Source organism: Diospyros lotus, chromosome 8, assembly GCF_014633365.1.
Source record: "Diospyros lotus cultivar Yz01 chromosome 8, ASM1463336v1, whole genome shotgun sequence".
NCBI classification, from domain to species: Eukaryota; Viridiplantae; Streptophyta; class Magnoliopsida; order Ericales; family Ebenaceae; genus Diospyros; species Diospyros lotus.
In genome coordinates this window covers 14217314-14361492 of record NC_068345.1, presented here as the reverse complement: position 1 = coordinate 14361492, position 144179 = coordinate 14217314, and the positions used below count along the sequence as shown (strand labels likewise).

General features: G+C 37.9%; 4 protein-coding genes, 1 long non-coding RNA gene and 1 pseudogene across 13 annotated transcripts in view; 4 read left to right on the top strand and 2 right to left on the bottom strand.

Annotated features, from left to right (window-relative positions):
• Window positions 1–27224, bottom strand: part of LOC127808821 (uncharacterized) — a 62043-nt gene extending 34819 nt beyond the window's left edge. For 2 of the 6 annotated variants that reach the window (XM_052347471.1, XM_052347470.1), the window contains exon 1: window positions 26489–27224. In XM_052347471.1, coding sequence (XP_052203431.1) covers window positions 26608–27156 — 549 coding nt within the window. In that variant the 5' untranslated portion in view covers window positions 27157–27224 and the 3' untranslated portion in view covers window positions 26489–26607. Of the gene's footprint in view, window positions 1–4869; window positions 5223–5488; window positions 5678–11623; window positions 12097–12362; window positions 12552–26488 lie in introns of those variants that run through there. The other 4 variants (XR_008024986.1, XM_052347469.1, XR_008024984.1 and 1 more) reach the window with 4 other exon arrangements.
• LOC127808536 (casein kinase II subunit alpha-4, chloroplastic-like) lies at window positions 17211–18293 on the top strand (annotated as a pseudogene).
• Window positions 27225–29440: 2216 nt separating the features above from the next.
• LOC127807426 (uncharacterized) lies at window positions 29441–74283 on the bottom strand. 3 transcript variants are annotated; one of them, XR_008024682.1, is made up of 3 exons: window positions 74139–74278; window positions 41797–42054; window positions 41454–41704 (listed from the first exon to the last, which is right to left on the bottom strand). XR_008024682.1 is itself a non-coding variant. In XM_052345265.1 (2 exons), the coding sequence occupies exons 1-2, from the start codon at window positions 74139–74141 to the stop codon at window positions 42134–42136; spliced, it is 516 nt and encodes a 171-aa protein (XP_052201225.1). In that variant the 5' UTR covers window positions 74142–74268; the 3' UTR covers window positions 42063–42133. The 3 variants fall into 3 exon arrangements, 1 of the variants encoding a protein (XP_052201225.1); XR_008024683.1 differs by lacking the exons at window positions 41454–41704; window positions 41797–42054 and adding an exon at window positions 29441–29973 and having other exon boundaries at window positions 74139–74283; XM_052345265.1 differs by lacking the exons at window positions 41454–41704; window positions 41797–42054 and adding an exon at window positions 42063–42646 and having other exon boundaries at window positions 74139–74268.
• LOC127807422 (protein NRT1/ PTR FAMILY 5.10-like) lies at window positions 74111–101155 on the top strand. Its single transcript, XM_052345261.1, is given in 5 exon segments — window positions 74111–74312; window positions 74398–74615; window positions 98415–98965; window positions 99502–100207; window positions 100209–101155. Coding segments are annotated over 5 exon segments (1725 nt in total). The 5' UTR covers window positions 74111–74173; the 3' UTR covers window positions 100320–101155.
• Window positions 101156–103049: 1894 nt separating this feature from the next.
• LOC127807427 (uncharacterized) lies at window positions 103050–107423 on the top strand. The gene is made up of 3 exons (XR_008024684.1): window positions 103050–106744; window positions 106854–106975; window positions 107060–107423. It is a non-coding gene; the product is annotated as an uncharacterized LOC127807427 (long non-coding RNA).
• Window positions 107424–117007: 9584 nt separating this feature from the next.
• On the top strand, window positions 117008–134173 carry LOC127807423 (protein NRT1/ PTR FAMILY 5.10-like). 2 transcript variants are annotated; one of them, XM_052345262.1, is made up of 4 exons: window positions 117008–117332; window positions 117424–117641; window positions 132074–132621; window positions 133161–134173. In XM_052345262.1, exons 1-4 carry the CDS (start codon window positions 117194–117196, stop codon window positions 133975–133977), a joined length of 1722 nt encoding a protein of 573 aa, XP_052201222.1. In that variant the 5' UTR covers window positions 117008–117193; the 3' UTR covers window positions 133978–134173. The 2 variants fall into 2 exon arrangements, with proteins under 2 accessions (XP_052201222.1, XP_052201223.1); XM_052345263.1 differs by lacking the exon at window positions 117008–117332 and adding an exon at window positions 117715–118159 and having other exon boundaries at window positions 117493–117641.
• Window positions 134174–144179: the final 10006 nt, after the last annotated feature.

The window sequence follows — 144179 nt, the reverse complement described above, 5'->3', positions numbered from 1 at the left end:
GATCCCTATGATCACATTCAAAACTATGAGTCGTTGATGATATTGCACGAATTGGACGAAGACATAATGTGCCGAGCCTTCTCCTTAACTCTGTTAGGGCATGCCCGAACATGGTTCAACAGTTTACCTGAGGCCTCTATCTCTTCATTCGGTCAGCTCAAAACAGAATTTGTTAAGACATTTATGATTAATAGCTAAAGAAAAAAGGACGCCACATACTTGCTTAGTATTCAACAAGGGAACAAAGAAACTCTGTGTCAGTATGTAGATAGATTTCGGAATGCCACCCTCGAAGTTTATGATTTACCAATTGCAAAGGCAGTGTCTGCTATGTTACAAGGAACACGGTTAACTTCCCTACAAGAATCATTATCTTTGGACCCACCAACATCACTAGCATGTTTGTTTGCTAGAGAAAATAAATACATGCACCATATGGAAGTTATGAGAGCTGTAGGTGGGAATGAGGATAGAAAGCGAAAAAGAAAGGAACGTAATGTTGAAGAAGACTCCAAACGGGTTAGGGGATTAGATATACCTCGACCCCAGTTCCAGCATTACACAAGACTTCTTCAACCTCAATCGACCATACTTGCAGCCATCGATGGGTCAGGTCTCATTAGACTCCCGAAAAAGGTTGACCATCACATGGGGAAGAATAGAGAAGAATATTGCAGGTATCACAGAACTCGTGGTCATTCCACTGACCAATGCCGGGAGTTGAGAGATCAGATTAAGATGCTAGTTCGTGAAGGACATCTTCAAAGGTATGTACAGGTTAAAGACAGGGAGCCTCGAAAAGGAGAAGATAGACAGGAAGAATGGAAGAGATTAAATCAGAGACATCAAGAGAGAGGAAAGGATTATGGAGAGAATCAACCTCTAGACAATGAACCAGTTCATGAGCCCATACATGTCATCTCGGGCGATGAAACTATGGCAGGGGATTCCTCCCATTCCACCAAGATAAGCCACGAAAGGACATGCCCTTAGAAGAAGGCAATCAGCCACCATTAATGCCCTCAAAGAGAAAACTGGGACCAAAATTCAGACACATTGAAGAGAGCCTATGTTAAAGATCGAGAAACTAAACTTTTTGAAATTGTGCATGACCTGCGTATTTCGTGCTTAAAGGAAACAATAAGACCCAAAATGAAACAGTGGATGTACTCACTTATTTCAAAAAATGTCAGCGTTTCATTACACATTGCTTTATGAAAGTTGTTTGTTATGCTTTGCTTACAGGAAATAAAAACAAACTCAAGCCCATTGTCCCGCTTATAACCCGACAATGAGGTAAAAGTACATTTAAACCCATTGCCATGCTCACTGCCCGAGGTAAAACTACACTCAAGCCTATTGCCCCGCTCACGGCCCAGCAATGAGGGAAAAATATAGTCAAGCCCATTGACCGACTCACTGCCCGGCAATGAGGTAAAAGTACATTCAAGCCCATTGCCCCGCTCACGGCCCGGCAATGAGGTAAAAGTACAGTGAAGCTCATTGCCTCGCTCATGGCCTGGCAACGAGGGAAAAATAAACTCAATCCTGCTGCCCCACTCACGGCCCGGCAACGAGAGAAAAATAAACTCAAGCCCATTGTCCCGCTTATAGCCCAATAATGAGGTAAAAGTACATTCAAACTCATTGCCCCGCTCACGGCCCGACAATGAGGTAAAAGTACACTCAAGCCCGTTGCCCCGCTCACGGCCCGGCAACGAGGGAAAAATAAACTCAAGCCCATTGTCCCGCTTATAGCCCGTCCATAAGGTAAAAGTACATTCAAACCCATTGCCCCGCTCACGGCCCGGCAATGAGGTAAAAGTACACTCAAGCCTGTTGCCCCGCTCACGGCCCGGCAACGAGGGAAAAATACAATCAAGCCTATTGCCCCGCTCATGGCCTGACAATGAGGTAAAAGTACATTCAAGCCTGTTATCTCGCTTATATCCCGGTAACGAGGTAAAAGTACAGTCAAGCCCGTTGCCTCGCTCATGGCCCGGCAATAAGGTAAAAGTAAATTCAAGCTCATTGTCCCGCTTATAGCCCATCAACAAGGTAAAAGTACATTTCAAGCCCGTTGCCCCGCTTATAGCCTAGCAACGAGGTAAAAGTACATTCAAGAGCGTTGCCTCACTTACAGCCCGACAACGAGGAAAAAACCTAACACGACCCCCGTTGTCCCGTTCATGGCCCGACAATGAGGGAAAAACCAACTCAAGCCCGATGCACTACTTATAGCCAGGCAACGAGGGAAGAATAGATTCAAGCTTGATTGCCCCGCTCCTGGCTTGATAACAAGGAAAAAATATATTCAACCTCGCTGTCCCGCTTATAGCCCGACAACAAGGTAAAAGCAAATACAAGCCTATTATCCTACGCATAACACAATAATAGTGAGCAGAATCAAACTTATGGTTTGGTGCATAGTTCGACATCTATGGAAAGTTAACTTGCTGGAATATCTACCTCATACTTCTACAAAGGAATTGAAAAGCACTAGAGACCAGAAATGTAAAGGCACGGTGTGCGAACAAGCTCAAGAGGATGTGTAGAAGATGAAGCGGCTAAAAGAGAAGTAATGTTAAAAAGTTTACAGGACAAGATACTTTTTCACCCGAAACACCTGGCCAAAAGAGTAGGGAACAATTGATATGCCCTACAAACTTGGAGAGTAACGGGACCTAAAAGAGTCGCGAGACATGGACATGAAGCCCAAGGGACCAAAGGGTTGTAGGAGATCAAGGAAACAAGTCGAAGGAGCAAGAGGTCAAGCTGAGACTAAGTGGGGAGGGCCCAATCGGTTATGCTGAGTAGCTACGACACTGCTTTGGTTTTTTAGGCATAACTCTCTCATAAAAGCTCTGATTGAGGTGATTCAAAATCCTATGGAAATCCAAGATAATTATCTGCAACTTTCATGTTTTCAGTTTTGAGAGATACTAGATGCATCAAGGATTAAATTGGGCTCTAAGTTGATGCACCTACACTATTAAGGCTCAGAGTCAAGTATTGAAGAAAGATGGATCCGAACCAAGACAAAAGGGAAAAAGAAGGCATGAACGAGTGGCCCCCCACTCGATCATGGGGAGACCAATTTCCCCTCATTTTTCATGACCTACTCGGTTATGTCGAGTGGGTACGACACTACTTTGGTTTTCCGGCCATAACTTTCTCATACGAGCTCCGATTGAGCTAATTCAAAGTCCTTTGGAAAGCTAAGAAAATTATCTACAACTTTTGTGTTTTAAGTTTTGAGAGATTTGAGTTGAAAGTGTAAATCTAGAATGAAGTTGAGGTACGGGAACCACTCCAAATTGGACCAAGGAAAAAGGCAAAAGAAGGCATGACCGAGTGGCCCCCCACACGGTAATGGTCGAGTAGGCTTGGGCTAATCTCTCATTTTTTCCCTCTCGGATGGGCTGTGAAATCATCAAAATGGGCCGCGAGATTCTTGCCCCGATTATCGCACGTCTCCTCTCTTTCCTCCGCTATAAATAGGAGACCATGTCTTCATCACAAGGTACACACTTTGTGTTCCTCAAGACAATCTCATATTTTTGGTTCTCAAGAACTAACTTAGGCATCGGAGGGTTTGCGCGGGGACCCCCACCCGTGCCCTAACATTGCTCTCATTTTGTAGGGCCACTCGGTTATGAGGCCACTCGGTTATGTAGGACCACTCGGTTATGGAGGGCCACTCGATTATGAGGCCACTCGGTTATGAGGTCACTTGGTTATGGAGGGCCACTAGGTTATCTCATGTCACCCGGTTATCTCAGGTCACCTGATCATTAGACCCTCAGCGCATCTTGGTCACGAGACCTCAGCTCACCTTGGTTACGAGACCCTCAGCTCACCTTGGTCACGAGACCTCAGCTCGCCTTGGTCGCGAGACCTCAGCTCACCTTAGTCGCGAGACCTCAGCTCGCCTTGGTCACGAGACCTCAGCTCGCCTTGGTTACAAGACCTCAGCTCGCCTTGGTCACGAGACCCTCAGTGCACGTGCACATTGGAAATGAGATTCTACTCTCATCGCACCTTGGAAACAAGACTCTCGGGACACTTGACTCTCAGAACCCTTAAGACTCGGCAGTCTCTAGAAACTCCCATGGTCAACCACGCACCTTATATTCTCCCACGTAAAAAAAAAAAAAAAATAGATTGTTGTATTTTGGCAACAACAGCTAGCATTTGGAGTTTTGGATATTTAGTTTACGAAATCATTGTTTATACTTGTAACCCAAGCGTAGTACTTGTATTCTCGATACTATATTGCAAATAGTAGCTAAGATACTTAAGGATGTATGATGTATGTGGGTGATTCTATGGTTGTACCCCAAATTCATGCGTTCGTGAGGCTGCTATAGTTTCTGATATGTTAGTGAGTGATAGATTTCTATTAAACTTGTGGAAATCCTAGCCATTTATCATACTCAGGTTCAATCCTTGCTTTCGTTGATAAACGATTTCCAATAACGCCTCAGATTGTTATTAGCATATAATGAATATCATATAGTCTTATTATATATTTGAAAAATGGGGCATTACAATAACCTTCTAGAGATACTTGTTGTAAGGAGACCACTTCTTATTTATCAAGGAAGGGAACTCTAAAATAATTACCCTTAAAAACAAGGAGAGTAAATCACCTTCTCAAGTAATTTCACAAGCTATCAATGAGGTAGATGTAACACCCCACTTTTCCAAGGCATGTTACTATGTTGGGGCTCAACATATAAATACACATTCTCTTTCCATGATACATCCCTTAAGACCTCATGTGACACCCGTAACTTACTTGCATGCTTAACAATAAATAATAATATTCGAACGAACTTTAAGGTTTAACGCAGAAAAATTGGAGAAACCAGACTTCTATAAACTTAAGTAAAGTTTAGAACATAATAAAAATTCAAAGCACGTTTTGTGTAAATATAAAGTTTGACATGGAAACATGGTTTCAACAGAAGAAACGAGACTTCGCGAAGATTCTTTATAGCAATAACATATATAAAAATATCCGGAGCTTAAAGCCAAACTCATACTTCCTTGAAATTAGATAAAAATCCAAGACATGCTTTATGGCATACATATAAGAAAAGATCAGAGTTCAACCCCAAGAACTTTGTTTCAAAAGGAAACTAAAACTTAAATTCTTGAAAAATTCTTTTTCATTGATCCACCACGCTCCACGTCCCGATCTCCGCATTCATAATCACCTGGGGGGAAATATAAGGGGTGAGATTACGCAAATCTCAGTAAGTACAAGAGAACCATCATATGTATTTAAACAAGTCATGACATAACATAACATATCATATGGAGACACGAGAGGTTCCACCAACTTGCAGGGGTAAGAACCCTCGTGCGTAGCGCTACCGAGCTCCGATCCCGAAACTTGCGTGAACATAACATAACATGAGGGACCACATAACATAGTTCATGGTCATGCTTAAACATCATAAATAGTTCATAATGTACTTACCTCAACTTGGTTTGATGAGATTTGAATGTTTAAGGCTTCACCTTTACACCTCTCAATATGGCATAAACTTAGCTTCGATTGATTTGGAATACCCAAAACTCACCCAAAGGTTCTATTTATAGAATTATCCAACAAATCATAACCTGCCACGTGTCATGTAATTATTTGGGACTCATCATGACTCCCAAGTGTTCACATTGCCAAATATCCTATATAATCATTTCTATCCATGTGTTCTTATCAAATGGTGCCATGTGTCCCATATAATCATTTATATCCATGTGTTCTTATCTTATCTTTGTAATGACCAGTGGAAGCTTGCCATGTGTCCTTGATATTTTGAACCTCACATGCTTAATTACATTTTCAACACTTCCATCATTACATCTCATACGATTTAATTCATTTTTCTACATTTCCCATCATTACTTCACATAGTTAATTTATTTTCTACATTTCCCATCATTACTCCCACATGGTTATTTGATTTTCTACATATCCCATCATTACACCCACATGGTTAATTGATTTTCTCCATATCCCATCATTACACCTTTAACTAGTTAGCTATATTTGGTTACTTTAACTATTTAGTTTGAGATATTTTGATGAGATATTTTTAGGTTTCAAGAATTGCACCTTGGCCCAAAATTTTCGGATAATTTGCACTTAGGCCCTTGCAACTTAGTCCCCGGGCTATTTTTTAATTGCATTTTAGCCCCCGAAGAAAGGATAAATTACGCTAATACCCCAAGATTTTAGGTAAATTATATTTTTACCCGAACTTCAATATTTACGATTTTGCCACTGGCTCAAAAACTGATCATTTGTCTCAAGGTTTCTATAATTCCTTGAAAGGACATATTTCCTCAAGTATTAGAAGCTAAAAATCCCAAGTATTATATTTCAGTTTTAAAATCTTGGGCGTTACAATCTACCCTCCTAAAAAAATTTTCGTCCTCGAAAATTTACCTTACTTCTCGTCATCAAACAGCTGGGGATATTTGGATCGCATCTCGTCCTCACGCTCCCATGTTGCTTCTTCAACTGAATGATGTTGCCATAACACCTTAACCAACGGTATATCTTTATTGCGAAGCCTTCGTATCTCTCGAGTAACAATGCTTATTGGTGCCTCCTCATATTTCAAGTCTTGCTGTATCTCTAATGGTTGATGCTTTATTACATGGGTTGGGTCGGGGACATACTTTCTGAGCATTGATACATGAAAAACGTCATGTACTGCTGACAGATCTGGTGGTAAGGCTAGCTGATAAGCAACGTTCCCAACCCGCTTTAAGATCTCAAACGGGCCTATAAATCGAGGTCTAAGCTTTCCTTTCTTCCCAAATCGTAAAACTCCTTTTATGGGTGTAACTTTTAAGAATATCTTATCACCAATGGAAAACTCCAAATCCCTTCTTCTTTTATCTACATAGCTTTTTTGTCTATCCTGAGCCTTCTTCATACTATCCTTGATCTTTTCAATAGCTTGTACAGTTTGTTCCACAATCTCTGGACCCAAAATCTTCCGCTCGCCTACTTCATTCCAATGAACAGGTGATCTGCATTTCCTTCCATATAGCGCCTCATAGGGTGCCATGCCAATAGATGCATGGTGACTATTGTTGTATGCGAATTCAATTAATGGTAGATGTTTCTCCCAATGTCCACCAAATTCTAGGGTACAAATACGAAGCATATCCTCTAAAGTTTGTATTGTCCTTTCAGATTGTCCATCTGTCTGAGGATGAAAAGCTGTACTAAAACTCAATTTGGTTCCCATGGCTCTGTGTAAGCTTTTCCAAAAGTTAGATGTGAATCTCGGGTCCCTATCCAATACAATGGAAACTGGAACACCATGTAGTCTTACTATTTCCTTAACATACAGTCGTGCCAGCTGATCCATTGTAAATGTCATCCGAATAGGTAAGAAGTGAGCTGATTTGGTAAGTCGATCCACGATCACCCAAATAACCTCATGTCCTGTTACTGATTTTGGAAATCCTACAACAAAGTCCATCGTCACATGTTCCCATTTCCACTCTGGAACCTCCAATGGTTACAGTAACCCTGCTGGTCGTTGGTGCTCAGCTTTTACTTGCTGACATATCAAACACTTCTCAACAAATTTAGCTATGTCTTCTTTCATATTTCTCCACCAAAACACTGCCTTTAGGTCACGATACATCTTTGTACTTCCAGGATGTACAGAATAAGGAGTGGAGTGGGCTTCTTCTAGAATTTCTTGCCTTATTTCCTCAAAGTTTGGCACACACAGTCTCCCTTGGTAGTAGAGTGTGTCATCACTAGCTATTGTGAAGTCCTTCCGCTTCTCAGTATTAACCTCAGCCTTGATGTACTCAAAGAATTGGTCTCCCTTCTGATAGCTCTTAATCCGATCACAGAGAGTTGGTCGGACAGAGAGTGCTGCCATACGAGCATTAGAATTAGATGGCGTAGTGACAATCTCGAGGCTTAACCTCTCGAACTCCTTCCACAAAGGCTTTTGTGATGTCAAAGCTGCTACTTGGCCCATTTTCTTTCTACTCAAGGCGTCAGCCACTACGTTTGCTTTGCCGGGGTGGTAGTGGATTTCACAATCATAATCCTTCACCAATTCCATCCATCTCCTTTGCCTCATATTCAACTCTTTTTGTGTGAAGATGTACTTAAGGCTCTTATGATCGGTATAGATATCGCATTTACCTCCGTATAGATAGTGTCTCCAGATTTTCAAGGCATGCACTACTGCAGCAAGTTCTAGGTCATGTGTAGGATAGTTTTGCTCATAAGGCTTCAACTGCCTTGATGCATATGCAACTACCTTACCTTTTTGCATCAATACGCATCCAATTCCTTGTTTGGACGCATCACTATAAATAACAAAACCTCCTGACCCTTCAGGAATAGTTAATACTGGCGCGTTGACCAGCCTCTTCTTTAATTCTTCAAAACTAGTTTCACATTTCTCTGTCCATTCAAACTTAGTACCTTTGCGAGTCAGCTGTGTCAAAGGCCCTGCCAATTTGGAGAACCCTTCGATGAACCTCCTATAGTATCCAGCTAAACCCAAAAAGCTGCGAACCTCATTTACATTGGTTGGTCTTGACCAATTTAATACCGCTTCTACTTTGCTGGGGTCCACTTCTATTCCTTGAGCTGTGACAACATGTCCAAGGAATACCACTCGCTCCAACCAAAACTCGCATTTCTTGAATTTTGCAAATAGCTTCTTTTCCTTCAAGATCCCTAAAACAACCCTCAAATGTTTTTCATGCTCTTCTTCACTTCGAGAATACACCAATATATCATCGATAAAGACAATGACAAATTTATCCAAGTACTCATAGAAAACTCGATTCATTAAGTCCATAAAAACTCCAGGCGCATTAGTCAAGCCAAAGGGCATGACTAAAAACTCATAATGACCATACCGAGTTCTGAAAGCTGTCTTCGAGATGTCACTAGATTTGATCCTCAACTGGTGATATCCTGACCTTAGATCAATCTTTGAGAATACTCGTGCACCTTGTAACTGATCAAACAAGTCCTCGATCCTGGGAAGAGGATACTTGTTCTTAATACTAATCTTATTCAATTCCCGGTAATCGATGCACATCCTCATTGATCCATCTTTCTTCTTGACGAATAATACCGGTGCTCCCCAGGGGGATACACTTGGTCGAATAAATCCTTTCCCCAAAAGTTCCTCTAACTGGGTTTTCAACTCGTGTAGCTCCTTTGGTGCCATCCTATAAGGAGCTTTAGAAATAGGTGCGGAACCGGGCACTAAATCAATAGTGAACTCTACTTCTCATTCTGGTGGCATTTCAGTCAGGTCATCAGGGAAGACCTCTGGAAAGTCCTTTCCTACTTTAACATCATTCACTGTTAATTCTTTTCCTCCCTTACCATCACTGACATTAAGAATCCAATACATCATTCTGACTGCAATAGTTTCTTAGCTTTTAATGCTGAAATGACACGGGGAAGGTGTTTTGTCTCAGCCATTGAAAGGCAAAGTTCTATCCCTTCAGGATACTTACAAATTATTTCCTTTTCGAAGCATAGAATGGTCGCATGGTGCTTGGAAAGCCAGTCCATTCCCAAAATCACGTCGAATTCTTGCATATCTAAGACATATAAGGTCGTTTCTAAAAAATTTCCCTTGACCTCCACCTTAGCTGTTCTTACTACATGATTCGTGCTTATTATACCTCCTGAGGGTATCGTTACTCCTAAGGGAGTACTTACATGTTCCACATGTGCATTAAGTTTACTTGCAAACTCAGGGGATATAAAAGAATGGGTGGAACCAGAATCAAACAAAGTATAAGCAGGTATTCTAAAGATGAGGATGTTACCTGCGAATACGTTATGATCTTGATCCTCCTCTTGCCTTGAGAGAGCATAAACCCTAGCTTGACCCTTTGGGGGATTTCCTGGCTTCTGTTGATATGGCTGTTGCTGTTGTTTCTTTAGATGACCCTTGGGACAGAATTTGGCAACATGACCCATTTCACCACAATTGTAACAGGCGCCGGTTCCCATGAGACACAGTCCAGTATGACGCTTCTGACATTTGCCACACACTGGGTTCAGTTGATAATACCCTGATGTTGGATCGCCTCCTTTATTCTTCTTCGAATAATCCTGCTTTCCTTTACCTTTATCCTCCCACTTACATTTTTCTAGTGGTCCAGACTGCGATAGCTTGCTATTGCTGCTAGAGCTTTCTCTAAAGTTCGCCAGTTGGGCCTTAGCTAGCACCTCATGATACGTGCCTAACTCAAAAGTTACGACTGCCTGCCGTAAATCATCTCTCAACCCTTGTTCAAAGCGCCTTGCCCGCTTTTGTTCTGTATCCACTAAGGCTGGGGTAAAACGTGATAGCTCATCAAACTTCCTTTCGTATTCAATTAAGGTCAAGCTACCTTGTTTTAACATGAGGAACTCTACTTCCTTCTGGTTACGGATGTTAGCGGGGTAATACTTCTTAAGAAAAAGTTCCTTGAACTGATCCCAGGTCCACCCATGTCCCTGGGGTCGGGATCTGGCAGTAGAATCCCACCAATGCCTTGCTCCATGTTGTAACATATATGTAGCACAAGTTACCTTCCTAGGGTCTGGACAATCTATGAGATGAAAGATCCGTTCAATTGCTGCTATCCAATATTCAGCTACCAGAGGGTCCAACCCACCCTCAAAAGTTGGAGGTTGAAGCTTCCAAAACTGCTCAACCAGGGTAGCATTATTTCTTAGGTTTTCTTGGGGAGGTGCAACTGGTGGTGTGGCAAGTGGCGTCATGTTGCGGATGGCATCAATGAACTGCATGAACTGCCCGTTGAGGTTGTTGGTTTCGCTAGCCTCATTTTGCGGTTGTCTGCCCCTACTATTGGCACTTCTTGCACGGGTTTCCATAATCTTATGTGAAAAAGAATAATTAATTCCTGAATGTAGGGTCCTTAAGGATAAAGAGTACTATTGTGGAACTTCATATTAACTATGATTTGTTAGTCCATCATTTCATATACCAATATGTATAACACGCAACTAAGGAGCTTCCAGGTAAGGAGGGGGGTCACGTGGACCACTTAAGTCCCAAGCTCGCCTTAGACAGTTTAGGTCTTTTTGACAAAGCCCTTAGCGCGATCACACATATCAATAAACTCAACAATAGATCTATGTTTAATTACGATTCATTATGCAAGCTCTTCTTGATGGACTTGATTCCTAATTGCTTTCATTCTAATAAGCCCTTCCTAAACAAGTATTTCCGCTATAATCATAAACTCTTGAGTTTGGAGCAATATCACTAGCGAAAAACACATACTAATTAATGGCAAATAAGAATCATATCTCTCACATACTTATTCCAACATGAGCTTCATACGTGTGCATACATATAACAACATATGCTCATAAATATAGCTTGAGAGAATAACTACATAGTTAAGGGGGATATGGCTTGCATGAAGATAGTATCCATAAAGAATAAGCATAGCAATTCTTATAACTTACCCGGAGATCAGAAGCTTGAACGGGACGTGGTGGATTTTCATGTTTCCTTAAAAGAATTTCCTTACAAATTTTACTAAAAGTACAAAATTTTCTTTCAAAACAATTTGAGTCTACAGGAAAGTAAAACTTGCTCTGATACCACTTTGTGACACCCGTAACTTACTTACATGCTTAACAATAAATAATAATATTCAAACGAACTTTAAGGTTTAACGCAGAAAAATTGGAGAAACCAGACTTCTATAAACTTAAGTAAAGTTTAGAACATAATAAAAATTCAAAGCACGTTTTGTGTAAATATAAAGTTTGACATGGAAACATGGTTTCAACAGAAGAAACGAGACTTCGCGAAGATTCTTTATAGCAATAACATATATAAAAATATCCGGAGCTTAAAGCCAAACTCATACTTCCTTGAAATTAGATAAAAATCCAAGACATGCTTTATGGCATACATATAAGAAAAGATCAGAGTTCAACCCCAAGAACTTTGTTTCAAAAGGAAACTAAAACTTAAATTCTTGAAAAATTCTTTTTCATTGATCCACCACGCTCCACGTCCCGATCTCCGCATTCATAATCACCTGGGGGGAAATATAAGGGGTGAGATTACGCAAATCTCAGTAAGTACAAGAGAACCATCATATGTATTTAAACAAGTCATGACATAACATAACATATCATATGGAGACACGAGAGGTTCCACCAACTTGCAGGGGTAAGAACCCTCGTGCGTAGCGCTACCGAGCTCCGATCCCGAAACTTGCGTGAACATAACATAACATGAGGGACCACATAACATAGTTCATGGTCATGCTTAAACATCATAAATAGTTCATAATGTACTTACCTCAACTTGGTTTGATGAGATTTGAATGTTTAAGGCTTCACCTTTACACCTCTCAATATGGCATAAACTTAGCTTCGATTGATTTGGAATACCCAAAACTCACCCAAAGGTTCTATTTATAGAATTATCCAACAAATCATAACCTGCCACGTGTCATGTAATTATTTGGGACTCATCATGACTCCCAAGTGTTCACATTGCCAAATATCCTATATAATCATTTCTATCCATGTGTTCTTATCAAATGGTGCCATGTGTCCCATATAATCATTTATATCCATGTGTTCTTATCTTATCTTTGTAATGACCAGTGGAAGCTTGCCATGTGTCCTTGATATTTTGAACCTCACATGCTTAATTACATTTTCAACACTTCCATCATTACATCTCATACGATTTAATTCATTTTTCTACATTTCCCATCATTACTTCACATAGTTAATTTATTTTCTACATTTCCCATCATTACTCCCACATGGTTATTTGATTTTCTACATATCCCATCATTACACCCACATGGTTAATTGATTTTCTCCATATCCCATCATTACACCTTTAACTAGTTAGCTATATTTGGTTACTTTAACTATTTAGTTTGAGATATTTTGATGAGATATTTTTAGGTTTCAAGAATTGCACCTTGGCCCAAAATTTTCGGATAATTTGCACTTAGGCCCTTGCAACTTAGTCCCCGGGCTATTTTTTAATTGCATTTTAGCCCCCAAAGAAAGGATAAATTACGCTAATACCCCAAGATTTTAGGTAAATTATATTTTTACCCGAACTTCAATATTTACGATTTTGCCACTGGCTCAAAAACTAATCATTTGTCTCAAGGTTTCTATAATTCCTTGAAAGGACATATTTCCTCAAGTATTAGAAGCTAAAAATCCCAAGTATTATATTTCAGTTTTAAAATCTTGGGCGTTACACCTCAAGTACCGTATTTCAAAGAAAATCCCCCAACATATCATTACAAACGCGGAATCAAGAATCAAAACCTGAAGGATATCATAATTTCATAATAACATCACATTTTCAAAACAGAATACATGGAGAACCATCTCTCGAATGAACAATTTTTCCTCAGATATAACCAAAAGATATCTCAAAATAACATTGAACCATAATAGTATTACATAATCATTTTTCAAACATCATTCGCAACACGTAACATTCTTACATTTAATAAGACTATTCATCATAAGTTTCTTAACATGGCTAAAACATATCTGAATCTTCCTGAAGAAGCAAATTACCGAAACAACTTAACAAACCCATCGAACACGTCATCTCGTGTTGTTACATCACAACCACTTCCTTGCCTTAGCTGCAAGTCCTAACTGGAATGTTGAATGTTCTAGGGGCATAGTCCAAGTTAGATGTTGAATCATCTAAGTGAGGGTTCAAACAGTTACATGAATACATGATGCAAGGACATGAATAAACAGACTCCCTAGTGTAACTTCCCTAGCAATCCAGCCTGACACGGAACTTTTAGGTAGTCATCCTAGCATGCACACACAGCACAGGAGACCCCTGTACGTTATTCCAGCAACATTTTTGGGGAATTACGGCTACACTATCAGGGCAACAACCCATCCCGTTCATAAGTATCGATATGCCAACAATATCATGTCAAGTGAAAAATCACAACTATCGATGCAACAATACAAGTATAGATATGTCAAGATGCACATAAATTATATATAACTTAGCAAACTTTGTGAATATCATTCTCAACATAGGCAAAACATAACACGTATAAGTTTTCGGGAAAAACCACTCACCTTAACTTAGCTTCTCAGGCTTCCTCAGTATACGTGCCCTGACCTTGAAACACGTGACTAGATAATTTTCTTGCTTCAACATGCTCCTCTAGCCCCAAATTAATTCTTAGAATTTTTTGAAAGCTTTTTCGATTTTTTCCATATTTTTCCATTTGTTTTCTCTTTCTTTTTCTTTTTTTTTTCTTCTTCTTCTTCTTCTTCCTCCTTCCTTCTCTTTCATGCGCACAAACTGCTACACGCCAGCCACCTCCGTGTGCCACCGCTGTCCTCGTTGGCCACCGCTGCCTTGCTGGACCACCACTACACGCCCCTACGACCATCACCATGGCCGCAGCTTCGTTGTTGCAACACCAGCCATCGGCCACCATTGCGACTGTCGTTGCTACTCCTGTCGCAGGCTGAACCACTGCACATACACAACAACCTTCCCTTGTTGTTGTTTGCTGCTTGCCTCACACACAGCCATGGCTGCCATTTTGCTTCCTCTGCCATCTTTACCTCACTCATCTCTCTCTCAATCTTTCCTTCCAATTGTTTCCAATTCCTACCCTATTTATAGCCATTCCACCGCCATTCCACCGACTCCCCTACCTTGGCCATCACTCTTGCAGCAAACTTAGCCATGAAACTCCTTGTAGCAACTTGGCCACCACGCGCGTACGCGCGTGCGCGCGCGCGCACACACACACACACACACACATATATATATATTATATAATGCACTATGATATAAGGGAAATTACATAATAAATCCAAAATTTTATCTTTATTTCGTTTGGACATTTCTCTAATTGCAATTACACCCTCAAACATTAAATTAATTTGCATTACGATACTTAAAATTCAAAATTAATAACTCTAAATTACTCGATAAGTGCAATCTCATCTCTACACTCTCATATGACCTTTGTTTCACCCCCAAAACCACTTTAGGGTTGATCCTTACATAAAACTAAGCCCCCTCAGGGTCCCGTTGACTTCTCAAAAGTCCCTTACGATTATTCGATTTTTCAGACTACATTTTAGCTGTACTGAAAACTTTTTTTGATATGACCGCTTTCAGTGTCATAAATCTCGTATTGAGATCGTCAATCCCATATCTTCTTTCTTTGATATCTAAGTTCCAAAACATTCCCTACAGTCAATTCGGTCTCTCATAACTGTGAGAGATACACTATAACCCTAAATTATTTGAAAATTTCACTTACGACCCAAGATAAATTATACTTGAGTCCTTTAGAAAAATCTCAGATATTATAGCAGGTGTTAAAATTAATGTATGGTGGTGTAGGTGTGTTATGCCATCCCTTTTGGGAGAAGAAAAATTTTCACCAAAGAGTAAGCCAGGTAAAGGGAATTTCCACTTAGAAGGAGGAATGCATGCATTTCCTCTTGGATGCAGGCTTTTCCTCCCAAGTAAAGCCATTTCCTCCCGAGTACAGGCATTTCCTCCTGCGTGAAGGCATTTCTGTTAATGTATGCCTTACAACTTAAGTGTTAAGTTGTACTTGAATATTAAGATGTGATATATTTGTTGAGTAATATATCTAGTTGTTTCACGTTCATGTTATCTATTGACAAACTTTCTCTTTTGTATTTATTTATTAATTCAACAATTACTTAAATATAATATGCCTAAAGACAAAGTCCCTAGGTTTACTCTATGTTGAAAAGAATTGAGGTGTGACTTCGATTGTAAGGTTTTTGATACACCTAAGAGTATAACTTTAAACTTGTCCCTGGTCAAAAGTGTCATCAAGATGAGACATCACAAAGAGATCGGTGTGTGCTATGTTGTTACCTTTGGGAAAGGTAGTAGTTGTGAACGGAAACGCCAACACTTGGTGTGTCATGTAAGAGTTTTTATCAATTTTCAAAAAAATTTCAAAAACTCAAATTGTAACGACTTGTTAATGGGTCTAGAATTTTATGAGAAATATGGTTTTATTATGTGTAATGCATTTCGAGCATTGTCCAAATTAAATGGGTCAAAATATTTTATGTGTTTATAAAAAGGAAAATTAATGGGAATGTTAATTCATGGGAAAAATGAAATGTAAGTGGAAAATTTAAATGATGTATAAATTGGGTTGATCATGTCAACAAATGGGTTGGGATAATGATTGAAAGGCCTAAATGCAATGGATTGTTGGAAGATTTAAACAAAGGAAATGAAATGGTAAAGGACCAAAATGGGCTTGGACTTATATGTGTGTGTGTGTGTGCAATGCATATGTATGACAAGATGCACATATGTCAACATAAACTTGGTGAAACCCTCGCAATTTCATGCTCACTTAAGCAAATAATACCACGTATAAAATTTTTGGGTGAACCACTCACATTGATTTAGCTTTTTAGGCTTTCTCGGTATGCGTACCCTGACTTCAAAACTCGAGCCTTGGCAAACTTCCTGGCCAAAATTTTCAGGAAATTAATAAAACATAATTTCCTAATTTTTCATAATATTTTTCTAATTTTCCTTTATTTTGTTCATTTTTTTCTATTTTTCCTTACATTCACGCGCCTTGTGTGTGCACCCATGCGCTCGAAGCCGGTCGTCTTCTTTGGCTTTCTTTTCACTGTCGATGACAGGTTTTGGGCTTGTTTCTTCGATTTTCTTCTTCCTTCTTGGCTTATTTATTCTTCCGAACACAATGGTATCCCTATTGCACGATGACTCCAATTGGAACACCTTCGATTTGGCCGTTAAAGCTCGGCTCCGACGAATTCTCAATTTTTCAGCAAGGCTTAAAACCACCTCAAATCAACACCTCACTCACTCAAAATTTTCAAAAATAATCTCCACAACTTAGAGAACAAAAGCCCCTTAATAATACTCTCAAATTTTCCCTCGATTGCTTTGATTACTTGACTTAATTTCTATAAAACTCTCAACCTATTTCCTGCTATATATAGCCTCTCCAACCGCATCTCCGTCCAACCACGACCTCGCCTTGCATCGCAAAGTCTAGGCCTAGGCCATGATGGCCCTAGGCACCCTCAAACGGTCGGGATTCGACCTCCACACCGGCAGCCAGTGTAGCCATTAACTGTCATGGCGGATTTCACACTTGCTTTGTAGTTTTGCTCCCCAACTTTCAATTTCTTTCATTTTGACCTTCTTTCCTTATGTCCTCAAGTTTCTAAAATTTACACTTAATCTCCACGATTTTGAGAAATTACATTTTAGCCTAAAAATTGAAAATTTTCACTTATGCCCCAAAGTAATTACACTTGAGTCCTTAAAAAATTATCAGTTATTACATAGTGTACTGGGATTATTATTCCCTCACCATCCAATGGGGAGCAGGATGACTATGAAGTTGTAAGGAATGTCAGCAGGGGGAATACAGCCAGGTTTTCGAAGGCGTTCATGGCTCCTATAACGATGAGTGTATTATCAAGATCCTTAAACCTGTCAAGAAGAAGAAGATCAAGAGGTAAATAAAAATTCTACGGAACCTTTGTGGTGGGCCATATATTATTAAATAATTGCCTGATATTGTTATGATCAGCAATCAAAGACCCCAAGTCTGATGTTTGAGTATGTGAATAGCGCAAACTTTAAAGTGCTATGCGCTTTCTGCAATTTCGATACTTGATATTACATATATGAACTTTTAAGGCTTTGGATTACGGCCACTCTCAAGGTATCCTGCATCGTGATGTGAAGCCCCACAATGTTATAATTTATCACAAGCAGCGCGCGTAAGCTTCATCTTATAGATGGGGGCCTTGCAGAGTTATATAATCCTGGGAAAGAGCATGAATGATGTTCGTGTTGCTTTAAGATACTTCAAAGGCCTTGAGGTTCTTGTTGATTTGCAAGATTATGATTACTCCTTGGACTTGTGGAGCATTGGTTGTATGTTTGCTGGGATGATATTCCGCGAGGGGCCATTTTTCTATGGGCATGATAATTACGATCAGCTAGTGAAAAATTGCCAAGGTGCTTGGAACAAATGAACTAAATGCTTGTCTTAGCAAGTGCCAACTGGAGATGGACCCACATTCTGTTGCCCTTGTGGAGTAGCATACCAGGAAACCATGGACAAAATGCATTAATTCCGATAATCAACATGTGGTTGTTCCAAAGGCAATTGAATTTTTGGACAAGTCGTTCCAGTATGGCAGTTGAGAAAGACTTCACTGCCAAAGAAAGAAACGATATGGCTCATCCTTACTTCGACCTAGCCTGCATTGGTCATGTCATCGTGTTAAAAATTTTGTGTTGCGTCTGGTGGTAGTGGGAATCATATTGTTGAGAGCTGAAGCGTACTGGCTTCCAATGGGAATGATGTTGAAGCATACAAGTCAGGAGTCCCCAAGGCAACATTGTTATGCCTTTCGTTCGAGCAAGTTCTCAGGCAATGGTTTATTCCTGGAGTTTGCCTTTTTCTTGAGCATTGCAGTATATAACCCAGAAAAAATTAAGTTATATGAGATCTCATTTATTGACTCATGGCTACTATCTCGCAATCCAATTAAGAGGCGGCTACTCTGAAAAATGAGGAAGCCTGAACCCAATGAAAGAAAGGACGTTTTACCAAGACAAATTGTTCGTGCATATTCTTTCTAGGTATGGACGTAAGCATTATGTCAAACTACATAACCAAAATATGGATACTTTTTTTGAGTGTGGACATAGACATTACGCCGAACTGCAAAAACAAAATATGCATATTCTTTTTCAATGTGGACATAGGTGTTACGCCCACAATTTCAACAAGCATATATATACATGAAACTGTGGAGTCGTGACATTATGATAAAAAATCTATTGCCCTGCTTATGGCTCGATAATGAGGAGGAAAACAAGCTCGTTGCCCCACACATAACCTGACAATGAGAAGAAAAACAAGCCCATTGTCTTGTTTATAACCTAGCAACGAGGGAAAAACAAAAGTTCATACTATCCCGTTTATAGCCTGGCAACGAGGAGAAAACGAAGCTCGTTACCCCGCACATAACCTGACAACGAGGGACAAACAAAAGTCTCATTGCCCTACTCATAGCCCAACAATAAAGAAGATAACAAGCTCATTGCCCTACGTATATCCCAGTAACGAGGTAAGAACAAAAGGCCTGTTACCTCGCTAACCGCCTGGCAAAGAGGAAAACAACAAGGTTGTTACCCCCACACATAGCCCGACAATAAGGAGAAAACAACTCCCGTCGCCTTGCACATAGCTCGACAATGAGGGAAAACCAAAAGGTCCATTGCCCCGCGCATAGCCCGACAACGAGGAGAAAACGAAGCCTATTTCCCTACACATAGCCCTGCAACGAGAGAAAAATAAAAGTTCTCATTGTCCCGCTTATAGCCCAGCAACGAGGAGAAAACGAAGCCCATTGCCTTACGCATAACTCGACAACGAGGAAAAAATAAAAGTCTCATTACCCTACTCATATCCCAGCAATAAGGAAGACAACAAGCCCGTTATCCTGCTCATAGCTCAGTAACGAGGTAAAAATAAAAGTCCCGTTACCCTATTAACTACTCGACAATGAGGAAAACAACGAGGCTGTTGCCCCCGCACATAGCCCGACAATGAGGGAAAACCAAAAGGTCCATTACCCCTCGCATAGCCCGGTAACGAGGTTTGCACAATCGCTTCGTCCACATGATTGGCTCATTGTCCCGCCTAACGGCTCGGCTACATGGTTAGTACAATCAATTTGTAAACACAATTGGCCCGTTGTCTCACCTAGTGGCCTGATAACGTGGTTAGCCAAATCAATTCGTCAACGCTATTAGCCTGTTGTCCCATCTAACAACCCGACAATATGGTTAGCACAATTGATCCGTAAACACGATTGGCCCGTTGTCCCACTTAATGGCCTGACAACGTGGTTAGCACAATCAATTCGTCAACCCGGTTAACCCGTTGACCCGCCTAATAACTCGACAACATTGTTCGCACAATCGCTCCATCCTCACGATTGGCTTGTTGTCCTGCTTAATGGCCTAGCAACATGGTTCGAACAATTGTTCCATCAGCACAATTGACTCGTCGCCCTACTTACAACCCTTCAACAAGGTAAAAACAAGAAGCCTATTGTCCTACATATAGCTCGACAATGGAGGAAAAACAAGCTCGTTGCCTCACGCATAGCCCAATAACGAATGAAAAACACAAAATTGTTATCTAGCAAATAGCCCGACAATAGGAAAGTATAAGATCGCTATCCTGCGAGTAGCTCAATAATGGCGAGGCATAATCAGTGTACTATTCCATTTACTTATAGCCAAAGGTAAGAATGGGGAGCAATTGTTGTATAACAAGTAAAAGCTTATTAAAAAGCCAAAAAAGCCCAAAATAGTTTTTTTTTTTTAAACTAAAATGCGTAAATTTTTCATACGTAGGGCAAAGTGGTCTCACACAAACGCACAAACTAGATAATTTCGACATTCAAAAATTCCTTCGAATATTCTATAATTATCCATAAAGAATTGAAATTCTAAATGGATTTCGAAATATTGGAATAGTATCATCTATAAGAAATTTTATTCTCAAAAAAAGTAAGATAAACGTCATCCATAAGAGATAGACGTCATCTATAGAGTTAAGCACTATCTATAAGAATCTCAATCTTGGCCTAATCTGGATTACTCTATATTTCTCTATAAATAAGCAGGTCAACATTTCTGAGAATGTACGACGTCTCTAATACTATTTTCAATACAATTTTTATTATTTTTAGTGTCTAATTTAAGTATCAGAGTGTTTATGCAAGAACCTCTCCGCGATCTTTAATTATTTTCATATTTTTACAAATTCAATCAGCTTGATGAAAATATTTTTAATTAAATTAATTTATTATTATATCTACGTAACAACAATATAAATAGTTTTTTCATTATGAAAGTGGTGAAATGTTAGCTTTATCTAGGGATATATTAAATTTGAGTTCTCATAACATGAGATTTGGTATAATTTAGAGATTTAATAAGGAAGGAGACTTATAATATTATTAAGAAAGTTCCTAGTAAAGGTTGCACTCAGGGTCACGTACGAGATAGTTGGGAGACCAACCAAAATCTCAATTAGATAGACATATAGATATAGTTCCTAAAAGGCTATTACATCTACCTTCTCTAGTACCAATGAAAAGACCACTTCTAATTTTTATAGACCGTGCCTAATTCTCATACTCATAATTTCCTCATGGGGCACAAAGTACCTCTATTAGTTACCAAAAAAAAAAAAATTTGAAGTTTACCCTAATTTTTAATTTTGTACCGAAATTTTAACTTTTTAATTCTAATATCATACTGTTATTTAGTTTTAGTTATGAACCACTTACTTGCTACAAATAACTTTTGTTGTTGTATTAAAACATAAAAAAGTTGATTGATTTATCTAATATTAAATTTGATAAAATGAAATAATTAAAAATAATATTACTTGGGAATACAAGTTGAAGGCTGAGATTACGAATTTAATTTCTCATGGTAGATCCATAACGTCTAACGAAGATAGATAATGATTCATAAATAAAATTAAATAAAAGTATGATCCTATTGTTAAAAAATAAAAAATTAATCTAGAAAGTTAAATTCAGGTAACATTTAATACATTGACCGATTAGGGAAGACATGAACCGAAAGTGACGTGAAATAAAGTTATGGACAGGAGGGTAGACAGGAATGGCGTGGTCCACGTGCCCCTCGCTAGGACTACCACGTGCCCCTCACTAGGTCTATAGGGTTTGGCACTGGGCGCCACTTGGCACAAGCTTAGTGAAAAGAAGGTCTTGTGACGCGGTGAAATGAATAGGCGTAAGTTGTACTTGATTTGAACAGAATATTTAATTATGTATTTTATTTTATGTTAATTACACGTATTAATATTTTTAGTTTAAATATATTCTAATCCAAAATAATTTTTACACTACTAAACTTGAACTTAAGATGTTTTATGAATGATGTTTAATCTTCAAATCAATTTATCTATTAATGTGTGTTTGACAATTTTTTTTGGTACTATTTATTTATTTTTTAAATTTTAGTGATAATTAAAATATCAGTCAGATCTATTAATCAAATTAAGTTTAATACATATATATATACGGTCTCAAGACAATTAAAACAAAGTGACATTTAGTTCTCAACTAAAATTTTGCCTTATTCCATGCATCAATCATTTATTTTCATTTTCTTTAGTCATTTGGTTAATTAAGAGTTACAATGACACATAAGACAAAATCTTTATTACTACGTATCATATTAATTTTTTTAGATTGAAAATATAAAAGTTCCTAAACTATTAAAGATTGTGACCTTTAGCTCCTTAACTAAAATTTTGACATATCCTCGCTTCAACCATTTGTTTTTGTTCCCTATAAGCATGACGAAATCTCTATAACACATGAGATTAATTTTAACAAGAAAAATTTTACTTAATAGAATTGTAAGATAGATACATTCGATGATTGTACAAAGTTTGATCCCTTGAAGAAACTAACCTCTGATTGTACATAATATATTGACAATTTGAGTATGTAAATAATGGTAGAGAAAAACAAATTGTAAAATGCATAAGAGATTGAATAAGTCTCAAACTATCTCATTTATAATAAGCATAATCCAAAAATATAATTCAACTAATACGAGTTTTAACATCCAAAACAATAATCCCAAACAAAATGACCAATCAATACAGGCATTTTCTGAAATCTCCTAAATGATTTTCAAAAATTAGTTTTAAATTGTTGGTCAAAATGAAGCTATTACGGGCATTTTCTGAACTGCCTTGGACTACTATCTTGGACTGTTTTGGGTTAGGAATAGTCCATGGATCAGGCCCAACTTCTCAAAGCCCAATGAACCTAAGGTCGAAGGCATCTCGGGGAGGTCACGTAATTACTAAAGCGCGAGCTCCAATCGCAATGGTGAGCGAGCTCCCAACGATGCTTCTAACCTGTTAACCAATCCGATCAGCTTGCAAAGAAGACCACAAAGTAGAATAACCGAATCTGATGTCTACTTGTCCTTATCAGTGGTAAACTAATCCCTAGATGGTGTAGAGCTTTTACTCTTGGTTTTATAGAGATAATAAGAGCACATTATCCCTCACGATATGGCCCCACCGCTTTGAACTTTGTGTAAATTGTCAATACCCCACACTATTAATAGGGAGTCAAAAGCCATTGCATAGACATGATAAAAAATATATATTGTTACTCTGCCAAAATTTTCAGAGAATAGTTGTAAACTAGGTATCGTTCTGGTCGAACCACGTAAAAAATTATTGCGTATTGTTTGTTGATTGAGCTATTGTTTTCTTCCCCTTGTATTTGTGATTATTCTATTAGTACGAGCTAACGAATCTGAGTCGACCAATTCTGAACGTCGACATAAGCTAAAATTTTTCAAAGGCAAAAGACCATCAATTGATGATGAAAATTAATTATATTTTGATGATGAAATTATTGTGTACACGGCTATTAACTTGGTGCTCTAAATTATTTTTATATAATTTATTAAGCACCAAAATTAAAACTAATTTCATCACGCAATTTAATGTCAAAAATCTTGTGATAAATTTCTTGATGACATTTAAAATATTATGTTTTTATTTGATTAAAAATATTATATCAATGAAAATAATTTTAAAGTGTAGAAAAAGTTTCAAATTGACTTTTTGGCCATTGCTACAGTAATTTCCAATTGCTACAGTAATTTCCGACAGCTACAGTTTTTTTTGGTGCTACAGTGTTACAATACTGGTCGATCGTTTCTTATAACCAGTCGACTGTTTTATGTAAGCTTTCAGTTGTTTGCTATTGACCGCCTCTGTATCATGAGCTATCAATCGTTCTTCAAAACGGTCGATCGTCTTGCTTCACCAATCGACCATTGTTTGAATTTTTTAGCTAACTGGTCGATCGGTTACTTGAATCAGTCAACCATTTCTATCATAGAAAGCTCTAACGGCTAGTTTGACAACTTGCCCAAGACACTCCATCAACTACTAATGGCTATATTTTTGAATGGGTTTAAAATGCACTATAAATAAAGGATAGATGGATGATTCAACACATTGAGGGGAGTTCATTACAAGCCTACAAGTGTTTATTCTTCAAGTGCTTCATTGTTTTATTCATTTCTCTCTCAAAGGCTTTACATTCATTTTGCATCATTTGTTTACAAGCCTTGTGATTATTTTAGAGAGATCTTCTAATCTAGAGTTTCATCTCTTAGAATCTGTTTACTATTTTATCTCTTGTAACTCTTAGCAAGATTAGCTAGAGGGCCTATATTGCTTGTAAGAGGATTACTTTTCCTAACTTGTTGTTAAAGGGCTTGCTTCTTTAAGTAAGAAGTTGTATATTTCTAGCTTATTACTAGAAGGCCTATCCGAAATAATATGAGGATTATAGTGAATTGCTTGAAAAAGTCTTAGTGGGGAGTTAAACTAATGGATTAAGATTGATTTAAGTCGAACCACTATATATCATTGCGTCTCTTTTTTGTCTGTGCTTTTTGTTTCATTTATTGTTTCAAGTATTTCAATAATCCTCATTTTTCATCAAAAAGATTTTCAAATTCAATTAATTTTTTAAACAATCCAATTCACCCCTTTTGAGTATTGGTGCCATTGCTATACAAACCTATCAGGGATCCAAGCCTTGATATGGCCCGAATTCTATTACTTGTATCTAGTGTTAGTGGGCACTTGGCAAGGTGGCATGTTGTGCGAGGGTAAACTGAGCAATGACTCAATATTTAACCACGTGGCCATGGAAGGCGAGCACGTATAATGGAGATTGCAAAAATCTACCTCACGGTGGGCGCCAAAGTAATGATGTTTCGAAGCCGATCAAGACCTAATCTGCCCAAGGATTGTCCTCGTGGTTGGTTTTCCTTAGCCCTAGGGTGTTCCCAGTTGCTCTTGACCTAGAGCTTCTTTGGGATTTGCCTAACTTGAAAAGGGAGCGGCAAGGTTGAATCGTCTAGTGTATCTTTCAACGATTAAGTTCATAATGAGACTTGGGGTTGAATGACGTGATGGCGATACAATAATTATATACTAAATGAGGTATTTAACTCTTGAGAATTTACGTCTTTATATAAGCACACTGTAGAGTCATGGTTGTGCCACTTGGATGATCGAAGGTTGGTTTGGTGGGTGTTTATGATCACACCATGTGAAAGGGTGAATTTGAACTCGTGAGTTGACTTAGCTGATAAGAAACATGGTCCTGGGTCTGAACTTAGGCCTGGCTTAGGTTCTTTGGACTAGATTTGTCATCCAAGCCTGACGAGGCTTCCAATTAGATCTAGATTTTTATGCTCTAGCCCATATCTGATAAGGGACATTTTTGCATTTTTAGAATTGGACCCCCGACGTCAAAAAGGATCTTGATCCAGAAAATGGAATTGGCCTTCTAGCATTAGGATTATAAGAGAGAGAGAGACAGACAGAGACAACAGCAAAGTTGAGCCATGATCGCCGTGATTTGTAGACAATGCTCAATTAGACCCAATTTCTTGCTGGCATGATATCTCATATCATCATTTGTATATTGTTGCATGCTTGTTATGTAATTTTTTTTATAAATGCGTAAAATCATGTACAACCATAATAATTATTATATTTTCATATCGAAATTTAATTACCTTGTTTTCTCAAATTTTGCAACCGATCCACGTCATGTTAGTTCGGAAAGATCGCACTTTTTGATTTGAATATTGTGCCAGATTCATCACCACTTATCAATTGCTTCAGATCTCAGTCAAAAATTTAGAAAGAAGAAAAGGGCCATTCTTTATCTGATGTAAAAATTTGAATCAAAGTTTACGAAATGAATTTTACAACTTTTCCATTCACCAATTCCTATCCTTCTTGCATAAATTGCATCCGAGACTCTCATAGCTCATTCCCATAAAAATCTTTTCTAAAGGTTCATATATTTTATGTTTTAGTCTCTAGACACACTCACATCGTCAATTTAAAAATATATTTAGATGGCATAACATGTTAAACAAAAATAATAAATAATAGAAAGATATATTTTTGAGTTACAGAAAAGAGTACTTTTGGTAGATGACCAAAACTCAAAAGTGTAAATTAACCAATAATTTTCAATACAATAGTCAGCAAGCACCGTGAAATGGTCACTTAGACTTTTGACTTACTGAATGTTAAAATTGTTTGCCTCTTCACTTTGGATTTGTTTGTGACAAGAAACAAATGAATGTGGGAATAATACTAAATCTGAATCTGAGAATAAGTACAATTGATCGAGGATTCACAGTTATAAACTACTATTTTCCATTTCATTTGAGTTAAAAAAGAAAATGACAACAAATTCAGCAATCAGAACCTGAAAGAAGAGAATCTTCCACCCTTCAATTTCATCGTCGAATTGCCATCTTCTGTACAGATTGAAACCACAAGGAACGGGTCTACGATGGCGAAAGGTGCCTTCTACTCTTAAAACTTTCATCCGCCGCCACCGCCTTCATCTGGCGTGTCGTCGTGGTCGTCCTCATCGTAATCGTAATCGCCACAGTCATGTACAGATCCAAGAGCAAGAACCAATTGGTTTTCGAGATACCTCTGCAGGAGAACCGATTCACCGCCTTCACCACCGCCGCATCGGCCTTCCTCGCAGAGGTGCATCCCATCGCCGCCGTGGTCGTCGGTGGGAGGAGCAGATTTGAGGAGTCTCCGGCGGCGACGGAGGCGGCAGAGGCGGATGCAGACCTCAGCGGCGCAGAGGAGGGGGAAGGTCGCGCAGAGGAAGGGGATGAGGACCGGCGAGCAGAGGGCGAGGAGGAGGTATCGTCTACGGCGGCGGCTCAGCCAGGCTACCAGGACCATCAGCGTTGATGCGACGGTGGCCGTTGGATCGTCCTCCGCGGCGTGATCGGCATCGCCGCTCCGGTGGCCGAGCAAGGTCTGTTGATTCTGAGCTTTGTGCTTGGTTTTGGTCCCCGAACACCGCAACCATTCCCACATGATTTTCGCAGTATCTTTGCGATTGCACATAAAGAAAGCGTGAGCCCAGCCTTGAGCATCTGACTCTGACCGCCGCTGCCTCTCTCTCCCTCCTTTCCTTATGGCTCTTATTTTCACAATTACAGTATTATTATACATTTTAAATAAATATTAAGTATTTCATAATACGAATTGATAATTTTATTGGATAAAATATTTTAATATAATTATTGCGATTGTTAAAATTAAAATTAATGTTAAAATTAAAATTAATATTCCGTCCAATAAAACTCTAAATTTGAATTATAGAATAAGATCAAATATTATTATGATTATTAAATTGTGATTTTTTTCTAATGGGCAAAGGAGATGACAATCGAAAGCCGCTATGTTGCTTGAATGCGCCAGCTCACAAGGCATGTGATGTAAGGCAAATTAAAAAAGAAATCTACAACACACACATGCTGCCATATGAAGGAGTGGAAACAGACAAATGATGACCTAATAGGTGATTGGGTGCTAACCTTTTAGTGATTGGAAGGAGTAAAACTTGTTATAAATTATTATGCCAACTCTAGTCAAGTTTGGTCACTTGTTATAAGTTATAGCTACACAAAATAAATGTGTTACAAGCATTTAAATATGTTACAAGCATTTAATGGAATGATGAGTTATCTTAATAAAATATTTAATATGAATACTTATCATCTACCTCTTATCATTGTGATTATTGGAAATGAGACGATGCGATATATGTTGGTTAGCTTTTTTTTTTTTTTTTTCTTTTTGTAAGTAGTTGAGTACACAAATAATAAAATACGCGAATCTTTGATGTGGCAACATAGGATAAACGTGCCTCTTAGTTGTGTGAAAGTGGTTACCAAGATTTTTGATAGAACGACACATAAATGAGAAATGACACACTCTATATCTACACATTCTTGTTTGTAGGCCCTCGAGCATGTAAATATCAAAACAAATGGAACTATGTGTGCTTGCGTGACACAAATGTGTCTCGCAAGCTACATGAAGGTAGTTACCAAAAATGGTTAATTGATCTCAAATAATTTAAAAAATTATGGGGTGATGATGAATTAAAGAATAAATTGCCTTGAGAATCTTTTATAATTTGAGTCATTTATATAAAAACTTTACGTCATTTGTTTTCGTCTTATAAAGTCCCTTTAATTTACCTTTTTTTGCTTGAACACTTTATTAGTTTTTGACTTAGGTGGTTAGAAAACAAATTATGATAAATTTAACCGACATTCACTTAATCTCTCTCTAATTGGTAATTACAAAATAATAAAAACAATAAAAGTAAGAGAGACGAAGTTAGTCGATAGTTTACACCCTATATGGAATGAATGAATTTTAAAAAAAAAATTGTGAAATTAATTTTCAATTCTAAATTTTTATGTTTGGAATGGAAAGAGAAATGTTCATTTCAGTTCTTGGAATCCAATTCCATAGAATTGAAGATAACAAAACCAACTTCCACTAAAATAGGTGAAATTTGCAAAAGAATTCCACATCTTTGGCTGTTTGTTTGGATGTAAAACATTTTACATATAAAATTATTTTTTATTTTATTTTCTGGTGTTTGTTTACATTGTGAAATATTTTACATAAATTAGTTATGTATGTATGTTTAAACACATATATGTATGTAAATCCAAGTGTGTGCATATGTATGTATGTTTTATATATCTGTATATGTATGAATATATGTATACATATTGTGCCTTTATGTATATACACATAAATATATATGTGAAAATGTTTTGATGAAAGGAAAAAATAATTTATTAACTTTGGTGTAAATAGGAAAAGGAGTTATAGATTTTAAATTGGTAAGTTATTTTATGTCCTTTGTTATATTTTTCATCTTTTTTTGTCAACCAAACAAGCCAAGAAATAGGAAATTATTTTTCATCCTATAAAAAGGGTTACCTACGTAAGGTTCAACACAGAAAAGGCATAGAGCGTTAAATATATTGTGTGAGTCCATGTTATCACTTGGGTTGCACGGAAATGAAAATGGAAAAAAGATATTTTTTCAAAAAGGTAAAAAACGAAAATGCAAGATAAACTGTAAATTTAAAAAATATAGTGGCATATGTGAAAATTAGTTAAAAATATAAGTGTTAGAATAAAATAAATAAGGGTGTATGTGAAATTAGTTTATAATTTATATGATATAAATATTATTATAAGTTGTAAACCCTAATTGCAAATTTGCAGGTTGCAACCGTTTGTTCAAGCTGAAGGTTTGGAGCAGCATTGTTGTTGTCACCACCGACCCGAGTCTGCTGCTCTCGTCGTCAACCCACCTCGCTGGCAACCGCCAACCCATATCGCCATTTGCCGCTTGTTGCCAACCACCTAACATCGACGCATCGACTTGCTGCTCTGGCCGCCACCTTGCCTTTCACCGCTGACCCATTTTGTCTTTCGTCCTGGGCCACCGACTGCCAACTGTCACCTCACATCTTTCGTTGTTGATCGTCGCCACACCTCTTTCGTCGTTGCATCCTCCGATTTGGCCATTGCCTAGCCTCTTAGTGGCCTGAGCTGCAGATCTAGTAAGTGGAACCCTCATTTTCCCCACTATAGGCAATTGCTTCACCGCAGTCATTGAAAACGTGTTTTTCAAAATTTTTTATAAATTACGAAACAGCCCCGGAACGTTTCACAATTTACAGAAATGACCTGAAAACCGTTTCGATCATTTTCAAAATGGGAAACAATTCAAAAACGCTGAAACAACATATCTGAGTCTTTTTCGTGCTTCATAGATTATCACAAGGTATGGGTATTAGGGTTGTGACTAGTGTATGCTTTCCATCACATGATTGCACATCTTACCTGAGAAAATAAAAAAGATTGGTCGTAAGACAAAGGTTAAAGATCCAAAATTTATGACTAATAAGGTGTTTTATCTTTGTTATATATAAATATTAAAGATTTGCATTATGTTTCCAACATTTTGATTAGTTTACACATACTTCAATTTTTTTTAATAATCTTATGTGATATATTGAAAGTTAAACAAAAAATTCCACATATTGATTTGGGAGATAAACTTGAGTTTTCTCTAGATCTCTGCTCATTTTCATTTTCACTAAAATAAAAGATCGTGCCACTCATCTGCTCTCATATATGAACTTTTCTTGTTCTTGTGAAAGTCATTAGTAGTTGCTAATCTATTTATTTCTTTAGTACATTTATATCAAAAATTCTAGAGAATTCATTTGAAAACTGAATTACTTATACTATGTGTTCAAATTAACACTAACATATCTTCTTCAGTCTTTAATCTCTTATATGTTGTGTGTGTGTGTGTGTATACACATATACATAGGCTTCAGTTGAGAGTGCAAATTATGTTGACTCCTTCTCTATAGTCCTAATAAGCTAACTTTTTAGGGTGATAAAGACAAGGCATATCTTTAATCTAATTTCAAATTATTTTTAAATTGATGAGCCTCAAACTCAAGCTCTCGAAATCTCCAACAATAAGAAACAACTAAGGGTTTTTACGCAACAAGCATTAGCTTATTTATGAACTCTTAGATTTAGGCATTTGTAGAAGAATGTATTCAAACATTCATTAAGTTGTACCGTTGTTGGTCTTGCCTTTTATCTTTGATTTTTTTTTTCTTTTAAAAGGGGTTACTAAAGGGAATCACATATATGACGGTATGAGTAAAAATAATTTTTCTTACTGTGTATCAGATATACGTAACGAAATATAATATACATGCCATACATGGATTAGGTATTTAAGAAACACACATATTCATCAAAAGAATATAAATAAATGCATACTTGCTGTCCGATGTAAGGATGAAGCACACAAACAGCTTTTGTATTGAGACTGAATCCATCTCAAGATGTGGTGGTCCTAGTCAGTTCATACCTAGATGTCGAATGGTACCATTCCGATCACCTCTTCCCTTGCTAGACACAAAAGTTTCGCGTATCACCAGTGCCCACATCTCATAATTATTCATGTGACCTTCACATGTATAATTTGTGGAAGTATAAGAAATTACAGAGGAAGTAGAGGGAAAAAAAGAAGACAACACGCGTAGGAAGCAGAGAAATCTGCTTCCCCTTATATTTCTCCCCCTTCCCCAATTTTGAATTTTCTCACGTCTGCTATCCCACCATCCCAATAATTCAAACAATTATTCAAGAGATTACTATATAATTTTATTATACACTTTTACTATATATTATGCATTATGCACTATTGACAAGAGGGGCTAAGGGTCAACTTTTAACCAACCATTTTCAGAGACATTTCGATCACACTATGGTGATACCAAACACAACACTATATGATATGTGACTTTCTAGGTTCACTACCCGTTAGCAATCAGATAACACCGAAACCATTTTCGGTATCGGTCAACCCCTTAACCATTACTAGAACTTCTCCAAAATCCGACGATGTTCCGAGAGTTTCTGAATAGTGCCTAGAAGCGGTTCAAGACAATATAGGTGTCAGTGTACTCTCACTTCAAGTGAACATATTACAACTGACGATTATCGTGTGCTGTAATCTTTTCATCACTTAACGTCTCGACTGAGCAAGAGTTATAGAGTGACAAACTCACAAACTCAATAATTATGTGTCAGACCTCATTAATGTGATTAGATGACACTTTAGAAAACACATTTCTTGACTTTCAATCTGCCTTGAGCAGGGATTGTCATGTGACATTAATAGTAGATTACATAGGACATTCACCCAATCAAATATTGACAAGGGCGATGGATCCTATTCCCAACACTTGTTTTTATATACCAGCAATACGAAACCACATAGATGAACATTCCCACATCCCAATTGAATGGTCTGACTCATTAATAAATCTTGCACACCAATACACAAAACAACCATATTGATTTAAGTTTAAGGATCAACACACCATCGCAATCTGATGATTTGACCATTATCTACCATGCCATGTGGTCAGTCATCGGCTTCACATTCGGCTGATCATTCCCTAATGACCACCTAAATGCCTACTAATGACATCTCATGTCATATGGCGCTTGATACACCACTCTCCCATCAGTATTCCCATATTAAACGAGATAGTAATGCTTGTGCTAGTCTATGCTCGATTAATCGGAGTCCTCATCCAAAGAATCTAAGGATTAGAAATAGTTTAAGAAGTTTTGTTACTAGAGAATCTTATCACATAGTTTTAACACCTTGAGAATAAGATTATCATACATAAAATTTAGGGACATATTCATATAATTGGAGAAAATATGAATGAAGAAAACTTTGCACTTTATTAATTTATACAAAGATATAATAAATGCATAAAAATAATTTCCTTATATGTCATCCAAATCTAGCATCAGGGCACACAACACTAACAATCTCCCGCTTGCACTAATGCTAATTTACATCACATGTATGTCTAGTGCTCCACCATCAACAAGAATCAGATACCCATCTTCTCAAGATGTTGATCCAACTGTGATTAATATTGTGCATTGAATCTATTCTCTGTAGCTCCACGTCCCCACGTGCTATAAGCTCTCAAATCAAATGAAACTGACACTCAATGTGTTTGGACTTTTGATGAGACCTAGGTTCTTTTGCCTGTGCGATAACTCCATTGTTGTTGCAATACAAATGTACTAGTGATAGAATGGCCGGAACCACATCAAACTCTGAAAGGAACTTTTGGATCCAAATAGCTTCCTTAGCAGCATCACATGTCTAACATACTCGGCTTTAGTAGTTGAATTCGATGTGATTTCCTTTTCGAAACTTTTAATTCTAACTCACAGCACCACCATTCAAGAGATATACAAAACTAGACGTTGATTTGCAATCATCAACATCTAATTGAAAATCTGAATTAATGGATCCATCCACATGGAAATCACCCCTCCATAAATTAGTAGCATATCTTTAGTTATTCGCAATTACTTCAGAATATGTTTCACTGCGATCAAGTTATTATCACTGGAATTAGACTGATATCAACTTACAACACTCATGGTGTATGTAATATCCGACCTTGTACATATCATCGCATACATAAGGCTCCCAACCGCTAAAACATAAGGTACCTTACTCATACGATCCTTCCAACCCGGACAAGCAACTATCCTCTTTTGGAATTCAACATGCTAAACCTCTTTAGCATCTTCTCTGTGTTCAAGTTCTGGGAGAGACCTATTAATTTTCTGACTCTATCTCTATAAAGTTGAATCCCCAAAATATAGGTAGCATCTCTCAGATCCTTCATGTAGAATACTCTAAACAACCAGCCTTTCGTAGTCATCATCATGTCCACACTATTACTCATAATTAAGATATCATCCACATATAAGACTAGGAACATAATGTTGCTCCCACTAGCCTTCTTATATACACATGGTTCATCTGGATTTCTTAAGAAACCAAGCCCTTTGATCTCATGATCAAAATGGATGTTCCAACTCCTCGATGCTTGCTTTAGACCATATATTGATCTTTTTAAAAAACATACCTACCATGGATTAGCGAACTCAAATCCACTCGGTTGTTCCGTATAGATCTCTTCTTCAAGAAATCCATTCAAAAAAGCCATCTTAACGTCCATCTATCAGATCTCATAGTCATAGTAAGCAGTAATAGCTAATATCATCCTAATGGACTTCAGAATAGTGACAAGTGAGAAATTCTCATCATAGTTAATACCTTGACACTGACGATAACCCTTTGCCACTGACCGAGTTTTATAGGTCAAAACTTGTCCATCTGAATCGATCTTTCTCTTGAAGATCCATTTACAGCCAACAAAAACAATTCCCTCAGGTGGATCTACCAAGACCCAGACTTAGTTGGAGTACATAGACTACATCTCAGATTCCATAGCTATCTTCCATTTCGAGGCATCGATATCAGGTATCGCTTGCTCATAAGTGGTAGAGTCAACTAACTTGTCTCCATCCCCATATAAGAATAATTTATGTATCTTCCCTACCGATACATGAACCTGTGGATGATCTCCCTGACTTGATTGGCTTTGCTCAATAATCTGATCAGGTATTTGTGGAACAGAAGATTCTTCTTCCATTAGATCTATTTTCTTCCCTATACCACCCTCTTGGATGAACTCTTTTTCTAAGAAGATGACATACCTAGCGACCACAACTCTTGGGATAATTGAAAAATAGATATAGTACCCTAAACTATCTTTAGGATATCTCACAAAATGACCTTTTTCAAATCTAGGATCCAACTTCTTTGTTCTCAACCTCTTCACATAAATCGGTCAACCCCAAATCCTAACATGCTTAAGATTTCGAGGTTTTCCAACCCATATCTCATATGGTGTGGTTGAAACAGATTTAGTTGGTACTCAATTTATCAAATAAATCGTGATAAGAATAGCATAACCCCACAGTGAAATAAGCAAATATGTGTAGTTTAGCATAGAACGAACAATATTCAACAAAGTTCGATTCCTACATTCAGCTACACCATTCAATTATGGTGTATAAGGAAAAGTCAACTGTGAAACTATACCGCAAACCTTGAGACAATCAATAAACTCAGTACTTAAGTATTCACCTCCTCGATCTAATCGAAGAATCTTAATACTCTTTCCTATTTGGTTTTTTACTTCAGCCTTAAATTCTTTGAACTTTTCAAGTACTTCAGACTTGTACTTCATTAAGTATACATAACCATACCATGAAAAATTATCAGTAAAAGTTATAAAGTAAACATAACTACCTTAGGCCATAACATGTATGGGCGCACATACATCTGAATGTATCAATCTTAACAATTTAATAGCCTTTTCTCCTTGTCCAACAAAAGGAGACTTAGTCATTTTTTTGAGAATACATGACTCACAAGTTAGCCCAGATTCTGCATATAAATCACATATAAAACCCTAATAAGACAACTTCATAAGCCTACTCTCATTGATATGATCCAACCTAAGGTGCCACAATTGTTCGCGATTAATTTAATTACCCCGAGAACAATTCTCTTTTAATGTGGTATTAGGTCTAACAACTATTTGTTGACTATATTCACATGCACGTGTTTTCAAAAAATATAGATCGTTTATCATCACAATTTTTCCCACACGCGTTATACAACATAATCAAACATTCATTACATGTAAAAGAAAATGTATAACCGTGACTTACAAGCTGTGGAATTGAAACAACATTCAGTATATATAAACAGTCATATAAAACCAGTACATGCCTAGAAGGTAAAGATACAAAATTAGTCCTTATGGCTAATGCAGCAACGCTTGCACCATTGCCAACCCGCAAAACCACTTTGTGCTTCCCAAGTGCCTTACTTTGACTAAGATCCTATTCAGACAAACAGATATGAGAAGTAGAGCCAAAATCCACAATCTAAGAAATAGGGTATCAACCAATTGAAAGATCAATCTCAATAACATATATAGAAGGAAAAATACCTTAACCCTCCGGGCGCTTTTCCTAAAAGCTCCTTAGATGGTCTGGGCAGTTCCTCTTCCAATGTTCCTTATGTCCGTAAAAGTAACAATTACCTTTTTCCTGAACCTCCTTACCCTTTGTCTCTATCTGACCACCACCCTTGTTGGCTCGGAGAACATTGTTTTTTCTCTTCCTATTCCTAGATTTTGGTTTCTTTTGGGAAGAAGACAAAACAACAACGAGAATTCCTTTTCTAACCTTTCCTTTCATCTCTGACTAGGCGATTATTAACATATTTAATAACTCAAGTAGAGAACACTCAATTTTATTCATATGGAAATAAGTAATAAAGGAGGAGAAAGAATCTGGCAACGATTACAGGACAAGATTAGTCCAGAGTTGAGTGCTCATTGGGAATTTCAAGGCATCTAGCTAACCAATCATATTTATCATGCTGATGATATGGTCTTCGACATCTGAACCCTTAAGCATCTGGGCCCGAAATAGGTTCTTCGATATCTCATATCGAGCTATCCGACTATGCTCGCCAAAAAGGTCCTTGAGATGTTGTATCATGCTCACAACACTCATGAAATGCTCAAGCTAACGCTGCAAATCGTTGGACATCGATACGAGAATATAGTTACGAGCTCTCATGTCATGTTCTTTTAAAATCTCCCAAGTGACAATCTCCTCCCCAATCACAGTTAGAAGAATTTCAATAAGTGGTATATAGGATAAAGTGTCATCTATCTTTTCCATATTGAGCACAGTTTTTAAACTTTGAAACCAGTCAAAAAAATTAGGGCTAGTGAGCCTATTGGTTTCTAGAATACGAGTTAACAGATTTAAATCTGCCATTTTATCTATGAAAAATAAATAGATATATTAGCTTACATCTTTGTAAAACTTCATTTAATCAAGGACTTTTGATTAAATGGGTACTCCCACTAAATTTTTCAAATCCTGCACTTCCTTGTAGAAAACTTGATTCATAGAATCCAATAGCGGGTGGTCAATTTCTTTTTCATAAGAATACCTCTCACATTTACAGTTTTTCGGAATGCTCTCATAATTGAGTAGGCAACATTTGTTGCCACATCATATGTGGACTTTAGCCTTTGGTTTTTAATCCATTATAAACCTCACATTTATAGTTTTTTAGCCTAATGGACTAGTTAGATCCCATCTACCGTCTGGCTAAATGCAATGAGTTGAACACCACCCTCTTTCACATTTTAGTTATTTGGTTTGGTGAGACCCATCAAACACTGCCCTATCTCATGGTTAAATAGGAGAAATCAAATAATATTTCATGAAATGCACCCTTACATTTACAATTTTTTGGATACACCCAATTAGACTGATGAAACCCTATGAAAGTGAAAAATCATGATAAATCATATTTAGCGCTTAGATCTAATATTAATTTTATAGGAAGATTTTTGGCCTTCTTATTTTAATGTCTCATCAGATTCCATCATTCATTTTATCACACAATCATTGCATGATAAAATAAACAATAAATAAACTAGGATGACCATGGACTTGCTCATAAAATAAACTTGAGCCTCTAGAGGCTACTATTGTGATCAACTCCTTGATGCCATCTTCTTTTACAACTTTTGTAAAATAAAGGCTAAAAGAAGCTACTAGAGGCTTATGCCTCTGTACATACCTGAATGAATTAATTATTACAAATTTGAATTAAATCAAACGAATCTCTGTAACATTCATTCATTCATACCAAGCTCATTCTCATTTTGAACATACTTCTGTTGTTTCAAAATAATTTTGAAAACATTTATCCTGCATATGTCAAATAATACAATTCGACATCCAAATGCGCATGTCTAAATCCTCGTGTTAATGTCCAATGCGAATTACCACACAACCAACAAAAACGAAGCAATTAGAACATGTTGTCTAGCTACTAGAACTGACACACCTATTAAATGCAATATTTGACATATACAACAACATATATGAGTTAAATACCAAGTTGAGACTCTAATACAACTAAAAAGAATCAAATGTACGGTGGTATAGATAAAAATAAAATTCTTACCATGTGTCAGATACACTCATCGGAATATAATATACAAGCTATACATAGCTTGGGTATTTAAACAACACGCATATTCATCAAAAGAATATAAATAAATGCATACCTATTATCTTATGTAAGGATTGAATATAAAAATAGTTTTTGTACTAAGACTGAATCCACCTAAAGATGTGGTGGTCCTAGTTGGTCTACACCTAATATGTTGAATGGTACTGTTTCTATTATCTCTTCCCGTGCTAAACAAAGAAGTTTCCTGTATCACCAGTGTTCATATCTCAAAATTATACATGTAACCTTCACACGTATAATTTATGGCAGTAGAAGAAATTATAGAGAAAGTAGAGGAAGAAGAATAAGAGGAAAATAGATGTGGGAAGTAGAGAAATCTACTTCCCCTTATATTTCTCCCCCCTCCCCAATTCTAAATTTTCTCATGTCCATCGCCCCAACGTCCCAATAATTCAAGCAATCATTCAAGAGATTACTATGCAATTTTATTATCCACTTTTACTATGCATTATGCACTATGCATTTTAATTATTCACTATTGGTAGGAAGGGTCAAGGGTCAACTTTTGACTAACCATTTTCAAAGGCGTTTCGAGCAGACGATGGAGATACCAAACGCAACACTCTATAGTGTGTGACTTTCTAGGTTCACTACCCACTAGCAATCAATTAACATTGAAACCCTTTTTGGTATCGGTAACCCCTTGACCTATTATCGGAACTTCTCCAAATCCCGATGATGTTCTAAGAGTTCCTGAATAGCTCCTAGCAGTGGTTCAGGATAGTATAGGTGGCAGTGAAGTCTCACTTTCAGTAAATCTATTACAGTTGACAATTACCGTATGTTATAATCCTTTCATCACCTAACGTCCTGACTGAGCGAAAGTTATAGAGTGACAAACCAACAAGCTTATTAACTATGTGTCAGATCTTATTAATGTGACTAGATGACATCTCAGGAAACACCTTTCTTGACTTTCAATCTGTCTTGGTCAGTCATCGATGTCAGATTCAGCTAATCATTTCTCAACAACTGTTAAATATAATTGGCTTGTGGGGCATAACTCTAACAATCTCCCACTTACCCTAAAGCCAATTTCCCATGTATCTTAAGCCCATCTTCTCAAGATGACGTTCAAACACTTGTTGTGACAATGGTTTTGTAAGGGATCTGCTACATTCTCCGCTGATGCAACTTTCTCCATTTTGATGTCACCATGGCCAATTATCTCACGGATTAAATGATATCTCCGCAATATGTGTTTGGATCTTTGATGGGACCTCGATTCCTTTGCTTGAGCAATGGCACCATTGTTATCACAATATACTAAAACTGGATCAACAATAGTAGGAACCACTCCCAATGCTGAGATAAAATTTCTCATCCAAACTGCTTCCTTTGCAGCATCAGATGCTGCAATATATTCAGCCTCAGTGGTAGAATCTGCAGTAGTTTCTTGTTTGGAACTCTTCCAACAAACTGCTCCACCATTAAGGGTGAATACATAACTTGACACAGATTTTGAGTCATCTACATCAGACTGAAAACTTGAATCCGTAAAACATTCCAGTTTTAGTTCTCCTCCTCCATAAACCATGAAAGTGTCTTTCGTCCTTCTCAAGTACTTAAGAACCCCTTTCACAGCTTTCCAATGCTCCTCACCTGGATTAGACTAATATCTGCTCGTGACACTCAGAGCATGTGCAACATCAGGTCTAGTACATAGCATAGCATACATTATGTTACCTATGGCAGAAGCATAGGTATAGATGCCATTCTTTTCCTCTCCTCTGGAGTCTTTGGAGACATAGACTTGGAGAGAGAAATCCCATGGCGCATTGGAAGAAATCCTCTTTTAGATCCTTCCATGTTAAACCTTTTTAACATTTTATCTATATGCATTGATTGGGACAATCCAAGCATCCTTTTTGATCTATCTCTATAGATCTTAATCCCCAAAATATAAGATGCTTCGCCCAAATCTTTCATGGAGAAATTAGTAGATAACCAGGCTTTTGTTGCTTGTAACATACCTACATCATTCCCAATGAGTAGTATGTCATCAACATAAAGCACTAAAAAAGTGACTGCACTCCCACTAACCTTCTTGTACACACATGGTTCATCCAAGTTTCTGATGAAATCAAACAATTTGATTGTCTCATCAAAACGAATGTTCCAACTCCGGGAAGCTTGTTTTAGTCCATAAATGGACCTTTGAAGCTTGCAGACTTTCTGCTCATTTCCATTGGATATGAATCCCTCTGGCTGTACCATATAAATATCCTCCTTAATGTCACCATTAAGGAAGGCTATTTTCACATCCATTTGCCATATCTCATAGTCATAATATGTGGCTATGGCAAGTAAAATCCGAATGGATTTAAGCATCGCAACTGGTGAAAAGGTTTCTTCAAAATCAATACCTTGAGTTTGAGTGTAACCCTTTGCCACCAAACGAGCTTTATAAGTCTCTACTTTTCCATCAACTCCAAGCTTTCGCTTGTAGATCCATTTACAGCCAATAGGTACAATACCTTTAGGAGGATCTACCAAAGTCCACACTTTGTTAGAGTACATGGAATCCATTTCGGATTTCATAGCTTCTTTCCAATTTCCAGAGTCGATATCAGATATCGCCTCCTTGTAGGTTCTTGGATCCTCATCCAATAGAAGGTTATCCTCATTACCCTCAACTAAGAACCCATACCTATCAGGAGGTCTTGAGATCCTTTGGGATCTTCGTGAAGATTGTGTACTTTGAGGTTCAAAGTTATTTTCTGCTTCCACCTGTGGGATAGTAATTTGTGATTCTTGAATTTCTTCAAGATCTATCATATTGCCATTATTCCCATCTAATAGGAATTCCTTTTCTAGAAAAGTGGCATTCCTTGAAACAAACACCTTTTGTTCAAGGGGATGATAGAAATAATATCCAATTGATTCTTTTGGATATCCCACAAACTTACACTTAGTGGATCTAGTATCCAACTTATCTCCCACTGTTTTCTTAACATAGGTAGGACACCCCCATATTCTTAAATATTTGTAACTGGGTGTCTTACCAAACCACATCTCATATGGTGTCTTAGGCACTGATTTAGAGGGAACTCTATTCAGTAAATGAGCAGTTGTCTCAAGAGCATAGCCCCAAAAGGATAAAGGGAGATCAGCAAAACTCATCATGGATCTAACCATATCTAATAAGGTTCGATTCCTTCGTTCAGAAACCCCATTTAGTTGTGGTGTTCCTGGTGGAGTCCACTGGGAGAGAATCCCATTCTCTTTAAGATGATCAATGAATACTGTACTCAAGTATTCTCCCCCTCGATCAGATCGAAGGATCTTAATACTTTTTCCTGTTTGTTTTTCTACTTCATTCTTGAATTCTTTGAACTTTTCAAAGGCTTCTAACTTGTGCTTCATAAGGTAAACATAGCCATACCGTGAGAAATCATCGGTGAAGGTAATAAAGTATGAAAAACCACCTCTTGCACTAACATTTAGTGGCCCACAGACATCTGAATGGATCAAATCCAATAGGTTAGATGCACGCTCCACTTGTCCAACAAATGGAGATTTCGTTATCTTTCCTTTAAGACACGATTCACAAGTTGGAAGTGACTATAAGTCAAACAAGTTCAATAGCCCATTTTTAACCAACTCATTTATCCTGTCTTTGGAAATATGACCTAATCTCAAATGCCACATGTAAGCATAATTTTGATCATCAGCCTTTCTTTTGTTACTTTGTTGTAGACAAATCATGGAATCTTTAGTTTGAACAGAATACAAATTATTTGATAATGCACCAGTACCATATAAAAAACCATTTTTGAAAATAGAACAAACTCCATTTGCTATTGTAAAATTAAAACCTTCCTTGTCCAAAACAGGAACAGAAATAATGTTCTTAATAATGTCTGGCACATAAAAACAATCATTCAAAACTAACTTTATTCCAGATTCTAAAACTAAATAAACTGTCCCTATGGCTATAGCAGCAACTCTTGCTCCATTCCCAAGCCGTAGAGAAGCCTCATCTTTATTTAGCCTCCTGCTTGTTGTCATCAACTGCAAATCATTACAAATATGACTACCACATCCGGTATCTAATACCCAAGAAGCATCATTAACTGAAAGGTTAATTTCAACAAAGTACATACCTGAATCAGAACGTTTCTATTTCAGTTCTGCAAGATAAGTCTTGCAATTCCTTTTCCAGTGCCCAAGCTTTCCACAATGGAAGCAATTTCCTTTCTCTGACTGACTTGGCTTTGCTTTCTTAACTCCACCCTTTGGCTTTGTCTTCCCCTTTTGAGAACTCTTCTCCTTTCCTTGCTTTGACCAATTCTTCTTTGGTTTAGAGGAATGTGAGGAACCAATGAGCATGACAGGTTTATCCTTCTTCATTGTCATTTCAGCTGTTTTCAACATGTTAAGCAACTCAGGAAGAGTAGTTTCAAGCTTATGCATATTGAAGTTCATGACAAAATGATCAAATCAATCAGGAAGAGATTGTAAAATAAGATCTACATATAGATCATTATCCATGACAACATTCAAAGACTCAAGCTTTTCATTCAGGCTTATCATCTTCAATACATGAGTATTGACAGATTCACTATCCGTCATACGGGCCCTGAAAAGCTCCTTTGAGATCTGATATCTCACATGTCTAGTCTGCTCACCATACAACTCTTGTAGGTGCAAATGAATCTCTGTTGCATGCTCCATTTTCTCGTGCTGCTTTTGTAGCTCATTTGACATCGATGCCATCATATAGCAACGAGCCTGAAGATCGTCATCTTTCCACTTTTGCCAAGTGGTAAGTTCCTCTGGGGTGGACGCCTCTGAAACTTTTTCAGGTGGGGCCTTATCCATAACGTATGTTATCTTTTCGGAATCCAAAACAATTTTGAGATTCCTTAGCCAATCCAGATAATTGGGACCTGTCAACTTATTAGTGTCTAGCAAACCTGCAAGCGGATTCTTGGCCATTTTGATTTCACAAATCTGCAAAGATAAACATGATCATACATTTAAACATTTAATCAATTACATTCACATATGATTAAGGACCTTTTGTCATAAGTGATACTCCCACTATTTTAATCAAATCTTAGCACCCTCAAAATAAGATTTGGAAAGCTTAAATACATAGGCTTTCTAGTGGGATTGAGACCCAATCAGAATTACCATAAACTCGAATAATATCAAAGCTCTTATAGTAATTTTAAAAGGTAGGTAACTCTTACCAATTACATCTCATGTAACCCTTAAAATATTTTGCCTCATATTTGCATAAACTCAAATACTATTGATGCTCTCATGCAAAACATGTTAAGTCAAACCATCATTAACCACAAGTGTGACAAATAGAGATACCCCCAAATAATATTGACGATAGTATGTCTACATATCACCTAATGTACATCATCATGTATAACATATGATATAGATTGCCATACTTAGTATGCCCCAAATAATATTGGCGATACATATCAAACATGAAAACCTTATATTATATGCCAATGATGGAAGGCCATGGAGAAATTAAACTCTTTTGATTTCCCCGTTCATGACTTAAAATTCATTCTTAAAACAATTTTAAGCGAGGGGTTTTAATCTATCATATATATCATATTACATGCATTTAACACATTGCATAATCAATTCATCATAAGCATGCATCTAATACACAATGATATCAACATGTTATAAGCATGTATATTAAAATTAATAACACCATCTCAAGCAATGAAGATAGCAATTGAATACAAGTTAAAAGGACATGTAAACAAAACAGTTTTTCAGCTTTTGCATATCTTATGCACATAACAGATTATGTTCCACCCTATACGGGGGTTCGGGGGCAACGCCCCCGACGGGGTCGAGCTGCCGCCAGCTCGCGGGGGTGCAGGGGGCAGCGCCTCTTGCTGGGGACTCGGGGGCAACGCCCCCAGACCAAAATTTTACAGAATAGAAACATACAACATCAAATTGTTGGACAGATTAGATCATATCACATAACCCTTGCATCAATATGTAAATCAACATAATGCTGTTCGTTTAAGATCATATCAGAAACTACTCGGTGTTCAGTTTTGATCATATCATAAACTTAACACACACTGCAAACTGTTCGAACACATACTGATCATATCAAACTATGAACAAATACTGATCACATCAATATTGCTGTTCGTTTTTTATCATATCAGGATGCTTCTATTCGATTAGATCATTATCTCGAATTGATCAAATCATAACAGATAATGAATTGTTCGAGCAGATAACAAAACCGTTTCTGGATTTTAAGTTGATCATATCAAAACAAATCCATCTGATTCCTTTCGAACATGTTGTATATCAGTTTCACAGCATCACAAAAACAGCAAAACAATGGCAGATTTAAATCGTTTCTATATATCAGTTTCATATTGTATTAAAAACCAATTACAGAACTTAATAATCTACCATCTTAGCATGCTATTTGATACATAAACATACCATCAATACATGGCAGAATCGATAACAATACAGGAATCATTATTACATCAATAATCCATCAAGACATGGCAGATGTAAAAATGAAACAGATTTGTTGCTGCCATAATCGAAGACTGAATCAAATATGCAAACTAATGAAACCGTTTAAAGGTTCGAGATAACCTGAACGCTCTGATACCACTGTTAGGAACCGGCCAACCGTGTAGCTTCGATTCTGCCTTCTTTGATCCATAGAGTTGCAAGCGCAAACTCCTCCAAGTCAGTCCACACGATCGACCCTTTTTCGCGACGCCTCGAGTAGTGCTAGCAAACTCTACGGATCAAAGAAGGCAGAATCGAAGCTACACGGTTGGCCGGTTCCTAACAACAACCACTTACAGGTTTACTAACAACATCTCATGTCATATGATGTATAACATATCATTCTATCATATGGCCTGTGACACACCATTCTCCCATCAGTATCCCCATACTGAACGAGATAGAAACCCATGTGCTAGTCCATACTCAATTAATCGAAGTCCCCATCTAAAGAATCCAAGGAATAAGAATAGTTTAAGAAGTTTTGTTACTAGAGAATCATGTCACGCAGTCTCAACACCTTGAGAATAAGATTCTCACACAAAAGATCTAGGGACTCATTCATATAATTGATTGGAAAAAAATATGAATAAAGAAAACCTTACATTTTATTAATTTATATAAAGATACAGTAAATGCATAAAAAAAAGCCTGCTAGATGTCATCCAAATGTAGCATCAGAGCACACAACATTAACAGTTACTAGTCATTTATTGTTATTGTAATTAACTCATCTATATGTAAAAGGATCTCACATTAATTATGATCGATTTCGACTTAGGTTAAGAGCATTCTTGTTAAGTAAAGGGATTATTATAAGGTTTCTAGCTTCTATTACATGTTATGGCTGTTTTTTGTTGCATAGTGAAACCTTCAAGCTTGAGTTTGAAGAGAGAGGATATGTAGGCTCTTCAAGTCAAACCTCCACAAATCTTGTGTGTTTGTGTTTGATTGTGTTATACTTGCATATCTACATTTATCAGTAAAACACACTTAAAATCAAACTCATTACACAAAAAAGCTTAGTGAAATAATCTCAATAATTTTTTTTTTCAAAACTCAATTCACCCCCTATTGAGTTATTTTTCTAGGAAACACCTTTGCATGTATTAGACATCATGAAGACTTACGATAAAACTTGAGAGAATACCCTGGCCTTGGCTCAACCACCCTATAGACTTAATGTTGGGTATGCTTCAATTTCCTTGATTGTGATGAATTCCATCTATTTTTGCTAGATGCGATGTCTTGATGTCAAATACCTACATGCACATATAAAGGGTCATAATGGTATAATTACATTCTTTGAGGTCTGGATGTAATTACCTTAAATAACTAGGTCATTATGTGATTTAGTAAAGCTATGGTCCAAGTAATTGATGGATGATATTTGGTTTAACTAGGAATTGAGGTCCAAGCCAAATAAATAGCCATGCTAGCACCTAAGTGTTGGTTTTTAATCAAACACCCTAAGTCAAGCGCACTTAGTCACAAGCAGTACTAGGATGAGAAAACCCTAAGGTAAGAAACCTTATCCTAGTATGCTTACATAAGTTAATGGTACTTGTAGGGTTAAGATTAACAATTACATGGCAAGTACCTAGATAGCTAAAATGAGTAGTCTAGATACAATAATTAGGCACTACTAACATTAAAGTATGCCCTAACATGTAAAAACATGTTTGTTAGTACTCTATACCTAACTAGTTGAATATTAATGAGCTCTAATTATGGTCAGTAACATGTATAGGGTATATAGTGAGCTATATAAATAAGTAAACCTTAACCAACTAAGGTTGGGGATTGCAAGTAACTATGTAGCCAATAATAATGTTAACAGACAAAGATGTAACTGATAACATGTGTACCCCCAACAAGTGTAATTATGGAAAAATGGTGCCATACATGACTAATTATACTTATAGAGTAGCTCTAGATAAAGTACGCATAGTGTGCATATAAAGACATACCTAGACTTAAGGTAGATAAGACTTCGATAAGTCCTAGAAAGGACAACAATGGTGAAAGGTTAACCCTAATGGGTCGATAACAAGGTATGGTCAATCTCTAACAAGCTAGTACTAGGGACATGAACAATACCCCCAGGGAGTGGTACTAGGTAAGAAATCCCTAGTGAGTTACTAAGGAAATAGTAAGCTCAAGCGAATTATAAGTGAACCTCATATTCCATGATATGTTAACAAAGCTATGAACTGTAATGCCTCACTCTTCTAGTGCATTATTACCTTGGAAATTTAGGAATTTTTTTATTACCTTTATGCTCAATAATTTTCCTAAATTTTCTTTTTAGCCATTTGACTAAAATTAAGGCAACCGAACCTAAATAACATGTAAGAATTGAGAAATTACATTGAACAAAATTTATTACATGCCCCAAGTCAAATAAAGAATTTCAAAAGATACAATATACTGACAGAAATAAAATTAAGAATTCCCTTTCATCTAGTCACCTTCTTTTTCCCTTTCAATGCATTTAAATTTCTCGTTGGCACATAGGAATATGTTAGGTTAGGTGATGAACCACTTGGTGACATTCAAAAATATTTTTATTTCTTTATGCACATGAACAAACGTGATATTCAACACTTCTCATACTCATTATGACGAATGAAGTAATGATTGTCATTTATCGTTTATCAAACAAACCTATGTCATTTGGTTTTGTTGTTTTGCCTTTGTCATGATTTTGATAATGAAAACAATGTTGATTTTATGTTGAAAATTTGGTTTGGTGCATCTTTCTTTCTTTTCAAGCACCAACATGAAAATCAATTTATCAAGAAATTCAATTTCATCCAATACCAAAATATGCTCTCAATTTTCTTAATGGCATTTGGAAAGATCAAGTTTTATTGTCAAAAGATTTGTTTAAAGTTTATTTATCAAAAATGGTTTTGAAGCACTTGAAAATTGAATCCATGTTTTATTTTGGAGGCCAACATGTTAATTGTTTTTGAAAAACGGTCGACCATTTTTGAAAAGTGGTGAATTGTTTTCTCTTAAAGTGTCTACTATTTTTGCTTGGGCTATTGACTGGCTTCCATAGCCAATCGACCAATTTGTTGCAAGCTATTGGTCATGCCTGATTGACCGCTTTTGCATTATTTTCGATCGACCATTTTGGACCCAGTCAACCAATTTTCACTTTAACGGTTAGTTTTGTAGGTCTAACGGCTATAAACGGCTTGTTTCTTTTAAAGCTTTGAAAAAGCCTATAAATACAACTCATGGATGCTCTGGAGAAGAAAAATAGATGGGAATGAGTTGATTTAAGTTTACAAAATCATTTTATTTGGGCTTACAAGTGTTTACGCTTTATTTTTCTCTCTAAAGGCTTGATCTTCATTTGTATCATTTTGTCTAAGCTTTGTGTGTATTTTGAGAGACATTATAACTGAGAGTGTCCACTCTCAAATCCTCTATTTTGTATCATTTTTTTATTTCCTAGTTATTTATGCTAAAGGGCTTAGTGGGTTTGGTAAGAAATTTTAGTTAATGCTTGAAAATTCTTAGTGAAGAGTTAAGGGAGTAGATTGAGTTTGGTTTAACTCGACCACTACAAATCCTTCGTGTCCTTTATCTTTCTTGTTTTATTTTCTTTAAGCATTTGTTTTGACATTTCATATGTCCTTTTTAACTCACTAAAACCTCATTTTAAGTAAAAGATTTTCAAATCTTAAGCTATCTTTCAAACACCTAATTCACCCCCCTCTTGGGTGTGTGGTGCCATTCATTGTGCCAAATCCAACAATTGGTATCAGAGCATAACTCCTTGTTTTTAGGTCTAACAACCTAAGGAGAGATCCATGACATTCATGAAGGTTTCCATGTCTAAGGAAGGATATCCTATTGATATGGCACCTTATTTTGATGGCTCATACTATGATTTTTGAAAAAAAGAAATTTGTGTTTTCATGACATCCATTGTTTTTAATTTGTGTACTATTGTGGAAAAAGGATTTGTTTCAAAACCAAAATCTATCTGGAATGACGATGACAAAAACTATTTTGTTTTAAACATTAAAACCATGAAAATTTTGCATCAAGCTTTACAGGAAAATATTTATGCAAAAATTTATATGTGTTTAAATGCTATGGATATATTGAATACCCAAGATTCATTATATCTATCAAATGAAGCTTGAAAGCATGTTGATGAAAGTTTGCATGTTGAAAATATTTTGAATAATCAACAATTACAGGAGAAAGACAACCCTTTTATCTCAAGAGGAGAAAGCTTAAATTCAAACACATCCTTCATGGTAAAGAAAAAAAAGGGGATAACCTCTACTTCTATTTATGTTATTGATGATAACAATGATATTGAGAACGATTTTTCAAAAGAAGAGTTATTAAATGTCATTAATGATTTATATGTAAATTTTGAAAAAACTATGTTTGAAAACAAAACTCTTCAAAAACAATTTGATTTGTTATCAAATGAGTTGGAGGTTTTAAAATCAAAGAATGAATATTTGTTTGCTTCCAATAAAGAATGTTTAATGAAAAAAGATTTGAAAGCAATTCAATTGAAATCCTCTAATAGTGCTTTGAATGAGAAACCTATTTTAAAAAGGAGGATTTGAAATTCATGTATTATGACATAGGTGTTCAAAATTTTTATAGTCAAAGAACTAATGTTAAAAGCTCATCTTTACACACCTCTTATGATATTAAATGTTTTTATTATTGTAAGATAGGCCACATTACATTTTGTTGTCCTTTGAAAAGGAAATCATCTAGTGGTCCTAATATGAAATGGATTCCTAAGGAAACTAAACTTTCTAATGTTTCTCATGCTAATCCTCAAAGATCCAAACATGTTTTGATGCCAAAAAATTCTCATTTTCATAAGAATGTGCATAAGGATAAAAAGCAAACCAATTTCATAAAAAGGAAACAAAAATCCTTTGGATCACATTCTAACTATTGGTGTCATTTTATAAACAAAGGTTTTATAAGAAACTATCCCACAAATTTTAAACAAATATGGGTTTCAATGGGAACTCTTTATACTAACAATAGTGAACCCAAAGTGGTTTGGGTACCAAAATCTTATGGATAATTCATTTTTGTAGGTTTGCTTAGCATCCAAATGAAACTAAAAGAGAAATCTTTATAAATGAATCAAGCATGAAGGAAAGGGGGATGAAGAAAAAATTCAACCCCAAATGATGTATTGCCAACCAAGAGTGAGAAAGAGTTTATCAATTAAACCTTGGATGGTATATCTCCATTTCTAAACTCTCCATGTTTATGAGTTTTGATGATTTTGAATTATGAGTTTACCTTTATAATTAAAATTTCAATCATATTGGTTTCTCAAATCAAGAGGGAGTTATAGTGTCAAAATGGTTTTTAATTTTTTTTTTATATATGTTTGTTATGGGGTGCCTTAAAATTTCCTTGAGTTATAAAGCAATTTCCAAGTTCATTCTTTCCCGGACAGTCTCTGAGATAGAATCCTCCTAAACCCCCAATGGGTCCTTCGAGATCAGCCTAGCATGCATCTTTTTGCCCAAGTCCAAGGACACCCTTCGGGGTCTCCCAAACTTAAGTCATCAAGTGGCCTAAAGCCCTCTTTGGGGCTACCCAGAGATAGCCATCAGGGTGCCCCCACCTCAAAGACTTCTCTATGCCCTTCAACCTCCCTAAGGCACTGCCCGAAAGAGTTTTTGGGCTCAACTATGGGTCTCACCACTTTGAAGGCAAATGGATCATTTTGATCTTTTGGCTCCACTGATCCCCTAGACTCTCTTCATACCCCTGTCCTAACACTTAATCTCTCTCTAAACCTATTCGGGAACATAAATATCCCTTCGAGACATGGAATAGAGATACACTTGCATCATACATCATACTTTGGACATATTTCAGATTATTGTCTAACTTTGGCATCAGAAGGCCGGCATGGGGAAGTCTCCCGCATGCCTTTCTAACTTCTATTTGTAACTACAGGCTAAGTCCCAGCCTAGCTCACCGAAAAGACTGAAGGCTCTGCCTCCCGAAGACCTATCGAGATCCCTTCCTCTTGACTCCCCAAAGGCTCATCCGTGCAACACCTCCGGAAGCCCCCGATGACCCATCCGGGTTCTAGCTCCGACATGTTCCAAATATGTTTGGCCTCGCTCATGGCATCTCGAACCCTCTTCCATGGTGAATGACTCTATTCTAGCTTATCCCAAGACAAATAAATTTAATTGTTGTAGTTTGGCAACAACAATTTGCTGCTATCTGTGGGAAATGAGCAAAAATCCATCCCTTAGCTACCACCATAAGGGTTAGTTGTGAGAAGATGTTGTGCTCCCACTTCATCCTATAGTGCCTCCCAATGAGCTATGGTTTGAATCCTCTAGGAAGGCATTAGGGAGTTTTTTGCAAGGTTTTTCTCTTACTATTATGAGCCTTCCAAGATTTTTCTCCCATTATTACAATGACCCTCGAGAGAAGAACGCATCTCCCCACCCTGTATCTCTACTAGGCATCCATGTTGTTTATCAAAGCAGGGATTCAGGCTAGGTAAGTGGGAAGTGAGGATAACGATCCTCCTATTGATAAAGGCCAAGTTCGAAGGCACATCAATTCTCGAACACATATTTGACGGCCATGGATCGTTCTCCCTAGCAATACAGGTGCCTATAGAGGAGTATTGTTGTGAAGAATGAAGATTGTGAAAGCCTCTTTCACGGGAAAAGACCTCTTGAGATACGTCTTCCAGAGCATTCTATGATCCAAGGAGGTAACCCCTCTTGCATGCTATTTCCCTCAAATATATCCCTTCCATGCCAAAGGAGGCGTTTCCTCGAACTTCCCAACTTACTCAGATAATTTTTTCAAGTTCGGGGAGATTTCAAAGTAATAGGGTAGGCAGGAATTGGTAAAGCTACACAAAATGCCGACGAAATGAGATTAATTATTAGCGCCTTCTACATTAGTTGTATTGTCGATCCAAGAAGACAACTATGTAGTGGCATTTTTCTACAACCAGTCTCCGCCCCTTTTGCCAAAAGGTGTTTGGCATTCCACCCTGGCTTACTCAAGTCTCGTGATCAGCTGTGACGAGAGTTTCTCATTACCCTTCACCATATTCCAAAGGTAAGGGATCATTGTAAGCACCTGCAGCGTTATATTAATCGCTTTAAGAATACCATATGCAGGACTAAGTTGTTCCAGATCGCAGATCAGGTGTCACCGACTTACAAGCAGAAGTAGCCAAGTGAAGAAGTTACTAAGTTCTTGTAAATCGAAGACGTCGGTGACTGTATATAGGGTAACATGTATCTGTTTGTATCCTTTGTAACGTCCCACTATTTTGGGAAAAATAATAATGGTGTGTAAATTTGAGAATCGAAAATAATCTATCAAGGATTTATAGTTTTAAGAATTTTGCTTGAGGAATCCTTTAATAGCTCGTTGAGGTGTTCTAGGGCCGGTGAGTTTGACATGGGGTGTCCATTTGTAATTTTGTGAAATTGGATGTCGGGTAGTGAATTGGACAACTAAGATAATTAAATATTTTGTTTGGGGGTATTTATGGAATTTCCAATATGTGGTAGTGTACTCATGAAATTAATGTATTTATGGAAAGGGGTATATTTGAGAATTTGCAGAAGGTTGGGGTGCTAGTGATATTAATATGGTGGAGTGTGTGTTAATTATCAGAAATTATGGGTGTTATGTGCAATTTTCGAAAAGGGCCGCAGAATCACCTTAAATTTAATAAGGGACATATTATAGTTAAAGGCGATGCTAGCTCAGACGGTATGTGCGTGCATGGGGTTGTGGTTGGTTAAGAGTTCAAAGCTGGGGGAAAGTTGTGCGCTTGGGGGGAAATGTGTCGTTTTGGGCTGGTGTGGTGGTAGCCGTGCACAGCTGTTGGTGGCGTCACGTGGTCGTGTCTCAGCTACTTATTTTTAGATGATTTAAGGCCCATTTCAAGCAGAATTCGTGTGGGAGAAGTAGAAGAACAAATGGGGGAAAGAGGAGGCTCAAGTAGCAGTAGAAATTAGGCAAAATTTTGGGAGAAATCCAAGAGAAAATAGGGAAATTTTGGAGTTATTTAGTGTTTAAAGTGGCTAAGTAAGTAAAAAAAATTATTAGAAGTCTACGCGATTAAATTACAAGTTTTTCACAATTAAAATTAATTATTTGGGGCCGAGAACTCATCATTTGTTATGAACATGGTACTTCGCAACGGGCGTGTGAAGAAGGCGGGAATCGGCTATTTAAAAGCAAGTTCTAGCCCCTCTTAGCGTACTCTTTAAATCGTATTCAAAACCCTGCCATTTTTATGTAATTTACTCCCTCCCTTACTTTGATTCGGTTCCATACATTAATTATATAAATACGTGTGTAACCATTTTATAACTTATGAGTTACTGATGAGTCAGTTGGTTGTGGTTGAGTTGAATATAAGACTCCTTGCGATATTCAAATCTAATCATCACGGGGTTTTGTATCGCCCGCTTTCTTGGGAAAAATGTCGAACCCATGTGGGGCTAGGTTCTTAGAGAGTCGAGGAGACTCAGTGTGGTCAGGGAGCTATTGGGGTGTCCACCTGGTTATCTTACATGGCGGTGGCAGTCAATTGACCAACCTCTACTTAACTTCTAATGTCACTGAATAATCTGAACTGGACCATAGCGTAAGTAGTGACAGGCGTTGCCCTTAATCCTAGGAATGAAGTGGCACAAATGTGTACATCATAATAGGGTACATAAATTGGCCCCAAAACTGTATGAAATATTAGCATGTTAACCTGTAAGTGTTGGAGTGGGGCCTCAGGCCTTAGGTGTGGCAGGGTCATACAAACATGGGCTACATGTTGTGTAGCATCAACTGGGTGTGTCAAATGGTTTGAGATGTGGCATAGTATGGGTGTAATCATGTGTCCATGCATGCCTTGATATTCATGATATTTATGTGCCTACACGTGCATTGAAAAAGCTGTTTGTACATGACAGTATGGGTCCCATGGGCCTCTGTGTGAGGGCGACACACGATTAATAAGAGTTGTGGGTGTTGACCCATGCATGTTATTATTGTACATCTTGACATGTGTGGGCCTTAGGGTCAATTGCATATCATGAGCATAAGTGTGTGTGTCACACAAGAAGTAAGCCATGCCATGGGGTATAAAACATGAAAGGCTATATGAACGGGATACATGCTTGGTTAAATCATAATGATGAGATTGCATGTGGATGACATATTGACATGTGTGTTAGTGCACCTATTATTTTGCTCGGCGATGTGACTGCAAGATGGGGATATCCAACTTTCCATGCTCTGTGGGTAGCCAAGAGAGCTACGGCTCAATAGGCTCACCTGGGTTGGAGCTAGGATGAGGGTCGATGATAGTCCACAATGCCAACATGGCATCCTTATATATATATGTATGCGTACATGGCATATGGAATGCACATTGTTGCGTGTTGTATAAGCAAATGATTATGTCCTGGCATCTCTATGTATATGTGCATGGCATGTGGTGTCCGAGCAAGTGATCGTATCATGGCATATTTGTATAGGTATACTCCTGGAGTGTGGGGTGCACATTAGCGCGTGTAGTGTGAGCATCAGTGCATTTGAGAAAGTTTGTGTTGTAGCATGAGTGTCGGGTGTGGAAAAGCATAGCATTATGCATGATGTGACATCAAACATGACATGGGGGCATTATGTGATATAACATAGCATGATTGTGCTTGACATACTTGATTGTATGGTATCGGTGGGTATAGCGTGTTGAGCATATGGAGATTGTAAGTCATAGCATAGTTGTCTGTCATATGACAGGTAGTGTGATTCCACTTCATGTCAATTTCATACTATGCCCCTTTCATTTTGAATGTTGCTAAGCCTTACGGCTCACCTTGTTTTTGACATCATTCTAGGTGTGGAAGCTGACGTTGAGGGTGGACTCATGACATGTCAGTTCTAGGAGGCTACGTGTACAGAGTAATCTCGACCAAAAAGGTCTCTGGGGGTGAGTTGTAGGCATGGTGTCTGATGTTGTAATTGTTTATATTTGATTGTCTGAGGTGTTGTGTGCAAGACGGCCCCACGGTGTGTATTTGTAACTCTTTTGCTACCGATGATGTAAATGAAAATTCAGGAGAATTTCGGAGTGTTACATCCTCTGTTTTGCAGCATTTTAGGGAAAGATTGTGAATCCGACTGGGGAACTAAGGGGATGGAAACTCTTAGGCTTAACCCATTGTACATCTCCTGTAATCCCAAGTTCATAATAAAACAGATATGAATAAACCAAATTTTCGAGCAGAGGAATTCTCGTAATATGACGAATTATCCAAACATTGGTTTGTCAAAAGGAAACCTCTAAGAGTAGACGTAGGAAAGGATCCAAATCGCTAAAATGAAAACACTGAAACCTCGATTGTTAGAAAATGACACCCTTATCTTTCATACGTCGGGCCATAAGAGTCGTGCCTTGATACATCTTGTGGACATAATCACTCTGCCGAACTGCTAAAATAAAAATATTCTCCAACATAGTGGAAGTAGGCATCTCGCCAAACCACTTCAACAAAATCTTATCATAGTGGAAGTATGCATCCCGCCAAATTGCTTTGACTAAACCTTATCATAGCAGAAGTAGGCATCCCGCCGAACTGCTTCAACAAAACCTTATCATAACAGAAGTAGGCATCTCGCCGAATCACTTCGACAAAATATTGGTATTTTGATCGTGGATGTAAGTGGCCTAGGAAAATTTCCACCGAACTGCATCACCAAAATAGAGCCCCCCCTTAGCACGCTCTGTGCCATTAGGGTCCCTATCCTCTCCACCCAAAACTCTCTTACGGGCCCAACGCTCTCGCATCTTGAACAGTCCCATCATCTTTGGACACAAAAACCAGGGTCACTCCCTTGAACGACTCCTCCACTAGCCCTATGCATCAACGCACCAATTGGTGAAATGAATGGAGTCGTAAGAAATTGTTTTTCCTGTGTAAGTCCACTAGTACTTACCCTTTCTACTGCACTAGGGCGCCTAGGACCTTGTACCACTCCTCGCGATTAGACCTTTCCACAAAGGGACTTTATGGGTCAGTGTCCTCCCTCCCGAATGGCCCCGGGGCATAGTGGAGACATATCAAAGAGTAAATGGCAGTCGATGGACTCAGACACATGTCTCACCCCTAGTTGCAAGTGGCGGCAATAGTACTCCTGAATGATGTCAGATGCAGGATGTCTCATGCCTCACTTTGGACCTACGAATATTTATCTCAAATTCTATATATGTCTTGGGACAAGATATTCCCAATTACCCTAATAGGCACGCATGTATCAAGACCTCGCTCCAAGAGAGGACATGTTTTTAGTGGTAACAATTTAATTATTTTCTCTCTTTTTATTCATGCTCCATGCATTCATGTAGCTCATGCGCATGAGAGGCTCCCAACTGGTCATCTAAACCAATACCAAAAGAATGCTCATTGTATTCATATACGTTTAAATTCTCAAAATACAAAAAAGAATAATGAGCCCCAAAAAGGCAAAAGATCAGGGTAGAGGCACAATAATGAATCTTTCCTAAATCAAAGCCCAAGGAAATCCGTCCTCCTGACCAGGAGCTCCCTCAGTAAAGTTCAAATAAGTGAATTCAATGTTGTCATAGATATCTCCAATCTCGTCGCCCGTGAAGATGACATCCGAAAAGTTAATGCCCGAGTGTGTCCTCTCTAAATATTCCCTAGCCAAGTAAAATCCATACTTTGTGAAACTCAAAGCATATCTTTCTTTCTCCTCATAACACACCCAAGATGATCGATACTCCTTAACTGTTTCGGCCTTGATGGCCTCAATACTCATTCCCCCGAGCTAATTGGATAGCTTATCAGCCTGCCTTTTCTCTTCCAAAAATTGGGAGTAGGTGTCATCTCTTTCTTGCAAGGCTTGCTTCAACTCAACAAATAGCTCGAATTGGCCCTTAATAGCGTTGCCTCAGTTTTCCTAAGATACTCCACGTCTCCCTTTAAGGACTCGTTCTCCTTCTTCACCTTCTCCACCTCACGCTCAAGCTGGGGAGGCCACCTCTCATGTTCCTTAAGGTCCCTGACTTCATGTTCTAGGTCCCTCACTTTATCCCGTAAGTGTAGAGTGCGGTGGACCATCCAATCTCTGTCTGCCTAGGCCTTGAGCAGGTAAATCTAAGCCTTCGTTGTGGCCATTGCTTGGTGTTGAATTCCCTGTTAAGCAAAAATCCCAATATCATAAGCCGTAATAAACATCAAGGAGATGCTAAAAAAGAAATTCAAAGTTTTCCATACCATAGTTAAATATTATTCCACCACGTCAAGCTAGCTCAATGTATCCCCTGAATACCTTGCCTTATCTCGCAGCATTACCAAGGTATACATTAGCCTCATCGCAACACCCAGTTCCAAAATAGTATCTCTATCTAGGAGCCCTAGGTGAGTCAAAAACTCATGCCCCTCTACTTGCACCACTCCCTGGTAGATGAGGCCTAGGTTAGGAAATAAGGGTGGATGTGCCCTAGTCTTTGAAGCCAGCACTCTCTTTCCCGATCGCTCCATTGGCTATGGAAAAGATAAATTGCTGATGGCCCGATTTTGGCCATGATGCCTTTCCAGCTCCACTTGAGCCTCAACATTTTCCCTAGCCTCCCAATCATCTTGTACAACCATTATAGCCACTTAGGCCCCTCGGCTCAATGGTGACGACTCTGGAATCTCTCCTTCCTTAGCAGCCCTGTTACGTGTGGGGGGAATGGCGAAAGGTCTATCGTAGAGAAATTGAAAAAATTCTCTAAAAGTTGGTCCATATAAATTCTCAAGGAGCTAGGACCCTCACCATCTGTCCTAACCCTTCTGTTCTTCTGGGCTTGTAAAGATTCCTCTCCCCCAGCCTCTCCCAAAAATGAGGCTAGGGTCATCGAAAGTTGTGTCCTTTAAAGGGCCTCTTGCACCCGTCGTTTTGATTCCTACTGCCTGGCCCGTGTCGTTCTCTGAAGCCGCCTCATCTCTACACATTCAATCAAATCATCAGTGTAGCCATTGAATATTAATATTTAAAAAGTTTTAAAGTGCAAAGTAAAAAGATAAGGTCAAGGTGAGCACCCCTAGGGTTTGACTCCCCTTCCTTCTTCATCTTCTCTAGCCACATCCAAATTCCCTATAATATCCACCTCTTTATCATCTCTCTCACATTCCTCTCTTCTCCGTCTCTCATTATCATCTAACAAAAAACATGAGGAGGACAAGACCATCTGAGTTTGAACAGGTTCTGAAGGACAAGCGCCATTGCGCCCTTCAACAATCATTCATCTAGCCTTAATAAGATGTGTATCATCTATTAAATCCAATAAAATTACTAAGCCTTCTTCAGCCATTTTATTGATATCATCTTGGTGATCATTCACCAATGAATCTACTTACGCCCAATCGCACCTTGCGCTCCTTAATCTCTCGATGTGCTAATATCATGACGACCCTAATGTCTTGTAGGCGGTGTGATCACTATCCACCTAGTTTCAAAATCATCTATCTTTTGAGATCCACCTCCAAACAATTTAATCCTAAAATGTGTACGCTAGAGGGACACAAATTCCTTCTCCCCTCTTATAGTGCGAGTGCAATAAAGGCAGTGTAATAAGGATGTTATAGGTTCCACCCCCTGCTCCTTTCACAAAACAAAAAAATCCACTAGCACGGCAGAGCCATTCGAATGCAACTAGGTTGGCACTAATATTTCCTCCCTTAAAAATTGCATCCCAAATGGGTGTAAGGGAATGCTAAGTCTTGCTCGCAAACTATCTAAATGTATCGCTACATCTCCTCTCCTAATAGTAGTAGTAAACTCTCCTCCCCTAGGACCCCTTGGTTTCCATGACTTAGGGATACAGAATGATCGCACAAGGTCTTTAGCGTGTTTGCAATTTACAACCAAGGGTCTCATCCGTGGGTAGATGATAATATTAATAAAAGGTTGTTCATAATCCATTTTACCTCAAAGCGATGTATTTTTCAACAAGAATGAGTCTTCTGGAGAAGCAAAAAACTCCTAGGGCTGGGCAAAGGTCTTCGGGACAAAGAGGAGTCTTTGGGAGCTCTAGATGACTCAGGCTCTTCGGGGTAAAAGTGTGGACCATTCAAGACCACCATCTATTTATAATCACAGCCTTCGATAGGCCAAGCGTCATGAGTCCCCCGGAGACTCTCCCCCAATGAACTAGTAGGCACTCACTTATATTTTATTTTTCTTTTTGCCTTTCAACCCAAGGATAGAGTAGGGAGCTATTGTTGTGGGGTGCCCTAAAATTTTCTTAAGTTTCAAAGCAATTTCCAAGTTTATTCTTCCCAGACAGTCTCTAAGATAAAAGCCTCCTGAACCCCCAATGGGTCCTTCGGGATCAACCTAGCATGCATATTTTCACCCAAGTCCAAGGACACCCTTTGGGGTCTCCAAGACCTAAGCCAACTGGTGGCCCGAAGCCCTCTTTAGGGCCACTAAGAGATAGCTATCGGGGTGCCCCACTCTGTAGACTTCTTCAGGCCATCCGACCTCCCTAAGGCACTCCTTAGAGGAGTCTTTTAACTCAATTGTGGGTCCCACCACTTCGTCTATAAATACTCACCTTTTCGAAGCCAAACGAACCTTTTTGGGATCCTCCCTCCTGTATGAAGAATCGAACCCTATTTTTCTTGAGACTAGGTGGATAGTGATCACACCACCCATGGGACACCGAGGTTGTCATGATATTGGTGCACCAAGAGATTGAGGAGCGCAAGGTGCGATTGAGCAGAAGTAGAATCATTGGTGAAGGACTACTAAGATGATATCAATAAACTAGCCAAATGAGGCCCAATAGCTTTATTGGATTTAACAAATGATACATTTCTTATTGAGGTTAGATGGATGATTGTTGAAGGGCACGATGGTGCTGGTCATTCAGAACTTGTTCAAACTAAGATATACATGTCCTCCACATCTTCTTCATTAGATGATGACGAGAGAGGGGGAGAAGCGAGGAATTTGAGGGAGATGATGAAGAGGTGGATATTATAGGGAATTTGGATGTGGCCAGAGAGAAGGAAGAAGGGCTTAAAGGGGAGTCAGACCCTAGGAGTACTCACCCTGACCCTTATCTTTTTACTTTGCGCTTTAAAACTTTTTAAATATTAATATTCAATGGTTGTACTAATGATTTGATTGAATGTGTAGAGATGAGATGGCTTCAGAGAGCAGCACAGGCTAGGCAGTAGGAATCAAAACGACGAGAGCAAGAGGCCCTTCAAATGACACTAATTAATTGCTTAAACTTGATTATTTCTATCTTGTATTCACCTATTCCCATTAAATAAATGTGTTAAATTGTCATTTAACCATGTTTTGTAGGCATTATCCAGATTTGAGGCAAGATATCCAGATATAAGACTGAAGCTCACTCATATTTGGATACCTAAGTTAGGCATATTTGGATATGGGGTAGAAAGGAAGCATATTCGGATACCCAATGAAGCTTATTCAGATATGGGGAAGGAATATTTTGATATATGCAAAGGTATCCGAATACAAGAGAGAAGCCTAAGCACAAACATCCGGATACAAGCCCATGTATTCGGATACCTTCTAAAGGCCATTTCAGAGACTTTGTGAGAAGAACATGGTGGCACCCGATCGTAAATTCTCACCAAATGATGGGTCGTTTGTAGCAAAAGATAATCCTATAAATTCACACTGTCGTCTACGATTTGGGGGATTCGAAGAGGAATTTGCAGAATAATTTTCCAAAAATCCAAATCTAGGGTTTACAGTAATAAAGAGATAGGAGTAGGCCATTCTTCAAATTCTGTTCTTCATACTTATGTTATTTCATTGCTGTTATTTTTTATTGTGTTTCTATCTTTCCTTTCTAGTTGTTCAGAGGATATGTTTACGATACATTGCTATGTTATTTTTGTTTGTATTGATGTTCTTATTTCTCCATTAACTAGAGTTGGTGTTTATGATTTATTGCAATCTATCTACTGCATCAGTCACTGCCTCTCTTCATTTTCAATTAAACAGAGCGATCTTATCTTCTGCATTTACCGTTCGTGTTTGATTTCATTTCCTGTTAGATTAATCATTTGAGTAACATTTGAAGATGTGTGGCTAAATCCATACTTGGGCCATGGCAAGGACAGTATCCGGTGCTACTGATTTCCTAAGGAAGCCGAACTTCGAATGCATAAACATAAGTTTTATTTAGCCTGAGTAGTGTTTGTATATTGGATCTTTGAGTTTTGATTAGAGCGTAAGCCTAACTTAGAGTCTCCATATCATGTATGGAGTTTACTAGAACTGAAAATGTTATCATACCCAAACTCAAATGAGCAATTTGTATTCACCTGTTTTGCATGTTAATCACATTTCAATTTATAGTGATTGGTTAACTTAGAATCTCCCATATCATGTATGAAGATTGCTAAACCTAAAATTATCATTATCTTGGAATGTATTGGCTTGGCAAAACCTCAAGCTTAGTTCAGATTGACATTACCGTTTATCAATCTATTTGGGAAATAGTTGGATTGACACCGAAATTGTCTTGACCCAAGATTACCTGTAATGATCGAAAATTTAAAATTTCCATACCAAATAAATTCTTTTATTCCTACACAATATTTTGATACTAACCTCCTTTCACAATAGCAGAAGCAAACTGATTAAAAATATGCATTTCACGGGGTGAAAGTGCATATAACCGTTAATACATACCTCAGGGTAGCATTATACTAAAACATATCAATAACCATAATAAAACATAAAAGCATCACCCCTATCTCCAACACACCCTCGAGATCTTGTCAGTTGGGAGAGCCTCGTACACGTCGATATCGGCAAGGATCTGACACCACTAAACTTGACGTCGAACTTTCCCTTCCTTAATCTGGAATGATGTTAAAACAACGTGAGCCACAAGGCTCAGCAAGCATATTTGAAATAAAGGAGGCATCAATTACCATGACTAACATTAACAAGGCTTCTCATATTCATTCTCACGTCATGTCAAAAGTTATTGCATGTATTCATCATACTTTACATTACATGCCCATGCAAGGTCCCATATCATAATGTTACACATGCACATGCTCAATAAAATACAAATAGCTCTTAGGTTCACACATGCACATGCACATCTAATATCATATATAACATCAAAGCCCATAATACTCATTGACCATACGTCACCCTCTTTGGCATGGTAGCACAGGCCTAACCTGCCCGGACGTCACCGGCACAGCGATAGTAGTGCCCTCGCTTAGCGATCGAGGGGACAAATACCCATTATATGTATATATACATGCGTAGTTGTCCCCTCGGCCTTTGAGCGAGGGCACTGCTATCACTGTGCCAGTGACGTCCGAGCAAGTTAGGCGTGTGCTGTCATACCAAAGAGGGTGACGCATGGTCAATGGGTATTATGGGCTTTGATGTTATATATGATATTAGATGTGCATGTGCATGTGTAACATTAGTGTTAAAAAATGCAGCCTAGACGGCTATCTAGGCGTTCAGCAACCTTAGCTCCCCCGATTAAGGTTTGCTCGGCACCCTTAGGCGCCGGGCCATATTAATCTGGCCATGGCGGCGGCTAGCTGCATGGGTCACCGCCTAGGTCGCGCACGACCTTTCCCTTCTTTATTTCCCCTTTCCCTTCTTTATTTTCCTTTACCCTTTCTCTCTCTGGTTGTTCGTCTCGGGTCATTTCTCTCTCTCTCTCTCTCTCTCTTGCCGTCGCCGCCGATCTCTCTCTCGTCGCTACTAATCTCATCTGTTGGTCGTCCTTTCTCGTCACCGATCTTGTCTTCCTCTGGTATGTATCCATCTTCCTCCACCTCCATTGGCAATTGCAAGCAACAACGCAAGCTTGCTGCTCCTTGCTGCAACATCGAGTCTCGTCAGTTTAATATTTGCTCACACCCCAGTCATCTCTTTGCTACTGCCTTTGTTATTTAATTTATTTTAATATTTGTTAATGCACTGCACAACAAGCTTTGTTGTGCCTTTTAGAACACTGTGTAACATTATGATATGAAATCTTGCATGGGCATGTAATGTAAAGTATAATGAATACATGCAATAACTTATGACATGACGTGAGAGCGAATATGAGAAGCCTTGCTAATGCTAGTTGTGGTAATTAATGCCTCCTTTATTTCAAATATACTTACTGAGCCTTATGGCTCACGTTATTTTAATATAATTCTAGATTAAGGAAAGGAAAGTTCGAGGTTAAGTTTAGTGGTATCAAATCTTTGCCGATATTAACGTGTACGGGGCTCTCTGTTAGAGTAGTTTAAATATCATGTTCTTTCTCTCAACTATATGTATGTTGTTCTTTGTATTTTCAGTTAGCCTTTTCAGTTAGCTTATTTCTGTTAGCGGCTGCCTATGTGTTTCTTGTTATAAGTGGTTGAGCTGTCTATTTAAAGGCAGCTCATCTTCCAAATCTATAGAGGCTTGATTATTCTTCTATCAGCTGAAATCTATCTTTCATTTTCTCTGGTTTTATTTCTGCCCTAGTAGTTTCTTTGCATGGTATTAGAGCTTCGATTCGAAATAATCGATGGCCTCTAATCAAGCTCTTGATTCTTCCTCGTCTCTCTCTCTCCCTCTCCTCGTTATTCCTCTTTGTTATCGACTGGATCTCAATCGAATTTCTCGTCTGTTGCTAAGGCGTTGAATTTCATTCCGATTAAACTCAATTCCAGCAATTATATGTTTTTGGAAAGCACAAGTTCTTGCTACGGTGCGTGCCTTCGATCTGGTGTCGTTTCTCAATAAAACGACACCTCCTATGAAGTTTATGGCTACTTCCAATGGTGAAGAAATGGAAGTTAATCCAGCATATTTGAGCTGGATTCGATCCGACCAGCTTCTATTAGGATGGCTGTTCTCAACAATCGATCAAGAGGTCCTTGCTCAGGTGATTCATAGTGAGTCATTGGCTGAGGTATGGAGTATTTTAGAAAATTTGTACTCATGCCAAACTATAGCCAAATCCTTTCAATTAAAACAGCAGTTAAGATCTATGAAAAAGGACTCTCTATCTATAAATGATTTCATTCTCAAGATTAAAATAGTTGGACACACTTTGGCAGCAATAGGTGAACCACTGAATGATAAAGAATTATTGCTTGCAATTCTTAATGGCTTAGATCAAGAGTATGAGATAGTTGTGAGCCTTATTACATATCAAATGGATGAGATCGATTTGGAAAAGGTACAATATCTGTTATTGATGTATGAACAAAGACTTTCAGTCAAAAACTCCACTGTCAATTTTGATTCGGTCTCTACTATGCATGTAAATGTGGCTTCAATGCTGTCTGCTTAGAATTATAATTTTAGTAACACTCGAGGAGGTTCGTCTCAGCGAGGGAATGGATATGGTAATAGAGGAGGAGGAAAAGGTCGAGGTAGGAATTCAAATAGGAGAATTTACTGTCAATTGTGTGGTAAGCTAGGCCACTTTGTGGATTGATGTTATCATCGATTTGATAAAACATTCCAGTGGCCATCAAACACAAGTTTTGGCAGATCTGATGGTGGTAATCCAACACAGTTTATTACTCAACCTCAGTTTATGAATCAAACTCCTTCAAGAGCTTACGTGGCCTCCTTTAGTCATTCTAACGGGGTCTACACTAATGATATGGCTTCAACACAAGGCACTCACTATGGTAGTTCTTCTAATTCTTTCACATCTGACAACTTTACAGCTTCTCCTTCTCTTCCCGATTCAAACTGGTTTGTTGACTCTAGAGCAACTAATCACATCACCTCCAACCTTAATAACCTCTCTTTACATGCTCCATACACTCGTGGCGACAAAGTTGTTGTTGGCAATGGTAAGCAACTTCCTATTAATCATGTTGGCACCAGTTATTTGCAATCTCAACCAAATTTAGTCCTTCCATTATCTAATGTTCTTCATGTTCCTAGTATGAAGAAAAATCTGATTAGTGTATCTCTGCTTACTCATGACTATAATGTGGTAGTTGAATTTGATTCCAATGTTTGTTTGATTAAGGACAAGGCTTCCGAACTGGTGCTGCTTCGGGGACACCTTAAGGATGGGCTTTATCGGTTGACTCCAGCATCTTGCTCTGCTGGTGCCAGCATTCCTGCTTCATCCCTAGACACTTCTTTAGTTTCTTCTGTTTTTCCTTCAAAAACATGTAATAAACTAGCTACATGTACATGGTTAAACTCATTTTGTCATGAGTTCCCACATGCTGTAAATGTTGTTCAGCACACTCAAATTTGTCAACAATGGCATGATAAGTTGGGACATCCTTCAATAAATGTACTCAGGTCTATATTGAATAAAATGGGAATTTCTTGCTCAGGTTCCGATTTGTCCTTTTGTGATTCTTGTAAGATTGGAAAGTTAAGTCAGCTTCCTTTTTCAAGTCATGACATCACTGCAGTTAAACCCTTGGAATTAATTTATTCTGATCTCTGGGGACCAACCCCTATTTTGTCTATAGAAGCTATAGGTACTACATCATCTTTGTTGATGCATACACTCGATATACTTGGATCTATCCCCTAAAGCTTAAATCAGATGCTTTGTCTGCATTTACTGTCTTTCATAAGTTTGCAAAACTTCAATACAACACTAAGCTTAAGGCTTTGCAAACTGATAATGGAGGGGAATTTCGAGCTTTCTTACCTTATCTTCGAACTCATGGCATCCAATCTAGATTTACTTGTCCACATACTCATCAGCAGAATGGTGTAGCCAAACGTAAACACAGACACATCGCTGAAATGGGATTAACATTGTTGTCTCGTGCTTGTATGCCTCTTCGATTTTGGGTGGAATCCTTTCAAACAGCAGTTCATCTTATTAACTTCCTTCCTTCTTCTTCTCTCAAGTCTTTGACACCATTTGAACTGCTATATAATAAACAACCTAATTACTTCATTCTTCAACCTTTTGGTTATGCTTGTTTTCCCTTTCTTTGTCCATATAATCAACATAAGTTTGATTTTCATTCAGCCAAATGTGTTTTTCTTGGCTATAGTCATACTCAAGCTGGTTACAAGTGCTTGCATCCATCTGGGAGAGTGTATGTGTCTCGGCATGTCCATTTTAATCCTAGCGATTTTCCTTGTCCTTCTTTGTTTACTCCTTCTTCAGTGTCTTCATCACCTATTTCTCATGAATATTCTACTGCATTTCTAGAACCTATTTTCACTCGCTCTAATTCTTCATGATGTCCCTTGGTTACATCAGCTCCGGTCCCCACACAGTCTAATAGTCAAATAGATGTCTCCTCTCCTATTATAGAACACTTACAACAGTTGCCATCTAATCCAGCTTCTACATTTATCTTTGTGCCCTGTCCTATATCTACCTCCGCACCTCAATCTAAACCTAAGCCCTCCAAACCTGTTCCTGCTCCCTCTTTTCATCCTATGGTCACCCGATCCAAGTCCAAACAGTTAGTTGCTTCTTCTCCTCATGTCTTAGTGAGTTCCGTTGAACCTAATTCTATTAGTGAGGCCCTTTTAGACTCACGATGGGTTCATGCCATGAATGAAGAATATACAGCCTTACAGAAAAATCATACTTGGGATTTGGTTCCTATGTCTAAGGATATGAATCTGGTTGGCTGTAAGTGGGTGTTTAGAGTGAAGTATAATGCAGATTGTTCTATTCTTAAGTACAAAGCCAGGCTAGTTGCTAAGGGATTTCATCAAACTCAGGGTGTAGATTATGCTGAAACCTTTAGTCTGGTTGTTAAGGCACCAACCATTCATGTTTTGTTTGCTTTGGCAGCTACCTGATGCGGTCACCAATCAAGACTCGACCCAAGGCTGACCCAACCAAACCAGAACAGTATCACCAAAATAGTAATGCCATAATGTTATTTTAATACTTCTCAGGTTTTAGAATTCTACTTGATTTAGGATTCTATTTCATGTTTCTACTTGATTTAGGATTCTACTTCATGTTTGATTAGGATTTTATTTTTATTAGGATTCTAGTTAACTTTTATATATGATTTATTTCTATTATGATTCTAGTTGGATTTTGTTTTCCAAATATTATATGGATTTGGATTAGCTAAATACTATAAATATGCCTAGGATCTAGAGTTTGTAATCAAGTTTTAATCAATCAAATTTCAGCAACCTATTTGGGTTTTCTTAGCAAAACAGTCTTGTTTTTGCGTTTTCTTAAAAGCCAAGCTTCGGCCATTGAAGTTTTCTCTTTCAAGAGTTTATTTTGGTGTGTTTTTTCACACACGCGCTACAAGCTGCGTCAGGTGGTATCAGAGCGGTTAATCAACCAATCAGATGGCCAATCTTGAAGGTAACGGTAGCAACCAGCCTCGTGACGGTGATCAGGGGTTGTCCGCAGTTTGGAGAGTAATCGAAGAACAGCGGGAAGTAACTCGTACTATCCAGCAGCGATTGGAGCAACATAGCAACCAATTGGGCACCTTACTACGAGTTGATGATGACAGGAACCTGAATAATGGGGTGAATCAAGCCGGAGCGGGAAAACCACCCATTAATCATGTCCTTGTTAATCCTAGAAGACCAGTGATTGAAGATAGCGATGAGGAGGATGATATTGGTCGAGCAATAGCTAACCCTGGTGGTAGAGGGGTTAGGAGAAATCCGCATCAGCACAACCACTGGGGCAACGATGAGTATAAACTAAAAGTTGATATTCCTACCTTTAGTGGAGATCTTGATATTGAGGGGTTCTTGGATTGGATCACTGAAGTTGACCGTTTTTTCGAATACATGGAGATCCCAAATGAACGACAAGTAAAGTTAGTGGCTTACAAGTTGAAAGGCGGTGCATCTATTTGGTGGGAGCGATTAAGAGAAACGAGATTGAGGGAAGGCCGACTGCTAGTTCAGACATGGAGATGAATGAAGCAACTGTTAAGAGGTAGGTTTTTGCCCCCTGACTATGAACAATATATGTTTGAAGCTTATCAAAGATGTGCACAGGGAATGAAGAGTGTGAATAAATATACCTCTGAGTTTCTGTGATTGGCGGAGAGAAACCAATTGTCAGAAAGTGACAATCAACAAGCAGCTCGTTACTTGAATGGATTGAAGCCTGCTATTCGTGATAAAATTGGGGTTCAGATGGTTCTGAGTGTGCAAGAAGCAAGGAACTTAACTTTAAAAGCTGAGTTAATGTTGAGTGAGAGATCTCGTAATGACAACTATCATCGGTATAGTGGGAATGAAAATAAACAACCAGCTTTTGATAAAGGCAAGTTGGTTCAAAGAGCACAACCCTCCAATCCACCCCATACAGTCAACCCTAATAAGGCTACAACGGGGGAAAACATTCGAGGTACTACTTCTAATCTTCCAAAATCCCCTAATCCTTATGCAAAGCCTATTCTTTTAAAATGTTTCAAGTGCAATGAGGTTGGGCATCGATCTAGTGATTGTCCAAGGAGGAAAACAGTTAACATTGTAGAAAAGGAAAAGGAAGATGTTACTGAAGATGAAGTATATTGCGGGCCTGATAGGGAGGATGACGAAGAAGATTATGGACATGGGCAATATACTTGTGTAGTGAGGAAGTTAATGTTATCTCAAAAGAATGAAGATACTACTCAACAGCATAAGCTTTTTCGCACAAGGTGTACGGTGAAAGGAAAAATCTTTAAGTTAATTATTGATAGTGGAAGTCAGGAGAACATCATAGGAAGAGACGTGGTGGCAAAGATGCAGTTAACTCCTGAAAAACATTCAAGCCCTTACATGATTGGATGGATCAAAGAAGTTGGTGGCATAAATGTGGATGAACGTTGCAGGGTGCCTTTAAGTACTCCGATGAAGTCTATTGTGATATTGTTGATATGGATGCTTGCCATATTTTATTTGGGAGGCCTTGGCAATTTGATATGGATGCTAAGCACTCAGGTAGGAAGAACACATATCAGCTTGAGAAAGAAGGTGTGCGTTATACTTTGTTACCCATAGTGGAAAAGAATCAAACCAAAGCTTCTAAAGTGGAGCTTGATTTCGAAGATTATGTTGTCCCAGCAACCTCAACGTTTGCAAACTCAGGTCTGATTTATGCTGCTAACATGATAGAAACTCAAAGGTTATTGACTCATACTGGGGTATTTTCCAGTCCCGATGGCTCAAGCATTGCCTCGCAACCTAAGGATGGTGGTGTTTCTTCTGATCGACTTGCGACTGTAAAGGAGATGGAGGTCATGGTAGCAAATCCTTCTACAGTTTATTCAAGCTCTGGCATGGTTGAATCTAAGGCAATAAAAACATATTCACCTTTGCAATTGCAAAAGCAAGATGGTCACATGGGTCTCTTTGTGGATAGGGGTGTTGGATCTCCTAGGCTAGTTAACTCAACTGCTGTTATAGCTGATCAAGTGCTTAGACCAAAAAATGATTCAAGCATCAATATTTTAAGTGATGGAGAGACTGCTGGTAGTCGTGGAATAAGCTTTTATTCGAAACAGTTGCAAAATAATACTTTTCCAGGTAAAAAAAATCTACAGATGAATTCGGAAGCTGTTGAGGAGTCAAAATCAAGAAAGCTGGTAAAAAAGGACCTATGATAAAATTTACCATATTAGAAAAGCACTCAAGATGGAATGTTCAACGTCCTCAATCTAACAGTAATAATACAGTGGAGGCAGATGGAAACAAACATGGCGATGATTGGACCCATGCCAACCCAGATATGGCTAAGAATGGGAGGAATGTCTTTGCTCATGTTCCCTTAGCAAAAAATTTCATGCGGTTCAGGAAAATGTCAAGCAACAGTTGCACAAATAAGAAGTACAAGGCGACAGCTGACAAGCATAGGAAGCACAAGTTATTTGAGATTGAAGATGAAGTCATGATATTCTTGAAGAAGGAACAGATTCCAGCAGGAAAGCAAAACAAGTTCAAATCAAAGAAATATGGTCATTACAAGATTACGAAGAAGACCAATGATAATGCTTATGTTGTGGATTTGCCTAATCATATGGGTATTTCCAAACATTCAATGTGGCTAATCTCTCTTCGTACTTATCGGATGTGGATTTGTCTAAATAGAATCAAAATTTGAGGTCGAATTTTTTCTCAAGTGAAGGTGAATGATGCGGTCACCAATCAAGACTCGGCCCAAGGCTGACCCAACCAAACCAGAACAGTATCACCAAAATAGTAATGCCATAATGTTATTTTAATACTTCTCAGGTTTTAGAATTCTACTTGATTTAGGATTCTATTTCATGTTTCTACTTGATTTAGGATTCTACTTTATGTTTGATTAGGATTTTATTTTTATTAGGATTCTAGTTAACTTTTATTTATGATTTATTTCTATTATGATTCTAGTTGGATTTTGTTTTCCAAATATTAGATGGATTTGGATTAGCTAAATACTATAAATATGCCTAGGATCTAGAGTTTGTAATCAAGTTTTAATCAATCAAATTTCAGCAACCTATTTGAGTTTTCTTAGCAAAACAGTCTTGTTTTTGCGTTTTCTTGAAAGCCAAGCTTCGGCCATTGAAGTTTACTCTTTCAAGAGTTTATTTTGGTGTGTTTTTTCACACACGCGCTACACGCTGCGTCACTACCTATGGTTGAGACATCCAACAAGTTGATGTAAATAATGCTTTTCTCAATGGAGACTTAAATGAAGCAGTTTATATGGTCCAACCTGAGGGATTTGTTAGTTCTCAGTTCCCTACACATGTTTGCAAGTTGCAAAAGTCTTTATATGGACTTAAGCAGGCTTCTCGAGCCTGGTATATGAAGCTGAGGACAACGTTACAGTCGTGGGGATTTATTCGTGCTGTATCAGATGCATCTTTGTTTGTTAAGAAGACTGCTAGTTACGTGCTTTATGTGTTGATCTATGTTGATGATATTCTACTCACTGGTTCTAATAATGATGCACTTAAATCATGTATTAGAGCTTTGGACACACATTTCGCTCTTAAGACTCTTGGTTCAGTGAACTATTTTTTGGGTTTTGAAGCTTATAGAGACAGCAGTGGTATCTACTTAACTCAGACTAAGTATGTTCTTGACTTACTAAAAAAGGCTGCTATGCATGATAGCAAGCCATGTGATACTTCTATGGCTACTGGAGTTTCTTTAACAGATGAAGGAGAACTATTTTTCAATACTTGACATATACTCGCCCGTACATAGCTTTTACAGTTAACAAGCTTAGTTAATTTTTGTCTTGTCCTAAGGTGCAGCATTGGTTGGCTTGTAAGCGTCTTCTTCGATACCTAATGGGCACAGTTGGCTTGGGTTTGGTTTTCTCTCCATCTCAAGATGGTTTGTCCTTACAAGTGTACACGGATGCAGACCATGTTGGCTGCAAGGTGACTCGTCGCTCTACCAGTGGCTTTTGTGTTTATTTTGGCAAGAATCTCATTGTTTGGGGTTCCAAGAAACAGACTGTTGTTACTAGGTCTGTAGGAGAGGCTGAATATCGCGCTATTGCCTTGGGTATGACTAAGTTGATGTGGCTGAAAACATTGTTTCAAGAGCTAGGCTACCCATGTGTTGTTGTTCCTATTGTGTGGAGTGATAACTTAGCTGCCAAAAGCATGTCCAAGAATCCAATTTTTCATTCTCGAACCAAACATATTGAAGTTGATGTTCACTTTGTTCGCGAGAAAGTGGAGAATGGTGAAGTAGAGGTTAGGTATGTTCCTACAGCTAGTCAAGTGGTTAATATACTTACAAAAGGACTGCTTAGAGACAGGTTTAAGTTTCTACGAGCAAAACTTGGTTTGGTATTATCTCTTGTTCATGCTGGTTCTACAGATGCTGCTACATTCTCCACACTTGATCACTCAACTTCTATGGAGTCTAATTTGAGGGGAAGTGTTAGAGTAGTTTAAATATCATGTTCTTTCTCTCACTATATGTATGTTGTTCTTTGTATTTTCAGTTAGCCTTTTCAGTTAGCTTATTTTTGTTAGCGGCTGCCTATGTGTATCTTGTTATAAGTGGTTGAGCTGTCTATTTAAAGGCAACTCATCTTCCGAATCTATAGAGGCTTGATTATTCTTCTATCAGCTGAAATCTATCTTTCATTCTCTCTGGTTTTATTTCTGCCCTAGTAGTTTCTTTACACTCTCCCAATCGACTAGATCCTGAGGGTGTGTTAGAGATAGGGGTGTTGGTTTCATGTTTTATTATGGTTATCAATATGTTTTAGTATAGTTCTACCCTGAGGTATGTATTAACGGTTATGTGCACTTCCATCCCGTGAAATGTGTATTTTTAATCAGTTTGCTTCCACTGTTGTGAAATGAGATTGGTATTAGAATATTGTGTAGGAATAAAACAATTTATTTGGTATGGAAATTTTTGGTTGTTACATTACCTATATTCAACATCAGTTTAGTTCATTTCTATATTTAACATTAGTTTAGTTTAATTCGAAATCAGCTTATTCCAACATATTCTTCTCAACTCAAATGTTATGATACGTTCATTTTCTTCCATAAATAATCTCTGGTGAATCTACCTGGACTCATCTAGAAAATTAAATTGTGCTACACGTACACTCGTACACTGGCGATTATAAATGCATCACCCCTGTTTTGATAAATTAGTTCTTGTTTTGATAAATTAAGTTTTGCAGGGTGATTGGTGTAACAGACACAACTGTTAGCAACCCTGGCCCCATTTTTAGGAGAGGTTGGGGGAGAGAAATCTTTACAAGCCTGAAGAAATAAGTGGGCTAAGACAGATGGCGAGGGTCCTAGTCGGTAAGAATTTCTATGGACTAACTTTCAGGGGATTTTTTAATTTCTCTACGAAAAACCTTCCGCCATTCCCCCCCACATGTTGACAAGGCCACCATGCAAAGATGGAGAGATTCTAGAGCTGTCACCATTAAGCTTAGGGACCCAAGTGGCTGTTCAAGATAAATAGGAAGTTAGAGAAAATATTGAGGCTCAAGCAGAGCTTGAAAGGTATCATGGCCAAAATCAGGCCATTAGCAACTAAGAAAAGGGATCTTTCCTCCCGCATGAAGAATGTGATCCTCCATTCCATTATACTTGGGTAGATGTGGAAGTTTAAACTTGGGAGAAAGAGCATGGTCGAGCACATCCTGGGAAAAGGTACTCGTCATAAACGCGCATCATCAAAAATTGCTCCAGCAACCTTCTTTTCAACAACATCTTCAATTAGTTTCTTAATTTTTGCCCCCCACGAGGTTGGAAGGGATCCTGGTCAGACATTCATTTCGAGCTTGTGGGCGAAAGATGTGTTTGCCACCTTTCTTCTCACATAAGGCCTTTCCCAACGTTCTTTCGTTGTTTTTCATATTAGGTCCTTGCAGTAGGGTTTAGCTGTTGCGACTTCGATTGAGCCAACAATGTTTGCTGATGAGGCACTAATGTGAACACCACCCGAAGGGGTTTGAGCTTTTGAGGCTGGTAGGAGCATGCACAATAAACTAGATAGTTGTTGCAGAGTTTTTATCTTCTCTTCGTCACTCTTCTTTAACTCTTCATATCTTTATCTTCGTTCCAATTTTTGAAATTCCTCAAGGGAAACCGTAAAGGATTTACTTGTTCCAGTACTCGACCATACTTAGAGCTTCTAGGGTAAGTTGGCTTTGGGATTTAAGGCACGAGGGTTGTGTGTGTGAAGGGTGATGGGGATGTTTGTTCTGCGGACAAGTCTTGTACTATGGGGTGTTGACCACCAGCCACTCGGCTTTCTTGTCCTCTTTGGGGTGTTGTTAGCTTTGGAGGGGGGGTCTAGCAAATGCTCTCCTATGGTTGCTTTGCATTGAGATCATTTAGTTCAGATAAACCTCGTTCATCTAGCCATATATCAATGTCTATTAGGCCAATTCCCACATACTACATCAAATTTTTGTTGGCTAACTACAACAATTAAATTTATTTATCTTGATATCAATCAGAATAGAGTTCTTCACCACGACAGAAGGTCCGAGATGCCATGAGTGAGGTTAAACGGATTTAAAACGGGTTGAAGCCGGAACCCAAAGAGGCAAGAACTCGGATTGGTCCTCGAGGGCTTTCAGATGGACTTTCAGGGAGCTAAGACAAAGGGAACCTCGATGGGTCTTCGAGAGGCAAGGTTTCTGATCCTTCGAGTGAGCTAGGATGGGACTTATCCTGTGGTCACAAATAAAAGTCAAAAAGGCACGCGGGCCCACAGATGACAAAATTAGACAATAGACCAAAGTATGATGTATGATACAAGTGTATGTCTCTATTTTGTGTCCCAAATAGGTATTTAAGTTCTCGGATGGGTTCTAGAGAGAGACTAAGTGATGACCAACTAGTTTGAGAGGGTGTCGGGGCAGAGGTATGAAAAAAGTCTAGACGATTAGTCGAGCCAAAAAGATCCAAATTACCTTCGAAGAAACGAGTATTTATAGATGAAATGGTGGAATGCACGGTTGAGCTGGAAGACTCTTTTAGGATGTTCATTAGGAAAGCCAAAAGGCCTGAAGAAGTTTTCAAGGTGAGGCACTCAATAGCTATCTTCGGGTTCGAGGCCACCGAATGGTTTATGTACATGAGACCCTGAAGGGTGTTTTTGGACTTGACCAAAAATAATGTATGCTAAGCCAATCTTGAGGAATTCATTGGGAGTTTAGGAGGTAAGAATAAATTCAGAAATTGATGTGAGACTTAAGCACCCCCACAATGCCCACACTGCAACATATTGGCGTACAAGTTAAAAATTTAAAACTTTTTAAAATAATATAATTTTATTGATTACATTATATTATTCTCAATCCCGAATAGTGAAAATTCTGTTCAGGGAATTTAATTTAATAATATCTAGGGAAGGAAGCGTAATGGATTAATCTTTAATTAGAGTTAAAAATTACCATGGGGTTTGCGCAGGGAGACCATATCGGAGAAAATGTCCGTCAGCGGAGAAATTTCCGAAGCGGCTGAAACTCCCCTTCTGGATGACGTCGTCGTCGGCGTCCTTGACTACAAAGGCCGCCCCATCGGCAGATCCAAGTCCGGCCGGTGGCGGTCGGCATCTTTCATCATAGGTATTCCTAAAGCACAATGGAATAATCACAAATTCACAATAGCTGTTGAATTGAGATTCAGATGTGGCTGTAATTTATTTCGCAGGCGTGGAGGCGGCGGAAAGATTCGCTTATTACGGGATAAGCTCCAACCTCATCAGCTACTTGACGGGGCCGCTCGGCCAGTCCACCGCCGCTGCCGCCGAGAATGTTAATACTTGGTACGGCACCGCCTTGCTTCTCCCTCTCGTCGGAGCATTTGTCGCCGACTCATTCCTTGGCCGATACCAGACCATTATTGTTGCTTCTTTGCTCTACATTCTGGTTTGTTACCTTCTCCGACTCCTGCGCTCTTTGTTACCAGAAAATGTTGCCCTAATTTTCAAAATTGAGTCACTGTTTTTCGCGAAATCGTGGCAGAGTGGTCACAGGAATCACGTCTTTCAGCAACTAAAATTGGAAAGTGGCATGGCACCTGGAAGCGATCAAAATATTGAAAGAAATAGTGGTTCAGAGTTGCTAGTAGATAACAGTAGAGGTGTCAAATGGGTGAACCCACCCGCCTATTGGGGCATCTCCAACCCAAACTTACCCCAAATTTAGGGTAAGACAGTATTTTTTTTATTTTTGTTATTATAAACATTTATTTTATTTTTAAAATTATTTACTTACTTATTATATATCAATTTAAATTACTACCTAAAACTACATAATTAACTATTAAATTAAATTACTACCTAAAAATCACTTCTGATTCCTTTGGCCAATATTTCGATAATATTGAAGGATCCGGAAGTGATTTACCAGATTATTAAATTATTGCTTTTGTTTATGCAGTATTTAAATCTTGAAAACTTTAGGACTCGTTCTCTTTACATTTCAATTTTCAGTTTTGACTTTTGAATTTATTTTTAATTTTTTGTTTTAGTAGTCTATTTAATGTGTGTTGTTTGTTATTTTAAAAAATTATTTTTCAAAACAGAAAACTAGAAAACAAGTTCTGTTTAGAATTTTGAGAATAATTTTTTATGACATTTTATTTAATGAATTTGATTATTCAGTAAATTAGAATTATTTAATGCTAATATATTATTAAGAAATATATACATTTTAAAGTTGATGAATTTTGTAACATTTTTTCCAGAATAAAATACGATAAATAAATAAATTGACTTGGAAAAAAATAGCCATGTATATATACACATTATATTACATTATAATACAAGTTTCTAGAAGCTTGGTTGGGGGAGGGGAAAGTCCGAAAGCCATGTATATATACATATTATATTACATTATAATACAACCTTCTAGAAGCTTGGTTGGAGGAGGGGAAGGAAGAAGCAGGAGATGATCGCCACGAGAGATTATCGGTGACAATAGTAGCAAGATCGACAGCGATGCTTGGCTGCAAAGGACGGTGGTAGAGGACGAAGCAAGGCCGCTGACAACCAAGATCGTCGAAGCAATAGTGGGCAGCGGTGGTGATAGCGAAGAGGCTGTTGACGAGCATGGTCGTGGCGAAAGCAAGTAGTGAAGGCGGTGGTCGCGGGAGACCAGTGACAACGAAACTGTGTGACCTAGTGAGCCGAGGGTCGCAATGACAATGCGAGGGTTGCGGGCAAAAGGCAATAGTGGATTGAAGGTCGTTTTTTGCGTTTTTGGTTTTTGGGAGTGTTTTGGCTGAAAACAGCCAAAACAATATTATTTTGTGTTTTCTTTATAATTTTTTTTTTTCAAAAATGCTTTTTTGAAAATGTAAAAGTGAATGCGTTTTCATTATTTTGAAAAATTGAAAACTCCAAATAGGTTGAAAACAGCAAAGAGAACAGGCTCTTAGTTTTCAAGATTTATGATGTTGTAGTGTTCATTCAGTTCATTTCTAATTATCTTGTCTGTAACTTTTATTTAATAATTTTTAATTTAGTGCATTTAATAATTATTATTCATTAATTGATTACAATTTATTAATATTATTTAAATATTATTAATACTAATAATAAGTAAATAAAAAGATGTAAAAATATAAAAAAAAGGATACAAAAGGAATTAAAATTTGTTATAGTTAAAATGGAAGGGCAAAATGGGGATAAACACATTACCCCAAATTTGGGGGTGGGTTGGAGAGGCCTTAGCACAGCCTGTCATGACCCCATTCAAGCATATAGGGTTGTGTTGGGCTAAGGGTATGTGGTGTGGCTCGGCTCGGCATGGCTCGACACGACCTATTGGCCTAGCATAGCATGCTTGTGCGCCAGCCCATGGCATGGTCCAACATGACCCATTTGGCCCGTTTGAAGACTTTTTTTAAAAAAATTATAAAAATTAAGAAAACTTTAATAAATCAAGTAATCTTTACAATAATTTTAAGTATTGAAGTTTATATTATATTTAATATTTAATTATTTAGTCATTACTCATTAGAGCAATGCTTTTAGAATCAGACCAAACATCGAACAAGAAAAGGGAATAGTTCATGGTTCAATGGTCGGACTGGGGTTGAACCGGGTTGGATTGTTTTAATTTTTTATTATATAAAAATGCATAATTAATGATAATATATTCTTACATACCTGAGAGGTGAGCAGTGATAAGAGATGAATGGGGAAGAAGAAGAAAATGGAAGATCAATGGTCAGAGATGAATAGAGAAGAAGAATAATGGAATAAGAAGAAGGGAAGATTGGAGAACAAGAAAAAAATTGGAAGATTGGAGAGCAAGAAGAAGAAATGAAGATTAGAGAAGAAGAAAAAAGGTTGAAGATCGGAGAGCAAGGAGAAGAATGAAAGATCGGAGAAAGAGCACTGGAAGATTGAAGAGTAAGAAGAAGAAGGGAAGATTAAACAAAAAGAAGAAATGTGGAAGATTGAAGAGAAAGAAGAAGAGGGGAACGTCGGTTGGCGAAGAAGTTCGGAGTGGCAAATCATCAGAGTGTGTCAGCGACGCTAGGGTTTGCAAAAAGGGCAACATTTTTGGGCTATTTATACCACTCAAAACAACAATGTTTTCAACAGCTGTCAATCATTGAAAGTGAACCAGTCAAACCACATTGGTTTGTCTAGCTAGTGGTTTGACTAGCAATTCAACTATGGCTTGATTGGTTTTTGAAAGCCACTTTTTTTTTATCTAAACCTAACCGATTCCCCCCCTCCCCCCCAACTCACGATCCGATTGGTCAGATTAGTCATTCTGGTCCAATTTTAAAACCCTGCATTAGAGCATTACACACTATTCTCATTAGTAATATTATAATTAATTACAATCAATTTAAGCTATACTTTTTAAATTATGGGTCCAATTTAAGGGCTTAAAAATATGTCTTGTGAGCTCAAAGTTATGAGTTTAAATTATAGTTTCGCTAATATTTGGATGGTTTTATGTCATAAAATTTGTAAGTTTAATTAAGAGAAGTTCAAGCAAGAGATAATACTGGCTCGTATTGAAAAGTCAAACATAGTATTTTTTTAATTCTTTCATATTCAAGATGGTCTTTAATCAAATTTGCTATCATTTATCTAATATCTGTATGCATCAAATTGTATTTCTTGTTGAGAAGGAACAACAAAAAATTAATTCTTCTCAAAATATACTTTTCCTAAAAAAAAATCTCATGATAACAAAATTTTACAAAATACCTAAATAAATATTTAATCATACAAAAATGAAAATAAAAAAGAAAAATAAAAATAAATATTTTTTACTTTAGAAAATCTGTAAGTGTTTTGCAACAGACTCAAGTTTGCTCAGCATAGTTACGAGGGAACTCTCGCAAATATATGTGTGTGTTGCGTTGAAGTGAGTTGCACAACTCACTTGCACCATATAGGGTGCATGGATCATGGATTGCACACAAATTAAAAGCAAAAGAAATTAAAAAAAGAAAAAGGGATTGGTGAATTATGGGGTGCATGCAAATGTTAATGTTGAAATAATAACATATAATAAGAAGAAATAGTAAGACATGTGAGCAACGTCTCATATATATATATATATATATATGTTGGTGGAAGATAAGGAAGACAAAGCTAGAAGGCTCACGCTAATGAAGGAACCGAGAGATACCAGATAATTTCGTGCATGTCCTTCTTATCTCTTGTTAATAATTATTTGTTTCAGTTTATTATCTATTTAATTTTGTTTATTTAATCTGCTTGTGTTGTAATCTAGAGCTACAAATTAGGAGTTATCTAAGAGCTGTAAATTAGGAGTTAGAGTTGAAGTAGAATTAGTAATAAGCTAGGGAACTTGTGTACTTATATTCGAGGAATAAATTGAGAAGAGTAGAGGTAGAATTCATTCAATCTACCTAATTTCATCAATATATATATATATATAAATATTTCACTTACAATCAATCATATTTTTTTCAAAAGTTGTAATCAATTGAATAGTAAAATGTTTGAAATTTCACCATTCAATTGCAAGGAATCCTTGCAAATGCACCACAAATTTCAAACTTCAAATGCTTGCATTCATTTGAAGTTTGAATGTTCAAACTTGAATGTCAAATAAATATATATATATATATTACTATCAATCAATCATATCTTTCTTCAAACGTCGTAATCAATTGAATAGTGAAATGCTTGAAATTTGATTATTCAATTGCAAGGAATCCTTGCTGGGAATCCCTACAAATGCACCACAAACTTTGAACTTCAAATGTGTTCATTCATTTGAAGTTTGAATGCTCAAATTTCAAGCGACCATATAAAGAGTACTTCGTTTTGGTCAATGCAATCCTATCTCTTCCATGATATCGCTCTCTTGCTATCTTGCCCTCTTTGTGCTCTAGTGTTTTATTAACTTTGATTAGTTTATTTGCTTTATATTATTTATATTTTTTCTTACTCTTAAGTCTAAAATCCTTAAGTATTTGATTAACATATTTTTGTTACAAAATATTTATTCACCATCATGTCTAGCTTTCGCTGATCCCGAACTACTCGCAAAAATGCTTCTTGCAATTGAGATACACCTTCCATGGACCCCCCTTGGGCTAGTACATCATATGCAAATCCCCAACCTCCTCAACCTCCATTTCCTCTCCCTCACAATTTTTTTAATAACTGGAGTGGCACCGAGTGAAGATGGACACACCCATAATTGAATTTCAAAAACAATGCAACCCCCAAAAACACAAGACCAACCAATGTTTGTTAACCCTCCCACCCCCACCAAATGAGCAACCGCCACCTCCCCATCCCCAACCAACAAAGGAGTCTTCCATCTTGAAATGTAAGCCCAAGCACTAGAGGACTAGTAACATTTGGAGCTCATTCGAGATTGTTAATACTTAATATAGTCGATGAAGATCAAAGAGCATTATGCAGATTTTTCCAAAAAAGATTGTGCATGTCAATCAAGAAAGGGGGACCAAACAGTTGTTTAGACATGCTAGGAAGCACGATGAAAGTGGCCTTGAAGCATCACAATCGTGAACTTGATAAATCTAGTTTAACAAAGCTTATAATTAAAACAAAATACTGGTTTTTATTTAGGGAGGATGAAATGTTCAACTGGTATTGTTCACATGCACTACAGCCTACAATCAAAGGGTTTTCAAGAAACACAATAAAAAAAATGAAGCAATGAGATTGTATTTAGAATACAAAGACAAGTTAAGGAATATATTTTATAAATTTAGTGGAAGGGTGTCATTAACATCTAACATTTGGTAGGACATTATGATAACATCCCACTATATGTGTCACAGTCCATTGGATTGATGAAGAATGGACAATCCAAAAAAGAATAATTGGATTTCATTTATTGGTAGAACAACATAAGAATAGTTTACTCGCAAATAAGATTAGAGAGACCAGTCATGTTTACAACATTGGCAATAAGATAACGACTATCTCATTTGACAATGCTAGAAACAATGGTTTTGCCATTGAGCATTTGAAATGTGAACTTCCATTAATTTTAGATAGGCAATTATTCCATAACTGATGTTTATATCAAATCTTAAATTGAGTGTGCAGGATGGTTTCTGAGTGTAGGAGGCATTAATTAAAACAAAGGGTGTTTTGTTCCTAATACATCGTAGGGATACACTTATGTGAGAGTGGAAACAACTAGTTACTAGATTTGGCCTATCGTATAGACGATTTACGACATATGTTCAAACTAGGTGGAACTCCACATTTTTATTATTAGAAAAAATAACACCATAGAGAGAACAAGTCAAACTATTTTGGAAACTTAGATGCATGACACATAGAAGATAGTGATTACATGTAACATCCTGCATCGAGCGATAGGAAAGACTGGATAAACTTACCCTGATGGGTCTACGCGAACTTCCCAGGGGTCACCCATCCTTAAGCTATCCTAGTTCAAGCACGCTTAATTCAGAAGTTCTTTATCCACATTCAGCCCAAAAGGTATTTAACTGGTGTTGTTTCCTTCCTTACTATCCTTGATATATATACTAACTTCTCTAGAGTTCCTTCTTGGACCTGACCTTGGGCTCTCGGGGTATTACATTCTCCCCCCTTGAGCACATGACGTCCTTGTCATATGACCTTACAACTAGTCCCAGATCTTCTCCTCATTGGGGGCTGCCATCCTAGAAGCTTGCCAGGAGTCACTCCCTATTTAGGCCCTCGCACCCCGGCGCCACTCCCCGCCCTCATCGGATCGCCTTCTCCAAGGGTCGGCTCTGATACCACTTTTAACATCCCGCATCGAGCGATAGGAAGGACCGAATCAACTTACCCTGATGGACCTATGCGAACTTCCCAGGGGTAACCCATCCTTGAGCTACCCTAAACTCTAGCTCAAACACTCTTAACTCGGGAGTTTTTTATCCACATTCAGCCCAAAAGGTATCAAGTTAGTGTTGTTTTCTTCCTTACTATCCTCGATATATATACTAGCTTCTCTAGAGTCCTTTCTTGGACCTGATCTTGGGCTCTCGGGGTATTACAAGCAACAAGTTGATATTATTATGAACATTTTAGGAACATTTTAGCAGCCTTTCCAAGAATATATTGGATTCTCTCCAAAGATTAGGAATGTAATCATAGTTTAAAACAGTTTCCTAAATCTGTAAAGTTGTATATATGGTTTCCTTGTTTATTGTGTAGCATATCTTTCCTTTCATAGAACTTTCCTATAGTGTGTTCTCTTCCCTATTAATAGGGAATGTATCCTATTGTTCAAGGTACGATTTTGATTCTAAACTTCCTTTCTACTCATCAATTTCTACATGGTATCAGAGCCAACCTAAGGAAGTTCTAAAAATCGTTTTTCCGACCTTCATTGCCTCTGCTACAATCTTGTTTTTTGGCCTTCATTGCCCTGTTTGCTTCTTGTCCTTTCTCGATTAATTATCTTCCTATAGAATGTCGGAGATCACAAAAGCCACATCTCTCAAGCCAGCAAAAGAGGCGATACCTATTGAATCTACGATTGGATGGTGGCAACTACCTCCAATGGTCTCAATTGGTAAGGACTTTTTTGAAGGGAAGGGGGAAGATCTCCCACCTCACTGGACCAGCCCCTAAGTCCTCAGATTCTATCTTTGCTACTTGGGACATTGAGGACTCCATGTTAATGTCATGGTTGTGGAGTTCAATGCAGCTCGAGGTAAATAAAAATTACATGTTTTTATCTATGGCTAAGGATATATGGGAGACGGTAAAAATGACATACTCAAAGATGCAAGATGCATCTATTGTTTATGAGATTAAGACCAAGATTAGTGGCACAAAACAAGGATCTATGAATGTGACAGATTATTATAACAAGATGAATGGTTTTTGGCTTGAATTGGATCACTACCAAGACATTAAGATGGTATGTAGTGAAGCCACTATTATTCTAACATCAATGCTAGAAAGAGATAGAATAGTAGAGTTTTTGGCTGGACTTAACCCTGAATTTGATCAAGTTAGAGCCTAGATTCTTAGCTGAGAAAAACTGTCATCTTTGAATGAGGTCTACTTTATAGTTCGGAGTGAAGAACATAGAAGGATTGCCATGTTTAGTGATAATCATATGGAAGGTTCTGCTATGGTTTCTAATAGAATGCAGGGAGCCTGGTCAAAATCGTCTCAAGGCAAGGAGCAATCATTTTCAAAACAGAATAAGGAAGGCGTGTGGTGTTCTTTTTGCAAGAAACCTAGACACACACGCGAGACATGCTTCAAATTACATGGAAAAGAAGTAGTCTTAAGCAAGATGGGAGGAGGATTCAAGGGTTTGCAAGCCAAACAGTCCATGAAAGCTTATCTGACCACTAAAGAAGGAGAAGAAACTGCTGGAAAAGAAGAGGCTGCAAACATACCTGATTTGGGAGGACTAAACATTGAGGAGATCAGTAAGTTGAAATCTTTTTTGAAAACCTTTCAAGGGCATTCCTGCTCTCTAGCTCAAGCAGGTATGTGCTTCAATTTTGAGAATTTTGTTGCCTCCAAAATACCTAGGAATGAGTTATGGATATTGGACTTTGGAGCTACTGATCATATGACTCCTAACCTAAATTTTTTCGAAACATATGAACCCTTAAATAGCTCCAGAAACATTACAGTTGCCAATAACCAGTTTGTTCCTATTGTTGGGCCTGGCAAAGTGAGCCTCACTCTTGTTTTTAAAGTGCAGCATGTTCTTTATGTTCATAGCCTTTCTACCAATCTTCTTTCAGTCTGTAAATTAACTCGAGACCTCAATTGCAGCGTAATTTTTTCACCCTATGATTGTGTCTTTCAGTATCTTGCCACAAGGAGGACGATTGGTGTTGCTAGAGCACACCAAGGACTGTACTACTTGTAGCAACAGCAGATCCATGATTTCCCTGCAGGAGATCAGCCTAACCTAACCCATGTTTCCACATCAAATTCTACAAAAGAGGTTGTATGGCTTCACCATCTTAGATTCGGGCACCCTCCTTTTTCTCTATTGAAATCCATGTTTCCTAAACTATTTCATGGTCTTAATATTAGTGAGTTTCACTCTAATGTATGTGAAGTATCCAAACATCATAGAGTTCCCTATGCTGTCTGTAATAAATTGTCATTGTTTCCTTTTTAATTGGTGCATTCTGACATATGGGGACCCTAAAAAATTCCTAATTGTTCAGGGGCAAAATGGTTTGTTTCTTTTATCGATGATTGCACTAGAATGACCTGGGTTTACTTATTAAAAGAGAAGGCAGCCCTTAGTAGTGTCTTACAGTCTTTTTACATGATGATTCTCACCCAATTTGGGGTATCAATTCAAAAATTCCAAACTGACAATGCCCGAGACTACTTTAATCACACTCTCAATTAGTTTTTCCAACAAAAAGGAATTCTCCATGAATCCTTTTGTGTTGACACTCCCCAACAAAATGGGGTTCCTGAGTGAAAAATGAGGCATCTTCTCAACGTGACTCAAGCTCTTTTGCATCAGAGTTCTGTCCCTAAAACTTTTTGGGGTGAGGCTGTGCTAACTGCTACCCATTTGATTAATCGGGTCCCCTCTCGGGTGCTTGGAAATCTTAGTCCTCATCACTATCTTGCTACTCATTTTCCAGCTCTCTCTCTTCATTCTCCTCTCCCACTTAAGGTTTTTGGGTGCATGGCCTTTGTGCATTTGTCTAAACAACATCTGGACAAATTGGACCCAAGAGCTCTTCGTTGTGTCTTCCTTGGATATTCTTCTACTCAAAAGGGCTATAAATGTTACTATCCTCCCACTCGGAAGTTTGTTATCTCTAAAGATGTTACCTTTGTGGAAAAACAAGCCTTCTTTCGTCCTTGTGTTTCTAGTCACCAGGGGGAGAGTCTAGATGGTGCCCAGGTCTTGCCAAGTTTGGAATCAGTGTTTCATCCATCATCCACTCAATCCTATGACCCTCGGTCCACAATTTCTCTTCCCACTAATTATTTGTCTCCTACCTTTTTTACTCCATGTCTAGCTCCTTAAGAGGTAACATCTCAAGAGTTACTCCCTTCTATCCCAGGTTCTCCTACAAGGTTCAAAGGGTCACCCTACATGTATAAAAGGAGGAATCAGCCTACTCAGTGGGCTCAGCAAGAACCAATTTCCTCCCCACAACCAGGTATGGAATTCTCTCAATCCATTGAACCTTTGTCTACTACTGACTACACTGATTTGGACCTGCCTATTGCCATTAGAAAGGGAGTTAGGAGCTGTACTAAACACCCTATCACCAATTTCATTTCCTACCATCGTTTGTCTCCTAAGCACAAGTGTTTTATCTCTTCTCTTGACTCTATAGCTATTCCTAAGACTATGGAGGAGGCATTACAGGATCAGAATTGGGTGCATGCTATGCAAGAGGAAATGAGGGCCCTAGAGAAAATCAGACATGGGACATGGTGCCTAAGCCAAAAGGGGTGCAGCCTGTGGGTTGTAGATGGGTATTTAATGTTAAGTATAATGCAGATGGCACTCTAGAAAGGTATAAAGCTAGATTGGTTGCCAAAGGATATACTCAAACCTATGGTATTGATTATTTGGAAACTTTTGCACCAGTAGCAAAAATGAACACTGTAAGAATCCTTTTGTCCTTAGCCAGTTGTTATGGTTGGCAATTGATGCAATTAGATGTTAAAAATGCTTTCTTACATGGTGATCTAGAAGAAGTTGTCTTTATGGAACCATCTCCAGGTTTTAATAATGGTGTTGCAGGTACATGAGCTGACCTCCCTTGATGCATTACTAATTCAGTTTAAGGATCTATTTGCAAAACCTAAGGACCTACCTCCTCAAAGTCCATTTGATAATTTTATCCCTTTACAACCAAATGCTGAACCTGTGAATATAAGATCCTACAGGTACCCACCAAAGCTCAAAACAGAAATTGAAAACTTAGTAAGAGAAATGCTGGACAACTCTATAATTCGAGCCAGCAAAAGCCCATTTGCATCCCCCGTCCTTTTAGTTAAAAAAAAGGATGGAATATGGCGTTTTTGTGTCGACTACTGCCAACTTAACCACATCACAATCAAAGACAAATTCCCCATTCCCATCATTGAAGACCTCCTAGATGAACTACACTAGGCAACTGTTTTCTCTAAACTCGACCTAAGATCCGGTTATCATCAAATTCGGATGAACCCAACTGATATACCCAAAACAGCCTTTAGAACTCACCATGGGCATTATGAGTTTACAGTAATGCCCTTCGGATTAACTAACACACTAGCAACCTTTCAAGCCCTAATGAACCACATCTTTGAGCCTTATCTTCGAAAGTTTGTGTTAGTATTCTTTGATGATATATTAATCTACAGCCCAACTTTTTCTAAACACCTAGAACACCTTAGAATTGCATTTAGCATCCTTAAACTCAATCGGCTATGCATCAAAAGGTCCAAATGTGACTTCGCCTAGAAGCAGGCTGAGTATTTAAGGCATGTGATTTCTAGTGCTGGAGTTAGCACTGATCCCAAGAAGATTTCAGCTATGGTAGCATGGCCTAAACCCGCGACCATCAAATCCTTGAGGGGGTTCTTGGGGATAACGGGTTACTATAGGCGATTTGTGAAGAATTATGGGGTGATAAGCAAGCCTCTAACAGAATTATTAAAAAAGGATAACTTCAAATGGAATGAAGAGGCAGAAAATGCATTTGGACAAATGAAGCAAGCCATGTGCGAAGTTCTTGTGTTGGGTATTCCTGATTTTAGTAAACCATTTTTGCTGGAGACCGATGCATGTGGAATCGGGGTAGGAGCTATGTTATCTCAAGAGGGCCGACCCTTAGCCTTCATGAGTCAAGCTTTAGCCCCAAGACATCAAGGGCTCAGCACATATGATAAAGAGTTGTTAGCGGTGTTGATGGCAGTGGAAAAATGGAGGCACTATTTGGAAAGGGGGCAATTTATAATCCGAACAGATCATGAGAGCCTCAAGTTCATTACTCAACAAAAGTTGCACACTAACTTGCAGAAAAAGGGGATGGCCAAGCTAATGGGGTTGGATTTTGTGATTCAATATAGAAGAGGGAAAGAAAATGTAGCTGCCGATGCTTTATCCAGGCGTTATGAGGAGGGAGATTGTGCAACTATTACAACATTGGTACTAGATTGGTACTAAGAGGTGACAACGAGCTATGCTAAAGGAGCGTGGACAAGGGAGTTACTGGAACAGCTGAGTTTAGACAACAACAGCAGGCAGGGGTACTCTATATGTAATGGCTTGATACGGTATAGGGGCAGATTGGTGATAGGAGACTGTAATGTCTTGAAGGAAAGGATTTTCCAAACCATGCACGACTCACCGTTAGGGGGGCACTCAGGCATCCAAAACACTTACCGCAAGGTGAACCAAGTGTTTTACTGGCCAGGATTAAAGAAATCAGTAATGGAGTTTGTAATGCAGTGTGACTTGTAAGAGGTGTAAACATGAATCAATAGCTAAGCCAGGTCTTCTACAACCATTAGGGGTTCCAGATCAAGCATGGGCTGATATAACTATGGACTTTGTTGAGGGATTATCGCGGTCAGAGGGGAAGAATTGTATCCTAGTCGTGGTGGATCGATTAACCAAGTACAACCACTTCATCAGCTTGGCCCACCCATTCACGGCACAGGAGGTGGCTAGAATGTTTTTAGATAATATAGTGAAGTTACATAAGGTGCCTCAAACGATCATTTCTGACAGGGACAAGGTGTTTACTAGTTTATTTTGGCAAGGGCTATTGAAATCCTTGGGTTCTAAGCTCCATTTGTCCACAGCTTACCATCCGAAAACCGACGGCCAAACTGAGCGAGTTAACCAGTGCCTTGAGACCTACCTAAGGTGTTTCTGCTTTATGCAGCCCAAAGAGTAGCACAAGTGGTTATCCTTGGCGCAATAGTGGTACAATTCCAGCCACCATCGGTCTATTGGGATGACCCCATTTGAAGCATTATATGGATACAAGCCCAGCCTACTACCATCTATGGGGGAGCTAACATTGGTGGCAACTGCAGACACCTATCTACAAAATAGGCAGGAGATCCTACAAACTTTGAAAACTAAATTGGTCAAGGCTCAAAACCGGATGAAGCAACAAGCGGATAAAAAGAGGAGTGAGTGAACGTTTGAGTTAGGAGATAAAGTGTACCTCAAACTCAGTCAACCTCATCTGAAAACTCTCTTAAGGCAATCTGTCACTAAACTAAGCCCCAAGTTTTTTGGACCATATTCCATTATTGCCAAGGTGGGACCAGTTGCTTACAAGCTACAACTGCCTGAAAGAACACACATTCACCCCATGTTCCACATGTCCTTACTCAAGGGAGCAATTGGGAACCAAGTGGCTAGTCAAACCCTTCCCATTCCATTCAGGGAAGAAGAACCAGCCATCACTCCAGTAGCCATCCTGGACAAACGGGTGATTTTTCAACAAGGAGCCCCAATCACCCAAGTGCTGGTGCAATGGTCCTCACTGCATTCCGACAATAATACTTGGGAGTATCTGCCAAAGTTCCTCCAATAGTTTCCAAACACGGCCAGCTTGCTCAGCATTCTTGAGGACACGAATTAGCTTAAGGGGAGGGGAAATTGTCGTGTACCCAAGGGGGTGGGGTATAATTGTAATAAACAGTAGAAGTTGGTTGGGATTTGTAATTGTAAAGATTCGAGATTGTTGCTTGCGGAAGTGGCAACCGTTTGGCGCTAACTTCTGCTAAGGCCGAGTACATATACGATCGGCCTATCACATTGAAAGGCGTCGAATATCATTTGAGAATTTCCTGTTCTATTTCCCTCTCATTTCATTTTCTCTTTCCCTACATAATTCCCACCAAGTTCTCTCTACAAACGAGAGAACATCTTGATGAATCTAGTGTTATTAAAGGCGCACTGAGGCGCACAAGGGTCTTGGAGCTTGAGGCGCAAGGCAAGGCACGAGCCTAGTGGAACTAGGCGCAAATTAATAAAAATAAAATAAAATAAAAATATATGTCCTAGTTAAAGAAAAATGTATAAAATAAGTCCTAACTTTTAATAATATTTTAACAAGCATGTTATAAAAAAAATAAAAAATTCAACATATGCTAACTACTAAGAGAAATAAATATTAAAACAAATTACATACCTGTGAATTCCAGCACAATAAATCCAAACATATTTCAGCAACCAAAATATAAGTATCACAGAAGTTAAAAAAATTTGTAAGAAAAGTCTTTAACTAAAATTAGATTAAATCCAAAAGAGGTTTGTAGATCTTAAATCCTAATTAAGATTAGATAATCTAAAAATCATCCTTATTGTCAACCTCAAAATCTAACATTTCCATATTCCCATCATTAGAAATATCATCTCCAATATCCTCTTCTTTCACATCATATCTCTCTTTCTCTTCATCTTCATCAGGTTCAATTGGAGCATTTGAAGTGGTAGCCCTTCTTCTACTCTTTGTCAAATTTAGAGTTGGAGCATTTGATCTAGTTGCATGGTGAGCTTTTTCAACACCGGAAGCTCTAGAAACATCAGCCCATGTTAAATCATCGCCCTTATGTACAAGTTCATTATCTGAATCATCAAGTTGGTCAATTGTCCCAAACAACCACTCATTATTTTCATCAATTTCATCCAAGGAAATGGGATCTATAGATTTACGTAAATTGAAGCGACGTCTCAAAGCTCTATTATACTTCACAAATACCAAATCATTAAGACGTTGCTGCTCCAATCGGTTTCTCTTTTTGTTATGAAGCTACCATAATAATTGAATTAGAATTAGTAAGTTAAAAGATATAAGAAATCATCTAGTTAATACTTAATATTACTAATAAGATTGAAATGCTTACATGCTCAAAGATACTCCAATTTCTTTCACATCCTGAGGAGTTACAAGTGAGACTACAAATCTTTATGGCAAACTTTTGCAAATTAGGGGTTCCAGTATCAAATTGAGACCACCATTCAACTGAGAAAAACACATACAAATTAGCAATTAAAAATATAGATTATTGATCTAATCTAAATTAGATAATTTAGAAAACTGTGTTACCTGGTGATAATTGATTCCTTCCTCTAATCCATATTTGTTTGCCAAATAACCCTTCAATAAAAGCTCAACTCCTTCGAAAGTTTGTCTTGCACTTCTGCAGTGGGAACCAGCCTCTCTATGCAAGCATACAACCCTTCAATAACCTCGTTGTCTTGTCTAATACTTTCATTTGAGTAAAAAATGCTGGATTCAAATAATATCCAGCTGCATGTAAAGGATGATGCAACTGAACATTCCATCTCTCATCAATGATTTCAAATATTTTCTCGTATTTGTTCTCATCATCAAAAGATTTTGCAATGGCTTCTTTTGCCCTATTCATAGCCTCATAAATATAAGGCATAGCAGGTTTGTCCTCATTATCCACCATTCTAAGCACCTTGACAAGAGGCCCAGACACCTTGAGAGCAAAAAGAATATTTTTCCAAAATGATTCCTGGGGCACTGTTTGAGCTGCTTGCTTACCTTGTGTTTCCTTTGCAAATCTAGAGTTAGTCCACTCTTCTGAAGTGAACATCTTTCTCAAATTAGCTTTTTGTTTATGAAATCTTGAAAGGGTGAGGAAAGCCGTGGCAAACCTTGTTTTTCTAAGTCTTAGCATCTCTCTTTTTTGTGTAAATAACCTCATCATATTTAATACTTGTGCAGAGCTATATAAGTACCCATTGACTGAACATGCCTTCTGAAATGTGCTCTTAAGTCTAGGAATTTTAAAAATGTCCTCCAACATCAAGTCCAAACAATGGACAGCACGTGGCGTCCAAGACAAATTCTTGTGCTCAGTCATTAAGAACTCTCCTGCAAGACATTAATTCAAGGAAAAAAATAGTCCTTAATTTCAGTAAAAGTTAAAAAGAAAAAAATAAATTAGTAAAAGTAAAACTTACCAGCTAGAATATTAGCTGAAGCATTATCAGTTACAACTTGAACAACATTTGCTTCTCCTATCTCCTCCACAAATCAGTCAAGCAATTGGTAAAGTTTCATTCCATCTTTAGCATAGGAAGATGTATCAATAGATTCAATAAACACACTCCCCTTTGGACTATTTACCAAAAAGTTGAGCAAAGACCTATCTTGCTTATCCTTCCAACCATCACACATGATTGTACATCCATATCTTGCCCATTCCTCCCTATGACTCTTCATAATTTCTTTTGTGTGTTCCATCTCCTTCTTAAGATAAGGTACTCTAACCTCATGAAAACTTGGGGGTTTCATTCCTAGACCAGCTCGCCCAACAGCCTCCATCATTGGCTTAAAACTAGGGTAATTGACTGCATTAAATGGTATACCAACTTCATACATCCATCTACTAAACCAAACACATGCATTCTCTCTCAACTTTTTGTTGACATGACTTTCTATTGTAGTTTGCTTTCCTTTTGCATCCTTTTGATTACTCACTTTAGGTTTAGCAGATAAAAACAAATCAAGAGGCCCTTTTTGCTGTTGCCTTTGTTTTTTTTGTTGCATAGTTGATGCTTGTCCTTGCATAGGCCTTTTACCACGGCTTTGGAAGGCCCCTACGTCCATTTCATCAATATCATCTCCTAGTGTGTCAATATCATCAAAATCTGGCATATCATCAAAGTCATTCTTCCCTTTCTTTTTTGACATAAACTCTATAATTTCATCTCTAACATGAGGAGGACATTTTGAACAAATTTCAACATTCCTATAACCTCCAGCAAGGTGTTGTTTGGCTCGGTATACACCTCCTTTAGTTAATTTCCCACAAAAATTACATTTGAAAGTGTTAAGGTCTTTGGGATTTACCAAACTATGATATTTCCATGCCGGATCTTTTCTTCTACCAGCAGAGCTACTATCAGGATTAGGATCAATAGTGTTGGATGACATTTTAAATTTTTGATTCCTGCAAGATTCACAACATGTCAACAATAATACCACTCTAAAGACCATCTTAAGAAAAAAAAAAAAAAAATTACCGCAAAGGGTCATTTGTCATTGCAACTATGCAGCTCATGGGGCTGAGTGTTGATGCAGTTGACCACTATTCTATTTATAAACAGTATTGAACTGGCAAAATTGCTAAGGCCTAAGGGTCATTGGAGCCATGCAGCTCATGCTACTAAGAGTTGCTGATCACTATTTTATTTATAGAATAGTAATAAACTATTAGGAGTAATAAAATAACTCCTCCAAAAACAAACAAATATCCAACAACAATAAGAAATCAACAGTTGCTGGCAGCTGGCTTGCTGCCCTTTGTGTTGAAACTTGTAACTCGAAACTAGAAAATAAATAAAGAGATGAGACAACAATGAACAAACATACCTGGAAACCGTTTGTTGTTTCCCGTTGCTAACTAAAGCTGGGTTGTCCGTTTGAAGAAGGGAGATGAGAGCCGAGAAGGTAGATGATGCAGTAGTTATGCTGTACGTTTGAAGAAGAGAGAGGAGAGTCAAGAAGGGAGATAAGTTGTGAAGCTGTGTTGTCCGTTTGAAGAAGGCAAGAAGAGCCGAGAAGGGTGTTGTCTGTTTGAAGAGGGAGAGGAGAGCCGAGAAGGGTGGCTATGCAGCCTGTCCTATCTGTTTGAATAGGGAGAGGAGAGCCGAGCGAGAAGGGAGGGCTGTGCTGTTGCAACCGTCCGTTTGAAGAGGGAGAGGAAAGCCGAGAAGGGAGAGGAGTTTTGGTTGTCTTGGAGCTATGCCGTGACTGCCGTGGAGAGGATAGTCGAGAATAGCCAAGAAGGGAGAGGAGAGGACAGCTGCAGACTTGACTTTTGGGATTTCTTCTATCTTAAGTCTCTTTGAATTTAGCTTTTCAGAATATCTTGTTTTCTTTTATTTAGGTATAATTTGAATTAGGATTAGATTTGATTAAAATATAGCAAGAAATACTAAGATTAAACTAAATTAAACTGAAATTCAATTAAAACAAACCAGGCGCAGCCTTGGCACGCCTAAGCCCAAGGCTGCGCCTGAGGACCTGGATGCGCCCAGGCGCGCCTGGGCAGATCTCGCTTGCCTGGTTCCGTTCTAGGCACCAGGCTTGCGCCTGGCATCAAGGCGCGCCTTTAATAACACTGGTTGAATCTAAAGGATTCAACAGTTGGGTACGTGGTGGTTTCTCATTTGATGGGGGTAGGGGTTATCAAACATTGGTTTGTTTTGAGATTCTAGGGGTTGCTTTTTTTATTCATTGAAATTCTATGATGGGTGTGTTAATCTCCCCTCGGTGTCACTCCAGTCATTAAAAAGATCAAGAGGAGATGGAAATGAAGTCTAAGGGGATTGAGGTTACTCATGATGTATTGGCCTAGGAGGCGTTTATGAAAGGTATCTCAGTTGTGGAAAGCATTTTTATAGATAGTATAAGATCAGCGAAGGCTAAATATGATGGTAAATAAATTTTTTGTAACAAAAATATGTTAATCAAATAATTAGACTTGAGAGTAAAAAAAAAATATAAATAATATAGAACAATTAAAATTATCTAAGGTAACAAAACACTAGAGCTCAGAGCTAGAAAAAGATCAAGAGCATGATATCAAGGGAGAGAGAGTAATGTATTGAACAAAATGAATTGAGACCCCCGTCTAGCCACTTGAAATTTGAATTGTCAAACTTCAAATGAGTGCAAACATTTGAAGTTTGAAGTTTGTGGTGCATTTGCAAGGATTCCTTGTAATTGAATAGAAAAATTTCAAGCATTTCACTATTTAATTAATTATAACGTTTAAAAAAAGATATGATTGATTGATAGTGATATATATATATATATTTGTACGTTCAAACTTCAAATGAATGAAGGCATTTGAAGCTTGTGGTGCATATGCAGGGATTCTTGAAATTGAATAGTGAAATTTCAGTTGATTACAACATTTGAAGAAAGATATAATTGATTGATGGTTAAAATATATACATATATGAGGGGTTGCTCACACGTCGTACTATTTCTTCTTCTTATATGTTATTATTTCAGCATTGACATTTGCATGTACCTCATCATTCATCAATCCCTTTTTCTTCTTTTAATTTCTTTTGCGTTTAATTTGTGTGATCCATCATCTATGCAGGCTGTAAGGTGCAAATGAACCATGTAGCTCACTTTGGCACAACACACACATACTTGCAGGAATTTCCCTGAAAGTTTGTTGCAGCACACTTAACAGATTTCTTACAAGTAAAAATATTTATTTTTTATCTGATTTTTTGTATTTTTAATTTTTATTTTTATATGATTAAATATTTATTTAGTTATTTTGTAAATTTTTTTATCATGAGGTTTTTTTAGGAAAAATATATTTTGAGAATAATTAATATTTTTGTTGCTCCTCAACAAGAAATAAAATTTGATGTATATAGAAACTTATTATTTATTTATTTATTAGGTAAATGATAGCAAGTTGACTAAAAACCACCTTGAATTTAAAGGAGTTAAATTGTGTATGGCTTCTTCAATACCGCATCTTATCTTTTGCTTGAACTACTCTTAGTTAAACTTGTAAATTTTATGATGTATAATCATCCAAATATTAGTTATACTATAATTTAGACTCATAATCTTGAGCTCACAAGACTCTGTTAAAGCCTTTAAATTGGGCCCATCATATTAAAGGTATAGCTTAAATTTTTTAGTCATCAATTGTAATATTTCTAATGAGAGTAGTACTTAATGCTCTAATGAATAATGGCTAAATAATTAAATAGTGAATATAGTATTAACTTTAACTTAAATTATTGTTAAGATTACTTGATTTATTAAAGTTCTCTTAATTTTTTAAAAAAATTTCTTCAAATGGGCCAAATGGTTTGTGCCAAGGGCCTGGCCAAGCCGCAGGTCACATGCCCCAAGCCCAACATGATCCTATATACTTGGGTCATGCCAAGCTGGGCTAATAGGCAGGCTGCGCGGGATGGGCCAGCTCCCCGTTTGACACCTCTACATAAAGGTACTGAGGAACAAACCATTTGTTTCATAAGTCTTGTTAACCTAAGGCTTAGAAGCAGAAACGCTTCAATGTATCTGTTATTCCTAACCATTGATTCTGAATTGCTGTTTACTTTTTCTTTTGATTGATTAATAAAATTCTTGTATTGTTCAAATTGCAGTTTGAACTAAACCAAATTGTAATTTTATTGTTTGTTTTGGTTTTCTTGGTTTTCAGTATGATTTAGAATTAGAACATATCTAAACCATAATTTATAGTTTGGTTTCTATATTCTTTCAAATTGAACTGAACCAAACTGTACACACCCCTACAGAATTTGGCTTTCTATGCTTGCTCAGTGAAGTGTGAGGTTAATGAAGGTCGACTGTGTAATAAGCACTACCTGAATTTGAAGGGCTTTTGTGTAGCATGTTAAATTGCATATTAGCAATTGTGTAAATAATAATGCAACTACTTTCAATTGATTCTCCTGCTAAATGTGTCTAAAATTGCAAGAGGCAATTCATCTTTTGAGTTTTTCAGATCATTTCTACAATGTTAGTAGAGTTGCTAACAATAGTTGATTCAAGGGTCCTATGCAGACAAGGCAGTATTCATTAAGCCTGCATCAGATAATACTTGTCTCATGGATACTCTCACTAGAAGGGGGAATTAATTTGTTTCTACCAAAACTGATTTTAATATGACTGCTTCCTTGGAGAGCCCCTTTGTCTTGCCTTTGAAACATTATCACCCCCTAGAACTGTGCTGTACCTGACAGCTTTGAGAATCATGCACTGCCTGGATATATGCTAATGTCAATTATTGCTTTATGTCTTTCAAGTTTAACTGCAATGCATTTGACTCTAAATTAGAGTGGAACATGTTAATTGAGGTACAAGTTTTGGTTTACTGAACATAAAAGTGCTTCAACACTAGTGCAGTAACTGAACCACAAAAACCAAAAAACAGATAAAAAAAAAAAGAAGAAAGTCAGTGGAAATAAAAATAAAAAGCACAAACACAAATGAAAAACATAGAAATAGCTAAAATTACAAAATAGTGAACAACCAACAAATAGAAAAGAAATTCATCAAAACAAACAAAAGAAAAATGAAAAGAAGTTGCAAAGCAAGTTGCTGCAAAGAAAATCAGTGAAAAAAGAAAAAAAGAAAATCAGGTTGCTAGAGTTGGTTCAATAAAGAACAAAGAAATAAACAGTAAACCCAACATGTGAATAGTGGACTACCAACAAAAAAATTCAATAAAACACAGATGAAAAGAAAAAATGAAAGATTTGTCACCGAAAGTGGTTTGCCTGCCTTTGGCAATACTGCCAGTAAAAAACAAATCGCCGGACATAAGCCCTTGTGCCATCACAGGTGTCTTGTTGGCTGGGATGTGAGCTCATGTCCTGTCAAGCTGTTTGCCTGTGACAAGTCTGGCAGACCTCCAGCCCATCAGCTGGCTTGCGTCACTCTTACCTTTGCAATTATGCTTTCATAGTGACCAAAAAAAAGAAAAATCAGATCCTCCAATGACAAATTAAGCTAAAACTTTATGGAAAAATGTGATACATATTTGTTATAGGCGCAAGAGGCATGCACCTTAGTGCCTCGGCAGGCGCCTTGCTTCAGCTGTGAAAAGGTGCCATAGTTGTGCCTCGTGCCTAGACTGCCTTTGACAACTATGGAAAGGATTTCTTTGTAAATAAAACTTGTAGCCTGCAAAATCTTCTGTGGCAAGTGAATATGTGCCATCTGTTGTATTGCCAAATGATGGTGGGAAAGCTTTTACCTGGTAAGATCATATTCTGTTGACTTTTAGATTCTTAAATCAAAGCTTGGATCAATTTAAGGAGATGACAATTTCAGATACACTGTTTACTGCTAATTATACTTGCAAGAGTTGCAGCTCTGGTTATATACTAGGTTTCTTTATTGCTTTGTACTTCATAGTAAGGCAAATTTAAGGTTCCTTCTTGTGACGGAACGTCTCTGATTTGACCTATGGAAGCAGTCCCTTTGCAAAAAAGTAAAGGGAAGGCTGTATACAAATATGACATTCAGAAAGCAAGGATCCCCTGTTTTTGCCTAACCATCTAAATGAGGAGCCTTGGCCTCTAAAGGTCTAGGATCTATTGCTTTAACTTATGAACTTAGCTTTTTGATTACTAGAAATACTGACTTGATTGATGTGAATTATCCACCAGTCTGTTTCTCAACACAGGGATATTAAATATCAGGTAAATTACACACAGATCTCTTATGGTTTGGGCCATTTGCACAGACCTCCTGTGGTTTAGAAATGGCTCTGAAAGTCCCTATGTTTTAGTTTTTTTTTTTTTGCAAAAAACACCCTTCTGTTACTAACTCCTTTAATTAGACCGAGATTAACATAAATTATGTTAAATTAACTGAAATTTAATGAGAATAAAAATAAAAATTCAAAAAAAAAGAAAAGAAAAAGAAAAGGGTATTACTGGAAGCCATCGGCTGGAAGATGGGTTCCAGCAACTGGAACTCATCTTCTGGCCAATGGGTTCTTGGTTTGGTGGGGGGGAATCTATTGACTGTTGCCGTTGCTTGCCACCAATGCTACAAGCCCCTGTCCGGTCTCTGCCACCACTGGCCATCATCTTCAATTCTGTTCAGCCTCTGCTGCTGCTCTGTTCTGCTGTCACTGCTCTGACACCATAGCATCCTATTGTCAAACATGCCACCTCTGCCTCTAGTACTCGATTGTCCACTGTTGCTTCTTGCCACCATTTGTGACACCATTGAAGGAGAAGACCAGATTTCCTCACTGATCTAAGGAGAAGCAAAATCTAGGTTTGTTCAGATCATTCCAAATTTGGAACTGTTACGAATAAACAGAGATAGAAAATCTCCTCATACACAGTCAAAATCAAGCACTGATGATATCAACTAATCTGGCCGAGAGTATAAACACAACATAGCAGATATTAAAAACATAAACGAAACAAGAGGCACACAATTTATAGTGGTTCACCCCAAATAGGGGCTACGTCCACTTGAGCTCCGGTGAGAAGAGCTCACTCCACTATATACTCAATCTGATTACAACCATACACGAAATCAAAACAAAAACAACCCTGGTTCTCTATACAAAATGCTCAGAATCACTATCAGATTAGGAGCTTACCTAGAATCAAAAAACCAGAGAACACATATGGACAAGAGGAAGACGAACTGTACAGAGATTTACAGAGAGAGAGAGAGTAAAAACCCTCTTTTCTTTTGTCTTCCCCCCGATCAAATCATCAATCTCGAGGCGAGAGATAAATAATGCATCTGGATGGCTGAGATCGCATGTGATAAAGGAAGTTGCAACGGCTTGGATGAAATCGTGCAAGAGAATAGCTGCAGGCTACGCGACAAAAGCCAAAAGCCAAAGGGCTTGGGCTAGGCCAATGGTGGCTGCCAAATGGCCCTCCAGTGGGTGCCCAAATGGGCAGCCCACGGTTGCCAAATGGCCCCCCAACCTTTGGGCCTCATTTGGTGTTTCACAAAAAAAATATAACAGGAACGAACCTAGATGGGTTTGGTCTGGGTTCATTCTAGATCTTCGAACCCACTCTGGGTCTGTTCCTCTCTAGATGGGTTGACGGTGGCAGTGCAGTGGTGGTTGCAAAGCTGGGTCTCATCTTCTTCACTGCCACTGTTTCTTCTTCTTGTTCTTGTTCTTTCTCTCTCTCTCTCTGGGTTCTATTTCTCATTCTAGATCCCCTAGGAGACATGTCACTTTGATCTGGGTTTTGCAAGGTCGATTTCATTTGGAACCGATTAGTTCCAGATCAAAGTGATTGAACCCCTATTTCGATTCATTCCAGAAAATCAATGGGTCATTGCCAGCAATGGCACCAGAAACACTATTTTTTGTGGTTAGAAATGATGGTTTTGGCTGGAAAACTCATCTTTTCCAGTGCCATTCCAGCTTGCCATCTCTGTTTTCTTTAATTCTAAAGTTCTTATCCATTATTTAGTTTTATTTTAACTCAATTAGTGTTTAATTAATTTAATTTAAATTAATTAGAGTTTAAATTACAGCGATAATAACTGAGGGAGGGCCAGTGTGGGCAAAAAAATGTAAACCACAGGGACCTTTAGAGCCATTTCTGAACTATGGAGGGTCTCTGTGCAAATGAGCCAAACCACAGGGGATCTGGGTGCAATTTACCCTTCAATATCAGATATCTACTTATCTCAGATGCTGACAATGCTTGTCTGCATTGGATGAATTACAGGGACTTGGGCTGTTAACTCTCTCTGCTGTGCTTCTTCCATCTTATAACAGTTCTGATTGCCAAACTGCCACCAATATCAGTCCGTGTTCTCCCCCACAACTTCTAGTTGTCTTCTTTTTCTTCTCCCTTTATCTTGTGGCAGTTGCACAAGGAGGGCACAAACCTTGTGTGCAGGCTTTTGGAGCTGACCAGTTTGATTCACAAGATCCACAAGAGTGCAAAGCCAAAAGTTCATTCTTCAATTGGTGGTATTTTGGTTTGTGTGCTGGTTCCTTGACAACACTTTTGATCATGAACTACATTCAAGACGAACTTAGTTGGAGCTTAGGGTTTGGGATCCCCTGCATTGTGATGGTCTTTTCCCTGGCCATCTTCCTCCTTGGTACCATTACATATAGGTTTGGCATCAAAACTGAGGATAATAGCCCATTTGTTAGAATTGGTAAGGTGTTTGTCAACACCGCTAGGCGTTGGCGCGCCGCCCCTTTGGCAATGGCTGTGGAAGAGGAAACTCAAGGCATCCTTCCCCACCAGGGTTCTGATCAATTCAAGTAAGGGCTTCTAACTTTATGCCTGTGATGATTTCTAGAAACTTTTGCCCTCATCCATAAAATTATTTTAAAAATAACCAATATCGTACTTGAAAAATATGGTTTTGTTTTACGAACAATTTGGAGTTGTTCACTGTATGGCTTATGGTATGTGAGTTAATTTGTTCTTGATGGCAGTCATATATTTGGTCATTGTAGATTTGATGAAATACTTTCTTGCAGTCGTTTGCATCATCTGGATTTTATGATCCATTCAGTGCAGTGGTCCATTGAAAGATTGTCATCTTGTCATGTTCTCTAGTTTTCATGTTATCTTTCTGCTCACTTATGGAACCATATTATGAAGTAAATAACTGAATTTGCATTATGTTATTATTTTTTTCATCTCTCTCTCTCTCTCACGCACACACGCACCCCTCTGCATCTTGTCTTCCCTTCGAGAAGGCTGTTCTGTGGCTTCAATAATGTGATCAGTCTCTCATCAGTTGAAACATTAAGAAATCACATTTTCAAAAATATTTTTCTGTTCATTACAGGTTTCTTAATAAGGCCTTGCTTGCACCAGATGGTTCGAAGGAAGACGGAAATGTCTGTAGTATAAGTGAGGTTGAAGATGCGAAAGCAGTTCTGAGGCTGGTTCCAATTTGGACCGCATGTTTGGCGTATGCCTTGGTCTTTGCACAGTGCTCCACTCTTTTCACAAAGCAAGGAGTGACAATGGACAGATCAATTGGCCCAAGCTTTGATATGCCTGCTGCTGCACTTCAGTCTTTTATAAACCTATCCATCGTGGTGTTTATTCCTATTTATGACCGTGTTTTTGTTCCAATTGCTAGAACTATAACCAGGGAACCCTCAGGCATAACAATGCTTCAAAGAGTTGGAATTGGGCTACTCTTATCAACTATTTGTATGGTCATTGCAGCCATAGTTGAGAGAAAGAGACTTGAAACCGCTATAAAATACAGGCTCGTGGATAAGCCAAAGGAAACAATTCCAATGAGTGTATGGTGGCTGGTACCTCAATATGCATTGTATGGAATAAGCGATGTGTTCGCCATGGTTGGCCTGCAGGAGTTCTTCTACGATCAGATGCCGAGTGAATTGAAGAGTGTCGGTCTCTCCTTGTACCTTAGTATTTTCGGAGTCGGGAGCTTCCTAAGCAGCTTTCTCATCTCAGTTGTGGAGAATATTACAGGAAGGGATGGTAAAGAAAGTTGGTTTTCAAACAACTTGAACCGGGGCACATATCGATTACTTCTACTGGCTTCTAGCTGGAATTGGTGCAGTGGCATTGGTGGCTTATATGTACTTTGCAAAATCTTACATTTACAGAAAACAAACCACCATCTGAAATTGGATGGCATTTACAGACGGGCATGGGGAGCTGTGGGTGTGATGGTGAGGTTTGTGTCGAGAAAGGAACAGTGATGAGCTGCGCATATTCTGTTTGGTGTTAAGAGGAAAAGAAGTAGCATTCTTATGCTCTGTGCATTATTTATTATGTGCAAGGTCCCAGTGATTGTGTAGGATATTTGGGACTTGGGATCATAATTTAGGTGGATCCTATATATTTTCCCATGAGATCAAACGGCATTTGTGAATGTATGCAACAGCAACATTATCATCACGCTGTTGGTGCCTCAACACTTGGCACGTTATCATTGAAGTTGCCATGGAAGGGAGAGATGACCCGAACATCATCGGAGTGAATCAGTTGATCTCTTAAGACTCCACAGCTGCCTAACAGGTGATCCAAAACAAAGCCAATAATGATCCCCGGTAAAAGCTTCCCTCCCTAGCACCATAGGCTGTGTGTGTGTGTGTATTAAGTTGGCAGATCGTTATAACAGGCTTCCCGAGAAAAAAAATTCAATAATTAAAAATTATCGAATAAGGCACAAATTAATAAAAAAAAAAAAGTAATACAAATGTGTAAGTTGACAAGTTAAAATAAAGAAAATTTTAAATTTGTGTTTTGTTTGATGAAACTTCAAGTATGAAGATTATTTTAATCCATAAATGGATCTCATGAGTTTGCACATTTTGTGCTCTTGACCATCTTCTATGAAATCTATGGGTTGTTCCATATGAATTTCTTCTTCTAGTTTGTCATTTAAAAATGTTGTTTTTATATATTTTTTTTATGTAATTCCAAATCTAATTTGGCCATTGTTGATAGGCTAAGAGGTAAATATTACAACAGAAAAAATGTTTCCTCATAATCAATTTCTTCCTATTGAGTATATCCTCGGTTACTAGATGTGTTTTATATTTCTCAATGGATCCATTAGCCTTTCGCTTGATATTCAGAATCCATTTATTTTCAATAGCCTTGCGATCTTTTGGAAGATCAATCAATATCCAAACTTGGTTTTATTTTATTAAGTCAATTTTTTTTTCATTGTCTTCTTTCATTTTTTTTAGCAGGTTCAAAAACAATCTCTAGGACAGAGTTATGTTCTTCCTCATCTTGTGGAGCAATTAGAAAAGCTTCACCTTTAACATTGAAACGATGTTGAGATATATGTTCAGGACTATTTTTTTTAATTTGAGGTTCATGTGAAATAGATTAAGAAACTCTCTTCTCACTCCCACTTGGATCAAATTCCCTAGATACATTTTCAAGTAAATATATTAGACGATTTTGAACAATAGAATCATCTTAATCCTCAATTTCATAAAAAGACAAATTTTAATTTATCTCTCCCCTGGTATTAAGTCTTATCTATTGAGAATATTACTCGAGTATACAAAATTTTTAATCTAATAAAAGAATTAGATCAAAAGATTACTCGATTACATGAGACATTTTACTCGATTATAAGAACTAATTTTTTGAATTGATGAGATATCACTACATTACTCGAGTAACAGGAATTTGTATTCGGTTAAGGAACTTGATTTACTCGATTGATCTATATGCATTACTCGATTATTTTTACTATCATATATTAATTTTAATACACTATTTTGATTGTCATCATTTATAGAAATTATCTTATTTTTTCATCAATTCAAAACTTTAACAAATGAACAAATTACTCAACAAACCAAAATGCCTTGCAGCAGTAACTGTACGACGTTGTAACGCCCTAGCTTGACAATCTTTCCCTGTTGGTTGTCGCCACGCTAAATAAATAGCATATCTTTGGTTTGAGCCCAGCATTTTTGGAAAATTTGTGATGAAAGGAATTATGCATGGAACCAGAGTTAATTAGAATTATCAATGGAGCCTTACCAATTTGTGAGTGAATTCGCATAGTTTGGGGGGATTGAGCTCCAGTCAAGGCATGTAGAGAAATCGATGATGTCTCATATCCACCACTATTGTCTTCTTCTTCCATAACTTTCTCGATCCCTTCTTCAACTTCAATGAAGAATAGCTTTTTGCACTTGTGACCCATTGTGTACTTCTCATCAAAATTGTAGCACAGCTTTTATTCTCGTTGCTTTTGGAGACCTGCTAGAGAAAACTTACATACCAATAAAACTCTTTCTTGGTTGGTGCCTCTAGAATCGCCAACAGTTAGGGTGCTCCATTGGGTATTGGAGTTGCAAATCGGATAGGAGAACGCTAGGTTAGTTAGGCTCCTCATGTCTTCTGGGTTTTGAGTTCATAAGCACAGGCTAACTCGATAACAACAGTTGAACTTTGTGGGTTTTGGGCTCTCACATCAACTCACAACCCATCCTTCAACCTACTAATAAAACACTCAGCTTCTTGTTTGTCTGTTAAGGTGTCAACTTGTACTAGAAGCCTCCAAACCGAGTTTGATAATCGAAAACAATACCTATATGTTTAAGCTTACATAAGCCTCCAAAGAAATCTGCATATTCAGTAACAACAAACCTCTTTAGCAGTCCCACTTTCATTCCTTCCTAAGTAACTAAGTGACCTTGATTTTTGCCTCGCTGGTACCATAATTAAGAATCTTTTACTAAGTGGTAGGTTGCTAACTTGACTTGATCTTCTAGTGTTGTCCCTTGGAATTCGTAGAATTTTTCCACTCGAATAAATCCATATGGTCAAATCTTCTAAACCGTTGTAGTGGGAAAATTCAAGCTTGGGATGTGTTACCCAGCACCACCTTGTCCGTGTAGTCCCCAATTCCTATTATTCGACCATTTTTCCGATAATTCTAATCGAGACTTCATTACCCCCATTAGTTCTTCCATCTGCTTAAGAAGTCTTTCTTGACCTAAGCTCAAGTTCTTTGTGAGAGTTTCAAGTCGTTGGAGGCGTTTCTCTTCAACTATCCCAGGCTTTGATATCAAACTATTATATACTTTGTTGATGGCATGATCATGGCCACGTCCTCGTCCCAACCCTCAGGCTATGATGTTGAGACATAATGAATTAGCAAAAATGAAAGAATTTGATAGCAATAGTCAAGAGACAAGCTTTGAATTTTTTTTTTTTCTCTCCCATATCCATTGCATATCAAGAGTGAATTTTATAGCAAAAAGACTTTAATATTTTAGGGAAAAACTAGCAAAAAAGCTAGAAAGTAGGAACTAAATAGTTCGTGTCCACTAACTCCTGCTAACCCACTAATTTCACTGAATACTGCTAACCCATTATACAATCGAAAAAATCTAAATTAATAAACTGAAATTAAACAAAGTAAAGTGTTGACACATAATAGTTATAGTATGTGGCGGAGATAAGATTTGAATTTAGGAGCAATTTTACACTGCTCGCATATTGAGAGCTTACTAAAGCCAAATTTGCACGATATTTTGACTATCAAAATATCACCATTTTTTAGAGCAATTAGGAGCAGGTTTTATCAAAAGACATGCCTCTTTCTTTCTCCTTCAAGCACAACCTCCTTCTTCCTCTTTCACGCATAGCCTTATTCCTTCTTCTTCCTCGCCAACTGCCTCATTCTTTCTCCTTCCTCCTCGCCGACAGCCTCTCGCCACCACTAGTCTGAAATCTCAACTCGCCTATAGTTGAACCGCCTTTGTCCCCACCCGCCATCGTCGCTAATCGTATCGCCTTTGTCTCCACCCGCCACTGACAACAATGTCGAACCTAGGTAAGATTGACCGCTAGTCTTTTACGTTTTCTCTATGGCCTTTTGTTTTGCTAACAGATTTTGTTGGTTGTTATCTTAATGAATGCACATTTTTATCTTACGTTAATGGCTGTTATTTTAATGGATTGTTTTATCTTATGTTTATGGACCTAGGTAAGATTGTTTTGTTATTGGATTTTGTTTTGTTGGTTGTTATCTTACGTCTTCTCTAGGCAAGATGCTTGGTTAAATGTTAATAATGGCTTTCTTATGGTTTGAGCCCTTGTTTATTATCCAAACATTTTAGTAAGATGTAAGCCCACAAACTATGTGAATTTAATTCATTATACATATAAAATTAACCATAACTACTCAAGACTGCCAAATGATACAAATTAATAACAGATTTAAATTAACAACTATGTTATTAATCTGTCATTAGTATTTTGATTATATTTTTAGTATAAAAGTTATGTAAGAATATTTGTTCCTATTTTTGAAAGTAGTCAGTAAACGATTTGAATCATAAATTACTTTGATCATATTTTCATTTTGGTTTATGATTATATGAGTTTTTGAATTAGATAGATTAAATTCTTGATTTGAAATTCAATAGGCTGATAAATTTGTCTCTTAGATCAATTTTCGTATGCTAACGAAGAGAATGTAGTAGTTTCTGACGATGAGATTGAAGTAGTGACAGACAATGAATGCACATCAGAGGACGAGGAGATTGTGCCTATGGTTAGGATGAAGTTTAGGGATCATAACGAGATTTTTGAATTTTACAAAACATATGCTTATAGTGTGGGTTTCCCTGTTAGAAAAAGAACTTCAAAAAAGGGTAGTGATTGGTCATTAAAATATGTGACATTTGTTTGTAGTTGAGAAGGCCTAACAAATAGTGATACAAGTAGCTTGTTCAAGCCTCAACCAATCAATAAAACATGTTGTTTAGCTAGACTGACAACTGTGATAGGAACATGGCGTGTTATCAAAGTCATTTTGGAGCATAATCACAAAACAAGTCCTTTAAAATCTAGGTTGTATCGATGTAATCGACAATTGAGTGAACAGGTAAAACGAAAGCTTGAAGTAAACAACATAGCTGGTATTCTAATACACAAAAGTTACAATTTAGCTGTCGTTGAAGTGGGTGGATATAAGAATATATCATTTGTTGAAATGGACTGTAGAAACTACATTGATAAGATTAGGTGATTAAGACTTGAGAAGGGAGATGCAGCTGTGATGCAAGTCTACTTTTCAAAAATACAAGCACAATGTTTTGATTTTTTCTTTAGTGTGGATTTTGACGATGAGTGTCGACTAAAGAATGTATTCTGGGCTGATAATAGGTGTAGACAAGCATATAAGGAATTTGGCGATATGACATTCGGTACCACGTACTTGACGAATAAGTATGACGTGTCGTTTTCCCCTTTTGTTGGTGTAAATCATCACGAATAGCCGACATTGTTTGGTTGTGGTTTAATATCCAGTGAGGATACTGAGACTTTCATTTGGCTGTTTAGGACTTAGCTGGAGTACATGGAAAGTCAGACGCCCATTGGTATAATAACTGATTAGGATAGGGTAATGCAAAATGCCATTCAAATTGTTTTTTTCGAATACGAGGAATAAATGGTGTTTGTGGCGCATACTTAAGAAGTTGCCTGAAAAATTTGGGGGCCACTCTCATACAGGTTCAATACTCTCGACTATGTATGAAGTGGTATACAAATCACAACATCTAGAAGAATTTGAACGAGGTTGGGGTTTATTGATTGATATGTACACATTGCATGACAATGTTTGGTTGTACGAGCTTTTCAGAGAACGAGGCCATTGGGTACCTTATTATTTGAGAACAAGTTTATGGGTTGGGATGCCAATAACGTAACGGAGTGAAAGTATGAATTCGTTTTTCGACTGGTAAGTGAACTCGAAAACCTCATTGAAGCTTTTTGTTGAACAGTATAAGCAGGCTTTGAGGTGTAAAGTTGAGAAAGAGTTCTAGGCATATTTTGAGTCATATTCACAGATGATACCGTGGAGAAATAGTTCCAAGAGGTTTACACAATTTCAAAATCCAAAGAATTTCAAGCAGAGCTCACTAGAAAAGTGTATTGCGATATTATCTCTACCGAGGTTTGTTATCTTGGATCTAGGTATGAAGTCCAAGAAGATATCATGTTCAACGAAACAAAGAAGAGAAAGAGGTTTACGATTATGTTTGAGGGAGAGAAGTGTCACATTGTTTGCAGCTATCACTTGTTCAAGTTTTGAGGGATACTTTGTAGGCATGCTTTTTCAATATTTATTCGAAACGATGTGGAATTTATTCCCGACAGTTATATCTTGAGGAGATGGAGGAGAGATGTGTGTAGAGCATACACAAGGGTTAATATCAATTACAATGATTGGGTTAGCACTCCTAAGCAGGTAAGATACGATCAATTGCAAAGTTTATCTGCCAAGGTGGAAAATTTGGTAGTAGATGATGAAGAACACACCTAAGAGTTCACAGAATTGCTCAAAAATCAACTGAACAATCTAAGCATATCGATACTAAAAACAAGTTGTGGCAGTAATCTCCTTTCCCAAGGCAGTGTTCGAATCTCATCTGATTGTGGCGAAGCTGGAAGGACATCATACGGTCCCATTTCGGATCCACAATGCACGAAAACAAAGGGAGCTCCTAGAAAACTTCGTCAAAAAGGGGCCATTGACAACGAGTACCAATAAACGCAAGGTATGTTTACAACTCTATTTTAGTTATCTATTATCTACTGAAATAAATGAGTACCAATAAATGTTCGCATATAATAGCCCATACTATTTTTTTGCACATGTAACTTCAGAGTTAAGCAAAGGAAAACGCCCAATGGAAAATAATGCACAACCTGGTCAAGCTCTAATACAAACAGCAAAAGATGCAGTAAATCCCATGCTAACCCCACTCACTTACTCACAACTGTTGATGGTGCGTGATTGTTAGATCGTATACTTATATATTATACTTTGTCATTTTTTGTAGTTAAACTAAAATTTGTTATCCTCTTTGTAGGGTGCTAACTATCAAGCTTATAGAGTCAATTGGATGCCGACTTATGGAATAAGTCAACTATTTATGCCAACCTATGTGCCACATGGATGTCCCAAGGAAGACGAGATGGGGATAGAGTTGATGAACACCGATTTGCTTAAAGAGAGGTTATGTTGACCAAATTCCATCAGAAAAGGAAGGAAAATAGTTTGTGCTTAATCATATCTATTGTTTTTGCTCTTGCATTGTGGTTAAGATCACTAGTCTATATTGGATTAAATTGATTTCCTAATTAATTTTGCAAATTTTTCTAGATAGATGTTGAAATACATGTTAATAATGTCATGCCAAAGTCTTACACTCTTGGAAACCAATTTCATACTTATTTTTGGCATATAAATAGTTGCTAATAAACTATGTTTTTAATTTAATTTAGTTAAAAAACTGTTGGGTTCACAAAGCAAATGTTATATTTCTGAATTTAATTTAATTTAATTTAGTTATATCACACTACTAACTATTTTTTTTAATAAACTATGTCAATGGGTTCACATCACACTGCTTTTGAGTTTATTAATTTAATCTTTTCTCATTGTCTTTTATTTCTTTATTGCATCTTGCGTTTGATATTGTCTTGATTCAAATTTAGAGATTGAAATTTTGGTTAACTTTTTGTTTTGGTGTGCCATCACTGCAGTCATAAGAGATATTGAAGACAGTGATAAGTTATGAGGAGGACTGTATCAGTGAAGGTGGGAAAAGTTCTGAAAATGGGTCAATTGAAGTTGTGTTGAAATGATTGTCATGAGGGAACAAAGACGAAACTAAATTTATTTTTTCTATTAGAATATTGTATGTTCTGAAAAATAGTTGTTTAACTGTGTTGAAATGATTGTTATGAGGGAACAAAAACGAAACTAAACTGAGTTTTTTTTAATTGAATATTGTATGTTCTGAAAAATAGTTGTTTAACTGTATTGAAATGATTGTCATGAGGGAACAAAATGACATGTGAGTATAGTGAAGCAAAATTTAGTGCCAATTTCCATGATTATAAGATACATACGGAAGACAAAGAGGAAGTAAACTCCTCATAATATGCACAACTACAACTAAAATAGCCCTCACCTACAACTTTTATATTCCCTTTCCTGTGCATAGTTCCATTACCCTTTCGAATGGTTATGTTAAGGGATATCTCCACGACGTCTTTATCACTTATATGTGCACACATTTTCAATAGTCAAGCTAAATCTTCAATGTCGACCTTATTGCCTGATTTATTCGAGCCATGTCCACTTGATTCCCTTTCATCCCACTTAAAAAATCCACATTTCTTGTCACAAGAGAAGAACAACCTCCCTTGGTTCGGTGACATCTTCTCCACCTCTAGCCATCTTACAAATCCCTGTTCACAGTTTGAGTAACACCATTTTTTCAGGTAGTCATCTAACTAATGCCCCGACTGTCTACAACTATGGCATATTTCGTAGTTCTTTCTCATCGTTATTGTTAGTTAGAGGAAAAATACCTTCATACGTTTATTGATAGCCATCATCTGCTTTTATACAAGTCATATCCAGAAAAATTCAAAACAAACTCCAACTAACCTTCCTTAAAATCTGGAAGAACCCTATCCATAATCTTCTATAACTAATATCCCTTAGTCTAAATTTATTCAAAAGAAAATTAAACAACCTTCAACTAACATTCCTTAAAAACAGGAAAAACAATTGACTAAGTAAAAACTCATTTCATTAACACTCTTCCTTGAGATTTTTCTATAAGACTCCTAATTGTGCCCTTAAATCTTCAAACCTTGACTTTTGTAATCCTTTAGTAATAATATCAGCAAGTTGTGCCTCTGAATTGCAGTGCTCTAATTTGATTTCCTTATTTTGCTCAGCTTTCCTTAAAGCATGAAACTTCACCTTAATATGTTTGGACTTGCCATGAAGAACCGGATTTTGAGCCATAGAAATTGCAGACTTGTTGTCAACCTTAATAACAAATGTTCTTTTACATCCATCTCCAGATCAGCCATTATTTTCCTCAGCCAAATAGCCTGATTTGCAGCACCCACTGCTGCTACATATTCTGCCTTAGCAAAAGATTGTGCAACAACATCTTGTTTTTTTGAATTCCATGAAAATACACCTGATCCTAATGAGAATACAAAACTAGATGTATTCTTCATATCATCAATACTCCCTACCTAGTCATTGTCAGAGTACCTTTGAAGCATGCCATTTTCTATTGAACTATACCAAATACCATAATCTGCTCTTCCTTTAACGTATCTCAATGCCCGTTTTGCAACTCCCAAGTGAACTTGGCTTGGAGATTGCATAAATCTTGATAACAGGCTCGCTGTATACATCAAATCAGGCCTGGTAGCTGTCAAATACAACAAGCTACCAATCAAACTCTTATAAACAATAGGATTAGCTTTCTTTCTACCTCCTTCCTTAGATAACTTCTCATTGTGTGCCAATAGAGTAGCAACAGCTTTGCATCCTTCCATTTTGAATCTTTTAAGAAGATCACGGGCATATTTTTCCTATGAAATGAAAATTCCAGTTGAACTTTGAAGAATTTCCATCCCTAGAAAATATTTCATCTCACCCAAATCTTACATCTCAATTTTTTTTTTTCCATCGCACCCTTAAATTCTTTTAACATCAATTCATCATTTACCGTTACCAACAAATCATCAACATAAAGTGATACAACTAGCAGCTTTTCCTTTTCCACCTTTCTAACATATAATGTAGCTTCATTTTCACTCCTCCTGAAACCACAATGAGTGAGATAAGTATCTATCTTGCTATACCAAGCCCTATGTGCTTGTTTTAGCCCATACAATACTATATAAAAGCTCGTATACCATTTCTTCTGTGCTAGAAACTTCATAACCCTCAGGTTGCTCTACAAAGATCTCCTCTTACAATTCACCATTTAAAAAAGCTAACTTTACATCAAGGTGAAAAATCTTCCATTTCAATTTAGCTGCTAAAGCCACCAAAAACCTTATTGTGTCATGCCTAGCAACCGATGCAAAAGTGTCACTAAAATCAATTCCAAGCTATTGGGTATACCCTTTAACAACTAACCTTGCCTTTAGTTTGTTCACTTAGCCATTTGGATTTACTTTAGTTCTATAAATCCATTTCATCCCTATCACATTTCTCTTCTCTCTTCTTTTGATTAGTTTCCAAGTTTTATTCTTTTCAATCATTGTCATTTCTTCATTCATAGCTTGAATCCACCCTTTTGATCTTGCAACTTGAGTGTAAGAAGTTGGGTCAGGAAACATAGCATTACACTTCTCATATATTTTAGCTATAGATCTGGTTCTTCTTCTAGACAACTCATCTGAATCTTCACTTGAATTTTCATCTTGGCTCACCACTTCAAAATTTGAATTTTCAACTTCAGTATTGGCAGTTGGAAATACTGAAGTATCTGATTGTAGTGCATGCTACCCAACTACATTTTTCTCCCAATTCCAATAAGAATTTTCATCAAAGACCACATCTCTACTGATGGTGATCTTTTGAGTTTGCAAATTATAAAGCCTATAACCTTTAGCTTGTGGAGCATAACCCAGGAACACTCTCGATTCTGACTTCTAATCCAGCTTACTTCTTTCGACAGCAAATAAGTGTATATAGCATATGGAGCCAAAAACTCTGAAATGCTTTACTAAAGGTCGTACACCACTCCAAGCCTCCACTGGTGTCTTACCATCCACTGTTGATATAGGTAATCTATTCAGCAAATAAACTGCACAATAGACTACTTATGCCCAAAACTTTTGAGGTAGCCCTTTTTCATATAACATGCACCTCACGATTTCAACCACTATCCTATTTTTCCTCTTCAACACACCATTCTACTTAGGAATGTACCCTACAGTCAATTGATGATTAATTCCCAAATCATCACAATATTTTATAAACTCATTTGAATTATATTCCATGCCATTATCCGACCTCAAGATCTTTAGTTTACTTTAACTCTGTGCTTCTGCCATTACTCTGAATTTTTTGAACACAGATAATACTTGTGACTTGTGACTCACAAAGTAGACCCATGTCATTCTAGTTAGGTCATCAATAAACAACACAAAATACCTGTTCTTACTCAAGGATTCAGTTTTCATAGGCTTGTATACATCCGATTGTATTAATTCAAGCTTTTCTTTGGCTCTCCATGAATAACTAGTAGGAAATGGTTGCCTATGCTGCTTTCCCATTTGACAAGAGCCACAAACAGCAGTAGGAATTAAGATTTCAGGCAAATCCTTAGTTAAGCCTTGACTGTGCAATTTTGTGAGTGCAGCAAAGTTAAAATGCCCATATCTTTTATACCATAACCATGACTCATCATCTTTCACAAAATTAACTCGTTCACCAATAGAATTTCAATTCAAAGGAAAAATTTTATCAACCATAGGCAATTCAGCAATCAACACATCATTAGAATCATAAATAAAGCAACATTTGTCCTTAAATGTCAGTGAATAGTTATTTTGAAGCATTTGAGCAACACTTAGCAAATTCTTGGCTAGGCATGGAAATAGAGAACATCATATGTGTATTTAGTACCTTCATTTGTTTGCACAGCCACTGAACCCTTTCCTTGAGCTTCAACCACATCATTGTTGCCTAGTTTCACCTTGATCTTGAAAATTTTATCTAGCTGGTTGAAGAGTTTTTCATCCCTTGACATGTGACTTGTACAACCCCTGTCAATGAATCAAATTTTCTTTCCTACTATTTGTGAACTTTGAGGCACCATGAACAAGCTGGCTTTAGGCTCTTCTTCTTCTTCTTCTTCTTTTGTATAGTTACCTTTCTGAAATGGTTTTTCTTGGCCCTAGTTTTGCTTGACTCTGCAATTCTTCTCTATATGACCCATTTTCTTACAAAATCTACATTGGATAGGTGGCTTGTCCTTAAACTAGCAATATTTTTCTAGATGATTCGTCCTTTGACAAAACCTGTAGGGAGGAAACTTTCCTTTGTTCATAGACTCCTTTGAACTAGAAACTGCATTTTCTTTACTTGACTTGTCACCAGAATATTTCTTCCACTCCTACTTAGATTGTCTTCTTTTTTGCTTGGCTTGAAATGCCCCTTTAGTCACCTCTCCATCCCTTATAATTGATCTTTGCTCTTGAGTTTGTAATTTGCTTATCAATTCAGCAACTATCAATGTCTTAAGGTCACAAGATTCTTCTATTGCTGAAATTTTGGACTCAAACTTTACAGTAAAGCTTATCATCATTTTCTCTACCACTCTTTCATCAGGAAATGCTTCTCCTAGCAACCTTATCTTGTTCACAAGCTCAAGAACCTTGGATGAGTAATCTTTGACTGATTCTTCATCCTTCATTTTCAACATTTCAAACTCCCTTTTAAGTGTCAAGAGTTTGACAGTCTTCACCCAATCACTGCCTTCAAACTCTTCCTTCAATTTTTTCCACACATCCTTAGGTGTCTGGCAGGCCATTATCCTAGTAAAGATCACATCTGAAAGTGCGAAATGAATGCAAGTAAGAGCCCTTGGTTTTCTTGCCTTAAGCTCCTCATGAGCCCTCATCTATGCCGATGTTGGATTAAGACCAAGTGTAGGAGGATCAACTCCATCTTCAACTACATCCCATAAACTTAAAGCCTTTAGATAAGCCTTCATTTTTATCACCCATATGTGATAATTTTTCGCGTAAACAGAGAAAGACCTGTAACTGGTAAACTAGTAGAAGCCATTGATCACTCACCCTCTCACAGATCCCTTAAGAAGTACAACTCTGATACTATATGTTAGTTAGAGGAAAAATACCTTTATACGTTTATTGATAGCCATCCTATGCTTTTATATAAGTCATATCCAGAAAAATTCAAAACAAATTCCAACTAACCTTCCTTAAAATCTGGAAGAACCCTATCCATAATCTTCTGTAACTAATATCCCTTAGTTTAAATTTATTCAAAAGAAAATCAAACAACTTTCAACTAACATTCTTTAAAAACATGAAAAATAATTAACTAAGTAAAAACTCATTTCATTAACAGTTATCGTTATCGTTACAGTTCCTATTGTTTAAAAGGATAAACGATATTTATTGACTCAAAATAATCAAATCAGCAAACAATCTATTAATAGAAGAGGAGTTAATGTAAACAATCTACCCAACAAATTCACTTGTTTTCAATTCGAGTGCAATTTTTAGGCATTGGCAAGGAATTGATATAAAGAAATAAAATACCACCAAATTCACTCCCTTACATTACCTTTGCATTCACTAAAAACAACCCCCAACTTGGTCTACCATAATGTTCAAGAAATATGCGCGTGCAAGATCTCTCAAACAAACCCCATTGATATCACTTTGTTTATCATAATGTTTATAGGCTATCAATATAGTATCAAATCAAACCCCATTTCTTCTCAAACAAACAAATACAAATAACATGTGAAGGGTTGCTAGAGAAATCAAACCCTATTGTTTACAGGATATCACTTCTCAAACAAACCCCATTGTTAAGCACCATAGTATCAAATCAAAAGCCAAACAAAAGGACATTGTAAACCAGTGAGATCTATCACTATAACACGTGAGAGGCCTGAAAAATTAACCGACTAAGACAAATACAAATAAAATGAATCGGCTGAATTCAAAAAATTACAAATATAATAAACAACTCATGCACTGGAGGACCGAGGATGGCCAAAACACTTTGAAGGATCGCTGGAGATGCTCACGCGTACGCGAGAGAGGGAAAGAGAGAGAGAGACGTCATTACTGGTGTAACATCCCACATCGAGCGATAGGAAGGACCAGAACAACTTACCCTGATGGGCCTATGCGAACTTCCTAGGGGGTCACCCATCCTCGAGCTTCCCCAGTTCAAGCACGCTTAACCCCAGAGTTCTTTGCCTACATTCAGTTCAAAATGTATTAAGTTGGTGTTATTTCCTTCTTTACTTATCTTCGATATATACTATTATTCTCTGGACTCTCAAGGTATTACATTCTCACATAACATTCTCGTCATGCGACCTTACAACCGGTCCTACATCTCCCCCTTTGTATGGCCGATATGGGATTCACCTAAGGTGCCTACACGCACCCTCCCTTAGGGACTCAGCGTCCTCGTTGAGCTTTGCCCCACCACCGTACTCAGAGGTTCTGGAGTCAGCTCTGATACCACTTATAACACCTCGCATTGAGCGATAAAAATGACCAGAATAACTTACCCTTATGGGCCTACGCGAACTTTCCAGAGGGTCACCTATCCTCGAACTTCCCCAGTTCAAGCACGCTTAATCCCGGAGTTCTTTGTCTACATTTAGCCTAAAAGTTATCCAGCAGGTGTTGTTTTCTTTCTTACTTATCCTCGATATATACTACTCTTCTTTGACCTCTCGGGGTATTACAGCTGGTGAGAAGTGTCGATGACAAGAGGAGACACACGTCGCGATGGTGGAGGGGACGCACGTTACGTTGGAGATAGAGAGAGAGACGGTGGACAGAGGGAGAATAAGGAAGAACTTGCAGCACAACCTTCAATGAAAATTTAGAATATTGTTGAGGGGTAATTTTGTCAGCAAAATTGGCTTCAGTAAACTTTTAATATGAGATATTCGGGTAGTGTAGAATTACCCCCAAGTCTAGTGCTGTTACATCATCACAACATGGCCATCCGTACACTAACGAGTAAAATGATAGATGGGGAAGATTGTCACAAACTACTATGAGTAGATATTAGATTTTTCGGCACACTATTCCTATTCATGGGCATATATTATATTTTGATATAATTTTATGGTTTAAACGAAGAACTTTTTTATTTATGCAATAATACCATTTTGTTTACTTTGTTTTCTTTTTATTTATGCATGGAATTTTGATATTTTGGTTTATCAGGTTCTAATATAAATTTTCTAATAATAATAAATTTAATTTTTATATATTTTAAATATTTTGGATAGCTTTGCCACAAAATTATCTAATGCAAATCCATTTTTTTAAATTAATTATTTAGAAAAACTAAAATTTTGCGGGCAATGTCAATTGCAATTCTGTGACCTTCAGTCGTAAATTTCTACTAATTTTCATCACAATTTAAAAAATAAATAAAATATTTTGTGATAGAGTATCCATTACTAATTTGCAATTCAAATTTAATAGCAAATGAATTTTGTCACAATTTTATTTTATTTTTTTACTTTTAAGATGAAAAGATTGTCACCAAGTTCTAACAACTAAGTCAATCACAAACTCAATCATAAAAACCATTTTACATATTTTGGTACAGATTAGTTAGAAAGATTGCTACCTTTGAAAACAATCTTGTGAAAGGATTATAGAAGTGCTTGTGACTTTGGTAGAAATGCATGTAGTAAAGATAAAGTGAACAAATATTTGAATGAATAATTAGAAGATTGAGATGAAGAGTTTGATATATCATTTTAGTGGAAAAGACAACTCGGAGGTTGCACACTTGATCAATGTAGGAGTTATTTGACTCTTAATATATGATAATTTCTTTATGTAATTCTTTTATCATATCGTTGTCTTATTATATTTTTTGTGTTTATTTTTGCGAATTAGACGGTGAAAATTTCGCCATGCACTATCCAAGATTGGTTTTAATGCATGTCATCTAGAGTTTACTATAGGGGAAGAATTAAGCAATTTTTATTATTTGTAACTAGTTAGTTATTTATTGTTTTTTATGTTAGATTATCTTCCAAAGTTGATTAAATCTAGGAATTATGGTTGTTTTAGAATGCTTAGATCTCACCAAAAAAAAAAAAATCATTGGATGATAATGTTTGAAAAGAATGTTTATTATGTTGGACTTGAATGTGTAAATAAATCTTTTTAGTTATTCTTTTTTAAATTATGTTTTCATTTAAATGTTCAATTTGATTATTCACTAGATAGTGTTTGTTAACCAAGATATATAGACTGAAAAAAAGTGAAATATATAAAATATTCTAAGTAAATGTGATTTTTTCATTGTATTTGTTAAATTTATTTGATGACCATTGAAAAAAAAAGTCACGTGACTTCTTATTTATTATTTTTCAGATATATTTATCTCTTTGCCTCTCCAAATAAGTATATATTAAACATTATAGATAAGAAAAAATGATAAATATGTTTTTCAATGTATTTCAAAAAAATTTACTTCTTAAGATTATCTTAATCATTATATATCTTGATCCGAAAAGCATTAATTGAATTATTAGTATAATATCTGATATTTTATAGGTTACAACTAACAAGCAAAAGATATATAATTGATGAATGTTGATATCGCATGACACAGTATTGCTACTTGTTTGAATTAATTTCACCATTCAAATTGTTCGGATTTGGAATCATCTAGATGTAAAATAACAAAGATCGGACTCGTAGTGAGGGAGAGGGAGAAGAATATTGTTATTGCCATCCAAGCTCGGACCTATAAACAAATCAAAAAGTCCATTGTCTCAAGGCCTATAATTATGTTAATTTAGGGGCCTATAAATTTGAAAAGAAATTTACTATTTTGTCCCCTTGTCATTTGTAAATTTACTATTATGCCAATTTATGGGCCCAATTGTCTCTTTTGTTCCATTTGTAAATTTTTATTGAAACTTTCTATTTTATTAAGTTTAATGTTATTATTGCTTAAGTTTAAAAATTAAATTAAATTAATATTTTTATTTTCAAAATTGTAAGGAAAATAGTTTTTAATTGATCAGTTAGAAAATTTTAAATTTTATTCATATGAATATTTTTTTCATATTTTATTATAAAAAATAAAATTTAAATATAAATTATGATTTGGGCCCATGTTTTACATATCGACTAAAAAATTTGAGGTGCGGCATTGTTGCCATCGCCGCTAGCCGCCGGGGGGATGGGGGGGGGGGTTGTTTAATATGAAATGAATTGTGATATGATATTAAAATTTAGGAATTAAGATTGGATGGTCGCCCACAGCCAGTCAACATGCCGCAATCACATGGACGCCGGCAAAATGCCAAACCGTGAAGAAAGAAATTTCTCCTCTCTCTCTCATTCGATTCCCACGTGGAGCTTCGTTTCGTCTCGTGGCTTTAGGGTTTGGCGAGGCGACTATACGGGAGAAAATGTCCGTCACCGGAGAAGCTTCCGACGCGGCTGAAATTCCCCTTCTGGACGACGTCGTCGATGGCGTCATCGACTACAAAGGCCGCCCTGTCGCCAGATCCAAGTTCGGCCGCTGGCGGTCGGCATCTTTCATCATAGGTATTGTTAACGCACAAAAGAGGAATCAGAATCACAAATTTTACAATTGCTGTTGAATTGAGACTCAGATGTGGCTGTAATTCACTGGCAGGCGTGGAAGTTGCAGAGAGATTCGCTTATTACGGGATAAGCTCCAACCTCATCAGCTACTTGACTGGGCCGCTCGGCCAGTCCACCGCCACCGCCGCCGAGAACGTCAACGCTTGGTCCGGCACCGCCTCGCTTCTCCCTCTTTTGGGAGCATTTGTGGCCGATTCATTCCTTGGCCGATACCGGACCATTATTTTTTCTTCGTTGCTCTACATTCTGGTTTGTTACTTTCTCCAGCTCCCGCCATTATTGTCATTTTCAAAGTTGAATCCTTGTTTTTGGTGAAATGTAGGCGGAGTGACCGGATGATAGCGAAGGAAATACGATAATCAGGAGAGTGTTTACGGGAATCCCTTTTTTCAGCAACTAAAATTGGAGACTGACATTATTTATAGTTTATAGTTGGTAAACAAATAATGTAGAGGGAATTCCTAAAGAAATTGACTTTGCCGAGCATTAAAAGAAAAGAAAAAAAAAAAGAATCTTAAAGAAAGTATAGATGAGGTGGAATTTCTTCAAGCAAGCGGGGTGACTCGTGAAATTTTCTATGCTTGCTTGGCGAAGTGCAAGGTTAATGAAGAATTGACGATGTAGTAAGTTCTAACTGAATTTGTAGACTTTTGCCTGGGGTCTCATGTTAAACTGCATACGGGCTGCCAGCAATTGCATAAATGATCATGCGCTGCTACTTTCAGTTGATTGTTCTACTAAGATGTGTCTCAAATGAATTGCAAAAGGTGATTCATCTTTTTAGTTTTACAGATCATTTTGTGAGGCTATTTTGAGTTATTAACTGTAGTTGATTCAAGGGTCCCCTGGATTTTTTCCTTCTTTGTACATAGAACTGCAATACACTAAGGCTGCATCGGATAGTGTTTGTCTCATGAATACTCTCCCCAGAAGGGGGAAATTAATCAGATTTCAACATGATTGCTTCCTTGGAGAACCCCACCCCCCTCTTGCCTTGTCATTGAAACATTATTACCCCAAGAACTGGGCTTTCCTTGTCGCATTTTCATATCATGCACTGGATGGATGTATGCTAATATCAATTATTTGTTTATATCATCAAAGTTTAATTGGAACTGTGTTTGGCTCTAAATTAGAGTGAAACATGTTAATTGAGGCTAAGCTTAGGTTAACTGAACATAAAAATGCTTCAACATAAATTCAGTAGCTGAACCACACAGGTACTTGCTTGTTCTCAGCTTTTCATCATCTGCAAACAACTATTGCCTAGTCCATGGCATGAAATCTTGCTTGCTGAAGACATGAAGGAGCTCTGATTGGTCCCATGATGGTTCAGAAAGGTAGTCAAGAATGAAAGGTGCCCTTAAGGTGATATGTACCTTATATCACCCAAGGCACTAGGCACTAAAAAAGCGCTCACCTGACTGAAGAAAGACGCTAAATTTAAAAAAAAAATTAGTAAAAAATATATTTAATATGAAAAAAGATAATCAGACAATATAAGATATAACATTAACATACAAAGTATAAGTTATATAACAAATGTTCAATATTTATATAAAAAATAAACAATGTTAAATACTTATAGGAAAGCAAACAAACATACAATATAATATAATAGTCACACAAAAAAACATAAGTTACATAAGCTATATAAAGTTATATAATATATAACATTAACATACAAATAATATTATATATGAAGTTATAAGGTACACTGTAATGGGCTTACAGTTGTAGCAAACATACATCACTCTTTTGTTGCAAATATTAACTGAGTATCGACTAAAAGTCTAGAACTATATATATATTATAGAACAAAATAGTGACTGTTGAGCAACAATTAGCAGATTCTGAAAAGCTAAAACACTAACTGAGAAACAGTGCAACAGTGACTAAAAAGCAACATCAACAGCATTCAACACAAGGAGGAGCCAGGTGTGTGTGCTTTTCTTCTTTGTTTTTTTGTTTTCCTCTTCATTTTACTCTTCCTATTACCCTGAGAGACCTTTCATGTTTCTCCTGCTGACAACCCTTCACTTTCCTTCAATTTTTCTTTTGATTTTGATTCATTACAGCCTAGGTGAGCCAGGCACTCACTTTTGACTACTATTCAGATGCTATTTGTTTTTACCAGAGAATAGGAATGTATTTTTCTTTTTTATTCTTGGAATTGGAAAGCACCAACTATGATTGATGCATGAATAATTAATAACTAAAAGAGAACAAATTCAGAAAAAGACATCTTGGTTGCCTCCCTATCTCTTGTTGAAGTGCTTTACCCTTCACCTGGCCTCTTAAACTTCTCCATTTTACACAGCTCCTTGACACTCTCACATTGTGTATCCAACTATCTATCTTCTGAAATAGAATGCTCACCCTTCATAATGAACAGTCACAATAAGATTGTTGCCTGAGATGTAGAAAGGATGCCTTTTTAAATAAAACAAGTTAGCCTGAATAATCTTTGGTGGCAAGTAAATATTTGTCAAAAATGGTCCAATGAGAGCAAGAATTTCCAGGAACATTTTGTTTCTGAGCAGAAGAGCCATTTTCAAGTAATGTTCGATCAATTACATGTTAATCAATATTCCATTTATTGGCCTGATGTTATTTGTCACGACTAAAAACAAAAATCTGAGATTTATCATTTTGTGCTTGACTCCTTCCGTATCAGGGAAAATTATAGTGATATGCATGCACATCTCATGTGTGTGAGTATATATATATTGGCTATTCAATTACTCCCACTATCTGCAAGTTCAAAACGCCGAAAGGAAATTATCCTAAGTTGGAAAGAAGAAGATAAGTAACTCACAGAACCAAAGGTAAAATACATGCATGCATGGGTGTCGTGTACCTAGGGTTTGGATTGGAATTCGGAAGGATCTGATAGAATTGAGACCAAGAATAGAAGGATTGGAGGGAGAATTGGATAGAAATGAGGGAGAGTTGTAGACAGAATAGAGAGAGGAAGAGATTAGGGAGAAAGCAGAAGTAAACGGGAGGGAATTTAGAGGGAAATTGATGAGAGGGAAAGCTGATTTCAGTTATCAATTCAAAAGCATACATTCTCTAACTACCTCAGCCTATTTATAGGTTGTTCCAACCTATCTAATTGAGAAGTACAACTATTATCAGCAACCTAGAATATAATATAGTAATGCATGTAACTAACTACTATTATAATGACCATGATAGCCTTGGGGATCCTTGGGATTGTGACAATTCCCCCCTCTTTGAGAGAGTTCTTGTCCCCAAGAACTTACAACGATTGTGCCATTGTTTCTTCATCCAATATCAACGCTCTCTATCTGGTTTATTTCTCTTTCTTTCTTTCTCCATCTAGGGCTATTCCTCTTTGCCCTTATGTTCTCGTCAATTGGAACGAAACCTCAGGTTTTTACCACAGTTAGGACAATTGCAGTCAAGGCTGCATCTACCTCCAAGGTGTAATAAACCATTTCCCTTGGGTTTGCAATAGCTACCCAATTAAGATTGCTGGTACTCGTAGTTTGAGGATCCAATATGATGCCAAAACCTGTCAATATATCCCCCATCAAGTGCCTTTAATGAATTTGGCCGTGCCTTGTCGTAGGTAGCAGTTGAAACCTGAAACCCTAAAACCTTCAAATGATGATCATTCTGAAATTCACCCATCCGACCGGCTACCACATATGTTCCCCTATTCTCATCATCTTCAAAAATGATAGTGACACGGTGACACCATTTAGGGTCAGCAAGACTTCCTCTTGCTAGTGCTGTCTTCACCTTATCATTAGCTAAGGAATCCTCAACATTATCTGAAACCAAAGGTAATGGAACATTATCCTTAGGAACTCCACTATCAATTCCATTTCATACAGAATTCTGATACGGGACACCACCCAATCCTTTAGTCCATGCACTAGTCACCAGGGCTAACGAGTTGTGCTTGGTTTCGTTGGTCACTTCATCAAATACTTCTCCATTTTCCTCTTGCAGCCTTTTGGTAGTTACCCCTTGAGGTGTTATTTCTTCTTCTAACTTCTCAATCACAGCAGCAAAAGTCCTCTCCAATTCCAAAAATTCCTTATTGCCTCCTGTTATTCCTATCATCTGACTAATTGCATCATTCAACTCTAGTTTTGGACTTTTGTGATTATCATTTGGAACATCCCCATTAAGAACTTCTTTTCCAAAGGAATCAAGGTGTTCCTTTAATTCTCCTTCTACCCAAACACCCTAGATCAAACCTTCGGAATTGCTGTTGTTGCTGCCAGCACTGTCATTACAGTCACCTTTCTCGTCAATTCCCCCTAAATCAAAGCACTTCTTCTACCCAAAATCGGAGGTCAGTAGTGAATCAATTTTTCGTCATCTTGACTGTTCCTTCGGCTACTCCATTTTAAGGAACTCCTCTTGGTTAAAACTTTTGCAATAATCATCTGAAACATTTCTTCTTGGTTTATCGAAGAATTCAATAGGAAGGCTGACCTGATACATTTTAGACAATGTCATCCAAAAATTCTATATCTCCTCGTATATAACACTGCCAATCTCTTCACGCATTCTGCTGACCTGATTATCTAATTTCTTTTCCCATGTTTGATACTTTAAGCCAAATTCCTCATGATTTCTGTTGTATCCAATTGAAAATACAACATTCTTTTGCTGCAATTTAGACTCCACTTGTTTCATGTGTGTACTGCTTGCCATGGCCAACTTCTCACGAACGGGGCATCCCATAGAAAATGCACCATTCTTCTGCTGCAATTGAGGCTTCCATGGTCGTATGCGTGCACTGCCCGTCATGGTGGAAATCTCACGAGCAAGACAAGCCACAGGCCAAGAAACTGGAGCTCTTTCCATCCTAAGTCCCACACTTCCCTTTTGTAACTGTCTCACAACGGTCACCTCTAAAATTAATCCAATAAGGGGCAAATTGCAGTCACCTCTGAAATTAGTGGTCGAGGGTCACTCATTTGCTTTGCCTTCAAAATACGAACATTCGAATCAAGGGCTGCTCTCTCGCTTGGAAATTAACCACGTCGGCTGGCAATAGCCTGAACTAATCGGAATTCACTTGGCTAGCTCGCTGATGAAGCTCGCCTCCCGAACTCCAAACCTCAGTGCTACGACAGCTGTCAATCACTTCCATGAATTTGTCCAGATCCAATTTTGTAGCCAAAAACAGCTTTGCTCTGAATTCGCCTCTGCTTGCCTGGATTTGCTTCCACTATCAGCAGGAATATATTCGTCGGAGTCAAAGTCACAATCATAGTGACTCACAATCCTCCCAGTCGGTGCCTCACCCAATCACCGTTTAGCGTCGTCACTCGCTGTTAATCGACAATCCACACTTCTCAGCCGATCTCTGTGGGTCACTTGTTGGAACTTTCAATTCCATTGAATTCACCAATTGCTGGAATTCACAGTTGAATCAATTCATCGAGGTCGCCTTCAAATTCCGAGTAGAGATCACAACCAATAATCGATCGAAATGCACCCTAGAACCGCCTACGCTGCTTGTTGTCAATTTCGATCAACCTTGTCTCCTTCTGAGTTAGATCTGAAACGCGAAAAATCCACTGCTTGGTCACTTCGGTAGGGTTCATCATGCTTCCGTTGCTCTATCATGCTTTCGCAACTCAATGGCTGAGGACCACCAGCTCCAATTGTTACAACTTCCTAAATCGTAGTCAAGAATTAATTCTCAACCGAGAGACCAACCAAGCTTGTTGGAATGCTTGAACTCGCCGATTCCGTTGAATCACTAGACCCTGGGTTTAATCACTGAAATTGATTTCAGTAACCTTCAAATCGAATCGAACCACTGCCAAGGAACAGCTATTGCTCAATCACTATCCAATAGCTCAGGAACCACCAGAATTCGCCTTCAAGACTTGGACTCGGATCTGTCATAAACATGAAATTCCCTGGAAACTACTTTGCCTTCACATGCCACTTGATAATTTCTGTTGAATCGGCAGTCAGAGTTACTGCTAAGAAGCGCCTCTACCACCATCTCCTGAATGGATTGGCTCCGATCGCACTACTTGTTGTGGATCGGCTATCCACAATTCTCAGTTGATCGCGGTGGATCACTACAATTCGCCAATTCAGTCACAATCACTAGGATCCCGATGACTTTGATTTGCCTCCAATCTGCAACTTGAGCCGAATTCACTACTAAAATCGACAGAATCACAACTGAGAATCGTTGGTTCTTGTTGAGTTATATGGTTATAGTCTAGGGTTAATCCTATGATAGAGCCCATGGCCCATTGTATTTGTATATATATATATATAGATGTATAGTCTATGAATTTAATTTAGTAGTTTATACTTATTAAAAGCTAGGTTTACTTCCTAAGCTTCACATGGTATCAGAGCCAAAATACAAACCCTAGCAGCCACCATACAAACCCTAGCCACTGCCGCCGCCGTTGCTGCTGCCGCCGTTGTAGCCGCCCACATCACCGACGAACATCGTCGGTCGCGTCGCCATCGACCGCCGCAGCCTGTCGTGCCACCGCCGTTGCTGCCTACTGCGTTTTCATCGCGCGCACGCTACTGGTCAACTGCGGGTCTTCACTGTTCGGCCATCGATCACACAGACCACTATCACCGTTGCGTTCGCCGGCCTCCGATCTGTTGACCTCCGAAGGATCGTCGCCGTTGTCGCCGCCACGCACCGCCTCTCTCACACTGTTCACAGAGATGTTTTTGCTCCAATCTCTTTCACCAGTGCTCCGATCGCAACGCCATCTTCACCATTGGACTCGCCTCGTTCAGTCCATCCCAACCCCAGTGGTTTCGTCACCATCTGCTGTCATCCGCAGCCGCCGGTCATCGGCATCCGCCATCTGCCGTCGCTCCAGCGTGCCTGTTCTCTGTGCTGGATCATCCAGCCTTTATTTTTTGGCTTATTGAACCCTTTTGTTTCAAATCTGTTGTCTTGTAGGGCTCCCTTTTATCCAACATGGCTGGTACTAGTAAATCTGGCTCCTTTTCTGATATTTTGTGTTCCTCTGATGCCATTGTTATTGAGAAGTTGATGGGTAGTTCCAATTATATCTCTTGGTCCAAGGCGGTTGAACTATGGTGTATGGGTCAAGGCTTACAGGATCATCTAACTACCAAGGCCGAGAATGTGACCACAAACAAACCTGAGTGGCAGAGAGCTGATGATCTGTTGTGCAGTCTCCTGTGGCAGTCAATTAATCCCTCTCTTCATCCGATCTATACTAACTATACCATGTGCTGTGAATTGTGGGCTCAGGCCAAGGTGTTATACACTAATGACATTCAACGCCTGTATTAAGTGGTGTCTAATTTGCTCAGTTTACGACAACAAGGTTTGACTCTTCCTGATTTTCTTGGTCGGATGGCCTCTATTAAAGCTGGATTTAACTCCTTGTTACCTGTTAGTAAGACTGCCGCAAATGATCTAACTCAGCGGGATAAGTTCTTCATGGTGTGTACTCTTGCTGCCATTGGTCCTGAGCTTGCTCCTGTTTGTGATCAGATTCTTGCTAGTCCTATTGTGCCTACTATGGATGAAGTGTATTCTCGTCTTCTTTGGGTTTCGTCTGTTCCTACGGTGCCTCCCTCTTTTGCAGGTGATCATTCAGTCTTCTTCGGGTTTCATCTGTTCCTACGGTGCCTCCCTCTTCTGCAGGTGATCATTTAGTCATGGCTTCATAGGTTCAAAGTAGTGGCTAACAGGGAGGAGATCGTGGTAGTCGGGGCAAACGCCCCAAGTGTAACTATTGTCACAATTGGGGGCATACTAAGGAACAGTGTTATAAGTTGCACGGCCGCCCTTCTTGTGTTAATGTTGCTCATGCTGATGGTTCTCGATTTGAGTCATTTGATGGTCATCAACCGCAATCTGTCCTTCTCACTAGGGCTGACTATGATGAGTATCTCAAGTACAAGACGTCCCAGCAAACCTCATCCACAGTTTCTTCTGTCGCCCATTTGTTCTCTCATTTTACTAATTCTATTTCTTTACCTTCTGTAACATTAGCCAATGGGTCCAAAGCGGTTGCTACAGCTATTGGCACTGCCAAACCCTTACCTTCTCCGCCTTAGATTCTGTCTTTTATCTTCCTCATTGTCCCTTTAATCTTGTCTCTGTTAGTAAACTTACGCGTGTCTTAAATTGTTCTATCACCTTTGATGATCATTCTGTTACTATCCAGGATCGCGGTACGGGACAGATGATTGGTGTCGGATGTGAGTCACAGGGTCTCTATCATCTCAACCTTCTTGCATCGTCTATTGCTTGCTCGGTGACTGAGTCTCCTGCTCTTCTCCACAATTGTTTGGGACATCCTAGTTTGGCTAAGTTTCAGAAGATGATCCCCAGTTTATCTAGTTTGTCGTCTTTTCATTGTGAGTCTTGTCAACTTGGAAAACAGTCTCGCACTTCTTTTCCAAAGCGTGTCAATAATCGGGCTATGTCTCCGTTTGCTTTAGTTCATTCCAATGTCTGGGGTCCTAGTTGTGTCGTGTCTGTTTTGGATTTTCAATATTTTGTAACGTTTATCGACGATTATTCTCGTTGCACATGGTTATATTTAATGAAAAATCGTTCTGAGTTATTCTCAATTTTTGAATCCTTTTGTGTTGAAATCAAAACGCAATTTCATACCTCTGTCCAAGTATTGCGCAGTGACAATGCCCCTGAGTATTTTTCTATTCCCTTTACTACCTTTATGTCTTCTCAGGGGATCTTGCATCAATCGTCTTGTGCATATACACCACAGCATAATGGGGTTGCTGAGTGTAAAAACAGACACTTGATTGAAACTGCTTGCACTCTTATTCTACATCATCATGTCCCCTTTCGCTTTTGGGCTGAAGATGTCCTTGCTGCTTGCTATCTCATTAACAAGATGCCCTCATCGATTCTTCAGCACCAGATTCCTCACTCTCTCTTGTTTCTTGATCAACCATTATATATTCTTCCTCCCCGTGTCTTTAGTTGTACCTGTTTTATCCATAACTTGTCTCCCAGTCAAGATAAATTGTCTACTCAGTCCATCAAGTGCATTTTTCTTGGTTACTCTCGCCTTCAGAAGGGTTATCGGTGTTATTTTCCTGACACCCGCCGTTATTTTCTTTCGGCGGATGTTACATTTTTTGAGTCGTCTCCTTTCTACTCTTCGCCTCATTCCGAGTGTCAACCCATTTCTGAGGCCATCCCTCTTCCCTCGAGTCCTCCTGCTCCTATTTTCCCTGTTCCTTCTTCTACCCCATTGCAGGTTTATCATCGGCGTCATTAACCTCGGTCTCCTCCCGGTGGAGATGTTGTTCCTGCGCCTTCTCTCGCATCTCCTACTACTTCAGCGACTCCTGCTGCCTCACATCCTGCTCCAGTCTCTCCACCTGTCGCGGTCTTTCCTTCTGAGGTTCTGCTTCCTATTGCCCTTTGGAAAGGTACTCGTTCTTCTAGCAATCCTCACCCCATTTATAATTTTCTTAGCTATCACCGTCTCTTGTCTCCTTTTTGTGCTTTTGTGTCTTCTTTATCCTCTGTTTCAGTACCTAAGACTGTTAGTGAGGCACTTTCTGATCCGGGGTGGCGACAAGCAATGGTGGATGAAATGACTGCTTTGCATTATAATGGTACTTGGGATTTGGTTTCTTTACCCCCTGGGAAATCTCTTGTCGGCTGTCGGTGGATCTATACTGTCAAAGTGGGTCCTGATGGGCAGGTTGATCGCCTCAAGGCTCGTTTGGTTGCCAAAGGGTATACTCAAGTTTATGGCCTTGACTATGGTGATACTTTTTCCCCTGTTGCTAAGATGTCCTCTGTGCGTTTATTTCTCTCTATAGCAGCTATGCGCCACTAGTCGTTGTATCAACTGGACATTAAGAATGACTTCTTACATGGTGAGCTTCAAGAGGAGATTTATATGGAGCAACCTCCTGGGTTTGTTGCTCAGGGGGAGTCTGGGCAGGTTTGTAAACTCCGTCGCTCACTATATGGGTTGAAGCAGTCTCCTCGAGCCTGGTTTGATCGTTTCAGTGCTGTCATTCAAGACTTTGGTATGGCTCGTAGTGAGTTTGATCATTCAGTTTTTTATAAACACACATCACAGGGGAGGTGTATATACTTGGTTGTCTATGTGGATGATATTGTTATTACCGGTGATGATCAGGATGGTATTATTTAGTTGAAGAAACATCTTTTCCATCATTTTCAGACTAAGGACTTGGGGTTACTTAAATACTTTCTTGGCATAGAAGTTGCTCAGTCCAGTTCTTGTATTGTTATCTCTCAACAGAAGTATGTGTTAGACATTCTGGAAGAAACTGGGATGCTTGATTGTAAACCTTTAGATTTTCCTATGGACCCTAATGTAAAGCTCTTACCAGGACAGGGGGAGCCTCTTGCTGATCCTGGAAGATATCGCAGGCTAGTCGGAAAACTTAATTATCTCACTATTACTCGCCCAGATATTTCTTTCTCAGTTAGTGTTGTCAGTCAGTTTTTACAGTCTCCTTGTGATAGCCACTGGGATGTGGTAGTCCGGATTCTTAGGTATATTAAGGGAGCTCCAAGTAGAGGACTATTGTATGAAGACAGAGGTCATACTCAAGTAGTTGGATATTCTGATGCTGATTGGGCAGATTCTCCTTCTGATAGACGGTCTACTTTAGGATATTGTGTTCTGGTTGGAGGTAATCTAGTATTTTGGAAAAGTAAGAAGTAGGAGATTGTTGCTAGGTCGAGTGTCGAAGCAAAATATCGTGTTGTGAACTTGGCAACGTGTGAATTTATCTGGTTAAAACAATTGCTTCAGGAGCTCAAGTTTGGGGAGATATCACAGATGAGATTAATTTGCGACAATCAAGCTGCATTACATATTGCTTCCAATCCAGTCTTTCATGAGAGGACCAAACATATTGAGATAGATTGTCACTTCACTCGAGAGAAGATTTTATCTGGTTGTATTACCACAGATTTTGTCAATTCCAATGACCAGTTAGCAGATGTCTTCACTAAGTCTCTCAAGGGTCATCGAATTGAGTATATTTGTAGCAAACTTGGTGCATATGATATATATGCTTCAGCTTGAGGGGGAGTGTTGAGTTATATGATTATAGTCTAGGGTTAATCCTATGATAGAGCCTATGGCCCATGGCCCATTGTATTTGTATATATATATATATAGATGTATAGTCTATGAATTTAATTTAGTGGTTTATATATATTAAAAGATAGGTTTACTTCCTAAGCTTCACAATTCTGATACCAATTGTTGTGTACCTAGGGTTTAGCCTAGGGTTTGGATTGGATTCGGAAGGATCCGATAGAATTAAGACCAATAACAGAAGGATTGGAGGGAGAATTTGATAGAAATGAGGGAGAGTTACATACAAAATAGAGAGAGGAAGAGATTAGGGAGAAAGTAGAAGGAAACAAGAGGGAGTTTAGAGGGAAATTAATGAGAGGGAAAGCTGATTTCAATTATCAATTCGAAAGCATACATTCTCTAACTATCTCAACTTATTTATAGGCTGTTCCAACCTATCTAATTGAGAAGTACAACTATTATCAGCAACCTAGAGTACAATATAATAATGCATGTAACTAACTTCTATTATAATGACCATGATTAGGGGTGTGCAATCGGTTATAACCAAATCGAACTGACCAAAAATTATGAACCGAACCAAATCGAACCGAATCATATGCAGTAATCGAACCGAACCGACCGACTAACCCCAACAAATTGAACTAATCGAAACCTAATCTGTGCTAACCGAACCGAACCAAAAATCAAACTGGAACACAAAATAACCAAGAGATCGACCTTGGTGTTGCTGCCAACCACCTAGCCGGCCAGTGATTCCGATGATCAGAACCGATCATCGGATTCCCCCAACCATGGTGACCCACATACCCAAAAATTAAAAGCATCTAATGGTTAGATTTTAGTAGATTTAGGTTTCAAACTTTCAATGTAAAAAAGAAGTAGCCGGAAAACTTATCGAAAAACCATCGGTTTTGTCTTCATCTTCGTCTTCGACCTTCGTCTTCTTCTTCACCATCGGCAATGGCGATGGATGGTGGAGGGAGAGAGAAGAGATGAAGACAAAGAGCCTTCGGCCAGTGTCTGATCTACGAAGCATCGAAAAGCCTTTGTCTTTGCCATCGGCGACGGCAAGGGATGGTGGAGGGAGAGAGAAGGGATGAAGAGATGAGGCAATGCCGCCGACTAGATCTGTGAAGACTCAAAGAGAAGAGAAGACGAAATGGCGAGAGAGAGAGATAGAGAGAGAGAAGAACGAAGAGATACAGACATGGCCCATGGGGTGTCGCGCCTGTGTGAGGGGGGTGGCCAGTTCGGTCTGCGCGTGCGCACGCGCAGGGGGGGGGGGGGGGGCTGGCCGGTTCGGTTAGCCAGGGGGTATTTGCTACACGTTCGGTTCGGTTTTTTGATTATTTTTTCCAATATAACCGAACTGGACCGAATAACCGATTTTTAAAGAAAAATATAACCAAACCGACCAAACTTTTCGGTTCGGTTCGATTAGTTCAGTTTAACTGAACTTTTGTTCACCCCTAACCATGATAGCCTTGGGGATCCTTAGGGTTGTGACAATGGGTTTCTATAAATGAGAGAGAGAGAGAGAGAGAGATATACTTTCCTAATTTCATGACTAACATAGCTATAACTTACATAATTTGGAGTTCTAAGACTATACATATGTACATGCATATATATTATATACATATACATATGTATATATTTCCTTTTATACTATAGTTCTTTCTTTATGTGTGACCTTCGGTAATTCTTCCATTGAGAATCAAATGTTAGAAGAATTAAATAACCGGAATGAGTCAGACCATCAATTAAATGGGTGACCTAGTTTTGCCTAGTTGTACGGTCAACCTTAAGTCTTTAACAATTGAACTGTAACAGTACATATTGAAGTCTAGTTGGCAATCATTACTTGTCACGATCCCAAGGGCATAAGAGTAATTGTTCTATTGCATGTATTTTTCTTTATTGTACCTTAGGCTGTTGTAGTATTGTAATTTCAGTTTGTTACTAAATGGAAGGACGTAACAACCTATAAATAAGCTAAAGAAGTAGAGAATAAGGCTCATGAATGAAATCTGAATTCTGTCTCTCTCTCTCTAGTTTCTTCTGAACTCTCCCTCTATTCTTTTGAATTCTCCCTCCGTTTCTATTCTCTCACTCCTAATTCCTTCCAAATTTCATTCTAAACCCTAGGTAAACCCTAGGAGTGTGACATTACTATACATCAGCTCAAGGAAAAACAAAGGCACAGTAGCACAACAACAGATCACTTTATAAAATTAGAACCCACGTATCAACCCTACAGCCACTCCTCCCAAGTATGATCTTTCAGATGGTGGAGCATCACCTGAAATGTCTCAATAATATACATATATATGAGTTAGTTTTATATCAACTCAGTAAAATGCTATTTAAGCATACACATTAACACACAAAATCTCTGACATGGTGCAGGGAGAGTCACACAATAATGGGCACAAATTTATTCAGATCACTCCCATAGTCATGTTTCCATGGTGCACCATGATCTCACGCAAAAAGAAATATACACTTAGGCATTGCTGCCAAATTTGCAGCCTTCTTGTTTCATAAACAGAATGACAGCTTAGTATGTTGTAGCAGCAGAGAGTAAAGTGTGAATATAAACGTGCAAAATAATGTTTTGCCTCAGAAAAGTAAGACCTTCACTCTTTTCTGTAGATGCAACTCTTGCTACCTTCTATGTCTATAATTTTCTTACCCCCAGTTTTTCCCTCTCTTTAAGCCCGTAACATCCTTACATAGAGAATTTTGTCAAAGAACAATGCTCCAAGTAGAGCCCTGAGGTTGGAAGCAATAGATGTTCCCTGACAATCAGAAAAGGATTGAAGGGTAAACGTGGCACCTCCTCCCTTTTCCTTCCCAATATTATTCATTATTATTCTTTTTCTTTTAAATCTTACCACGCATGTCACATTTAGATCCCTTTATTTTTACCAATTTAGTTCCAAGTTAGTTTAGTTAGTTGAGTGGGGGGTCACTATCTTCTTATTCCACATTTATACTTATACTGTTGCTATTTTATTGTTATATTTATATATATTTTCTTACAAAGCATACAATGTGTTACATTATTGACAAAAAAGATTTGTCTAAGTCACTTTGTTTCTTTTTGTCTGAGTCATTTTTTATGGGAGAAGTTTTATCCAGTAAGATTATATTCCCCCATTAATTTAAGGAGATTGCAACTCTGGATACACCATTTACTGCTAATTACCTGCAATATTAGGTGTGAAACAGTTTAGCAATAATGTGGAAAGATATAAAAAATAATGAGTTGAACCAAGGGTCTCAAGTGTTGTACTTATGGTTTAATACTGAGTTTGGTTATTGCTTTGTATTCCATAGCTCCAACTCAGGGCAAATTGGATTTCATTTTTGTCTAATCATCTAAATTTAGAGTCCTAACCTCTAAAGCTCTAAGGCAGTAAGACTACTGATAGAACTTGAGAACTGAACTTTTTCAGTACTGGAAAATACTGGCTTGATTGATATGAATAACCACTAGTCTTTTTCTCAGCACAGAGATATTAAATATCAGATGTTGACATCTCTCAGATGCTAATGATGTTTATCTGTGTTGGATTACAGGGACTTGGGCTGTTGACTCTGTCTGCTGTGCTTCCATCTTTCAGTAGTTCTGATTGCCTAAATGCCACCAATGTCAGCCCATGTTCTCCTCCTCAACTTCAAGTCGTCTTCTTTTTCTTCTCCCTGTATCTTGTGGCAGTTGCACAAGGAGGGCACAAGCCTTGTGTGCAGGCTTTTGGAGCTGACCAGTTTGATTCACAGGATCCCCAAGAGCGGAAAGCCAAGAGCTCATTCTTCAATTGGTGGTATTTTAGTTTGTGTGCTGGTACCTTGACAACGCTTTGGATCCTGAATTACATCCAAGACAATCTTAGTTGGGGCCTAGGGTTTGGGATCCCCTGTATTATGATGGTCTTTGCCCTGGCCATCTTCCTCCTTGGTTCTATCACATATAGGTTTGGCATCAAAAGTGAGGAAAAAAGCCCAATTATTAGAATTGGTAGGGTTTTTGTTCAAGCAGCTAGGAATTGGCGCACCACCTCTTCAGCAATAGCCATGGAAGAGGAAGCTAAAGGAATACTTCCTCACCCGGGTTCTGATCAATTCAAGTAAGGGAGTAACTTTATAGCTTGTGTTGATTTCTACAAAAAAAAAAAAAAAAAAAACCTCTTTCTTTGTTCTTGTCCACTAAATGATTTAAAAAATAACTAATATCATTCTTGAAAAATATGGTTTTGTTTTACCAACATGTGGAAGTTGTTCACTGTGTGGCTTATGGCATGTGAGGTGATTTGTTGTGAATGTCAGTCTAATATTTGGGCGATGAATTACATGTTCCATTCATTTATTGCATTTTCTGGATATATGATCCATACTGTGCAGTGGGTCCGTCTAAAGACTGTCATTTGTCCTCTAGTTTTCATTTTATTCTACTACTCACTGATGGAACCATATTATGTACTAAATTGAAATTTCATTTTATTATTGTTTTCAACATTTCTTTTTTTTTGGGTGTTTTGGGGCTGCATCTTTTCTGTCTTTTGAGTATTCATTCTATTATTGTGTGGCTTAAATAATGTGACCAGTCTCACATTTGATGAAACACTAAAAATTCACATTTTTTTTAACTATTTTCTGTTCATTACAGGTTTCTTAATAAGGCCTTGCTTGCACCAGATGGTTCAAAGGAGGAAGGAAAAGTTTGTAGTATCAATGAGGTTGAAGACGCGAAAGCAGTTTTGAGGCTGGTTCCAATTTGGACCACGTGCTTGGTATATGCCATTGTCTTTGCACAATCCTCTACTTTTTTCACAAAGCAAGGAGCTACAATGGACAGATCAATTGGCCCAAGCTTTGATATACCAGCTGCTACACTTCAGTCTTTTATAAGCCTATCCATCATCGTTTTCATTCCAATTTATGACCGTCTTTTTGTTGCCATTGCCAGAGCTATAACACAGGAACCCCTGGGCATAACAATGCTTCAAAGAGTTGGAACTGGACTACTCTTTTCAACTATTTCTATGGTGATTGCAGCTATGGTTGAGGGCAAGCGACTTGAAACCGCTATAAAATATGGGCTTGTAGATAAGCCCAAGGAAACAGTTCCAATGAGTATATGGTGGCTGGTACCTCAATACGCATTCTTTGGAATAGCCGATGTGTTCACCATGGTCGGCCTGCAAGAGTTCTTCTACGATCAGATGCCGAGTGAGTTGAAGAGCGTTGGTCTCTCGCTGTACCTTAGTATTTTCGGAGTTGGGAGCTTCCTAAGCAGCTTTCTCATCTCAGTTGTGGAGAATATTACAGGTAGGGATGGTCAAGAAAGTTGGTTTTCCAGTAACTTGAACCGGGCACATATCGATTACTTCTACTGGCTGCTTGCGGGACTTAGTGCAGTGGCATTGGTGGCTTATGTGTACTTTGCAAAAACTTACATTTACAGAAAAGAATGCACAATCTGAAATTATTGGTTGGCATTGAAGGACCGTCTCAGGCCTTATCAGTTGTGTATCAGTGTGTGTATATTCTGTTTGGTGTTATTATTTGAAGTACCGTTTGAATAAGCTGTGTATCAGTGTATATTAGGTGCAAAGTTGCAGAATTGTTGTGTATCTTATTTGACATGTCATTTGGCTTTTTGAATCCGCGCTTCGAACATGACCATATCTAATAGAACCCATGGTAGATAGGGGGATAATATGTGTAATTAACAAATATTTTGACCATTTATGGAACATAGTTTGTTCACAAATCAAAAATTAAGAATTAGTTGGAAGATTAAAATTTTATCCACAGAGAAAGGGGAGCCCATTGACTCTGTTTGTCCATTAACGAGTACTTTTGTCTAGATCAGAATGCTTTTATAATTTTTTTTGGGGGGGGGTCTAGATAAAAATGTTGTTTATAAAACAACTACTTTCCTTGAACATCTTGTTAATTACTCTTATCTCTTTGAGAGTCTTGTTATGCTTAATTAGTTTGTACTTTTCATCATATTGATCATCCATGTCTCAGCAAGTGTACAGCTTGAACGAGTGTTGGATAGAATCATAGGTGATGATGTTGTATATATATTCTTATTGAGTTGATTAAATTGTTTCAATTGAGTTGCAGGGCTGCTGCGGTTGTAGAGAAGTTTGATTTGCTTATAATGGGATTGTTGCCTAACTGCTCTACATTTTGGTCAGTTTCATTTGGAACATCTAATTTAGATTTATTACAAAAACATGCCAATTATGTTCATTTTCTGATCTTTCTGTCACACTATATTTAGTGTCCATTGCCGAAGAGGGTGGGTGACAAGCCTTGTTGTATTCAGCCTTTTGGGGGCCACCCAGTTGGATGTACAACATCCAAAGAGTGCAAAGCCAAAAACTCCTATTTCAATTGGTCATATTTTACCTTGAGTGTCGGTCCTTTAACCCACCCTACCCATCTTAAATTGTTGGTATATCAAATCCAAGAAAACACAAGTTAAGACAGAAGTTGCATTATTTTTCATTAATCAACTAAATTTTTTATACGAGTGCAAAAAATAAAACAGTTCTCTGAAAATCTTGAACAAACTTTGACTATCATTTAAATTTAAACAAAAAAACCAAATTAAAATAGAATAAGTAAATGATAAGACTTCAAGTCTTTCCTACTTGTTGACGACATGGCATTGATTGGGTCTTTACTTGAAACAACAAAGGCATCCTTCCACACTCCTCCTTGCTTCTTTTGTTGCAAATTCTCAAATTTCTAAGGACCACTGGATACAGACGATTAGTCCACAAGGGGGACTGTAGCCCTCTATATGGAGTAATCTGTCTGTAGTGGAGATGATTAGACGCCGAAGACTTGGGGAATGTTGTAGGTTATGCCTGAGCCAGATCTAAACTTCCGTGAGGGTTGAAGTATCGTGGTAGTGCCTTTGTTGTCATGGTAACAAAAGGTTGGTGAATCGATTGGGTGATATCTTATGGTGTGATAATAAGATGTGTGGTAATGCTCCTTGCTAAAGGATGCTAACGTAGTTGTGGTTAATTTGATCGAAGTTGATCGGGTAAATTGGGATGATGGACCTAATGTGATCTTGTAGTAATGCATGAAGACGAGATTGATTGGTGGAGTTGGTAAATGGCTCCAGGATGTAAAGTAAGTGCCGTGGAGGGCGAGACTTACGAGTTGGAAGCCAACCATGAGATGGGAATATTGAAGCGTGTGAATGCTTCAAGTAAAGGGATCTCTAATCTTGTGATGTGAGTTGTGGTAGGATGAACGCGTGGCTAAGGCATGGTTTAGAATCCGTGAAAGCTTGCAATTGCACAGTTTGGTGTTAGTTCGGAATGTGTCAATGCGAAAATGAGGAAGTATCCTCATGTAGCACTGGAGGGGTTTCCAATTGATGACACAGGATCAGTTGCTAGGTGGTAGCACCTGATGGCAATGATAAGAGCGTGAGGCTCGAGGACTATGATATAAAGCCTTGTTGATTGCCGTTTATGCCTTTAATATGAAAGTTCAGCGGGTCCTGGTGGTTAGATCAGGCAGATGTTGAGAAAGAGATCCAAGGTGATAAAAGATGGTTGGTTAAAGCAGTATTCTGCCACTTGAAGGGGTGTTACTCCGTAGCAAGGGTTGTAAATGGTAGAGTTGAAATGTGGTCAGGGTAGAACTTGAGATGTTCTCCCAAGAGAAGTTGAACATGGGGCAACAACACTGGATGAACTTCCTAATGCACTACAACTTTATCAGGAGAGATCACCCAGGAAAGCCAACGTGATAGCAAGTGCCTGAGTAGGAAGATAAGTCCTACGGCATTAAGTGAAAGTGTGAATTCCACAGCAATGGTAGGGGTGATTTTAAATGGATGGAATTTATATCGAAGTGGTAGTCGATGATTGCAAGTGTAGTGCCTGGAGAAAGGTTGTGTTGGTTGTGAGCCGAGCGATCCGGATAGAGTTAATCGAGTTGGTTAGATGGAAGATGAGGGCGAATTTAAAATGTCGCCAATGGGTAAAGAGAGCTCGAAGGAAGAGCTTATGGATTAGATTAGTTTCCAGGAATGGTACTGAGGTGATGAAATCATCTAATGGCGATGAGTGATAAAGCTAGAGGGATGCCTTAGTGTGTGGGCAATTGATGGGAATTAACCTCGTGTCTAAGGTTAACGGTTGTGAAAGGAAATCGGCTAGTGAAGCTGTTGTGGTGTTAGAGCCCATGTGGTCGCTCGTCGAGTGGTGTGAGTTGGTTGTAGCAACGATTATAAGAAGTCTGGGAGAAGCTAGAGTCTCTTGGGGAAGTAGCTAGCTGTTATAAGTATAGAAAGTGATATGAGGAAGGCGGCCTAAGAGTAAGGTCGTGCTGGTTGTGATGACCAGTGAGATTCAAGAAGCAGCGAGTCTTTTGAAACGGCATGGTGATGTCATCATCACGGGCAGGGAAAATATGTTGTCAGGAAGGTCAAAGGTAACCATGGTGCATGGTAGGACCTCGAAGCCGAGTGTGAATGGCCATGAAGGCTGGTGCCTGTGAAATTTGAGATGCAACGACCGTGGGGGAAAATTCGTTGCTGTCATGGTGTTGTCCTTGCCAAGGGGGACAAGTGGAACCATTATGCATGGTTTAAATTATGTGTTTATTGCGGATTGAGAATGAACCTGATTTAGGATGGCTGAAAGTTTCATGCCTCTAGAGTAAGAGGCTCTGGTGAGAAATGGTGAGATTTAAAAAGTCCTAATGAAATTGAAGCTGGGTGAGTAAATTTGGCTAGAAGACCACTACAAGAGTGGGGGTGTAACCATGTTGGCTTGTTGTGGTGCGGACCAAAGGCACGAGTCATACTATAGGTGCGATGCAATAAGTGATTGTGCAGATGGTAATAAACCAATCACTTGTGCCACGCACCGTGGGTAATGACAAGGGCCGATTAATGGTTTCGCGACCTTAAGTGCAATGGTAGAATCCTTGACTCGCGGTAGGGTTTAATACCCAAGGTAAGGCCTAGCATGGGGCATGATTGTGAAAGCTGAATTAGGTGAAGTATGGAAGGGGGTTGCTCAGTAAAGAGTTCCCTGTTATGGGTATGAGACCCCTACTAGCGTGTGATATCGGCTAGTAAGAAAGGCTTAAGTATCTTTGTGTGCTTAATGCGAAGAACTCCTGGTGGGGTGAAGGTTGTGGCCCGAGCATGGTTAAGCTCGAGGTGAGATTGTAATGGTGCATGCATCGCCAACCTTGAGGTGAACTCGGGCAGTGCACATATGGTTGAAATGAGAATAACCTGGCCTGGTATTAGGTATGTTGATTATGCATAATCGTATCGATAAATGAGGGTCGGCTGGTTAAGGTAGAAGACCATGTATGAAATGGTCGAAGTTGGCTAGGTGGGCCAAATGGATGCTTCCCATGTAGTGATAGCAGGGTTAATTGATTGGTAATGAGAGGTTGCCATGAGGATCGACTCAAACTATGCATGCGTGTGATTAATGGCAGTATGCCATGGTAGAATGGGTGTAGAGTGTCTTGTGGGCACTAAAAAAGACATTGTGACTGATGATCAGTGCTAAGACGTTGCTGGTTGGACCAGCGTAAAATCGTGGCCATGTGTGATTGGCGGTGGGAACGTTGCCGTGTATGATCGGCGTAAAATCATGGTAGACTGATCAGTGATGCAATGTTAGTGAGAGTTTGTTCAATTGATGGGAAAATGGGAAATGAATTGCAAAGCAATGCTTCGAGGTAGAGAAAATTCATTCGGAGATGGATAGCGTTGCAGTAAGCATGACTAGCGACCAATGGTGTGATTTGGCAGGAGGCCAAAGCGATATTTGATTGGTAAATGTCCTCGAGAGTTGGGGGGACCAAAAGCCTAAACAAAGCCTCGAGGTGGGTATAGCCCGAGGTAAATGTGAGAAATGGATAGGCTATGAGATTCTCGAGCATGAGAATTTGGCATGTAGCCCGGGAATGTGATTGTCTTGGGCAAGAGTTTATGATAAAGTGAATTTTGAGGACGAAATTCTTTTAAGGAGGGTGGAATGTAACACCCAGTAATCCTAGTGTTATGAGAATAAGAAAGGAAGTAAGAAAATTTTCAAAAATGCCCTTGAGAAGGTGTTAGATCCTTGAGAATATTGGTGCCCTATGAGAGGGGCATTTTAGTAATTTGGATAGTGAAGTCCAATAAAAAGGGAATTTTGGTAAATTGGAAATAATTCTTATGTGGATTAGGTGTAAGTGAATAAAATTCTAATTTTGTATTTATGTGGAGATATATGGGATTAATAAATTCACAAAGGGTATTTTGAAAATTTTGGAATTTATTTCCATAAAGGAATTTAATTATGGAATATTGGAAAAATGGTGGATATTCAATTATGTGGTAAAGTAATTAATTTTTCCCTATATTGGAGAATAAATGTGGTGATGCCACATGGATGGAGGAGATTAGAACTTGGAAGCCAAGGTTGGTGTCTTGGAGTGACACATGGCTTAGTGTGGTCCAAGTTAAAAGAGATATTTAATTAAATACAAAAGAAATTATATTAGTCTTTTAAGCATTTAATGTTGAGCATGATTATGGAGAATTAAATAAATCTAAAGAAAAATAAGAAATTAGTTTCCCATTAATGATGGAAAATTGTGGAATTTATTAAATGAGAAAGAAATTAATTATGTCTCTTAAGTGTGATAGTTATGAAAATAGTCTCATTTAAGTAAATGAGAAATAAATGGGAAATTTAAGAGATCTAATGGGTGAGACGTATTCTTGAGAAAGAGAATAAATCCAAGGGTGGGGATTTAAAGAGAGAAAATGGTATGGATTGCCAACATATTAAAAGTGTGCTTTCTTTTAATGGTGGAGATTAAGTCTTAAAAATGTAAAATAATCCAATGGTTGAGAATTAAAGAGACTATGGCATGTATTGTGTTTTCTTCCAAGGGTTGAGATGGAGCCTCAAAAAGAAAGATCAAGGGCTAGGATGTGCTCTTGAGTTTTGGGATACCAAGACTTAGGGAAAATCTCTCAAAGGAGGAAAGGAAGAAAGAAAGGGAGAAGATGAAAGAAATGAAGAAGAAAGGGAAGAATGGAGAAGAAATGAAGAAGAAATCAAGGTATGTTTCATTCTTTTTCTCTTTATTTAGTATTCTTGTATGCAAAGTAAGTGACATGTTGGAATGTCATCTTAGATGGGAGAAGATGATGGTGGGAGCTCTTTTGAGAAGAGGATTTCAAGATTCAAAGAGAAGAAAAAGGTAAGGGATGGCCCCATGGGAGGGTGGCCTTGCAATGTGTAGTAAGTATGGTTCATAAATGTATATGTTGCATTTGGCATGTTCTTTTATGTTCATGAGACTTATGGCCATAGGGTAGTTTGGGAACATGGTTGAAATGGTGGGTTGATGCCTCTAACCTTGGTGGGTTGTGAGGGCAAAGAGACCTAGCCACACTTGCATGCATTTGGCATCGTATAATCTTGTTATGTTCATATTTATTTTGCATTGCACCCTTATTGAGCTTAATAGCTCATGAGGTTTTTACCTTCACATATAGGTTGTGGAAGCATGGGAAAAATCAAGACAAGGTGGAATGGCATGTGGAGGCATGGAAATAAAGATTCAAAAGTGTAGTATGGCTTAGGGTAGCCTATTTTGTGACATTTGATTTATGTAATGTAATGTATTTGGTTGGTAATGGCTTGTCAAAGCCTAAGATCATGTGTGTATTCTATATCTTGGGAGTGTTTTGATTTTATTTTAAAATGAGATGTTAGCTTATGGCATGTTGAAGCCTGAGTTGTGGAGAAAGTCTCATTTTTGGGTGTGTGTTGTGGAAGCACCAAAGAAGTAAATAATAGAAATTTTTATTGTGTAATGAGGGTTTTGGAATGAGAAAAGTGGAGGTTTGATGCAAATTAGAGGTGTTCAAATTTCTGGAAAATTTGGAGTTTAAAAGCCCAAGAAAAAAAAAAAGAAGAAGTGAAGTGGTAGCAGGCAAGCAGCCGCACGCGCGAGGGGGTGCGCGGGCGCGTGGCCCGCGGCCAGTACGCGTTGCCAGTGCACAGCTGGGCCCCACTGGCCAAATTTGTTTTTAAAACTTCCAAAAATTTAGGGATTTTGAGGCAATTCTTAATTAATTTTGGAGCCCCGGAGGAATTTTCAAAATAAAGGGATTTTTCCGGCATTTTGGAGAATAATGTCGAAATTTTGAAAAATTGAAAATGATGAATTTTTTCTCCTAAATTGGTACAATCAATGTATTGATTGAGCTTGTGAATTTCGAGGAGCCCGGTGAACTTCTTGGGAAGAAAAATTAAATCAAGTAAGAAAATGGCGATTGAGCATCTTAAAGTGATTTCTTTATAGCCAATGCGGTGTGGTTAAAGCCCGATTCCGCTAGTGAATCTTGGGGATGAGAGAAGGGAAGGACGAACCTAGTTCCTACCTAGGACGTTTCGTCTTGAAACATGGTCCACCCTTCACCAAAGGCTGGGCAGGTGGACGATTCGGGTAATTATTCACGAGTGGCACCCGTAAGTGGGAACGGGGTGTCACACTTTACAAGTTGCTATTATCTAGATTAGGAGCTCTACGGTCAGGAAGTTGGTTATAGTATAATGAATTGTGAATCATCCGTAACTAATATTCTTAATACTTAAGAATAGTATCCACTCCTTATTATACTAATGAATATATATATTTAATTTAAATCATATTGCAATTTAAATAAAATATAAACTTGTCATTTAAATAATATTTAAAGAATTACAAGATCAAATCCCTTTGTGTCACTAAAATTGGTCTTCAGGGCTCATATCTAACAATTGAGGCTAGAACGCTTACTCCTAGAATTATGCTCATGAGTACATACACCCTTAAGGACAATCTGTTAGATTTGAATAGCAATGGCACCAATACCAAGAGGGGGTGAATTGGGTTGTTTTAAAAAATTGATTGAACTTGAAAATTCTTTTGATGAAAATCGAGATTTTAGAGCAAGTGATAATTATTGAAATGCTTGAAATAGTAAATGAAAGAAAGAGCACAAGTATATAAGAGACACAACGATATATAGTGGTTTGGCTTAAACCAAGCCTACTCCACTATCTTAGCTCCTCACTAAGAATTTTTCAATCAATTCACTAAAAATCTCCTATCTCTCCGGATAGGCCCTCTAGCAACAAGTTAAGAAATTACAATCTCTTGCTTATACAAGCAAACCCTCTAGCAACAAGTTAGGTAATCAACCCCTTGCTTCAATAAGCAAATCTTTTAGCACGACAAGCTAGGAATTAAAATTCTCCTACAAGCAATGTAGGCCCTCTAGCAAAACAAGCTAGAAAAATTACAAAGAGATATAAGATAGGAGAGGATCTGAGAAACAATATTCTCAATTACAAATTCTCTCAAATATAAATACAACGCTTGATAATGAATTTAACACAATGAATACAAAGCCTTGAAAAGAGAACGAATTTACTAATGAAGCACAACAATGATCTTGGCACTTGGAAGTTTGTAATGTAATATCTTGGTTTGTTTGAATCACCCATTTGACTTTTATTTATAGTCCCTTGAGAGCCCATTCACAAATCTTGCCATTGGTAGTGGAAGAGCCACTTTAGGTGAGTGAAAAAACTAGCTGTTGGGGGTTTCTGCGACACAAACGGTCAACAGATGCAAGGCATCGGTCGATAGATTAGCAAGAATTCAAAATCCGGTCGACAGATCATTTGAGCCGGTCGATAGTTCCTTGTGCAAGCATTCTATCGGTCGACAAATGCATGGGCATCAGTCGACATATGCAAGAGGATCGATCGACAAATGGACAAAAAATGTAAGGTCGGTCGATAGATGGAGAGAAATCTGTTGACAGATAAAACCATCCTTCAGGATATGCATACAGTACATCCTTCAGGATATGTCCTCATTTTGTTTTATTTATATTTTACCTTTCATTTACTTTAATACATAAATATAAATAAGAAAGTACCCTCCATTTGGATTCAATAAAAATATCTAAAAAATCAAAATCCATAAGAATAAGAAAGTAGAATTTGGATTTTAATACAAACTTAGGATTTTGTGATTTTACCACCTCCAAGATATACACTTTCCATTTCTTGAAAAATTCGTTAAAAATCGTTTTAGCACTAATGGATAGAAGATATCAAAATACCGGGAGATAGTTTTCCAAAAAGAAATCATTTTCTTATATGTTTCCTTATAAGGTGTTAGTCTTCCAAAATTAGAAAAATACTGAAACCTTACCAAAAGGAGTTTCGAAACATGATGCATGAACTAAAAGATTTTTCAAACATTTGAATTTCGAACAAAAACCTTTCATGCATGCTTCAAAATATGAAAAGCTTATTTTGAAATATAAGATTAACATAAATGATTTTTCATATTTAAGATTGGTTTTTCATCAAACACATTTATGCTCTAGTTGGTCTTTTGCCTTAGAACAATTTTAGCTCTATGTTGACCAACGATTTCAAACCTAATTTGAAAAACATTTTAGGAGATTGTTTTAAGACTAAATACTTGACTTTGCAAATATCCAACTAATATAGAAAATCATAAATCTTTTTGGTTTTCATTTTAACAACTTACTTGAAATTGATTTTTGTTGAAAACCATAAACTTGACTCATGACTTGGGGAATAGAACAAAGTATTATTTTTCATCATCAAAACTAAACACAAGGGTAAAACATCACAATCCACTCCCACCTAATGCCTTAACCTACCCATATACCATGGATAAGAAAAGGAATGCAAACGTGCCCATAATTTGCACTTTTATTATAAACCTCATAACAAATTCTAGAAAATTTCCAGATTATGAATGGGTATTTCAAATGGTACCTACAGGCTCAAAACTTGGCAAAATAATCCAAATCTTAGATCAAAATGAAGCTTATGAAGTCTAATTTATAAAGTAACAAACGGATCTCGAATCAAATATAATTGGTTGCCCTAAAATCTACCGCAAGTATACGGGTCGAACAAGTAATATAGTAATAAGTAAGAATATCGTTCCCATGAGAAAAGATTTCAAATACCAAATTTTTAAACTTTTTATATTATTTAGACAATAAGAAATTTTAGGTTTAATAAAGAATAGGAAAAAATTAATTAATAAAATAAATTTGATTTAGAAGGCAATTGGAATAAAAGAAATCAGTGAATTTTAATAACTACGACACATGTATGAATCTAGCTATGCAATGCAAATCATGGATTTTTAAGCAAATTATTTAGTAAATTGAGTATGTGACGACAAAATCTCCTAATGCATCTGTTACCCTATTTTTAAGTTATAACGAGTCTATTCTCATTTAATAACTTCCTATATCTCTATGAAAGTTTAATTAAATGAAAATACTTTACAATTTGTGAAATTCCTAACTTATCGCTAAAAGTCGCACAAAGAAACCGAAATCTATTTCTAATCGTTTGTACTTTATGGTGTATGGTACCTACGATACAATCCCCTGCCTATCTCTTCTCGGTCTCAAGATTAGACATCAAATCATGTAAATAGTGGTCAATTATTCACAAGTATTAAATTCAATACTACACAATTCAACGTAACCCAATTTATTCAATCACATAAAATTATAAAAAATGCACCATCATAGTTCCGATCAATACATGCTTTAGTTTAACAA

Coding starts and splice junctions, on each gene's coding strand:
- LOC127807423 (XM_052345262.1), top strand. CDS start 117,194: ATGTCCGTCACCGGAGAAGCTTCCGACGCGGCTGAAATTCCCCTTCTG. Junction 117,333..117,423: donor GTCGGCATCTTTCATCATAG/GTATTGTTAACG, acceptor ATTCACTGGCAG/GCGTGGAAGTTGCAGAGAGA. Junction 117,642..132,073: donor CTTCGTTGCTCTACATTCTG/GTTTGTTACTTT, acceptor GTTGGATTACAG/GGACTTGGGCTGTTGACTCT.